General features: G+C 37.6%; 3 protein-coding genes across 8 annotated transcripts; 2 read left to right on the forward strand and 1 right to left on the reverse strand.

Annotated features, from left to right (window-relative positions):
• The first annotated feature begins 3,806 nt into the window (after window positions 1-3,806).
• DSC2 (desmocollin 2) lies at window positions 3,807-102,737 on the forward strand. Of its 4 annotated transcripts, none has more exons than XR_014234180.1 (17): window positions 3,807-4,636; window positions 11,603-11,687; window positions 12,589-12,788; window positions 13,891-14,010; window positions 15,297-15,452; window positions 16,718-16,862; window positions 17,860-18,026; window positions 21,600-21,734; window positions 21,986-22,171; window positions 23,586-23,836; window positions 23,965-24,107; window positions 28,627-28,854; window positions 31,567-31,800; window positions 32,181-32,305; window positions 33,555-33,842; window positions 44,079-55,531; window positions 101,404-102,737. XR_014234180.1 is itself a non-coding variant. In XM_082354225.1 (17 exons), exons 1-17 carry the CDS (start codon window positions 4,568-4,570, stop codon window positions 34,507-34,509), a joined length of 2,595 nt encoding a protein of 864 aa, XP_082210351.1. In that variant the 5' UTR covers window positions 3,835-4,567; the 3' UTR covers window positions 34,510-34,642. The 4 variants fall into 4 exon arrangements, 3 of the variants coding, with proteins under 3 accessions (XP_082210351.1, XP_082210352.1, XP_082210350.1); XM_082354225.1 differs by lacking the exons at window positions 44,079-55,531; window positions 101,404-102,737 and adding exons at window positions 34,363-34,408; window positions 34,493-34,642 and having other exon boundaries at window positions 3,835-4,636; XM_082354224.1 differs by lacking the exons at window positions 44,079-55,531; window positions 101,404-102,737 and adding an exon at window positions 34,493-36,754 and having other exon boundaries at window positions 3,865-4,636.
• Window positions 55,538-64,597, reverse strand: LOC309610870 (uncharacterized protein). Its single transcript, XM_082354415.1, has 3 exons — window positions 61,681-64,597; window positions 61,205-61,502; window positions 55,538-60,678 (listed from the first exon to the last, which is right to left on the reverse strand). Exons 1-3 carry the CDS (start codon window positions 61,737-61,739, stop codon window positions 60,550-60,552), a joined length of 486 nt encoding a protein of 161 aa, XP_082210541.1. The 5' UTR covers window positions 61,740-64,597; the 3' UTR covers window positions 55,538-60,549.
• Window positions 60,771-101,037, forward strand: DSC3 (desmocollin 3). Of its 3 annotated transcripts, none has more exons than XR_014234181.1 (17): window positions 60,771-61,165; window positions 67,820-67,904; window positions 69,488-69,687; window positions 71,370-71,489; window positions 75,136-75,291; window positions 77,007-77,151; window positions 79,746-79,909; window positions 82,819-82,953; window positions 83,340-83,525; window positions 86,564-86,823; window positions 86,936-87,078; window positions 88,410-88,634; window positions 90,752-90,976; window positions 92,011-92,132; window positions 96,482-96,724; window positions 97,384-97,445; window positions 100,827-101,037. XR_014234181.1 is itself a non-coding variant. In XM_082354228.1 (17 exons), exons 1-16 carry the CDS (start codon window positions 61,097-61,099, stop codon window positions 98,545-98,547), a joined length of 2,505 nt encoding a protein of 834 aa, XP_082210354.1. In that variant the 5' UTR covers window positions 60,771-61,096; the 3' UTR covers window positions 98,548-98,563; window positions 98,643-98,778. The 3 variants fall into 3 exon arrangements, 2 of the variants coding, with proteins under 2 accessions (XP_082210354.1, XP_082210353.1); XM_082354228.1 differs by lacking the exons at window positions 97,384-97,445; window positions 100,827-101,037 and adding exons at window positions 98,521-98,563; window positions 98,643-98,778; XM_082354227.1 differs by lacking the exon at window positions 97,384-97,445 and having other exon boundaries at window positions 98,643-101,037.
• Window positions 102,738-144,179: the final 41,442 nt, after the last annotated feature.

The following is a 144,179-nucleotide window of genomic DNA, read 5'->3' on the forward strand; positions in this document are numbered from 1 at the left end:
TGGTACATATATACAATGGAATATTACTCAGCCATAAAAAGGAACGAAATTGAGTCATTTGTTGAGAAGTGGATGGATCGAGAGACTGTCATACACAGTGAAGTAAGTCAGAAAGAGAAAAACAAATATCGTATATTAATGCATGTATGTGGAACCTAGAAAAATGGTACAGGTGAGCCGGTTTGCAGGGCAGAAGTTGAGACACAGATGTAGAGAATGGACATATGGACACCAAGGGGGGGAAAACTGCGGTGGGGTGGGGATGGTGGTGTGCTGAATTGGGCGATTGGGATTGACATGTATACACTGATGTGTATAAAATTGATGCCTAATAAGAACCTGCAGTATAAACAAACAAACAAACAATGCAACTAATACTAAACTTTCATTGGGTTATTTTTATGGAAATATGTTAATATAAATGTTTCAGACATTACATGAAATTTCTAAAAATCTTATATTTGTATTTGTATGGAAATATGTATGGAAATATGTTAATATAAATGTTTCAGACATTACATGAAATTTCTAAAAATCTTATATTTGTATTTGTATGGAAATATGTATAGAAATATGTTAATATAAATGTTTCAGACATTACATGAAATTTCTAAAAATCTTATATGTTCTGGTATAATGTTATAAGTAATAATCCTAGTTATTACTTTAAAATGTATATTTCAGAAATAACTAATTTTCTTGTCAATTGCATTATTATGAACTTTCATCAAATCTTTAACTGTGGTCATTTTTAAGTCTTTTTTCATTTACAGACAGTTCTGGGTGTACTCTGATGCTTTTGCAAATATGTTCCTATAAAAGGGTTTCATCTTCAAGAAATTCATGGAAAAGACTCTGACAAGTACAGGTTTCTGGTAACTGACTGTACTGCTGAACTGAATGAATAAGCATTTTCAGAACTCTAATGAAAAACTGATGAACTCATAAAAGTGCTAACAAAAGATCAAGATGAAAAAAAAAATTAATTACATGGGACTGAGTGAACTGATGAGGATGAGTATAATTTTTGTGACTTTCTGTCTGAATTAAAAAAAAAAAAAGAAAAAAAAGAAATATATTTTGAAAGGTAATGGAAGTTGAATTTGATTAGTACACTCTTTTATTGAGGACAATTTTGAAGAGCACTTCAAAGAAATATGGCAGCATTCAAAAATAAATATTTTATTTATCGAACAAGGCAGCACTTAAAAAACTTTTCTCCCATCTTAAAAGAATTCTGATGGTCCTTGCCCTAAGAAGCTCACAGTGTAAAATGAGAAATAGAAAAAGTGAACAGAATTTCTATTCAATATGTTAACTGCAATACTAGGAATGCATGCCAAGAGGGCTATGGGAATACAGGGTAGACATTCAATATATGTTTGTTAAATGTTGAAAAAAAATTGATCCCAAATTTTCAGTAAGTACAAAACTAGCGCGAGCTGCGGCATCTCATTTTAGTATTGCATAGTTAATCCTTCTGAATCAGATGAGGTCTGGGGGTCGTGTTGGGGGGAAGGATCCTGAAGGATTTGGGAGTGGTGAGTGAATTAACACTGCGGTTCAGCCCTAGACCAGTACCTGAGGAAAGAGGAAGAACAGGAACTAGGGAACTGTCATAAGGATGAAGTAGGGTGGGCGATGAGTGGGCTGTAAAGGTATGGTAGCAGTGGACAGAAGAGGGATACCCATATTAACCAACGTCCATGGAGCTCTTAGAATATGCTAGGTTTTATTCTGCATCATTTAATCTTGTAACAACTCTGAGAGGTAAATAGTCTAATTGTGCTCATTTTATTATGGTTATCTGATGTTTTCCTCTTCACTTTCACCTGTAAAGTAACTAGACAATGTCCTTCAACCTCATTTTTTCCCCCTTAGGTCTGTTTCCTTTGCTTTGAGGTTCCATTCTGTGTCATTGGCCACGCCAAGATAGAGGCACCCTAAAGATCACGTGTCCACATGGACCCTTCTCCCCAGGCTTCAACAGTGGAATCGTGCAGCTCAAAGAGAGCTGTCCCTGTGTACATATCAGTAAGTGGTATTTTTTTGTTGCCACAGTTTCCGGTGTCTGAAATTAGAAAACTGTGAAGCTAGGTTGCAGAGATGTGCCCCAAGTGCCTTGGGTTGCTGTTTGTTCAGTTTCTTGAGGACAACTCTGGTTCTGACTTTCTACTTGGAAAGGAACACCTATTTCCAGCCAACTTCTCAAAAATAAGCCACAAGGAATCTAAGTATTTAATTTTAGATGTGGAAGGTGCCATAGACAGCATCTAGTATTACTTTAATTATCTTACTTAACAAACAGGAGTGCTGAGCGCTAAGGTTACATGAGCGGCCCAAGACATAAAGGAACTTGGTCCTGACTTTTGGTCCGGTGCACCCTTTACTATAGCAGAATGGAAAACCAGTTCAAGTCAGCAACATCAGCTTCACAGCCAAAAGACATACTTAAAAATTTCATCTTCCCACATTTCATTGTCTCTTCAAATTTATACCTGTTGTTTCAAGACTGTAGTATAGAAGAATCTATTTCAGAAGCCATATAGTCTAATTTAAATCTATTAAATTAATTGGGCCCCTTGTTTAGAGTTTATATTTCATTTCTTTGTTTAAAAAAATCACAATGAAACAAACAAATCACCATCTTAGTAGCCTCAATCAGTTACGTAATGTGAAAGATGAAAATAAATATCTAAGGCGAATTCTTTTCAAATTGCTCTTCTCCCCTTTTCTGGAATGTGGAAAAACATGAGCTACCCTTAGGCATTAAAGGTTGAGGGGTAGGCAAGAGTTTGGAAATGTCCTATTGTCAAGGGCTATAACGACAGCCTGAGTAGATTTCTTAAACCTGAAACTAGCTTGCTTCTCTTCCTCTGGAAAGCTCCACGCTAGAGATCATGATATCTGCATTAATAGGATGAGGTGTGTTTATGAAAGCATTGTTGGAAAAAACATGAGGGTTAAAAAATTATGGAAACAGAAGGATGTCAACCATAGTCTCATGCTGATGACCCAGGCTTATTTTACAAGCAAAAGTTCAAAGGTTTTATATGTATGGAGACAACAGGACAGCTCATTATGTGTCATTCAGTAATAAAATAGAGCATGGGACTGACTAATACATAGCACGGAACGCAGATACTGTTTGATAATACTTTTGAATTTAAGTATATGGTCAATATTATAATAATTTTGGCTCTGTGTATAATGGTATTAGGATTGTACATGTTTTCAAGAGCTGAAATGTATCACGGCTGGCTTTTCAAACAAGATTTCTCCACACATCCCTGGGGAGACAAACCAAATGAAATGGAACAGACAAGTTTCTCCTTTGTGGTCAGAATTCCCTGGTTTAAGCCATAATTGAAAAGAGGTGCAGGAGGATGAGTCAGAATGCCCTGTCATTGCTTTCGGAAGAGCTGCAAGCATACCTCTTTTATATTTTAATATTCCAGGTTAAGTACTCCTATAATTCACCTAGTTTAAGTATACTTCAAACCAAAACATACATTTTATCCTATTCTTTTTCTTCTCTGACCACGAACTCTGGTTTTATGGTGGGAAGGGAAGAGAGAAATCTCAGACGTCCAGGAGTCCAATTTAGGAGGTAAGTTACAAGAAGGTCAGTGGTTGGCTTTAACTGTGACAAAGGAGGGTCTTGGAGGAAATCAGTAGGCCCACATTTAACCAACGTCTACAAGATGTATTTTCCGTAGTAACTCACCCTTGATGCCTGGATTCCCTTATTTTAATTGATTAATTATTGTAATTTCCTTGTATCATTGCTATACTGGCCATGACATTTCTGTTAAAAAAAAAAAAAAAAAAGACAAACAATAACAACCAAACAAGACCCCAACAAAGGTGTGCCACACATGAAAACTCTGTCTGAATTGCACTTGGATGTCTGCAGTAAATTAACTCCAGCAAAGAGTGTATAAAACAGTCTACCTGGGGTCAACCCTCTAATAGGCGGGCCTTAGTTAGCTGTGACACAAAACGCGACCTCTCCAGCTCCCAGGCGGCCTTTGCGGGTCTGAAACTGGCCGCTGCGCACGGGGCGGAGTCGGGGCCGGGAGCGCGCCCCCTCCTGCGGCAGGACGCGCTTGGGGACTGAGTCTCTGTACAGTCAGGGCTTCTGCTGGGCAGGGCCAGCTGTTAATCCTCAAGGCGGATACCGGGGCGGTAGACAGATGGGGCATGTGGGTGGCGTCCGTCGGTGAGAAACACCTAGCGCAGTAAAAGGGTGGCGGCGAGAGGGAGTTCCCACGTTGCGTTCTTCCAGAAATGAAGACTTAAGAAAATACCAAGGAGGGACCAATCGGTGTCTTTCGGACGCGCCTGAAACCCCACCCTCGGTCAGAGGAAAAGCCCCTGGGGTGAGACGCAGGAGCTTCAGAAAAACCGAGAAGAAAAGCAGCCCCCTCCGCGCGCCAAGGTCTCTGCCTCTCACTCCTGCGCGGCCGGCCCAGCCTGCGCCTGGCACGCGGCCCTTCGCCCGGCTGCGCCTTCCCACCCCGGCCTTCCGGTTGCCTCGGCCGGCGACCTGCCTCCGAGTCCTCCCATGGCGGCAGCGCGACTCACAGGCTCCGCGAGCGGAGCCCTTTGCTGGCAACTCCTGCTGACCCTCACGGTGAGTGGCTGCCCGGATCCCGGTCCCGAGTGGGCGCACGGACCGATGGGGGAGGGAGGGGAAACTTTGGGAGCGGGGGGTCGGTGATGGCGGCGGCCCATGCGGAGGGTTCTTGGGCCTGGGGCTGGCTGGAAAAAGTGCCGTAGGCTGGGGGGCGGGCAGACGGAGGAGAGCGAGCTGGGCGCCGCGATCCCGCAGGGGAGGAGAAGGGTGTCTCTGGTAGATATGATCAGCGCAGGCAGATGAGCGGCTGCAAACGCCCATCCCAAACCGTGGCCTCTGGGTACAAGCCGGCGAGCGCCGCCCGCCCCGCGCTGCTCCTCTGCGCCTCGCGCACCTCCCCGGGCGGGGCAGTCCATTCGACCTCAGTGGCGGGCTCCGGCCGCGGACGAGTGGAGCCGCTGGGCGGATGCGACCGAAATCGCAGGTCCCTGGGTGAAAGGACTAGGCGCCTTTTGGGGGACTGATCTTAGTGTGTGAGTGAAGGGGGTAGGGAAGAGCTGGGGCGGGGGCGGTCTCCACCCTCTGCGCCTAAAGATAGTAGATGGGCCAGCCCTCGGTGGTCCTTGGTACGGTTTCCATTGTTTGTCAGCACGTGAGACTTAATTCCCCTTAAACTTCGGGGAAGTGGCTTTCCCGATCTCTCGCCTCGGAGGCATACAGAGTCTCCCCGCTCCCCCATCCCCGCCGAGCCCTCCAACTCTAGTTTCCTTCCCGCTTTAAAGAACCCAATAGCAAAGACCCCAAAGCTGGGAGGGAAAAAGGAGGTGGCCTTATTCGGAAGGGATAGCCCCCCCCTCCCTGGCAGGAAAGACTGAAATCTCTTTGGGGGACCTCAAGGCGTAGGAATCCAGTGCGGGGGGAGCAGCCCCTGGGAGAGTGTGGGATCAGAGGTTCCACAGACTGGGCTTCCTGGGTCCCCTGGAAGGACAAAATTTACATAGAACAAGTACAGAGGGCTAAGCGGGTAGTGTCCTTTCACGTTGAGCCGCAGGCGTTAGGGCTGAAGGACAAGGGGACGAACCTGGAGAACAGACAGCGGGAGGATTCCTTCTGGAAGGGGTGCAACTGGCGGCGGGAAATATCCGTGTAATTTCCCTTACTCTACCGCTCTCATTTTACAACGAAATCCTGAAATGTTTAACTAATGAAATTGTAGTTGTTACTATTATTAGAATGCCTTTCCCATGGAACTCCAGGGACTTCAAACCCTTAACTAAATTCCCGGGGCACATTAATAACATACAAAGGGCCGGGTGCACAGCAATTAATCGTTCACAGCTGAGAAAAATCAAGAAGGGAGTAAATAACGGTCGTGAAATATGTCCTTGATGACAAAAAGGAACGGATTTTGGTTAGATTCTTTTTTTTTTAATTTTTTTTTTAATTTAAAAAAAATTTTTTTTAATGATATTCTTGTCTGCTTACATTCTTTTTATTTATGTATGTATGTATGTATGTATGGCTGTGTTGGGTCTTCGTTTCTGTGCGAGGGCTTTCTCTAGTTGTGGCAAGCGGGGGGCACTCTTGATCGCGGTGCGCGGGCCTCTCACTATCGCGGCCTCTCTTGTTGCGGAGCACAGGCTCCAGACGCGCAGCCTCAGTAATTGTGGCTCACGGGCCGAGTTGCTCCGCGGCATGTGGGATCCTCCCAGACCAGGGCTCGAACCCGCGTCCCCTGAATTGGCAGGCAGATTCTCAACCACTGCGCCATCAGGGAAGCCCTTGGTTAGATTCTTAATAAAGTTGACACTTTTTCTTTTTTTTTTTTGACACTTTTTTTTAAACATTGCCCCTGAAGGAAAAGGCATGATTAGGCGCAGGCCATAAATAGCTTTGCTCTTATATACGGACACACAGAACTTTCTGTGTGTTCTCAGTTCCTTTTTAGAAGAAAGCAGATATAAGGGAATAAACTAAAGTTGAATACTCCTCATTCTTTGGCCTTCCTCAGCTTCAAAGCTGGATAGGCCAGAAGTGGGGGGTAGCTGTGGCTACTACCCCCCTCATCCTACTGCATTCTGGCTGGAAGGCTTGCTGGGTCTTAAGCTGTTTCGATGCTCATGTGCATGTCTGTGCAAAGTCCTGCTAGCCTCACATGCTTGCTGTGGTTGTGGGCCTCATGTGTGATAGACGTGTAAAGAAGAGTAGGAACGTTACTAAATAAAAAAATGGCTTGGGGGACACCCCTTACATTTCCTCTTCCCCACGCACCCAAGTAATCCTTCACGCTTCTGTGAATCAGCTTCTCCCAACTTCCTCATCTTGTCTCACCTCACACGTTTGGTAACCACTTGAACGCTGCCTCTACCTAAACACCTAATGAAGGTTCTGTCTCTCTAAGGTCATCAGGGATCTCCACTGCTAAATCGAAATCATTCCTTATACAGTTCCATCTTGTGGTTGAAGCTCTTCTAAATCAAGAAGTCCAGCATGGGGCTTCCCTGGTGGCACAGTGGTTAAGAATCCGCCTGCCAATGCAGGGGACACGGGTTCGAGCCCTGGTCTGGGAAGATCCCACGTGCCGCGGAGCAACTAAGCCCGTGCGCCACAGCTACTGAGCCTGCACTCTAGAGCCCGCGTGCCACAACTACTGAAGCCCGGGTGCCTAGAGCCCATGTTCCGCAACAAGGGAAGCCACTACAATGAGAAGCCCGCTTACCACAGCGAAGAGTAGCCCCCGCTCACCGCAACTAGTCAAAGCCCATGTGCAGCAATGAAGACCCAACACAGCCAAAGATAAATAAATAAATTTATAAAAAAAAAAAAAAAAAGTCCAGCATGAACATGGACCTGAAAAACCATAAAATAATAAAAATGTCCCATAAAATATTTCAGCCTTACTCATAATAAGGAAAGATGAATTTAAAACTACATTGGTTTTAAAGCAATTATACTCTAATAAAGATGTTAAAGGAAAAAAGAAAAAAAAGGTCCATATCAAAAAAAAATCTTTAAAAGAACAAACAAATAAATAAATAATTTTTAAAAATGGTATTACAAAAAAAAAAAGAAATGCATTGAAATGTCATTTCTCATTTGGCAAACATCCAAAAGTTTGACAACAGGCTCTGTAGGCAAGAATATGGAGAAATAGAAACTCATAAATGGCTGGTGAGTGTAACAAAAAGTTACAACCCCTATGGTCTATATACAGTTGTAACAAATGTAAATAGAAACTGTTTTACTTCTTCCTTTCCAATTTATATGCATCTACTCTCTTTTCGTCTATTCATATACCAAATACTGCATTGTTTTAATTATTGAGACTTCATAAGACCTTTCAGTATCTGCTAAAGCTAATATCCTTTCATTGCTTTTCTTTTTCATAATTTTTCTATCTTTAATTGTTTATTTTTCCTTATTACGTTTTATATCAGCTTGTCTAGTTCTAGAAAAAATATTGATGGGATTTTTATTGGGATCATAAACTTTATAATTTAACTTAGTATAAATTGATATATTTATGTTGTTGATTTTTTACTATCCAAAATAATAATATATATTTCTTTTGTTCAAGTCTGCTTTTGTGTCCTTCAGAAATATTTTCAGGTTTTTCTCAAATAAACTTTACATGTTTCTTGTTAAGTTTACTTTTTGGTATTCTAATTTTTTATCACTTTTGAAAATGATTTCTTCTTTTCCATTATAGTGTTTAACAGATTTTGTTTATGTGTATGATGACTAATGATTTCTGTATTTTAATAGTTGTTTCTGCTCCCTTATGAAATTGTCTTATTGTTTTGTGGTTAATTTCCTTGGGTTTTCCAGATAAATAGTCATATCAAATGCAAATAGTGTTTTTTTTTAACCTCTTTCTTTTCAATTCATATGCCATCTAATATCATTCTCTTGCCTAATATACTTTAATATAATGTTAGCTATAGATGATGACCCTTAGGAAGTCTATCTTGTTTCTGAGGTTAGTGAGTCTACTGCTAGTGCTTTTCCATTGATGATGTCATTATAATATAAAATAAAATTATATTGAAGTAGCACTTATCAATTCCTATTGGGGGCACTTTTTAAAAAAATTTAAGAATGGCTATTGAATTTGGTCACATGGTTTTCAGCACCTATGGTGCTGATCACATGCCAGGGCTTCTTTAAACTAATTAGCGGCTTGAGTTTCCTAGAACAAATGAGTGATGTGAATGTGTATCACAAATCCGTGTGAGGACCAGTTTACTTCTAGCTCACTCTTACAGTGAAGGTTTTGCGTTTGGGGATCCAGATTAATGTGGGCAGATCTTCTCTTAGATCTTAGGCAGATCTGTGCTTTGATTTCACTCCCCTCTCTTGAGGCCAAAAAGCCAGAATCTAATCTTTTCAGATTAGAAGTTGTTTCTGGTGACTACTGTGTTCCAGCTTTATCCTCAGTTTTTGCCTAGCTAGATGTTTTAGGATGGTTTAAAAACATGTATCCATCATTTTTAGTTTTGGCCTGGGGGTTGGACTGAACACCCTAGGTCCCATTATTGGAAATGAAAATTGTTCCCCTAATTCATTCGTCACACTGGTCAGAGTTAACCTTATTCAAATAGAAAGCTGCTTATGTAATTTATCTGCTTAAAACAAATCTTTGGTTTCTTATTATCTTTAGGAAAAATGATCTATGTGTGTACTTTGTTAAGGCTGTTCAGGACCTGTCCCACACCTACTTCTGTGAATCCATTTTAAACTCCTGTCTCTCTTGTGCTATATGCATCAACCATCGCAAATTACATTTTCAAGTCTGTCATCTCTGGGCCTTTGCATATGCAGTTCCTATGTTTGCAGCATACAAGCTCTGCCTCCCTGTGACATGGCTAACTTGTTGCCCCTCTTCACCTGGCTCTTAGAGGAGGCTGGTTCCTAGTGCTCTCCCAAAGCGTCCTGTACTTCCCTGTCATAGCTTTTCCTCCATTATTGAAATTACAAATAAGTCTTATCCTTGAATTGAATGTTTCATGAGAATCCTTTTTACTGCTCTGTGTCTGGTACATATTAGAACATTCAGTAAGTATTTGTTGAATGCATGAATGACTGGATGTCCAGGATACTGTTATCTGAAATATTGTCTTAATTCGGCCACTTCTCACCTTTTCCATCGTTTTTTACCTTAGTCCAAGTCACCACCTCTCCTCTCAGATAGATTCCTCCCGATGGGTCTCCTTGCTTCCACTCTGTCTTCCCCGTAGTCTGTTCTCACATGGCCACCGGAATGAGTCTGTGTAAATGCTCACCACGTGATTGCCATTCCACAGTGTCTAAACCTACTGTGCTTCTCTTTGCCCTCAGAATAAAATTTGCACTCCTTACTGTGGCCTTTTAGACCCTACATGATATGCCTATGATTGTCTCTTCACTATCATCTCCTGTCACTCTTCCCTCACTGTGTTTACTGCTACGGCCTTCTTTTTGTTCCTTCAACACACCAGGTGAAGTCCCTTCCCAGGGCCTTTGGCCCGGCTTTTCGCTCCACCTGGAAGACTCTTCCCCAGTTAGTGAACTGGTTTGCATCCTGGTTTCAAGTTTCTGGTCTTTATCACCCTCTCTTCCTGTTTTATTTTTCTTGTAACACTTACTCTTGGCATTGTGTGACCATTGTGCATTTGTGTATTTACTTTTTGTCTCTTAGTGTAAAATAATTTCTGTGAGGTCGAGTTCTCTTTGTTCACTGTAGTAGCCTTTGAACACTTCCTGGCACCTAGGCAGAAACCAAGAAATGTTGATTGAATGAATCAGTGGGTGTATGCCTTCTGTCACCTTGAGCTGGACTCTTCACATGTCTGATTCTACTCCTATTCTCTCTGGGCTATGCAACCAGTGACAATTCTTTTCATCTTTTTATTTCTAATTCAAGTACAGTCTCTTTGTTACGTCCATCTCTGAGTTCCAAATGAAATGTAATCTCTGCCATGCTTGGTCCTTCATACATAATTTAAATTAGATACTTAAAGGGTCTTTAGTGCATTTTGGAAATAAAAATTTTCATCCAAATTTTGATGATTTTAATTTATGTTTATAGACTTTTAAATAACAGTGTAGGGACTTCCCTGGCGGTCCAGCGGTTAAGACTCCGAGCTTCCACGGCAGGGAGTACGGGTTCGATCCCTGGTGGGGGAACTAAGATCCTGCAGGCCGCGCGGTGCAGCCAAAAAAAGTAAAAGTTGAAATAACAGTGTAAATGCTGGTTAGCTGTTTTGCTTTTGGTCAAAAACCTTTGCAAAAAACTGTGAAACTTTCAGAAGCATCCATTATAAAGTTTCAGAGAGAACAGAATTTATTTTCAGTGTGATCAAATATATATTGTATTGGAATTGGTTCAGCATAAATCAGTAAATCATTTAAATTTTTTAAGTGAAATATTTTTAACACTGACCTTAATTCTCATTATTGAGAACTTCAAAATAAGTTCATATTTCAAAGTCGTGTGCTTATATGCGTGGGGTCATATGTAAATACTTTTTAAGTCACTCCATGGCAATGAGTCAGTGCTTCTCTTTAAAAGCATCGGAATTTTCTTTAGGATATTTTTGATTTGGTACCAAAACTCATAGACAGTTGACAGTTAATTGAAACAACTTGCTGGATCATTAAATTTGTTTTTGTTTCTCTTTCCTTTTACATACCTGTGCTGCCTTCCTAATAGTTTCCAGTGCTTTCCCACAAAAGGGTGTCATTGGTTTCTCAATATATCCACTAAGTTAGTGAAGTTATTATTAACTTCATTTTACAGACTAGGAAACAAAGCCCAAGAGGATAAGCAATTCTCTGAGTTTACATGTTTTGTGAGGGAGGGAGCCATGGCTCTTAGTCTGTTGTTTTTATTCTTCTATGCAGTTTTTTTCTGAATTCTTAATCCAGTGTATGCTTTTTATTTTATTTTGCTAATTATATAAACAGATTTATAATTATACAAATCTGTATAAACTGTGTACACATGAAAAGGCTCTTTTTAATGTATAATACTGATTTTTTTAGATCTTAACATTTGCCTGTGATGCCTGCAAAACAGTGACACTACATGTTCCCTCCAAACTAGATGCTGGAAAATTTATTGGTAGAGGTAAGAAACTGCCAAAGTATGTAATAAATCCTAATTTGGTATGATCTTGTAAAATTAGTGTAATCTTTAAGAGGATAACTGTATTGGAACTAATAGTTAAAACTAATACAGTACATTCCAATACTTTTTTTTTAATATATATGGTGTCAATCCAATGAACGGAATATTGTACTTTATTGAAAAACATGATTATATAAAGTAGTTAAAATTGTTTAGTTTGAGTAATGAAGTAATTACTAATATTTACATTAGATGAAGGATATGGTATTTGTTATAACACATGTCTATGAAATTGAGAAATAGTATTGAAACTATTTCTTGAATTTAAAGGTGTTGTTTTTGGATTTCATCCTAAAATATTTTGGCATCTTACGACATTTACTTCCACATATTTTTTTGTATCAATTATTTTTTTCATATAACTCAAATGTATACCAAAAGATCAGATCAATGAAGATACAGAATACGATGACTATTTAACAACAGATGCAAAGAGTTCAGTCATAATTTAATGTAATAACTGCCAGTTTTAATCTCTAGATTCTGTTTAACTTATTTTAAGTGTTCTCATGTATTGCTCTGTGGCTAGTTTCAGTTAATAAAGAAAAACTTTTCTGGTGTGAGTTTAATATTCAAACTGTAGAGTTCACATGCTTTTATTTCAGAACAAATGTCTCTTCTTTAAAAGGCTGTGAAGTAGGTATCAGAAGTGATGGATACGTTTAGTTAAGCACAACTTAATTAACCGTATAGTTTCATATGTCCTTTTAAAAATGCAAAACTTACAAGTGTCAGTGTAATTAAAGTTTTGACTGCCCCACCTCAAATACATAGCTTACTGTTAAAGCTATATATTGCTTTGTTTTACGTAACAAATGATTGCTCTGTACATTTTCTACAGTTAACCTGAAGGAGTGCTTTAAATCTGCAAATCTAATTCATTCAAGTGATCCTGATTTCCAAATTTTAGAAGATGGTTCAGTCTATACAACAAATGCCATTCTTTTGTCCTCAACGAAGAGATCTTTTACCCTATTACTTTCCAACACAGAGACCCAAGAAGAGAAGGAAATACTTGTCCTTTTAGAGCAACAAACAAAGGTATACCAAAGTATAAAAATGAAGTATGATGAACTGTTTTCTTCAGGTGTAACTAACATGACCAGGGAAGATGTGAATCAGAAAAGATATGGGATAATTTAGCTTGAAGAAGAATAAAAGCCATGACTCAAGTTAACAGTGTTGAAATGGAAAAGCGTTGTTCAACATAGGTTATCACAGATTATAATTTCTTTTTATTTGGGACATAAAAGGAGAAATTGGGATATGGGACAGCATGAGAACTTGAGATTAGACACAGAGAAGCATTTCTTGATCTTCACTGTGGAATAGGTTTCCAAAACAAGAAACATTATTGCTTCAGATATTTGTATATAACTTGGACTTTGTAGCTTTTAATTATTCAAGAACTCATATGGCATGTTAATGACTTAGGATGGTGTCCTACTCTGGGCAGCGGTATAGGGTCAATGACATGGTTGATTACTCTGAGAGATACATGAGGCATCCAGAAATAGGTCTCATGTATCTTAGCATAATTTTTAGTCTTAGAAAATGGAGGACTATCTTAGGTTAAGCTTTGGACTTCACTCACACTTATGACTTTGTGACATCCAAGATCAAAATGACTTCATTCGACCACTGGCCATTACTCACGACAGCTGTTTGAGAGTTGTCACCATGTTTCTCTCCTCCTTCTGACACAGATCTCTCTGTTGGTCCCCTGGCTCTTCCTAGTTGCCGGTGAGTGGAAGATGCTTATGCTAAATTTAGAAGGGCACCTGTCTATTTACATTCTTTGCATATTTCTCCTCCCATGTTTTTGCATGGCAATGTGGCAACAGTACAGTTTTTTTTTTTCCAGTTTTGCTTCTAGGCTTCCAATTTCATCTCTCTCTCTTCCATGTTCCCACCAAGTTATTTTCTCAAGAGGATTGCTGAGATAACAGTTAGGGCAGGGATTTCTTGGTTATTTTTTTTTCTAGTATTGACATTTCGTTCAGTTTTCAAGCACTACCATGGTCTTACGCCTCCGCAGCTAATCCTCGTGAGAGGAGAAAGATGTATCAGAGTTTTAAAGTTTGAAAATAAAGTAGTCGTTGGCTTTATTTATTATTATTATTTTTTTGTCTTCTAAATTGAGGTACTAAGGAAAAGGCGTTCTCAAGAAAAAGTTCTAATACGTGCGAAGAGAAGATGGGCTCCTATTCCTTGTTCAGTGCCTGAGAATTCCTTGGGTCCTTTCCCACTTTTTCTTCAACAGGTATAATTTACTTTCCTTCCACTGTGAGAGTCTGTGGTTTCCATCTTTGTAAAAAATTTAGACAATGAGTATGCAGTTATTTAAAAAGTATGTGTGTATGAATACATGAGTGAGTATGTCTATCATATGTTTCAATATATGGTATAAATGCATCTCTCTATACCTACGTATACTTTTTTTTTGCAGTTTTAGTCATGCAAAAGCCATTTATAAAACAGGAAAACCCATATAGCACTCTCAGACACATGCTTCCTTAATGAATTTTCATATCATCAAGGGTATCTCAGAGCCTGGGCATAGTCTAGAAAACCCCAAAACATCTTCCATAACAAAGGATGAAATTGTTGATAACAGGTCAGATGCCAAGAAGGGGAAAGACACGTGCACTTTCCATGGTTTCTTCCCAAGTCCACTGCTTAAATCACACTGGATCCACATTTTCTCTTCCCTGTTTCATTTTTAGTGGAAACCCTAGCAAATCTTCTTGCCTTCCTCCCTTATCAGTGGTCACTACCATTCAGTCTAGCTCTTAGGTTTCTTTTCCCCCAGTTCTTGAAATGGTGAGAGAGAATCCTTGTTTATATCCCACCAACAAATTCAATGCAGCTGAGAAAAGAGCATTTTAAAGTTGAGAAAGAAATTGTTAGAAAATAATTGTTAGTCATCCTGATAGATAGTCAAGATCCTACTAAGAGGATGAAAACAGTTTGGAAAAAATTTTCTTTTTGAATCAAATACCAAAGTAGCACACTTGCCAGGATATTACATCATTTCCATTCTCACTCATTTTCATCCTCCCATTTAGCCCCTATAATAGAGAAGACGCTGAGAAATAACAAAAACTAATTAAAGAAACCATTTTCCAAATGTTTGCCCTGCCGACAGTATACTTTAAACCCAGTGTCTCAAATATTATGTTATGTATAATAAAACTTCAGGTGTAAAACATTGACAAAAGGATAACTTCTCATGCTCAGAATACTTTGTTATCTAAGACAGGGAAAGTCCAAAATGCTTGATCCATGTAGTTACATGTAGCCTTTAAAGTATTTCTTAGTTATTCTGGAAAGCTAAGATGCTATTACTTTATTTTCCTCATGCCTTGCTCTTGAATTTCACAATTATTAGGCTTCCTTATTCTATTGCTGCTGTTTATTCAGACATAATAATAAATTAAAGAGGGCAATTACTTATTGTAAAATGTCAGTGTGATTGCATAAGTGTATAAATGAAAGTTTTGCTGAAATACAAATTTGACTTTTATGTATATGATGTTTACTTTCTAGATTCAGTCTGATACAGCACAAAACTACACTATTTACTATTCCATAAGTGGGCCTGGAGTTGACAAAGAACCTCTAAATTTATTTTATGTAGAGAGAGATACTGGAAACCTGTTTTGTACTCGTCCTGTAGATCGTGAAAAGTATCCATCTTTTGAGGTAAAGTCTAAAGTTTACATATTGTATTAGTAAAATTAAACTTGGCTATTTTGTCTCTCTTCCTCAGTTCATTTACTCTTGACTGTTTTCTGATTTTGGCATCCGTGCTCTGGGTATATCTGATAGTACAGACCTGACTGGCAGCAAAAAGAATTTTATAGAATAAATAGCCTTCGATTCTATTAGATTGTTCTGGGAATTACAGTTTACTATTTTTCTTTTCAAAAGAAAAAAAGAGTACCACTTTGAACAGTAGTTATTTATTTGGCAGAAAAGATCTGTGAACCTCGTTATGGTCCTGAGAGTGATACCATAGGAGGAAAGTCAAGTTCAGAAGTTAAGCCTTGGTACCTTTGCAATGAGAGAAAGTTAACTTGTGGTGAGCAAGTAAGAAGTGTGGATGGTGCCTAACTAGGATAACTAGGTCTTTTCATCATCTGGGCAACCTCCTGTGGTGGGATGAGCGTTAATATATAAGAATTTAACCTAATGTTGTGTTGATTTTCCAACAGGAGCTGGTCATTTTGCTTAACTTAGTTTTAATTATTTTATATCTATTTTGGATGATATAATTACTTAGTTTTAGAATTACTACAACATGACCTTCTAAGTACCTGTGATGGTCTGTTCTTTCTATGATAGCTGTTATGAGAAAAATTGGAATTGAAATTCATATTACAAAATCAAAAGAATAAATCGCATTCTAGACCCAATTTATAGCCACTCATTTGGTCCATTTCTGACTCCCCCTTTTTAAATTAAAAAATTCTTATGAAGACAGTTATCTAAATACAATCATCAATATGCCTAAAATTCTAATTAGAAAATAAAATAATATCTCAGTTAACTGCACCTGGGGAATTTGGAATCCTAAGAATTCAAAGTTATAAAAGATCCAGAAAATTGCATTTAAAATTCATGCACCTGAAACTTTCAAACAAAACAAAATAGTTCTCAAGACTCTTTCGGGAAAATAATAATAAAAACCATTACACTCATGAACAACAATACAGCAATGGTGAGGAAACCAAATTTAGCTATGTTATTATATTAGATAAATTGAAACATAAAATGCTATAGTGCACCATGAAATTAACCATCACTTCTGGCATTAAGGTTATGTTCACATCCAAAAACAGTAACAAATGGTGAAATCCACACTGTGATGCTGAACAGTCTCCAAATGAAAGCCAAAGCAAAAGCAAGTTTGAACCGTATTTTATTTTTGCTTTTTTTTTTTTTTTTCAATTTTACTCTCTTCACAGCTAGTTGCCTTTGCAACAACTCAGGATGGATATACTCCAGAATATCCACTGACCCTACTAATCAGAATCGAGGATGAGAATGATAACTTCCCAATTTTTACAGAGACATCTTACGTTTTTAATGTTCCTGAAAATTGCAGAGTTGGTGAGTACCTGCCTTGGCATTATAGGGCAACTTAATGTTTCAATTCATTAGCTGAGTTTCACTCTGACCACTGGGAGGTGGCACATCCTGCTGCCAAGAACAAGGGGCTTGCCAGACAGGCAGCTGTAGGTGGCATTTTACTCTGCCTTTTGCTAGCTGTCTGACATAACCCTGGGCAAGTTTCCTAATCTTGACAAGCCTTGGTTTCCTCATCTGTAAAATGGGATATTAATATACAAGGTTGTTTTGAAGGTTAAATGAAGCACAATATACCTTGAAGGCGAAGCACAGTGCCTGAAAAATAGGAGTGACTCAATGTTACTTTGCCGTCCTGTGTGAAGTAAAATAAATACTTTTAAGAGACCATATTTTCTAAATATTATAAGAATATTTTTAGAATATTCTTTTCTAAAAAAGAATAAGTCTTTGAGCAACGGATGTCTTGGCCTTGAAGAGATCTGGCTGATGTTCTATAGTGATTAAATGATAGACAGTATTCTGGGCATTATCATAAAGGTCATGGAGAATAATATATTTTCTGAATCTTTTGAAAATTGACCATTTCAGCTAGGAGTCGGAATGCAGATTTTGAGTCTTCCCTTAGAAAGATCTAACTAAACCAAGAATTTTCAGAGCAAACTGACCCATATGATCAATGTTAAGTGTAGGCTTACAAATAGAAAAAGGTTAAAGAATCATTGGAATTCTTTAGTCTAGAAATACAAAGGCCATGGAGGGATATTATCAACATTTATAAATTTATACAATAAATACAGTAGATACAAATATGGTCACCAAATTCCAAAATGTTGGAACGCTGGGATATTTAAAAGTTTAAAGTGCTATTTTATAGAGAAGTCTGAAAATGTATAAAAGCTATTACTATTATTAATTACGTGGTCCAAAACTTTGTTGTGGTGGATGGAGAGGAGTCAAATAAAGGGCAAGTTGAAACTGTAAAAGTTTTGGAAATTAAAGAGGATTTTTCTATATGTAGGCACTACCGTGGGACAGGTTTGTGCAACTGACAAAGACGAGGCTGACACTCTGCACACGCGCCTAAGGTACTCCATCATCGAGCAGTTTCCAGCGTCACCCACCCTCTTTTCTATGCATCCAACTACAGGTGTGATCACCACATCATCATCTCGGCTAGACAGAGAGGTAACATAAATATTAACAGATAAAGCCTGATTACCACATGGCTGCTTAGCCGCACCTGCATATCTCTGTATGCCACCTGCAGATGTGCTTTTGAAAAGCATGTTGTGAATCTAATTTAACAAAAATTATTTTAGGTAGGTTGGTGGAGGTCACTGACCTTGCAGTGCTGTGATTTTGAACCGCTAATTCAATTCTCTCCTGAATTGTATGTTTTCTAAAATCAAATTTCCTAATATAAACATATTTATAGTTGTAAAACACAGGAAATGTCATATATGAAAAGTAAAACTTTCGGGAATTTGTGGAATTTTCTTATCTACAGATAACAATGCTTCTTTTCCCCATCTGTGTCATTTCTTCATCAACAATCTCATCTACACTCTTTCCCCTTACATAGATTAAATGAAAGTTTATCTGTCTCTGATCTCTGGTTTAACATTTTCAGTTGACTGCTAGAAATCCTTATTTGAACATTTCACAGGTACCTAAGATTCAGTACATCTAGAATTGAATTCTTCTTTCCTTCTAAACATGCTCTCCTTCCCATGTTCTCTAGTTAAAATGCCATTAGTACATTCTTTTCCTTTACAAATTTTTTCTATTGTCACCTTGGATTCATGTTCTCAAAATTGTATTTGATGTCTCCTCTTGCAGATCAAATTACTTTCCAAAGCATTTGATATTGACTCCAAAGTGATCTTAACATTCACATTCTGTCCATTTCTACTGCAACTACCCCAGTTTAGTAATTGTTCATTTTGTTATTAAACTATTACCTCCTCCACCAAGCATTTATTCTGGCCTACTTCCTACGTTTATAATCCTTAATCTTAAAATATAGTAGTATGTGTTTGTCACGTTTTTCTTTGATTCCTAAAACTCATATCGATTCATTTCCTCTCCCTCTCCCATGGATTAGAGAAGTAGTCTGCGAATTTTCTGGTCTCAGGACCCCTTTACAGTCTTAAATATTATTGGAAATTCCAAAGATCTTTTGTTTATGTGGGTTATATTTATGACTATTTAATCTGTAAGTGTTTAAAACTATAAAAGTTTAAACTATGTATTTATTTACCCAATTAAAATAATATATTACATGTTAATGTAAATAATATTTTTATAAAAAATGATTACATTTCTAAAACAATAAGTAATTTAGTGAGAAGAGTGGCATTATTATGCATTTTCTAAATCTCTTCAATACCTGACTTAATATAAGACCGATGGATTCTCACATCTCCTGCATTCAGTCTGTTATATAGTTTTAGTCGAAGTATGTAAAGAAAATCCAACCTGATATGAAGTTAGAGAAGAGTATTTTAACAGTAATTTCAGATCATTGTGGATAGTCTTCTTTGATACACCAAAACTTGACAAGTGGTAGTGTCATAAATGTGTTTTGCAATGTACACTCTGAATAAGCCTTGTCCATGAACTTTCCTACTTTGTTACATCAAAATACATTGGTCTTTCTTCTGCTATGAGTGGATAGTTTACCATGTGTGATTTTGTAACATCGTGCATTAGTCATATGGGAAATATTGACTCACTGTTATACAGATCCTCCAAATATTGACACATCTAATTAAACAATATTGGACAAAATCACCTCCTCATCTCTATTAATATCACGATGGTTCATAAAAGTTTTCCAGAATCCTCATTTTGGCTTGAAAACTCCAAATGACCATTGGCAGCAAATAGCTGTTTTCCTTGAAATGACATATTCACTTTACCTATGACAAAATGTCTTCCAAATATACCAGTCGGAATAACGATAGGTGTCTTTCATGTAAAAATGGTATTCTATGAAAAAAAACCCAGTAGCTAGTTCAGCTTATAAATCAATCACACAAGTACTTTTCCATGAAAAGAGCATCATACTATGTTATGCAGAAGTGCTTTATACATACCTCCCATTTCTTTACATAGACTATGGGTTGAAATCTAATAAAATTTATTAAAATTAATCATTTTTACTGCATTTACAAGGACATTCCTAGGTAAATTTTTATTTTTAATTCAATTTTATTATTTATAATTTACTTATTTTTACCATCAGTATGTGCCAGTGAAGAATGCAATTTCATTTGTTGAATGAATGAATTGCTGTCACAGCTCTACAAATTATACATATTCTTCATGGAATTTATGTGCTCAGAAAGAGCAGATTATAGACCAAATTCTCTTTTATCATCAAGCCTTGAATAGATCCTTCTGATAAATCAGTTGAAAACATTTGACTAATGAAGGAGTCTTGGAGTGCTTTTACCCAAGAGAACTCTGGACTCACTTTCTGATCCCAGGTTTCCAATTTTTTTATTGTTGGCCGTCGGCCCCTTAAGCTCTTTAAACATCAGAACTTTCCTTCCATCTGAAGATATCACAAGTTAATATTTAGGTCCCAAACTTGATTTCTTTCTTTGTCTTATCAGCCAGTTGATCATTCCCAATAAATCATAGTTTATTACAAACAGAATACATATTTCCTCCCGTAAGTAATACTAGTATGAGCTTTTAAAATTTTTTTAATGAAATAAGGCCATGAATTTTTAACTCTACACGTGATTGATTATGAGAGAAGAGTAAATCAGGAAAAATTGGGTTTGTAAAAAGCATAGTGATCGAGAGAAGTATTCGTTTTGTTTTAGGTAATACACGAGGGCTAGAAAGTTTAAGAGGTCTAAAGGGAAGAAGGTGGCTTTTTAAGAGAAGGGTGAATATTCTAGGTGGACGGTTAGGATAGTTTTTTACATATAATTTAGTCTTATGAAAAGAGGTGAATTATAAAGGAAGGTGTTGTTATAATTTTATAGAAGAGGAAAACTAGGGAAAAAGACTTTTCCAACTGCCCAAGAGTACATTTGTTATTTTTGAACTTGGAAATAGAACCCAAGCCTCCTAATGTTCAGTCCAGAAGGCATTATTATTAGTGTTGTTGTTAATCCTTCCATATCTCAATACTTGTGATAAATGAAACCATTATGAGGAGAAACACATTTTTTAAAACCAGTGATGAGCCTTCTGCAATCTCTGAAGAACGGAAAACGCTTAAGAACCAGATTCTATTTTCCATGAAGAAGAAAAAATTACATAGTTCCAGAACTTTGTTTTCATGCTAATTTAATGATCTTTTAGTAAATGTAAAGTAAATATTTAAAATCCACCTTTTTTTACAGGAGGATACCTTACTTTATTGCTTCATTACAAGACTGGTATAGAGTCACTGCTGTGTATTTTTGAATATAAGAATGTACTTTGCATAGGAGATAAAGATTTTGATTAATTACTAGGCAATTTAAAATGTACTATGACTATATCTTCTCTTTCTGTTAAGTAATGCTAAAACCAGTTGATTCCATGAGTAGCACTTTCAATTTGAGAAACTACTCTATTTTTGTAAATTAATTGAAAATTACTAGTGTGAGGAAATTGTTCCTCTGCCAGTACATGAAAACTATGAAATCTAATAGTGTACCTCTTAAATTTTGAATGCAAGGGAAATTATAGAGTGTAAATTAAGATTTCATTTACAATGTTGCTTTCACTCAATAATTAATACTTACTTTTCAGCTAATTGATAAATACCAATTGAAAATAAAAGTACAAGACATGGATGGTCAGTATTTTGGTTTGCAGACAACTGCAGCTTGCATCATTAATATTGAAGATGTGAATGACAACTTGCCAACATTCACCCGTTCTTCTGTAAGTGTGTGATATTAATAAAAGAAAAATGTACAATGTAGTGTTAGTTGCTACATATGTGCACCTCCACCCATGCCCCATGATTTCAAATGAAGTATTCCCAGCCACGTGTCGGTAGTTTGGACTTGGGGTTTAAAGTCATGTTAACATAGTACTTTAGAAATTAGAAGAACTGGGCTGGCTTTACCTGGTGTTTTATTTTTGTGAGAGTTACTAATTAAACATTTTTTTGTTGTTTTTTATTATTTTAGTATGTGACATCAGTGGAGGAAAATAAAATTAATGTGGAAATCTTACGTGTTGCTGTTGAGGATAAGGATTTAATTAATACTTCTAATTGGAGAGCTAATTATACCATTTTAAAGGGCAATGAAAATGGAAATTTTAAAATTGTAACAGATCCCAAAACCAATGAAGGAGTTCTGAGTGTGGTTAAGGTAAGAATAACTTAGGAAATTAGTTATTTGTGGCTTATAATGTCACAGGTTAGCATACTAGAGCTTAATGAAAAGAAAGGAATTATGGTAAGTGTAGGAATAAAATAAATATTTAGGGAAATGTAAACACTATGTTTTTCATATATATAGTGGGATGAATATACTCATTTTGGAAAACATTATATAAAGGCATGATGGTTTAAAATGATTATATGTGCATGTTCAATTAATACAATATAGTACCCACTTTGTAACCAGTATCTCTTAACAGTTAAAAAACTAGCACAGCTTTGACACCAGTGGGACACTGCCAAACTTTCCTAGTCCATTCTATCTATAGCTGTGTCCAGGAGCCTGTACTTAATTACTGAATTTCCCAAATGATGAGTTATTCCTGGTCAGACCCATAGGGAAGCTGTTTATAGATCTGTCCATCTGTATCCAGTGTACATTACATTCTTAGCTTCCTGGTTCAAAATGGGAATCCTCACCCATTTGAGGATGTAAATACTTCTAAAACCTCTTTCTGATAATGTTCTACAATTATCTCGGAAGACATCACTGCGAATTCAGGAGGCAGAGTTAGCCCATAAAGTGATCTGAACTCTGGCTTTGGACAAAACCATGGGCTTATTTCTGCTGCCTCTAACTAAAACATGATTCTATCCTGGGTCGCTGTGGCTTCCCTTCTGTACGTATTCACAAGGAGAATGGATCAAACATGACGAATTCTTTTTTTCTTACAATGATGAAAATTCGCTGCAGTTTGTGGGTTAATTTCTGTTTCAAAACAGCAAAGGGATTGTCCCTTAAATCTTGTCTCTTTACACATCAGGCAAAATAAAATGAAAACCTTCCATTAAACTTGGTACTACCCATTTTTTAGAGAGTAACTGGGATAAAAGAGATTAAAAAGGAAAGTGTAAAGCCCATAAGCTTTCTATTTTCTTGTCTCTCTTATCTTAAAAACATTTTATAAAATTTGACCCACGTTTTCTACCCCAAACCAGGTACAAATAATTGTACTCATCTCAGAGGGGTAGGAAAAGCGGTTCCAAAATTAATGGACTAGTAAATTACTGTTGATTAGGGTATGGAATCCCTAAAGTAATATTTCAAATAATATTTCATTAAATACTATCTGAAATCGCCATCAGGACCTATAATATTACTTGTGTTAAATTTGCAGTTGAGGATTTTTTTTTTTTTTTTTTTGCTGGCTCCACCCAAATGCTCAATCAGTTGAAGGATTTCCCTCCTTCTACCACCATCACATTTGTGGGTATATATTTAATATTTCCATGACTGTTCCCGACACGGCACTTACATATTTCCAGAGCTAACTAGTTACACACTAGTTCACATTGCCAAGTAGTATGTGTTGATCTGATTTCCAACACGCTTGCTTTTGTAGCCACTGAATTACGAAGAAAAACAAGAGGTGACCCTGCAAATCAGTGTAGTTAATGAAGCTCCATATTCTAGTAGTTCAAGATCAACCGTGAACGTGGTGGCAGTCACTGTTAATGTACAAAATCAGGATGAAGGCCCTGAGTGTATCCCTGCAGTGCAAATTGTTCGTATTAAAGAAAATGTACCAGTGAGCACAAAGGTCAGTGGATATAAAGCACGTGACCCGGAAACAAGTAGCAGCAGTGGCATAAGGTACTTGTAATTCTATTTTAGTTGATTTCAAATTTACCTTGTTTTTAAAATGTATAACTTATTTTGATACCAGTATTGTAATTTGGCTTATGATCCATTTTGCTATTTTAATTCATCATTACTTACAGCTATAAGAAATTAAGTGATCCAGAAGGATGGGTCACTGTTGATGAAAACTCAGGATCAATCACAACTTCCAGAAGCCTGGATAGAGAGGCAAAGACCGTCAGAAATGGTATATATAATATTACAATCCTTGCCTCAGACAAAGGTAAGAACTTTGTGTTTAAGCCAGCTATATACACCCCCAACTACAGACATCCTCAGTTTTTAAACAACATACATTTTTAAGTCAGCTGCATACAGTCTCAAAATTTATTTCACCCCAGATGTACAAATAGAGTAATTGAGAGGTTTGCTATAATTTATTAATTCATGTCTGCTTTCTGATAGTACCCTCAGTTTTGTATGTAATTACAGTATGAAATAATTTAGTCATAGAAAATACTTGAGACTATAATTTATTAAAATCAAATAATCATTAAAAATTGAGAAAATTACTTTAGAAAAATTAGCTTCAATTTATTTAGTCATATCTCTTAAAATATTCACTTTGACAGGAAAATTTATTACAGAGAGAACATACTTACTGCCTCATAGGTCAGTCCTAAAAAAGTTACATCTTTCTACAGGAAACTGACAATATACTTGGGGGTTAGTATTCTGATATTATAAAATTAGAAAAATACTGTGAATACACAAAATCATATAAAATGGAAAATCATTTTCTATGAGCCCTGTAAAATTGGAATGCGAGCACAATGGTTAGGAATGAGATCCTTTTAGTGCATAAAATATAATTTTACCATAATATACATTTGAACTTTTTGCCTCTGTAAAATAAATATGTTAACTACAGTAAACATAAATTATTATACTATAGCTTGCAAAATTAGAATTTAGAAGTGATTTTCAAAGATGTTTTAGATATTTCAACTTTTTCTAAGTTAAAGAGAAATGGCTCATATCTATTGATCGAATTGGTAAAGTTGTAGTCATTGTTAATTTAACTTCCACCAATTAAAGACTGCCCTTTAAGGCCTCAGCTTCCTTTGTCCCTTTGTCAAAACATGCTTTTTGACAAAGCTTTTTTTTCTCAAATTTTTGACAAAGCATTTTTGACAAATGCTTTTTGGTCAAAGCAAGTGAAAAGAAGAGAAATCATATAAAAATCATATCCATTATTTTTACATTTTTAATTGCACTTGGCAAATGGTTTTTATCAATGAGATAAAAATTACTGTCTGGAATGAGAGATTTTGGATGTAATTTTATTCTACATTTTCCTCTGTTGAACAAATGTTTTTATGGCGTTTCGAAGAGAGGCACTGTTAATCATCATTGTGGTTGAGAATAAATGTGTAACAGGGCCTTTTCCATTAATTTCTTTTGAAGCTGGTAGGGGATAAATAACTCCACATCTTTTTATTTTCTGAACTGAGATCATACTAAAGTATGTTTTTTATTTGTTTTTGTCTTTTACCTTTTTCTAAAATCTATCCTGGCTCATTCCCTTTGAGCCCTCCCAGCTGCTTCTTCCATACGAGAAATGTTCTCTCCTGTGAGCACTGACCTCTGAGCCTGTACTCACTCCCTCTTCTACTTTCCTACAGCACTTGTTTCCTCTTTAAAACTCTCCCTCAGGGAGTCTATGTCTCAACTTTTCCACACATTTCTCTCTTATCTACATGTATTCTAGTTTTACTTCCTTCTCCTCTTCTAAACAGAGCTCTTTCTTAAGCTTTGAGTTCAATTTCTCTTCTCAATCTAACCTCAGTTGGCAGTTTCGCCCAGGTGTTTCCTCTGTATAGCTGAGTTTTAGGTTTCTACTTCTGTTGTAAGATTCTAACTTTGGGGAGGAAGAGTGTGCTTTCAAATTTTTAAAAAACATTTAGCGGAAGAGTGCCATGCACATAAATCATGGACCCATAGGTAGCTCACCTTCCAAGACTTCATTTTAGGAATTGATATTTACCTGTATAGAATTATATTAATATTAGAAGGTGAGCATTGCATGCATACATTCCAGTGAATAAAAGAATATTATTTATTAACAGATGAAAAGCAGAGCTGTGAAACACTGAGTTAGATGTCTAAAATCTTTGGTTGAAATACTCATCACAATGTGCAAAAAAAATGGAGTTTATTGAACAACTCTAAATATTTCATGGAAGGGAAATTCAAGCATTTAGCACCGTGGTAGCACAGCAAACACTGTAGAGGTCAATTTTCTTTTTAATTAATTAATTTATTTTTGGCTGCGTTGGGTCTCCGTTGCTGCGCGCGGGCTTTCTCTAGTTGCGGCGGGTGGGGGCTACTCTTTGTTGTGGTGCGCGGGCTTCTCATTGCGGTGGCTTGTCTTTGTTGAAGAGCACGGGCTCTAGGCGCGCAGGCTCTAGGGCGCAGGCTCAGTAGTTGTGGTGCACAGGCTTAGTTGCTGTGCAGCATGTGGGATCTTCCCGGACCAGGGATCGAACCCGTGTTCCCTGCATTGGCATGTGGATTCTTAACCACTGCGCCACCAGGGAAGTCCCGAGGTCAATTTTTAAAGACTTTATAATTAACCAGATTTAATCAGTAAGACATGTGCTTTCAACTCCGTGTGTGGCCTCAAATGGAAAGAAATGGTCAAGACATCTTGCAATCCCAATTTTCAGAGAGAGCAAGAAAATACCACATGGCATAAGAACAAGAGAATTTGAGAGACGAGATTATTCTGTCCTAATAGAAAAGTTTGTCAGATGGATAAAATACATGTATACATGTCTCCCTGCTTCCTTTGTGTCTCTGTCTTTTCTTTAAAAGTTGTCCAAAGTGAGAGATAGTTGCATTGTTTCTTGTATCTCGTTTCTTCTCTCCTAGTTCCCTTTTCTTCCTGCTGAACTATATCCTTTACTAGTTCTTTCAATGGTGCATTGTGGGTGATAAACCCTGTCAGTTTTATTGTTCTGAAAAATATTTTAATATTGTTCTCATGCTTGATTTGATCATTTGACTTGGTTTAGAATTTTGAGTTAACCCCTTCTTTCCCTCAGTACCCTGCAAGTGGTACTCCATCATCTTTCGGCATTTCTTGTTGCTGACGCATATTCTACTGTCTGTTTAATTATTGTCTCTTTATAGGTAATACCTCCAGATAGCTTTTATAGTTCCCTAGGTTGTGTTCTATATATAGTTTTAATTCAGTGTTATGCTGAATTTATTTTTATTTACCCAGCACTGCAGTCAGAATATATTTTAGAAGATCCATTTTTTTTCTTTAATTCTGGGATATTCTCAGCAAGTATTTCTTTAAGTATTACTTCCCTACCATTCTATTTATCCTTTTTTTCTAGAGTCCCTGTTAGATGAATGTTTATTTCTACTGGAATTTCAGTGTCATTTTCATGCTTATTTAAACAGTTAACCTTCTTTATGCTTTTGAAGATAGTAAATATACATGTTTCGAAGATATCTTGCATAGAGTGAATTAATCTTCTGATTGTTGATTTTGTCGGTTTTCCTTTAAGCATTAATCTTGCTCATTCAGGAATTTTAATTTGTGAGCTTACATTAAATGGGAGGTATTGGTTTGCCTCTGCTTTTGACTTTTTTCTTTCTTCCACTTTACCTTATAGTGGTCTTGTAGTTGCCTCCATCGTGTTCTTTTCTGTGGCCCACATTTCAGAACCCCTTCTTAACTTGGTGGGCTATGGCTCCTGGCCCATGATGACCCTGGGAATATCACGAGTTCTGTTGCTGGGTCGAGGCTGTGACTGCACGCCAGTGCCTGGTCTCCCCGCTTTCCTAGGTGGGCAGCTTCGTATAAGGCATAGCCCCAGGTCGCGGGTGGCACAGGTTTTTTCATCCTCTTCTCCACCCCTGATGTTCAAGGCCTTCCTATTAAACAGAAAGAATAAACGATTTAGAGACACAAGTCCTGGATTTATGTTCAACTTCAGACTTCACAACCGTGTTACTAATTTGTGGCCGGGACCCGTGACCACTTCATTTTTGAATCTCCAGATTTTCCACTGCAGTGCCCTGTACAAAGTAGTTACTCAGTAAGTTTTTATTGAATATGTAGATAGGTGAATTCCTTAGGCTACACCTCAGAGTGATTATTCTGGTTTGAAAGTGTTTTTCCACTTCTGGAGTCTTTCATGCTTTGAACATTTCCGTGTACTAGTTTTGTTCTAATCTCCCAAATACATGCCTTCTGTCTTTCACTTTTCCTGCCCCCAAATCTTAAGTGTTTTCTAAATGCATATTAAACTCCAAGCTCCCTACGTTGGCTTTCAAGGACCCTTGGTTCTTCTTTCCAGCGTCAGCTCGCACCAGTGTGCCTTCCCCTTCATTATGTCCAGAGCATAGGTGTGTGTATGTGCTTTCCCACCTCCTTAAATCTCCTTGTGCTTTTCAATATACCAGAAATATCCTTGTTGGTCCCCTCTTCCTTCCTCTTTTTAAAACTCTGTCAAAGCTCACCTCCATAAAAGTTCCCATGTCTATTGCAGCTCTTTAGTGAATGAATGACAAATCTAAATAGCAGTTATTTTCTGTACAACCCATTTGAAATTGATAATGTCTTTCTCTTAACTTACCTTAAGGACATAGCCTGGGACTGTGCTTGTCAATCTCATTTATATGGTACAAGTACCTAATAAGTAATAAATTTTTTGCAATGTTGTAATGTCCCAGTGAAAACTCAAAACATTAAAAAAATTGTATTTTCATATCCAATTTTCTAGATAGGAGAACATGTACTGGGACACTAGGGATTAAACTTGAAGACGTGAATGATAACGGCCCATTCATACCTCAGCGCACAGTGATAATCTGTAAAACTGTCATGTCATCGGCGGAGATTGTGGCCGTAGATCCCGATGAACCCATGCACGGCCCACCCTTTGAGTTCAGTTTGGACGGTGCTTCTGATTCAGAAGTACTTAGAATGTGGAGACTGACAAGAATTAACGGTATGTATTTTTAAACATTACTTTGTCCTTCTCAGCATCAGGATATCTAAAATATTTTTTTTTCTTGATGGAGTAGAAGAATAATTCACTGAATGGTAACTGCCAACAAAAGAACATGAGTTTCTCAGTGTTGGTGTGGTGGGAAGTGCCAGTCTCTGATCAGTCCTGTGCCAGGATTCCCTTTGGTGTTGGGTGAATTCTCATTCGTACTCTACCCACCGCCCCCACCCCAGACTAGGTCTGATGTAACCACTTCCTGACTTGTGTACCTCCCATCTACACAGAGTCTTCATATGACAGTGGTCTCCTAAGTCATAAGGGAATCCCCATCCCTTGCAGGTATGCTCCCCAGGAAGCAGACACTGAGACAGTCTTTCCAGGCTGAATGTTTATCAGGGAGTTTCCTTGGCATCAGTATGTGTGAAAGGAAGGGAAGCAGGATTTAGCAAAAAGAGAAATCAAGCTGTAGCTCAGGCCAAAGGACAGCCTCGGCTGACTCACGGGGAGTCTGAACTAAATGGCCCTTCAGAATGGCCATTCTGTTCTGTGCTTTTACATTGCTGCATCAGTGGGTTGGGCTGCCCGCAGGGATGTGACCTTTGGCAGGAAGGCACAGTCACTGATGGTGCTGATAGCCTCCCAAGCAGCTGGGACAGTACATCCCTGATGACAGGGGATCTGGCTATGCATCACACTGTCCACCATAGGATCCCTTCTTTCTGCACTGCCTTGACTTCTGACCATTTCTTGTCTACTGTTTTCTATGTGGGATTCTTCCCCCACTTGGTCCCAGTCTGTACTTCTGACTTTACCCATGTTAGAATCTATGGTGACAAGAATGGCAAAAACAAAGCGAACCTCCCTTTGTCCCACCATTGCCTCATTCCCTACATCAGCTCTTAACTTTCCAGCACATTCTGTGTCTCCTGACCACACTACAGTACCTGTGCATCATGATGTCATGTCACTCCAGCTTTCACGACTCAAGATCCACTGTAAGCTGAGTGGGGGGTGCCTTTAAAATGCCCTTGAAAGGTTTTCATTCCCATGCTTTCAATGAGTATTCCTTGACTTCCTATTACGACAAGTTGCTCTGTGAACTGACAACATTTTCAGTGTTTGTAACAGCATTCTAACGTGTGCGTGCTTGAGAACTAACCTTATATTTAGATGTCCTTTCTACTTATTTGGTTTCATAATATTTCTTTTGACATAATGTTAAAGGAGGTGGTAATTTTAAAAAATATTCCTACTTAGTACAATGAAACGTTGTCAGGATTATGTTGGTCAAAACTTTGTTAGTTTAAAGTTTTACTGGGCTGTGAAAGAGCCCAAAAGCCTGGGAAATGCCAAGTTAAGAAGAACGTGTCCTAAAGAGGCTTTAGGTCTCGCCATGCTATTTATTCTTCTTGGGCATCAATATATTCATGTGTAAAATGGGATTATTGGGGGAGGTAAACAAGATAGTCAATGCAATAGACCATGGCACGTTTTGAATCATAAATTGTGGTTTTGTTAGTCTTATTATGATTTCTTACACATACATAGACTCACTGGGTTAACCATGCTTTCTCTTAAAATTGACTTGATTCAGTGATTGTTTTTTTTTTTACCCAAATATCCAAGTTTATATTTAGAGCTTCAAATTATGAAATAATGAAAATGTCACACTGAGCCAGTTAAATGGGGAGGATTATTCTTGGGCATGGGCATGTGTCATCTACATGTAGAGTAGTATATTTTTGGCGTTCCCAAGACTAGGATTTTGACCTGGATATTTTCTACTCTTTTTTTTTTTTTTTAAATAAATTTATTTATTTTATTTATTTATTTTTCGCTGTGTTGGGTCTTCATTGCTGCACGCGGGCTTTCTCTAGTTGCGGCGAGCAGGGGCTACTCTTCATTGCAGCGTGTGGGCTTCTCATTGCAGTGATTTTTCTTGTTGCGGAGCACCGGCTCTAGGTGCGCGGGCTTCAGTAGTTGTGGCGCACGGGCTCAGTAGTTGTGGCTCGTGGGCTCTATAGCGCAGGCTCAGTAGTTGTGGTTCATGGGCTTAGTTGCTCTGCGGCATGTGGGATCTTCCCGGACAAGGGCTCAAACCCGTGTCCCCTGCGTCGGCAGGCAGGTTCTTAACCACTGCACCACCAGGGAAGCCCAATATTTTCTACTTTGACCTAAAAAAACATACATCAAAACCAAAAAAATACAGTTGGTCCCAGTGTCTTGTAGGACCATGAGAAGAAGTTCCAGCAGCATGACTCATGCCTTGAAAATATGGTCAAGGTTTGGCACAATGTATAGAAAACAAAGTAAGGGAAAACATCCAGAATTTTAGTCTATGAAATTCTCTGATGAATCATGCATAAAAGAAAATATACACTGGTATTTTAAAAATTAAAAAATTTTAAAGATGTGATAAAAATCAGTCTCTAAACAAGTCTGTTATTTGTGATAGGAAGGATTTGTTTAGCCACAGATAAAATATATTATTACAAAAGCCAAAAGAAAGACCTTTATAAAAAGAGGCAGTGTAGACAAACTTTTATATGATTAGAAAGACTTCGTCCATTCACGCTTACAATCGTGTAGCACTTGTGCCATTCCCATCAGGAATGTCCATTTGTAGGGAAATAATGAATATTCTGTCACTAATTATTTATGCTCAGGAGAAATCAATGACATTCTATAATGCTTGGTTTTATTTCCTTTCAGATACAGCAGCTCGTCTTTCCTATCTGAATGACCCCCTGTTTGGACGATATACAGTACCTGTCAGAGTTGCAGATAGGCTTGACCAATCACTTGTTACTCAATTAAACGTGATATTATGTGACTGTGTTATCCCAAGTGACTGCAGCATTCCCGTTCCGCACGTTGCCAACGCAAGACTGATACTTGGAAAGTGGGCCATCCTTGCAATATTGTTGGGCATAGCATTGCTATTTTGTAAGTCCTTTCATGAATTCAAATGATAGCCTTTAAAATAACTTTCAGGACAAATTCTTAGAATCAGCACTGTTATCTATGGCTGCTCATTTGTATATAGCTACATTTCTATTTAACACACACATATTTAATTTATTTATTGAAAGTGCATTTAGGTATTATTTTAGTGCTATCCTAATTAGCATAGGAATAAAATTCAACACAAATACAGCACTTAGCATTGTTTGTGGCATATCTGGTTAGGGCAGGCTTTTCTACTGGATGCTACTTTGACACAAGCAATAATATTTATGTTTTCTGGAAAGTTGTTTTCATATTTGTCATCATAAATTCATAACACTGTTTTACGATAAACTGAAGTAATCTCTCTCATCCTCCAGGTATCCTATTTACCTTGGTCTGTGGAGCTACTGGGGCAGCCAAAAAGCCAAAAGTATTTCCTGATGATTTAGCCCAGCAGAACCTCATTGTGTCAAACACTGAAGCTCCCGGCGATGACAAAATGGTAAATTGTTTGTCTTTTCAAAATACATACAGACGATAAATTGGCCTAACCAACTGTAATGATCTTTTCTGGGCAAAGTTCTTTTGAAATCGGGTAACTTACTATATATAAAATGTCATCAGTCCCAGGAGACAGATAAAATGACATTGATCCTATGGTGATATATGGCATTTCAATTCGGCCATATAGTGTTACTTACTAGTAAAAATCCTTCAGCATGTCATTATTATTTTCTATTTCAAGGGTGTCATGGCTTCAACTTTAGACCCAGTCTTTTTTATATGTTGAAGCTGCTGGTTGTGTGTAAAAATGTTTCATTTAGTTACTCACAGATCATCAGCATATGGTTTTAATTTCTTTTCTGGCAACAGCAATAAAATGACTACAGGCTTTGGTCATCGTGGGAAGAACTTTAATGGAGGCTTTCAGGCTCTAATATAGGTTAGAAAGGAGCCTGAAGTCAAATATATGAAGCAGTAATGCCAACAGGTGATTACACTGCTTCAGCTTTGATTTCCAGCCTAATATGTGGATGAGGAACAAGTAAATTCCCTACAAAAAGCATGATTGATGATTCGAGGAGGAAGGATTTAGAAAACAAAAGGATGTTGACATCTAGGAAGGTATTAGAAAAAATAAAACTTAGAGTTTCCTACAAAAACGTAACATGGAAAATTAGTGGCCAGAGCTTTAGTGTTCTTATTTTCTCTGCTGATTTATTTGTATTTAATTAGATCACAAGGATTTAGTATTGCTGCTAAGATTTTTACAGCAACTTTTATTTCTATTGATTTTGTTTCAGTTGAAGGGAGCTCAATCAGACACTAAATAAAATTACTGATTATTATTTCTGTTTCTGTTCTAGTCAGGTGAAGGGAATCAGGGTCAATCCATGTGAGACAATAGTGTGCAATCCTGATCTTGAGATGTGAGATGCTGGAAGGATTTCACAAATGAAGTTGTACAGTAGTCTAAGAAGTTTTTAAAGAAGGAGTGTACATCAAGCTTTCTGACTTGTCTCAAGGCTCAGACCACTTGACATCTATAGTTTGCTTCTTGTATTGGACGCTACGTGAAGTACTGGGGTTACGGTAGTTAGGTACTTGGGCTTGCCAGGACAGATGGAGTTCCTGCCCTCAGCATGCTTACCTTTTAGCTTGAAAATTCACAGCATTATCTGCATGATTTGCTCTTTTTCTCATTTTTTGTTCTCCTCCGTATTGCCCCAATGCCAACTGTTTTGTTTCAGTATTCCACCAATGGCTTCACAACCCATGCTGCGGGAGGCTCTACTCAGGGAATTTCCAGCACCCTGGGATCCGGAGTGAAAAACGGAGGGCAGGAGACCATTGAAATGGTGAAAGGAGGGCAGACCATTGAGTCCTGCCAGGAGGCCGGGCATCATCACACCCTGGAAATGTGTAAGGGAGGTGGACAGCACACCCTGGATTCCTGCAGAGGAGGACAAGTAGAGGCGGATAACTGCAGATACGCGTACTCCGAGTGGTACACCTACGCTCAGCCCCGCCTTGGTGAAGTGAGTTTCCCTAAGTGACCTACAAATCTATTTTGCTTCCTTTTCAACTTTCTAAATGATTACAGTTTACTGGCCTGATCTCTATTTTCAATTAATGATTAACCTACTAATAAGAAATTTGACTTTCCTTAATTTTGATTTAGTTATGATCAGATGTTAAGTGGATTGCTTTTTAATTGCTTCTGAAATCATATGATATTCAAATTCTTTTGCTCATGACTTTGTGTTGCCATTTCTCATCAGACAAGTCATGTCTTAAAGACCAAAAGTGGGGTCCAAGGCAATTCCAGCCTGCACAGCCACTATGCCTATCTGGCAAGCTCTGAGCCCACATGCATTCAGGTTCAGTTTAAGGGATGCATTTCACATTAGCCATAATCTTGAAAGAGAAAGCAATGATTACTTAAAACGGACACTTGTATACTTGCTGCCACATGTGTGACTCTTAGAAACATGCTATGTAGTGAATTGATGGTATGATTGATGATATAGACCAATCATGGGTGTTTTTTATATGTAGGAATCCATTAGAGGACACACTCTGATTAAAAATCAAACAATGAAAGGTAAATCAAAGCAATTATTTTTATGCTAGTAAGTTTCGGTGTTTAAAATAGTAACAAAATAGGCTGTGTTCTTCCTCTTGGCAGAAGGTCCAACAGTGTAATCAGGATAACAGTCATATGCATGCTCAAGACTACGTCCGGACGTATAACTATGAAGGAAAAGGATCGGCGGCTGGTTCTGTGGGTTGTTGCAGTGAACGACAAGAAGAAGATGGGCTTGAATTTTTGGATCATTTGGAACCCAAATTTAGGACACTAGCAGAAACATGCATGAAGAGATGAGTGCATTCTATTTAGTCTACAAAAGCCAGTGGCTTTAATTGTCTCTTTTAAATTATTATTACAAGGCAGGATTTTTTTAAAAATAGAAGATGCTGTTTTGGAGGCTTTTCCCCTTTATTTTGTTGAGATCTCTTTAACCAAATGTGCTTTTACAGAGGGATGCTGTGAATAACTACACAAATTTCCTGATTTTTCCATAGTTTTTAATTACTTGTCTTCCACCTCAGGACACCTGCAGATAGACAAGTTGAGAAAGTCTGCATTATTGTTTACATTTGGGTATAGTGACAGCAGCCAATTTATAGTGCAATAATATGTAATTAACTCAAGTCTATATCATAGACTACTTGGAGTATAACCGAATGGAAAATTGAAGAGGTCTTGCTGTAACATTATCTTCAGTTTCCTAAATTAATTGTTTGTGTGGTGCTTGAAGACTGTTGTTCTCCTAAACATTCTAAAGTGTATACACGGCATTCTTGCTATTGTTTTAGTCTTGTAACATGACCTTTCTTCGCAAAGCAAAGGGAGATTCCCAACTAAGCGTTGACTTACTATAATTCCATTTTGGTGGACTTTAGTTTCTGTGTTGTATTCTCTGTGAAACCTGGCACTGAATCTACATTTCCTCTGTTACCCACCTTCTCCGCAAAATTTAAATTAACAAAATGCTGAAGAATGTATTTTTACTCCTGCAAGGTTTTGGTCTTTGGTCCCCGCCACTCCCCACCGCCCCTTCTGTCTGCCTCTCACCCTCTCTCTTCCCTCTTTCCCCCTCTCCCTCTCTTTTTCCCTCCATCTCTCTCTTTCTCTTTCTCTTCTTTGTGTTCTTAAAATTCCGATTTGGGTTGGAGAATCTAAATATTTTTAAAAGCCGCCTCTTTTTTCCTCGCTTATAAAGTGACTTATTCTGTGTTTCTGTTTTATGTAAGCACCTGTATTCTTGACTTTTCTTAAAATCAATGTAATGTCGATTTTTTTGTTTCAACTGTTTTGGTGATTGCTTCATTACCTCCTCAACAAAGACCCTTTAATTTTGCCATTCAACTGTAGAAATGTCATGCTTTTATTTGATGCAACATTTTATGTTAACAAAAGGAATAGTGTAATTAAAATTAGGGTGTGGATGTTTAGTATATAATAGTATATTTACAGTTAGTTCATTATTGCAAGGATACAGTTTATAAATGCAAAATAGTGATGTTTTTTGAAATAAGCTTTGCAATACAGGGATCGTGAAATCTCTCTAGGAATAACTTTTATAGCTTTTTAGATGAGATGGCTAGTTATAGCTATGTGTTTGTAAAGTTTTTTTAAAAATATTTTCAGATTACAGTTTTTACAAATGTAGAAGTGGTTTGAACTATTTAAATTTTGAAATAATAAGACAAAATTAAACTTAATAGCCAACCAAATTCCAGGCTACATTTCACAGCTGATTTCAGGCAATGAATTTTCTATCCATACTAACCATATGGACATTTTAAAAGTATTTCTGATATTTAGGATTGTTAATAATATGCCTATTTTGAATTCACAGGATTGGCTTATAACAATTATCTTTAAAAATTAACACTGGGTAATTTATTCAATAATCAGTTTATCTTTTCAATAGTTTCATCACTACTCAGTCAAAAATACTGTTTCTCAAAGTTATTTTTAATAAATTATGTATAAAATTCTTGTATATTACTAGTTATGATAAAGTAAATCAAGTAGTTTTTAAGAATCAGTGTCTTTGTTAATCATGTGTCTGATATGAGCTTATGGGATTGTATTTTTCTTACTTAGAGAAGTGAGTCTCTTTTTTAGAATCCTGTTCTACATATTTTTGGAATTTTAGAGTTTGATTTGGAGAGGTAATTGGTCCGTTGTTATCACCACATTCATCTAATTTTACTATTCTAAAGACTGTGCTGCTGTGGGGTGTTGGTTAAGCTGCATAATTTCTCTGTGTCTGGTTTTCTTCATCTAAAATGGGGAATAATAATAGAACTCCTTTCCTAGGGTTCTATTAGAGTGGCTGTAAGACATTTGAATAAAAAATCGTTTTTAAGCATGAAAGTCAGAGTGGTCCACCTAAAAGGCACTCCTAATAAAACCAAATAATTTTAAATAAGTCACATATACAACCCATTTCATATTAACAAAAATCAATTAAGAAAACAGGATAATGAAAAGGTTGGACTTTTGGGGGGGTTATTTTATTTTTTGTTTTTCATTTTCGAATGTTTGTCAATTGAGCATGTTTCTCCATAATGATCATCTGATGACTGGGTCTTATATTTCCTGTGGTTCAGAATATACATTGCAAAGATTGCTGAAGTATCTGCAAAGGATTGCTTTGTTTGAAATACTGTGAAACTACTCTGTTCAAATTGGCTGGAAAGAGGAACATCCACTTCTTAAAAAGGGCACTAATTCTAAAGCTCTTTGAAAATTACATGTGCTTAAGATTCCTCCTGTCAAGCCCATCCTTAGCTGCTCTGCTAGCTTGTTCTGCTAAAGAATGGTTTGCCTCCGAGGCAAGCAGTTGCTTGCCTGGGAGTTTAAGACTCTTGGCAGTCACCATGGTAATCTAAATGCAAAAACTCCAGAGAGACTACCCTGATGGAAACTCCCAGCTCCACCCTTATTAGCTGTGGGATTTGAGAAGTCACTCAAACTTGGAGTCTAGTTTCCTCACTTGTATGACACCTATTGAGGGGGTTGGAGGAGTCTACTTCATAGTTTTTTTGTCAGTTAAAAGAGTTAATTCATGAAAAGACTTGGTACTGGGTTAGCCCTCAATATATGTGTCAGCTGCTGCTATTATCATAGGAGCAGAGGATGCCATAGCTGGGAATAATCATAGCTCCTGTATCCACTTCTCTACAGCTGACAACTTGCCATCATGTTCCCGTTCATTTTCCCCAGAAGCTCTATCAGTGTTTTACCTGTGATGGCCTTTGGGAACTTCATGGCTAATAATAGTTTCCAGGTCTCTGATTCTTGGTAGTCAGGAAGCTATATCATATCCATAGCCCACAAATCAGTGTGTGATCAGTCTTAAGACTTAAATGAAAAGCAGATAAAATTCCTAATAAGCCATACATTGCCTCAGGAAGCAAAAAGGAGACAAAACTCTTAGAGATTTCCCCTACAAAATTTTGCTTCAACAGAGGAAGCCAATGGGGATCTGCAATTAGTTCAGTGCAATCTGCTTTTGTGGTCTCTGTGTAATCATTTTCTGCTTTATTGGATTCCCTGTTTTAAGACTGGGTTTTATCTTCGTTCCTTTTCTTTCTTTTTTTTCTTTTAAGTGCAAAATCTGACTTTGACCACAAGCTTTCCCTTTAGTCTCTAGCAGAATCTGACTTTGACCACAAGCTTTCCCTTTAGTCTCTATCTCCAGCCTTTTCGTGGGCTCAAGATTGAAATCTCGACCCCAGATTTTGCCCTGGTCGACCCCTTAGGCAGTAACGTCCTGAGGACAAAATGCTTTTCCTTCTATGTACCTAGAACCATCATTTTTTTTACCTCCGTGAATAATGAAGCTGTAAGAGGTAACATGATATCTATGTAGAGCTACAACTCTTATCCAGTTCTTCTTTAAAACCTCTGTTAATCCTATTATTTACTTTTAGGTCAAGACCTCTGTTAGCCTAGTACTTTTAACTCATTATGCGTAAAGACAAACAGTGCGTTGCCACATCCAATCAGGCCTTCCTGAGTTTCCTGTATAAATAGTGTCCTTCTTATTACTTAGGCTTGAAGCTGAGAATCCTTAGCTTCTCTTTCTTGTCTGCATAGCACATCCTATTTGTTGCCCCAAACTGCCAAATTTTCTGAGAATTTTAAACACAATTTCATTCATTCATTTTTTTGCATACAGTCATTTAATGCTCTCCCATTACAGCCATGTAAGGCCTTCCTAATACAGACTGTTTGTGCTCATATGAGAAGGAACAAGCTGAATCAGCTACTCTTGCACAGGACAAGGCATGGTGTAGTTGTCCCTTACATCCCTACAGGAAATCTGCGCAGAGCTAAGAGGTTAGAACTGTGGAGTTTCTGCTAGTTGCCTGCTTGCTTTTATTTATGTTAGGATGCAGGAAGGAGGATGGAGCAAATTGCTGTTTCTTTCACAGTAGACAAATAGTAGGGTGACCTTGCTGAAATATTTGCTTGCACTATTTTTTAGAGTGTGGTTCACAGATCATCTACCTCAGAATCACCCATTGTGTTTGTTAAAATAAAGATCCCTCTGGGACCTCTCTGGTGGTCCAGTGGTTAAGACTCCGTGCTTCCACTGCAGGGGGTGCAGGTTTGATCCCTGGTCAGGGAAATAAGATCCCACAGGCAAAGTGGCCAGAAAAAAAAAAAAGATCCCTTGAATCAGAATCACAGGATGACAGGTAATTGGGAAGAAGTATGGAAGGCCGCACTTTTTAATAAGTTTGCTAGGTCACTTTTACACCCTTTAAAGTTTGAGAACCATGGATAGGGATTAGTATCTAGATTTAGGTGATTATTCAGAAGTTTATGAAACTGAAGTATTTAAAGTTTGCTTCTTCATATCAGATACATTACACAAAAAGCTAGAAATGTACCAAAGAGTTGAAACACATTAGTTTGTAAAATTCCACAGTTTCAGTTGATTAACCATTTCAGAATGAACTCTGCTCCGTGATTCCTGCCAACCACATGGAGGGGAAGTGGAGGCATGGTCTTAAGGTAGAATTGTGGGATGAGGACACTCAGTAAACACTAAAAAAAAATGAGCTAATTTTGCCACATAAATGCTGCTAACGAATAACATGCATGCAAATTATGTTGCATCTCTTCCCAAAACAAATCAGGTTGTCAAATCTCCAGAGACAAATGGGGCAAGGAGGGTCAGCACCAGGTGCAACAGGTGACTCTGTCCGTGAAGTGGCAGATGCTTGGCAGTGCTGTGCTGTCATGTGGAAGCCGTGTCAGGCAGGGTGACAGGCAGTGCTCACTGGGTAACCATGATGGCTAGGAGCTTCAGAGGGTTTTATGAAACAGGGAAGGGACGTGGTGAAAGAGTCAAGACTTGCAGCTTAAGGAGTGTTCCCATGGGAAGTGGGCCAATTGGAAATTTTCTAAGAACCAAGGACATGAGGTGAACCTACAGGGAATGAGATGTTCTGAAAGCCAAAGTTGAAAGGAGAGGGGCGGGGTCAACCTACAGAATTCTGATACAAAATTACCAGTAAATCAGGTAAAAGGAATTTATCCTGAAAAGGTAGGATAATGTTGCAAAGATTCCACATACATTCAAGGATGTTTATCTCAGTAGCATGAAATATGTGGATAATTGGAAATAAGCTAAATGTCCCATGATAGGAAAGTAAATGGTTTATAATACATTATTGTGATATAAGTTACCATAAATGAGGATAACGGAGGTAGTGACCATGGGCACTGACTTTGCAGTCTGAAAGACATGAATCCAAATTGCAACTTTGTTATCACTAACTGAGGAACCTTGGTAAGTCATGGGAGCATCAGATTTGTTACATATAAAATGGGGACAAAATAGGAATAAATGACATAATACATGTAAAGATCCTATCTTTTTAAAATATTTATTTATTTTTGGTTGAGTCGGGTCTTAGTTGCAGCACGCGGGGTCTTCACTGAGGCATGCGGGATCTTTTCATTGTGGTGTGGGCTCTTCGTTGTGGCACGTGGGCTTCTCTCTAGTTGTGGCATGTGGGTTTTCTCTCTCTGCTTGTGGCTTGGGCTCCAGGGTGCGTGGGCTCTCTAGTTGTGGCATGCGGGCTTAGTTGCCCCGCGGCATGTGCGATCCCAGTTTCCCGACCAGGGCTCAAACCCGTGTCCCTTGCGTTGGAAGGCGGATTCTTTACCATGGACCACGAAGGACGTCCCAAGGATCCTATTTTAGTGCTTGACACATCAATGTATTAATAAAGATAGCTATTGCTACTATTGTTATGATGGTAATGGAATATCATGCAATTATTTTATTTTGAAGGCTATTTAATTAAATAAGAAAAGACAAAATATAGTATTAATGGAAAAGTAGGACAATTCTCTAGCTCAGTATAATTCCAAATTCATATAAATGTAAGATTCTATGTAATATACTAAAATATTGAGTGGTAATCTGCAGGTGAAATATTTATTATGTTTTTGTGTTTCCATTTTACAATGAGCATTTATTATAAAATCGGGGGAAAATAATAAATGACAAGAAAAGTTCATAGGTTTTAGATTTTTGGAGATTTATAGACCTGTGAGAAAAAAACCTGTAAATCTTAGCCTTACAACGTCAAGGCTACAATGAACATATTACATTCACAGTAAATGACTGAATTGAAGCAAAAACAATATTTTATCATCTCATAATAATTGAGTGCACTCATGTGTTTTTGGTCTAAAAATTTTGCATTAGCACACAAATTTTATCATCAGTAAATTTTCATGTGCTGGCTAGACTAAGAAAAAGTAATCAATTTACTAGACGTACCAAATGAAATATTTCAAACAGTATTTGCATGAGGGCAACGGTGAACAAAGTAAATTGTTCATTTTGTAGCAAGCCAAGCTTTCCCTCTTCCTCCTGCCATAGACACAAAGTTAATCTTTGCACAAAGAAGACTATGATGAGGACTTGCCTGGTGGCACAGTGGTTAAGAATCCGCCTGCCAATGCAGGGGACACGGGTTCGAGCCCTGGTCCGGGAAGATCCCACATGCTGTGGAGCATCTAAGCCAGTGTGCCACAACTACTGAGCCTGCACTCTAGAGTCCACAAGCCACAGCTACTGAAGCCCGCGTGCCTAGAACCCGAGCTCCACAATAAGAGAAGCCACCACAAGGAGAAGCCCGTGTCCCGCAACAAGGAGTAGCCCCCGCTCGCCACAACTAGAGAAAGTCAACGCGCAGCGGCGAAGACCCAACACAGCCAAAAATAAATAAATTTAAAAAAGACTACTGAGTCTTCATTACATTTTAAACATTGTGGTCTGGTCTGGAGTCTGTACTTTTTTTTAATATATAATTTTATTTATTTTATTTATTTCTGGCTGTGTTGGGTCTTCGTTGCTGGGAGCGGGCTTTTCTCTGGTTGCAGCCAACAGGGGCTACTCTTTGTTGCAGTGCGTGGGCTTCTCATTGCGGTGGCTTCTCTCCTTGCAGGCAGATTCTTAACCACTAAGCCACCAGGGAAGTCCCTGGAGTCTGTACTTTCTTTTTTTTTTTTAATTGAAAAATAGGAGTCATTTTCTAATTATTTTAATGTCTCCTTTATGCAAAATTTTCATATAAACATCAGTAATTTAAATTCCTCCTTTTTTGCATAATGCATATAGAAATCTTAGAGAATAAATATCATTTAAAAACTTCTAATTAATAAAATTATTTCTAAAACTCTTTATATGGTTCATTGATTGTTCACAGGAAAAGAATTTGGGATAGTTTCCTAGAACAGGATTTAACTTGCAGACACAGTTTTGTTTTTTATGGTTATAATTGGGTGCTGTTTCTTCCAACAATAATAATAATTTAAAACCTGCCAATACATCTTAGGTTTAAGCAGGAAAGAAAAAAACAACATTATGGGTTTCAACCATTTTTGGTTTTAACAGATTAATTTATCTCCGTAAAGATTTTTTAAGAAAGGGTATATGGGTCCAAAATTCTGAATTTTTATCTCAACATTCTTAAAACTCATCTGCATCTTTAGGCAAATCACATAACTCCTTCTTTGGGTGTATGTTTCTTCAATAAAATGAGGAGTTAGACCAGGTTAAATATCTAGTCACTTTGTTATAATTTTCTATGATTCCATGTTAATTTAATATAAGTGAAGTGGTAATTCAGTCTTAGTTTATCATTGATTTCCAAACGTCCTCCAAGTCAAAGAGATTGTATTGCAATGTCTGTGGTGTGTGGGGATGTATGTCAAGGACAGGGCAAGGGTAGCTGGATTAATTTGATGTTAGCTCCATGCCAACATGAAGCTGGTAAGCAGCCCCGATAAAATGTCTAACGGATAAATGCACAAGTCTATCCCAGAACTCTTCTGATGCTTTGATTTACATAGTTTGTCTGGATATGTGCCTGAAACTCAATTACTTAGGGAAGTTCCCTTTTTCTTTTTTTTGGCTGAGTTCCTTTAGGAAAGCTTCCAATAACATCTTTGGCAATTTTCAGTCTCTTGCAAAACCCTACCACTATTTCATTGTTTCATTGATCTCATCATTTCCTTCCTTTCTCAACTTCAATTTATTCATTGCTTTAATCTATTCCACTATAACTTTAACTTCTTTTCCCTTCTCTTCTTTGTAATTACTCAGCAAAACCCTATCACTGGATAAACCCCATTTGCCAGCTATTTCATGAATTTTACTTGAACCCTGGAACATGGCTCAAGAAAAAACATTTAACCATGTTGTCAGTGCTGACCCACAATTCTGCTCTGTTACCTAAGTTCAGGGTTTTTCAAACAGTGAGATACAGCCAACTGGTTGAAACACAGCCAATTAACTCGAGGGATGGCCACCTGCATTATTAATAAATTAGAAGGCAATGAACAGAAATGGTCAGTGTGTGTTACACATGGGAATAGTAAGTGTTATTCATGAAATTTAAGTTCCAGATTACATGTATGAGCTATGTACCAGTTCACAACATAAAAAATATTTCTTACTATAAATTAGAGTCAACAATTCAAAAGACTGGTCTAGTCAATTTCCTATTTTACACCTACTCTGCTTAAGTCTCTAGTCTACCTTCCTTGCTTAACATAACTTTGCATCTGATTTTAATGACAAAATAGAAACAGAACTCTCTCATCTTTCCACCACCAACTCTACCAGACTACCAACAACTATACCATGTACTTTGACCTCCATCCTTTATAATGGAAGACTTGCTCTGCTCCTATTTAAGGCAACCTCTCCATTAATACACTGGTTCCCATGACCTTTTGCTTCCTCAAGATCTTTGTTCATGAAATTAACCTCTCCTACATCGTCCATAATCTGCTGTTGCCTGGATCATCTCCAAGAATAAACAGAAATGCTTAATAGAAATAATTGTTGACATGGATATAGTAGTTTTCTTGTGCCATATTGTAAAAACTTTACATATGTTAATTCTTTTCATGCTCATTCAAGTTAGGAACCATTATTATTCCCACTTTATAGATGAGGAAACTGAGACACAGAAATGTTAAATGACTAGCTCAGGGTAGTGGTACTAGGATATGATAGAATCAGTATTTGACTAGGCAATCTGGCTTGAGAATCTACGCTCTTAGCCACCCTGCAATTTGCTTCTGTCATGTGAATAAAACTTGTTTACCTCAAGTTGTCCTTCAGCGATTGCCTCATTTTCTCCATCCCCTTTCATAGAAAAACCAACATAACAAAGACCCAAAGGATGCTGTTGCAGAAGACTTTGACTCCCATAGGACAAGCCTTCAACACCCAATTTCAGCATAGCTGAGTCTGACAGCTCCACACATCTGCCAGTGTACACCTGGAGCACCTGCTTCATCATCTCTCAGTCTGCGTGTAGGTGGAGCCCAGAAAGTCAGAGGAGTGATTGCTCCTCAGGGCCCACGCTCACCGTAAAGGGAAGAGAAGTCAGTGGACATGTGCTCCAGATTCCTGTTTGTTAAGGTGACCCTCCAATGCTTCCTCGCCTTTTGGTGTCCATGATTTTGAGTAATCTCCTCCTCTGGAATGAGGGCCGGGCCTCATTGACTAGAAGGCAGGGAAGGGCTTCTATTGACTAGAAGTAAGTCTATTGACTAGACTTGCTTCTAGTCAATAGAACATGGCAAAGGTGATAGGATGAGACTTCACCCACATAGCATATTATTATGCTACATAACATCCCATTTTAGCGGACCGGGGAAAGAGCTTCTTCTTGCTGACTTGCAATAAGCAGCCATATTAAGCAAGCCCATGTGACAAAGAACTGGTGTGACCTCTAGAAACTGCTGGTGGCCTGTAGGACTTGATGCTGCCCACCATCCATCCAACAGCCACAAAAAGCAGGCCATTTGTTACACAGCCATAAGGAAACCTGCCAAGAATCAGCATGAGCTTGAAAGTGGATCCTTCCCCACCTGAGCCTCTAGATGAAAATGCAGCCCAGCCGACACCTCAGTTGCAGCCTGGTGAGAATAAAGCAGAGCACCCAGCTAAGCCATGTCCAAATATTTGACACATAAAACTATGGATAATACATGTGTGTTGCTTTAAGCCTCTAAGTTTGTGGTGCTTAGAATTGCCTGGTAATGTACTGTCTTTCCAGAATACAACTCTGAAGTGCAGTAGACCTCATTTCTCAGAGCATGACAGGTGGGACTGAGCCCACAACATTACTCAAGTCAATAACACAGCTTTTAGTGACTTTTATATTTTCCCAGTCTCTGATTCTGCCTCCAGGATTATCTCCCAGTAGACTGGCTTCTCTCACATCTGTGTTTCAGGCTTTGCTTTCAGGAGAACCAAAGTGTGACAGGTGCAAGGAAGCGATGATCTGAGAGTCGCTTTTGCTTCTATTTCTTCATCACCTAACCTAGTCCATCTGTGGCTCTGCAATTGTGCCTTCGTCACCACTACTCCAAGGAAACTCACTTTCCTGTCATCACCAATGGCTTAGTCATGTCCAATCCAATGACTTGTTTTTAGCCTTAATCTTACTTGACTTTTCAAAAGCTTATGCCACAGTTAATTACGTCCTTCTTGGTGACAAACTGTCTTCCCTTGGCTTATGGAACACCATGTTCACAGATCATTCCATTCCTCCTTAGTCTCTGGCCACTCCTCCTTAGTCTAGGAGGAGCTGCTTCCTTTTTCCTTCCTGATTCTTGGAGTAACTAAGGGATCTATCTTCATTCATTCCCTAGATTTTCTCTTTCACTCTCAAAGTTTTAAATAATACATCTTAGCTTGGGTATGTAATAGACATCTCAAACTTTACATGTCCAAATAAAACCCTTCATGTCTTAATCCAAACCAGTTTCTCTCCCAATTTCCTTCCTTCATTCAGTCATTGTGTTCACACTGCTGCTTAGTACAAAGCCCTTGGTAGTCACCCTTGAATCTTCTCTTTCTCTCACATCCCACCTCCAATCTATCAGCCAGTCCTATGAGGTCTAACTTCAAGTTATACCACAAATCCAAACTTCATCACTAGTTCCGTCACTGCCTTTCATAGGTCAAACTATCATCACCTTCGGCCTGAACTGCTACATCTGCCAGTGTTGCCCTCTATAATCTCTTTTCTTGCAGCAGCCATAAGTGATTAATAAAATATATAAATCAAATCATGCCTTCCTCCCCCACCACCACCCAAAAGCCTTTCTATGCCTTTTTATGAGCAGGTGAGATTAAAATAAAACCTAAACTCTTTAACGGGGCCCATGAGTTTTTTTAAATCTCTGTTGCTTCTTTTTATCACTTTATATGCTAGTAGCCTTCACTCCACTCCAGCACTTGTTGGCTTCTCTCTGTTCTCTGAACAGACAAGCTTGTTGTTGATTTCCAGGGCTTTTATACTTGCTATTCTCTCAGGCTGGGATGCTTGTCCTCCAGATCATTGGTCTCCTCTATCATTCAGATCTCCAAGTTCACATCTCAGTAAATCTTTCCAGATGACCCCTATAAAATACCCACTTCTCAGGATATTTAAACTAGCTTGGGTGTCAGGACTGTTTGGTCTTCCTAAAAGAGGTGTGGCAGATAACTTGTGGTTTCAGGAAGCATGCCTTCATCACTGTCAATTATATGTGTCTTGAGAACATTTTTATTGTCCCAGTTGAGAGTGTGGAATGGAAAGATGAAAAAGTAGGTAAAGCATGAGCTAAAGGAAGAGATTTTTAAAAAACAAAATGAAAAACAAGACCCATAACATCTAGGTAGAGATGAACAGATGTATCTCAAAGGGAAGCGTGGTTTTGTTTCAAGACTGGCATTAGTCCCTGAGTAATAAGATATTGTGTTTCAGTACTTAGTATGAAGGCAATGGAAACACCAATCTCTGTCCCGTGTTTACTGTGTCATGATGCTAAAAGTCTTACATGATAACTTTGGTTATCTAGGTGGAAAGAATACCAAAACAATACCTGATTTTTTTTTTCCTTTTTGCCAATAGCTGTGGACATCAAAGTAAATCGTGAGAATTGTGTCAATTGTAAGCAGAGGGAAGTCTTAATAATATAGACAGTTTATCTGGAAACCACTTAAAAGACCCAGCCCCAAGAGTTAGAATAAATATTCTTGCACTTGAGATAGGAAAGTGGAACCATTAGAATCTTTCTAGCCATGAATATTTCACCAAGGATAGGAAACATCTAGACCTAAATGGGTGTGTGGAAGAAATACTTCCTTGATATAGATTTGTCCTGTAATTTACTGAAATCTAGGGAAAGACTTTGAAAGTAAGAATAAACGAATACAGGTAACAACAGTCCAGGTAATAAACGAACCGGAAACCACAGTACATTTCATCATGCGCACCATGAAAGGACTTGATGAAGTACACAAAAGCAGACCTAAGCCTTTCTTGTAAAGTATTGATTAAATAGATTATATAAATGCTACAAAGAGAGCTAAAAAATGGGAAAAGGAGATTTATATCTAAATCAAAATGAAACATTTAAAAAAAAGTTTAAGAATCCGCATCTTAGAAAAACCCTAAGGCCTGAATTCTTCCAACGTCAATTTCATCATTTCCTGGGTTTTGTATCTGTCATCATATTTCAGAGTGAGTAAAGAACTTCCACATTCCTAGTGGTGCTTGTGCTACTGGTTAAAAAACCACATTTTGAGAACTGCTCATCTAGAGCAAGAATCTCATTTCTGATCTGTACAGTAGAATACTCTGGGAAGCTTTTACATAAAACACTTAAGAGAGTCCCTCCTTTGGAGAATCTGATGTAATTGATCTGAGGGGGGGCCTGAATGTTGGTGTTTATTAAAAGCTCCCCAGGAGATATCAATATGCAGTGAGAGTTAAGAACTACTGTTCCTGGTGGTGATATTCCTAAATTTGTAGTCAGTCCTGGACCCACTGCAGCCTTCCCAAACTTTTGAGTCAATTACAGAACTGGGACATTCTCCTCCATAACTATAAATTTTATCTTGGCATCCAAAAAGCAATTTTAAAAATGTTTTGTGGTCCTAAAGCTTAGACAATAACGCATTCTAGAAGATACCCTTGCCTCCATCTTCCTACTTGTAAATCCAACCTATGAAACACAAGATTTTAACAGCTCCTGTGACTCTGGAACCACTTTTGTAATGAACATTAGCCAATATAAAGATGAAAAGGAAGAGGAGGAGGAGGAAGGAGGAGGACTTAAATTATGTTTTCAACAAATAAAATTCTATTTAAAGTGTACAAAATTTGAATTTATTTTAATAAATATTTAAATAATTTGTATATTTATTACACATAAATAATTTAATTTTAAAAATATGTAGTAAATATTGTCACAAAACAGTAATGAGGAGACAAACAGACAATGCAATTGTACTTAACATGGCCAATAAGCACATGAAAAATTGCTCAACATCATTAGTCATCAGGGAAAAGCAAATTCAAAACATAAGATATCACTTCATCAGTGAAATGCAAATGAAAACCACAATGAGACACCCATAGTGGTAAAATTATAAGGCTGACAAAAATGTGTTGGCAAGGATGTAGAACAACTGGAACTCATATATATTGATATATGCTGGTGGGGAATTGGCCAGGCAGTTTGAATGAAAGTGAAGTATAGCCTTATCCTATGCCCTATGTCCTAGTTATTCTACTACTAGGGATATATGGGGGAGAAATGAAACTCTATGTGCACAAAAAGACTTGCACATGTTCATAGCAGCTTTATTCATAACAGCTAAAATGTGGAAACAACACAAAAGAGAAGAATTAAACACACTGTGGTATACAGACAATGCAGTAGTACTCAGTAATAAAAGGGACAAGGTACTGATGCACTCAACAACAATGCTGAATGAAAGACATCAGACACAAAAGCATACATTCTGTGTGGCTGTCAGCCTCTAAGATGGTGTCCAATGATCTCTGCCTCTTGGTGTTCATGCCCTTGTGTAATTGCCATCCCTTGACTTTGGAGTGCTTCTAGTGACTTACTTCTAGCCAATAGAATTAAGCAGAGGTGACAGAATCTCACTTCTGATGTTGGGTTACAAAAAGACTGTGGCTTCCATTCTGGACACCTTATCTTTCTGGTTTGTTCTGAGGGAAGCCAGGTACCCATGGTGTGGGCTGCCCTAGAGAGGCCCACATGGCAAGGAACTGATGTCTCAGCCAACATTTATCAAGGAAAGCCTGCCGAAAGTCATGTACAGGAACTTAAAAACAGATCCAGTGGAGCCTTGATATGACTGTAGCCTCAGCTACACACCTTGACTGCAACCTGAGCCGGAGACAGCCAGCTAAGCCTGGATTCCACAGAAACTGTGAGATAACAAGTCCTAGTTGTTTTAACCCACTAAGTTGTGGAATAATGCAAAAGTGATGTCCAATAGATAAAAAGTGATGCTGTAATAGATAACTAAGTTAGTGTGCAATTCCATTTATGTGAAATTCTAAGGAAGTCAAAACTACTCCTTAGTGACAGAAAGCAGAACAGTGGCTGCCTCAGGGTGGAGGTATTGACTAGGGTGAAGGAAATGTTCTCTATCTTGATTTGAATGAAGGTAACACTATATATATATAGATAGGCAGATAAATAACTGGGTCGGCCAAAAAGTTCGTTCGGGTTTTTGGTACGATGTTACTGAAAAGCCCGAACGAACTTTTTGGCCAACCATATATATATTTATGTATACATTTGTCAACACTTATTGAAGTGTATGCTTAAGGTCTATGAAGTTTACTCTATGTAATCCAGATGTAAAAGGAAAAATCTTTTCTAAAATTTTACATTTTTACAAGATAGAGAGGCCAGAGATTTAAAAACTACCTACCCCAGGGCAATTATGTCAAACAAGTTAACAGGCAATTTAAAACTTCAGTTAGAATCTCTAAACAGATGGGGTTAGAGTACCCAGGTCAGGCTGACTTGCATCCCTGTTACATTTGGAGGGGAAGGGGAGGAAAAAGCTAGAGGGCCTTGGACAAACTTGGGAAAAAAAAAAAAACCTGGCATATTCCTGGCCAAATGCCATGATAGAGTATGTCCTTCTCCTTTGAACAGAGGAGTCTGGAAAACTATTGCTGAGAGAGCCCAGTAGAGCAAGGCTTAGCCCACCTATTCTCAGGTAATACTTTGTATACTATGATAAATGAATGTGGCAGAAAATAAGATGTCTTTATCTTACATTATGTCATGAGAACATGTGTGTCCTTATCACTTTTCAGTATCTCTCTGGAGAGAGAAAACCTTATTCTCTCTGTGCCAAATGAGAAAGGAAAAGTTGATATTTGGTGACACTGGTGTCAATTATCTTGGTAATATTACAGAAAGGCAGGTCACCATAAGGGGAAAGATGTCATAGTTACATCCACGGTGCTTGTCCATTCCAATTTCATTTGACCACCCATCCTAGAATAAGACGAATGGGGAGAGGCAGTGGGTTCCAGTCTTTGCTTGGACCTTTGGAACAGTACATCAGTTGATGCCCATTCTAACTGGTATGAGGTTATACCTCATTGTAGTTTTGATTTGCATTTCTCTAATAATTAGTGATGTTGAGCAGCTTTTCACGTGCTTCTTGGCCATCTGTATGTCTTCTTTGGAGAAATGTCTATTTAGGTCTTCTGCCCATTTTTGGATTGGGTTGTTTGTTTTTTTAATATTGAGCTGCATGACCTCTTTATATATTTTGGAGATTAATCCTTTGTCCATTGATTCGTTTGCAAATATTTTCTCCCATTCTGAGGGTTGTCTTTTCGTCTTGTTTATGGTTTCCTTTGATGTGTAAAAGCTTTGAAGTTTCATTAGGTCCCATTTGTTTATTTTTGTTTTGATTTCCATTACTCTAGGAGGTGGATCAAAAAAGATCTTGTTGTGTTTCATGTCAAAGAGTGTTCTTCCTATGTTTTCCTCTAAGAGTTTTATAGTGTCCGGTCTTACATTTAGGTCTCTAATCCATTTTGAGTTTATTTTTGTGTATGGTGTTAGGGAGTGTTCTAATTTCATTCTTTTACATGTAGCTGTCCAGTTTTCCCAGCACCACTTATTGAAGAGACTGTCTTTTCTCCATTGTATATCCTTGCCTCCTTTGTCATAGATTAGTTGACCATAGGTGCGTGGGTTTATCTATGGGCTTTCTATCTTGTTCCATTGATCTATGTTTCTGTTTTTGTGCCAATACCTTATTCTTGATTACTGTAGCTTTGTAGTGTAGTCTGAAGTCAGGGAGTCTGATTCCTCCAGCTCCGTTTTTTTCCCTCAAGACTGCTTTGGCTATTCGGGATCTTTTGTGTCTCCATACAAATTTTAAGATTATTTGTTCTAGTTCTGCAAAAAATGCCATTGGTAATTTGATAGGGATTGCATTGAATCTTTAGATTGTTATGGGTAGTATAGTCATTTTCACAATATTGATTCTACCAATCCAAGAACATGGTATATCACTCCATCTGTTGGTATCATCTTTAATTTCTTTCATCAGTGTCTTATAGTTTTCTACATACAGGTCTTTTGTCTCCCTAGGTTAGTTTATTCCTAGGTATTTTATTCTTTTTGTTGCAATGGTAAATGGGAGTGTTTCCTTAATTTCTCTTTCAGATTTTTCATCATTAGTGTATAGGAATGCAAGAGATTTCTGTGCATTAATTTTGTATCCTGCAACTTTGCCAAATTCATTGATTAGCTCTAGTCGTTTTCTGGTAGCATCTTTAGGATTCTCTATGTATACTATCATGTCCTCTGCAAACAATGACAGTTTTACTTCTTTTCCAATTTGGATTCCTTTTATTTCTTTTTCTTCTCTGATTGCCGTGGCTAGGACTTCCAAAACTATGTTGAATAATAGTGGTGAGAGTGGACATCCTTGTCTCGTTCCTGATCTTAGAGGAAATGCTTCCAGTTTTTCACCATTGAGTATGATGTTTGCGGTGGGTTTGTTGTATATGGCCTTTATTATGTTGAGGTAGGTTCCCTCTATGCCCACTTTCTGGAGAGTTTTTATCATAAATGGGTGTTGAATTTTGTCAAAAGCTTTTTCTGCATCTATTGAGATGATCATATGGTTTTTATTCTTCAGTTTGTTAATATGGTGTATCACATTGATTGATTTGCATATATTGAAGAATTCTTGCATCCCTGGGATAAATCCCACTTGATCATGGTGTATGATCCTTTTAATGTGTTGTTGGATTCTGTTTGCTAGTATTTTGTTGAGGATTTTTGCATCTATATTCATCAGTGATATTGGTCTGTAATTTTCTTTTTTTGTAGTATCTTTGTCTGGTTTTCATATCAGGGTGATGGTGGCCTCATAGAATGAGCTTGGGAGTATTCCTTCCTCTGCAATTTTTTGGGAGAGTTTGAGAAGGATGGGTGTTAACTTTTCTCTAAATGGTTGATAGAATTCACCTGTGAAGCCATCTGGTCCTGGGCTTTTGTTTGTTGGAAGATTTTTAATCACAGTTTCAATTTCATTACTTGTGATTGGTCTGTTCATATTTTCAGTTTCTTCCTGGTTCAGTCTTGGAAGGTTCTACCTTTCTAAGAATTTGTCCATTTCTTCCAGGTTGTCCATTTTATTGGCATAGAGTTGTTTGTAGTAGTCTCTTAGGATGCTTTGTATTTCTGCAGTGTCTGTTGTAACTTCTCCTTTTTCATTTCTGATTTTATTGATTTGAGTCCTCTCCCTCTTTTTCTTGATCAGTCTGGCTAATGGCTTATCAATTTTGTTTATCTTCTCAAAGAACCACCTTTTAGTTTTTTTGATCTTTGCTATTGTTTTCCTTGTTTCTATTTCATTTATTTCTTCCCTGATCTTTATGATTTCTTTCCTTTTGCTAACTTTGGGTTTTGTTTGTTTTTCTTTCTCTAGTTCCTTTAGGTGTAAGGTTAGATTGTTTATTTGAGATTTTTCTTGTATCTTGAGGAGGCTTGTATAGCTATTAACTTCCCTCTTAGAACTGCTTTGCTACATCCCATAGGTTTTGGATTGTCGTGTTTTCATTGTCATTTCTCTCTAGCTATTTTTTGATTTCCTCTTTGATTTCTTCAGTGATTGATCTCTTGTTTACTTAGTAACGTATTGTTTAGCCTCCATGTGTTTGTAACGTTTTTTTCCCTGTAATTGATTTCTAATCTCATAGCATTGTGATCAGAAAAGATGCTTGATATGATTTCAATTTTCTTAAATTTACTGAGGCTTGATTTGTGACCCAAGATGTGATCTATCCTGGAGAAGATTCAGTGCGCACTTGAGAAGAAAGTGTAACCTGCTGTTTTTGGATGGAATGTCCTATAAATATCAATTAAATCTATCTGGTCTATTGTGTCATTTAAAGCTTCTGTTTCCTTATTTATTTTCATTTTGGATGATCTGTCCATTGGTGTAAGTGAGGTGTTAAAATCCCCCACTATGATTGTGTTACTGTCGATTTCCTCTTTTATAGCTGTTAGTAGTTGCCTTATGTATTGAGGTGCTCCTATGTTGGGTGCATATATATTTATAATTGTTATGTCTTCTTTTTGGATTGATCCCTTGATCATTATGTAGTGTCCTTCCTTGTCTCTTGTAATATTCTTTATTGTAAAATCTATTTTATCTGATATGAGTAGTGTTACTCCAGCTTTCTTTGATTTCCGTTTGCATGGAATATCTTTCTTCCATCCCCTCACTTTCAGTCTGTATGTGTCCCTGAAGTGGGTCTCTTGTAAACAGCATATATATGGGTCTTGTTTTTGTATCCACTCAGCAAGCCTGTGTCTTTTGGTTGGAGCATTTAATCCATTCACGTTTAAGGTAATTATCGATATGTATGTTCCTATGACTATTTTCTTAATTGTTTTGGGTTTGTTCCTTTAGGTCCTTTTCTTCTCTTGTGTTTCCCACTAAGAGAAGTTCCTTTAGCATTTGTTGTAGAGCTGGTTTGGTGGTGCTGAACTCTCTTAGCTTTTGCTTGTCTGTAAAGCTTTTGATTTCTCCATCAAATCTGAGTGAGATCCTTGCCAGGTAGAGTAATCTTGGTTGTAGCTTCTTCCCTTTCATCACGTTAAGTATATCTTGCCACTCCCTTCTGGCTTGTAGAGTTTCTGCTGAGAAATCAGCTGTTAACCTTATGGGAGTTCCCTTGTATGTTATTTGTCATTTGTCCCTTGCTGCTTTCAATATTTTTTCTTTGTCTTTAAGTTTTCCCAGTTTGATTACTATGTGTCTCGGCGTGTTTCTCCTTGGGTTTATCCTGTATGGGACTCACTGCACTTCCTCGACTTGGGTGGCCATTTCCTTTCCCATGTTAGGGAAGTTTTCAACTATAATCTCGTCAAATATTTTCTCTTGTCTTTCTCTCTCTCTTCTCCTTCTGGGACCCCTATAATGCGAATGTTGTTGTGTTTAATGTTGTCCCAGAGGTCTCTTAGGCTGTCTTCATTTCTTTTCATTCTTTTTTCTTTATTCTCTTCCACAACAGTGAATTCCACCATTCTGTCTTCCAGGTCACTTATTCATTCTTCTGCCTCAGTTATTCTGCTATTGATTCCTTCTAGTGTAGTTTTCATTTCAGTTATTGTATTTTTCATCTCTGTTTGTTTGTTCTTTAATTCTTCTAGGTCTTTGTTAAACATTTCTTGCATCTTCTCGACCTTTGCCTCCATTCTTTTTCCGAGGTCCTGGATCATCTTCACTATCATTATTCTGAATTCTTTTTCTGGAAGGTTGTCTATCTCCATTTCATTTCATTGTTTTTCTGGGGTTTCATCTTGTTCCTTCATCTGGTACATAGCCCTCTGCCTTTTCATCTTGTCTATCTTTCTGTGAATGTGGTTTTTGTTACACAGGCTGCAGGATTGTAGTTCTTCTTGCTTCTGCTGTCTGCCTTCTGGTGAATGTGGCCATCTAAGAGGCTTGTGCAAGTTTCCTGATGGGAGTGACTGGTGGTGGGTAGAGCTGACTGTTGCTCTGGTGGGCAGAGCTCAGTAAAACTTTAATCCGCTTGGCTGCTGATGGTTGGGGCTGGGTTCCCTCCCTGTTGGTTGTTTGGCCTGAGGCAACCCAACACTGGAGCCTACCTGGGCTCTATGGTGGGGCTAATGGCAGACTCTGGGAGGGCTCACGCCAAGGACTACTTCCCAGAACTTCTGCTGCCAGTGTCCTTGTCCCCACGATGAGCCACAGCCAACCGCCTCTGCAGGAGACCCTCCAACACTAGCAGGTAGGTCTGGTTCAGTCTCCCCTGGGGTCACTGCTCCTTCCCCTGGGTCCCGATGCACACACTACTTTGTGTGTGCCCTCCAAGAGTGGAGTCTCTGTTTCCCCCAGTCCTGTTGAAGGCCTGCAATCAAATCCCACTAGGCTTCAAAGTCTGATTCTCTAGGAATTCCTCCTCCCATTGCCAGACCCCCAGGTTGGGAAGCCTGACGTGGGGCTCAGAACCCTCACTCCAGTGGGTGGACTTCTGTGGTATAAATGTTCTCCAGTCTGTGAGTCACCCACCCAGCAGTTATGGGATTTGATTTCACTGTGATTGTGCCCCTCCTACCATCTCATTGTGGCTTCTCCTTTGTCTTTGGATGTGGGGTATCTTTTTTGGTGAGTTCCAGTGTCCTCCTGTTGATGATTGTCCAGCAGCTAGTTGTGATTCTGGTGTTCTTACAAGAGCGAGTGAGAGCACATCCTTCTACTCCACCATCTTGGTTCAGGGCTCTACTTAACATTGTTTTGAGTAGGAAATAAAGTTCTTAAGGATGACTCCTCTGTGAGTTTGGAATCATTTATTTTGAGATGTCTAAAAGTACTATTTATTACTTTGGGGGCCTGAAAGGGTGATTTTAGTCAGAGATTCTCATTTTTAAAGTGAAATATTATAGTTAAGATCAAGTCTTTCTCTGACCACTATCCAAACAGAACTTGGAATCTGGGAGAAACAGCCAATTTTATTGCACATGTCAAGAACACTGCAACCTTAGGAGAAAGGGACAACAAAATAGCCTTTCTGGGATATGCCTACGTGCCTACTAGGAATATTTCTAGCTTCTCTCTCTCTTTTTCCTTTAACATTCAGGTAAGACCCCTGCATTAGGGTTGTTTAGAGGAATAGGGATCTGGTATAACCTTACACAGATGTGTGTAAGTTAAGACTAGAACTTATCAATTAGGGAAAAGTGCAGCTTATCATAATGTTGAAAGGCAAACACAAGTATGATGCTTGAAAGCAGTGCAAGAAAAGAACCTTGGTGTTTGGCTTGTTCAGTGAACACTAAGTAGCTAATTGGTAGAAAGCTATTCCTTATCTAGTGACAGAAGGGCTTGGGAAACTGGGCAGGCTGAAAAGAAGAAAACAAATCAAGATGAATAAATCTTGAGTAAATAAAATTAATGAGTAGATAATTTAAAATAAAATCAACAATTAAGAACAATAAATAATAACTGCTGAATTAAATAATTTACAGCCCATAGAGAACTGGTGGGAAAATCTGCTTCTCCACACCTGGGCTAGCTGATAGGCATCTGAGCTGGGGGTCTGCCACTTCCCCAAGCTGATTTTGAGGGATGGTCCTCCTAAACTTCCGGGAAAAAAGAAGACTGACGGGCCAATGAATCAGATGAATGACACATGGGATCTGGAAGTTGGACCATTCACACCTGTAGCCTTCCTCCATGAGTAATGCTCTTTGAACAACTGATGTACACAATGCGCTCTCCTGGCGACGTGAGAACATACAGGAGAAATTAAAGCCTCACCCGGTGGGAGGAGACTTTCACGCTGACGTGAAGCGGAGGATTATGGGATGATTCCAAGATGAGAGGGACTAAATTGACCCTGTAGCAGGGCTTTGTTACCCTGGGTTTGTCTAGTTAATGTAAGAAGTCATCACTCACACAACGGAGTTGTTGTCTGTGTGGAAATCCGTCTTCCTTCCAGCCTGGTGAGAAGTCACCAGGAGACAATTCCTCTCTCCTTGAAAGGCCTGTTTGCAGAAGAGAGGCTATTTGTCAGGGCGTCTGAAGATTTCCGTGGAGGAAGAGTAAAACCATTGTAATAGTTCTTGCATCATTTATTAATAAGGAGAGACTGAAAGGGAGCCTTTCTGAGCCTGGCACACCCTATCCGGATTGGACTATTATCATGTTGTTACTTAAACTGGATATTTCTGAATTTGAGAGATGTACAAATGTTCAATTTTTGAATGTTTGTTGCAAGGTTAGAGTGAAAGGTCACACCTCTGTGGCTGGGAGTGTTTTCTCCGGAAAGGAATGGGTAATCCTACTGTCAATCACTCTGGGTAGAAATTAATCCTCAGGAGTAAGGACACAGCACAGAAAAGGAGGAAAGATAAACTTCTGTTCCCTGGGAGGCCAGGGCTCATTCTGGTCTAGGCTCGAGGTTCTCTTTGTTTCCTGGAGCATTTCCATGGGGGTGGAAATAGAGCTGGGAGGGGTGCTTGCCATGAGGTTGATGGGGATCGCGGGATGGCTCTCGTCCTGAGCAGCAATGCAATATTACAGGTTACTCTTCACTTCAACTGTCTCCAGCAGTCTTTATAAATGACCAAAAAAAAAAAAAAATCTAGGCCGTTCTTAGCGGCGCTGTGGGAAATTAGTGGAGGACCTATGGCCACACTTTGGGAAAGGTGGTACAGGAAAAGCAGCAAACTCTCCTGGAGGCTGGAAGGGCAGTAGCAGAGTTTAGTACTCTTAGAGAAAAACAGCAGTGGAGATGAGAGAATCCGACCGCCCAGTTGCCAAGCACCAGGGAAGAGCCTTCTCTAAAAGAGCAAGTGGATACACAAAGGGGAGCTAATTTCTAAAAATTAAGTCTGAGAACGCTCCTGGCATTTGAGTCCATGTTTGTACAGTATTTCCCACTCTTGCTCCAGCAAGCAATTTGTTCGAATACTGTTCATTACCATGACTATTTACCCTAAATAATATTCTACAGATGCTTCTGAACTAACGTCTCAGGGCAGAACTCATTCTGTGTCACTATTAGGACTATTCAACATGAAACTTTTACTTGGTTTTAATTTAAGCTTTTCATAAATATCTCTTCCCTTACCAGCAAATTTGTTCCAAACATCATACAGTTGTACTGGTTGTGTTTTATAGGCGTGTGTGAGGGGACCCACATTTGCGGTGTCACCGCCCACATAAACCACTGCGGTGAGTGGGTGTGTGAGACCAGCACCTGTGGGCACGGAGTTGTGCAAAGCAGCCTTCTCAGTGGGCTAGGAGTCGGCTCCCAGCTCCTAGGGTCTTTACCCTTTCTGTGGCCAGAGATTCCTCCTAGATACAGAGAACTCTTCCTAATGATCTTAAGTTTGCTTTCTACTGAAAATTTGTCAATTCACCTGGATCCCTGAAGTTTTATACGTTAGCTTAAGATCACCTTCCATTTTTGATCTTCTATTTATTGCTGCTCTTACCCTCAAACTAAGAAGATAACAAGGAAAAATAATATTTCTTTCCCATTTTTGTACATTATTCTTTTAGTAGTGACTTCCAACTGACTTTCCAGTTTGGGGTACAGGGTATTAAAATAAAGATATTTCAGAATAACTCTTTACGCTTTATGATGTCTCATGATGATTTAAAATTAATTTTATTATAGAAGGCATCCAGTTCTAACTATATTCAAACTAAAGCTCATGTTTTAAATAAATTTTCAACAATTTCATTTAAAATTGTAATCTCCACAGGAAAAATAAAAGCAATTTTTAAATTTGTCTCCAAGTCATATTTATAATTATAACTGCCTATGAAGATTCTTTTCTAAATTATAAAAACACATTGCTTTTTATTAGGACTTTAATATACTCATGGTGGACAAATACATGTCTTAGCAAAACAGGAAATTCCAAGATAGTTATATTCCATATTGTTATTATTCAATATTCATATTGCACCTAGAATTTTACAATACAAATAGAAAATATCACCAATATGCTTTCTTACACTATTTCTGGAATAGATTCCTATAATTTTTATTTTGGAGAAGTTAAACATAGAAGCTCAGAGTAACTGTCATATATAGTCAGTAGGTTTAACAATCGCCTTAATTATACAGCAAATGATAGCTATCTTATGGTTTTAGTCACATGGAAGACAGTAGTAATCAGGTCAGACTCTATTAGACAAAGTTGAAATCACTGAAAACTAGGGCTACTGAGCATAAAGAAAAACATTTCAAATCTTTTATTCCCTAAATATTAAGGAAAAGCTACATCATGGCAGAAACAGGTTCATTAATGAAGTTAATGAGCCCATTAACTCACCCAAAGTGATCATCTTTCTTGCAGATTGAGGGGACGGTTCTCCATCTCTTCTAGGATGAAATTCAACTTCTGAGCCTCGTTTGTTAGGAGACTACCTTTCTAACCTAATTCTCAGCACAGAAGGTCTTCCATCCAGTGGTTCTGAAGAAACTCCTTTCTATTTCCTTGATGTGGGAAACCCTCACAAGACTCCTGAGAGCTCCACTAGGGCTATTACTATCGTCTTTGCCCCAAACATGCTCTTACCCTTCTCCTTTTCTCTGTTGTTTCTTATCTCAGGCATTATTTAGTTCTGGAGGCTGAGGGTCCAAAATCAAGTGCCAGCCAATTTGCTTTCTGATAAGAACTATCATCCTGGCTTGTTTCTAAAGTCGGCCTGGGGCCAGAGGACACTTTGAGAGGCTGGTCTTGAGGTCATGGGTCAAGGTGAGGGTCTGGAGGATGGGAGGTGAAAATGGTTGGAGTGAAGCGTGGAGAGCGCTCTCTGAGGTTGGAAGAGTTCTTCCATACGAGGCCTCCAGAGGTGAAACAGGATCTCTGATGGGTGCATAGGAGTCTTGGATGCCTCAGAGATGGGACTGGGAAGCTCAGCTTAGGGTCTGAGTCCTGAGAGCTTAGGCCTGTGAGTTTTAGGGAAACACATGGTTTAAACAAGCAGCCTATTGGGGTGACCAGGGTGGGATGAATGAAGGCCTTAGTGCCTTCTCTGATTAATCTGCAGTGTCTGAGGGTCCTGACCTTGGAACTTGTGCATGGACTTCAAGAAGCAACAACACATATGTAAGAGGGAGTTCATCCTGAGTCTAGTAGGTGGGGCCTTAGAGGACACAAAACTCAGTCTAGAGAGAAACAAAGGAATGTGCCCTAGTGCTGTAAGCTTCTTCTCTATTAAAGGTTTAGCATACTGGGCTATGATGAATGCCTTTATTCTTCCCTCGTAGACTTTGAATTGCTTTGGGCAGGAACTGGGTTTTGTGCATTTCCTTTCCTCCAGCCCCAGTGCCTGTGCAACTCTGGGCAGTGATAAACATTTGTCGAATGATATTGAATCTGGAAGCCTCATTTTATACTAGAAGCTTTTGTGTGGTAGATTTTTCTTTTACCACAAACTGAAAAATTGCGTCTTAGTACAATTACCAGGTAATTACTCAAATCAATAATTTCATATAAGAAGAACAAATTCTTAGAAGACTCAGATAAGGCCACGAGATTGGCAGGAAATGAAAGCTTTGAGTGTAATCCCTCATATTTTGGGTGCGTGAAAATGGTAAGATAACAGAATTTCCTTTATTTGCTTTTAATTTCTGGTATAACAAGTGTCAGCTTATTCATGCCTCTTGGGATAATTTCCCCTGCCGTCCTTTATCTTATCGTGTGAGTCAAATTTGGGAAGAATACATGTATTTTGCATTAACCAGGAGACTTTGCCCAGCATTTGATCAGGTGTTGAAGGGAGGATCCGCTGGTCCAATGACAAGGGTGTTGCTGGCACCCAGGAGCGCCCGTGTTGGGGCAGGGATCCCTGCAGGCGGTTTTGGGTTCTGCAGTAGGAATGCGCCAAGCAGCATCTGCGAGGAAGACGCCACTGAGATTTGGGCGGAAGGCGTGGCAGCCGGTGGGGTGGGGGTGGGGGGAGATGGTCGGGGCGTGGGAGAGCTGGCAGAGAGGGGGTGACCTGGACAGCTTTCCCGCGAGCGAGCACCCCGCGCGGCCTCCGAGAAGCCTAAGGGCAGGCTTGGGCAGCTCCCCAGAGGCTCTCGCGGTGATAAAACTTGAGAAAAAACGAGGGGCGGCGCGGCGTCTCCCGAGTCCAATCCTGTCTCAGGAGTGAAAACGCTCTCGGGCAGGCAAGCCTGAAAAAGGCCCGGGCGACGTAACGAGCAGCTGAAAGAAGCGCACCTCCGCACCGCTGCACCTCGGCGGGCTCTGGTCTCTTGCGTCCCACCCGGTGCCTGCGTCCTCCTCCCCGGCCCCGCGCCCCCCGCGATGGCAGCCACCGGGCCCCGGAGCTCCCTGCGCGGAGCCCTCTGCAGACAGCTACTGCTGACCCTTGTGGTGAGTGGAGCCCGGGCGGGGTGGGGCGCGACCACCTACCCGGAGCCGGGATGCGGCAGGGGGGCGAATGGGCCCTGGTCCTGCGGGGGGGAGCGGTGGGGGCGAAGCGGTGACCTCAGCTCCATCTTGGGGGGGCGGGCACAGACGAGCCAGATTCGGGCTCTGAGGGATGAGGATGGGAAACGAGTCCTGGAGGGACGGTTCCGGACTGAGGGTTTTGTTTCGGACTTGTTCGACTGTTTGAATTACAGGATGGGCTCCCGCTTCGCTGAGCTCTCTCGTGCGCCGTGGCGAGTGGGCCGGCTTGGGGTTCGCGCTCCTTTCCTGGCTCCTAGGGCTGGTGATGATGGTTGGGGTGGGTTTGGGTAGAGAGCGAAGAAGAGTATTGGGTTAGGTTTTGGAGGATCCCTGAGTGAGTTACAGGGGCTGACCCCCTACCCCAGGGTCCCCTGGGATGGGGACGCTGGTGAGAGGAGGGGTTGGAGCGGTGCCCCTGGGTCCCGGCGTCGAGTTACCTCTGAAAAACGGCTTCCAGGTTTTGCCTCCGTTGAAGCAGCTCACCGGAGCGGTCCATCCCCGCTGGCCACCCGGAGTGTACCTGGGGCACGAGGGCGTGCGCGGCTCGATTAAGGATGGGGATTGGGTCGGCGGTGTAATGGGGGGAGTGGGGTGGGGCAGAGGGGATAGAATCAGGCTGAGAGGAGTGTTGGGAGAGGCGTGGGATTGGGTGGTTCTTTGTCCGGCTCCAGGCAGGACTGCGCAAGCCCAGAGCCCAGCCTGGGGTCTTCTGTGCCCAGGAAACCTGAGCCCCAAGATGAGATCCACCCCGAGAGGAAGGTACGGACAAGTCTCGGATAACTCGCGAGACACAAAGCAAAATATCGGGAACTCTGTGCGATTACGCGGAGCTGCGGGCGAGACCACGGCTGCGCTCAAGACGTGCTCTGGGAAGAAGCTGCGAACCCCCGACTGCCCCGCGCTTGGTCCGGTGGCGAGAGGACCAGCCTGGCTCGGGAGCAGGTCGACTCTGGCTACTTGGATTCTTGCTGCTCTTCTGCCCCCAAGCAGGGCATGTGGGTGCAAGCTTTGACCTCTCTGAATCATCGACTTATGAATAATGGATTAGTAGTTATGATCTAAGATATATTTATGGACAAGGAATTGTACAGATGAGGGCGTCGACCTGTCAGGCAGGTGTTCCAACAAAATGAGCTGAGAAATGACTCTTTACAAGTGGGAACTGCTCTCAAAGTGTGCTCTTTTGTGACATCTTTCTAAGTGTTTCCAGCTAATATGTTTAAAAGCGTGAATTTAGTGTTTTGTGTTTTCCCTGTGAAAGGAATCCCGGAATGGGGAGAAAAAAAAGAGGAGGTGCTGTGTTCTCAAGATTTCTCGTGTATTCGCTGGAGGGGAGGGCGTGGAATGCAAGGAGCTGTCCGGGTGGCAGGGTGTGGTGGTGGGAGTACTGGGGCGTGGCAAGGCAGGAAGGTGCCTGTATATCTAAACAAGGATAGCATCAGCTTTAGTGTATGACTTCCTCGTTTAGGATTATTTTTTCAAAGAATTGCCTAAAGTTTAGATTAAATGGTCTATCTGGGGACTTGAATACTAGAGAGTGTATATAGAATAATTTCTTTCACCTGCAATCCTCAGTTTACAGACAACTTCAATTTCTGTCCAGATGGATAAGTTAAGACTTCTGTTGACCATCCTATATCTGTATTTCCTTTTGACTCCTAGGACTCTCCACTTTTCAGTATAATATTAAGGGCATAACATTTTAGAAACGCAGTTTTCATTTTATGGATCCCTTAATGGATCTCTCAGAGACAATTCTTTGTTTGAAGAGAGCTCTTCAAAGCAAGTCTTTAACAGAAAACTGAGACTTTTAAGGTGTTAGCTTTCCCACTGAGCTGTCCCATAGGTTGTGGAATCTTCCCTTCTGCACTTTTCTCCTGAATCTGCATCCCTTTCCCACCTTTCTATCCTCAGTATACTCCAAACTGCTACAATTAACTACCATTCCTAATCATCCTCCCACACACATATACAAAGAAAAGGAAGAAAGGAGAGGGGGAAACTAGAAAAGAAACGTGTCAGATCATCCCATTATTGTTGAAAGCACTGAGTATCTCTTAAAATGTTTCTCCTTTTAAAGTAGCAAAATTGTTAGGAATGGTGAAAACTAATTCACATTAGCTCAGTTGCTCAGATGTCTTCTGCCCTGTTATAAATAAGGAGATCCTTTTATATGTGTGCTGAATATTGTTTGCCATATCAAATCCACTTTGGGCATTATATTTACCATTATATATTATAAATGGTATGTACTTGGACATGGTTAATCGATCACTTGCTAAAAGGGCTCTTCAAAAGGAATTAAAATAGTATTTTTCTTTATAACATAACATGCTGTTCCCCTTGGAGTATGTGAAATTCTGCCTGCAACCTATGTTGACAAACGGGCATTCTATCTTTTCAGACTTTATAGCATTTGAGAATAATGTGACTCCTTTAACAGACTTTTTGTTATTATTGTTCTTGATAACATTTGACATATTCAATTTTTAAAATAAAAGTGAGTATAATACCTTCTATTATCTTTTGCATTAGTGGGGAAAAAAAGCTTAGGACAAATAAAAGAAATAAATGCAAACTAGTTTATTTCAAAACCACGATCTTAAGGAAGTCAGAGTTGTAGTATATATTTATATCAATGCATTATCACCGACCTTCTTTAATGGAGATTATTGGTGCTTATATTGAGATACAGCTAAATGGTACAGCACTCTCTGAGTCACTAAATACATGTAAGCTGTGCACATTTTTTGGCCCTGTTGTAATCCTTGTGGCAGTTGCCACCCCATATATGACATCTCTGGTGACCTGTAGCTAATCATACTTTCCATTTAACTAGAATCCCATCATACAGAGTTTGGTTAGAAAGAAATTTAGTAGACTCATCAAAGCACTGAGAATACAGAAAGGTAAATCTTACAATTCAGGGTGGTAAGAACTTGAAAGGTAAGATTTCCGTCTTGAAGGTGGCTAGTGTCCACAGGAGAAACGACGAATTGAAAATTCTGTAACCGATATGCTCAGTCAAGATCTCCTTTATGTTTCAGATACTATATAAATTTCTGTTCTTTGGCTTCTTTTTCCTCTATTGAAAAAGGTGTTATTTTAGAAAGCCTACCTTGCGTATTCACTCTAAAACTGAACAACAGCACAAAAATGAAACACTGGCAGGTATGCCTGTGTTTTCACTCTCCCTTTGGCATTAGATAGTTCTATCAGGATTTAATGATTTGTATGATAAGCTTTGTATGATACAATTAATACAATTTGGACAGTACTGTAAAGTGAAACAAAGCAATTCATTTCTCCCAGACTAGAGTAGATAATACTTTATATTATCAATTTTTAAAACTTAATTTGTTACATTTTAATATAAAGTTGCTCGCAACTCTAAGTTTTATGTCAGATATTTAAAGTTGTCCTGGAGGGTTCTTCATTAAAATAAATTCTTTTATAACTCAAATACTCAATCCATAATTCATTAATCTTTAAAAATTATTTTGTATGTTGTATTTTTTTTGTTGGGCACTCATCTGTACAAAAGTTACTTTTTTTTTTTTTTAAGTTACTTGCCATTCTTTTATTTATTTAATTATTTAATTATTTATTTATTTAATTATTTAAGGCTGTGTTGGGTCTTCGTTTCTGTGCGAGGGCTTTCTCTAGTTGTGGCAAGCGGGGGCCACTCCTCATTGCGGTGCGCGGGCCTCTCACTATCGCGGCCTCTCTTGTTGCGGAGCACAGGCTCCAGACGCGCAGGCTCAGCAATTGTGGCTCATGGGCCTAGTTGCTCCGCGGCATGTGGGATCTTCCCAGACCAGGGCTCGAACCCGTGTGCCCTGCATTGGCAGGCAGATTCTCAACCACTGCGCCACCAGGGAAGCCCCCAAAAGTTACTTTTAAAATAACTTTAAAAGTCATTAGTTCATCATTGCTAATCTAATGGTGGTTTTACTTTATTTTATTTTTTTACTTTATTTTCAGTAATATATCCAATGCCCACAAACATAGTATCAGATTTCTTTATAATTCAGGAAACATGGCATAACTGAAATCTATATATGAGTATCATCCTTTCCAATATCAATCCCTTATATTAATGAATTAATTGTACATGCTTTCCAGTGATGTACTATACAGCGACGAAGATGAATGGACTGCTGCTATATATTCAGCATGGATCCATTTCACAAACATAATTTGAGGAAAGAAATCAAGTTGCATATAATTAGCATATGACTACATATATTTAAAGCCTAAAGTTGGCAAAACAAACCAATCTTCTTTAGGGAAACATACTCATGGGATAAAATTAAGCAGAAATGGGGAAGTAAATGATTTACAAAAAAATATCATTCATTAGTGGTTACCTGAATTTGGAGAGGTTGAAGTCAGGAAGAAAATGCAGTTATATAGGGACTTTGAAAATAATAGTAATGTTTTATTTCTTAACTTTGAAGGTAAGTGCCCTAGTGTTTCTTTTATTATTTCTTAAAATACACGTGTACTTAGAATATATCTTATGAAGAACAGTTAAAAAAGGAAAAAGAAACAAGTAATATAGAGGATTAGCAAAACCAAACGCTATCATTTGAAAGTATAGACCAACCTGCTATGATTGAACAAGTGAAAAATAGAGAAGGCACAGATAAGACAATATTAGCAATAAAAAGAGGCACAGTTATGGAGAGGACAGATGTTTTAAAAAGTAGATAATAATATATTATTCTAGTTCATTTGAAAAGAGACAAAATAGGCAATTTTCTACAAGACACAAATTACCAACATTGACTCGAGGAGGTATACAAACTGTAAATAGACTTATAAAGACACTGAATTAGAAGCCAAATGTCTCCACATACACACACTGTCATATCCATCAAGCCCAGACCTGAGATAGGTGAATTTTTCCATAATTATATGGAACAGATAATCTCTACCTTATATACATTGTTTCAAAGAACAGAAAAAAGTGGAACTCTCCCGAACACATTTTATGAGGATGGTATGAAGTTGAAAAGTAGTAGGCTGATCTTACTTGTGGACATATATTTGAAATATTAAAATAAGTGGCAGCAAACAAAACCAATAATGTATTTTTAAATATGTAAGGGCCTATTTATGGAATTTCAGTTCCATTCCATTCATCTATATGTTTGTCCTTACACTAGTACCACTCTGCCTTGATTATTGTATTTTTATAGTAAGTTTTGAAATTGGGAAATCCTTCAACTTTGTTCTTTTTCAAGTTTATTTGGGTCTTTGGGTCCCTTGCATTTCCTCAAGGATTGAATTTTAATTTCTGCAAAAAAAGCTATTTGGGATTTCAATAGGGAGTGCATTGAATCTGTTAGATGAATTTTGGGAATACGTCTTTTAATCTATGAAGATGGGATATCTATTGTGAATAGAATTCTTTGCTTAATTTTGTTTTCAGATTTTTTTATTGCTAGTATATAGGAAAACAATCGGTTTTTGTATGTTGATCTTGTATCCTGCAACCTTGCTGAAACCACGTATTATTTTTTTTTATAGTTTTTAGTGGATTCTTTAGGATTTTCTATGTACTAGATCATATCATTTGAAAATAGAGACTATTTTATTTCTTCTTTCCCAATCTGGATGCCTTTAATTTTATTTGTGTGTGTGTGTAATTGCCGTGGCTAGAACCTCCAGGACAATGTTGAATAGAGGTGGTGAGAGTAGGCGTCATTATCTTGTTCTTTATGTCAGAGGAAAGCATTCAGTCTTTCTCTGTTAAATAGGATGTTTTTCATAGATGCCCTTTATCACACTGAGCAAAATCTCTTGAATTCCTAGTTTGTTGAAAGTTGTTTTTTTTTTTTTTTTTAATTAATTAATTAATTTATTTATTTATTTTTGGCTGCGTTGGGTCTTCGCTTCTGTGCGAGGGCTTTCTCTAGTTGCGGCAAGCGGGGGCCACTCTTCATCGCGGTGCACGGGCCTCTCACTGTCGTGGCCTCTCTTGTTGCGGAGCACAGGCTCCAGACGCGCAGGCTCAGTAGTTGTGGCTCACGGGCCCAGTCGCTCCGCGGCATGTGAGAGCTTCCCAGACCAGGGCTCGAACCCATGTCCCCTGCATTGGCAGGCAGATTCTCAACCACTGCGCCACCAGGGAAGCCCCTGTTGAAAGTTTTTAATTTTAAGTCGGCATTGGATTTTAACAATTGCTTGCATCTATTGAGATGATCATATGGCTTTGTTCTTTATTCTTTTTTAAAAACTATGTTATTGAGGTGAAATGGACACACAAAAAGCTGTGCATATTCAATGTACACCACTTGATGAGCTTGGAGATAAGTATGTACCCGTGAGAACATCATCACCATCTATCCCATAAACATATCCATTACCTCCAAGTTTCCTCTCACCTTCTTTATATATTATTATTATTTTCTTTTGGTAAGAACACTTAACATAAGATTTACTCTCAGCAAAAATTTTAAGTATACAATACAGTATTGCTAGCTGTAGATCCCTAGGACTTATTTATCTTGCATATCTAAAACTTAGTTCTTTATTCTATACTGTATTAATGTGACCATTTTTTCCTAGGTCTTCAGTTTTGCTTGTGAAGCTTGCAAAAAGGTGATATTTCATACACCTTCCAAACTAGAGGCAGACAAAGTGGTTGGCAGAGGTGAGCAATTTCAAAACAGTGTTTTTAAAACAAATTTAATTTACTTATGCTGGAAAGAGCATGTTATCCAATCTTTGCCTTTTGGAATTAGCCTGAACCAATAATTAGATACAAGTCAAGTTTAAAATATATGTTATGTTCTTTAGAACTCTGTAGAATTCTGTCATCGATTCTAATGAACATGTGCTAATCCATGCTTTTGTAGTCAGTTATGTTTTAACAGTAAAAATTACATAAAGAATTACATGTAGAATGTAGCCCTTTCATTACTCTAGGATTCTAAGCACCGGAGAGATATAGGTAAGGACCTGAGAGAATCAGAGCAGTATTTTTATCAATGCCATAGCTGCAGTGAGAAATATAACAAGGTGAGCTATTCCATTCAAAACTGAGCTTAATCAGCCATTTGCACACTTGAGAAGTTAGGGAACCTCAAACTTTCCCAACAGCTGGGAAGCTCTGCCCAGGTGGACTTTCCCTGTGGTACAGGGAATATTGGAGGAAAGCATCATGTTTTTTTCAGAGATATAGCTTGTCCCAGAGATACCACATTAATTTTCAACAGAGTGTCCCATTTCTGGGAAGGAAGAAAGGAGAGGATGTAAAGAGAAGTCAGGGGTGTTCCTCCAGGGGAATAGAGCAGAGGTTATCACTCTGCTAAAAATGTGAACACGAGAGAAATATGTCATCACTTCTAAATATGTTCACTTCATTTTGACTTAACGTTTCCATCTGTGACAGATTTGGATTAAAGTGAAAACACTATACATGGGTAACATGAATCTTTTGAGATGATATTACTTAAGTGAGTATTAGGTTATTACTTAAGTGTGTATTAACGTATCAGTTTGGTTTCTGTCAAAGCAGATAGTGGAAGAATGGGATGGATTTGATACTTTTGATATAAGTATCAAAACACTTGTATGATACTCATATTTTATGACTTTTCACTTGGGAAAATTCTCAGGGGGAGAAGATTCCACATAGAATTTCACTGGGGAGCCCAGGAAGGCAAGGAACAGGAACACGAAGAGAACTGTGGGCCCCAGGGGCGTTGGTGAGGGTCGGGGGATGTGACAGAAAAGTGCTCGTGGGAAGAATTTAAAGATTTTTCTTACTTGACTATTTGCCAAACTCATACACTCTGTCACTCTTTGTGTGTAACTTCTGGCTTAACACAGGTGTATCTTAAAAGACTCAGACTATATTGTTAAGGAAAACTTTTCTGTTTGTTTATCCAGGTGTGTGGGGGGGCATGTAGCTCAGCTTTGTCATGATTGCAACACACAGACGTCTTTAATAGGAAGATCATTTTCATAAGCCTGTTAGAAGCATATAAAGGTTTAAAACACCTTATTTAATACAAATATACAATCCAGAATTATCATTTTTTAACAGAGAAAGTATTATCACTTTTTAAAAATACATGTAAAGAGTCTTGTTAAGATATTTGATAAATGCAGAGTGATTGGTTCATTTCATTTCACTTCAGGATTTTGAAGAAGATTGTATGAATTATTTTAACACTGTTTTTCTTTTTGCATGTGTTTCTTACTTTACAACTTGGAAATTCCTACTTGCAGTTAATTTGAAAGAGTGCCTCGGATCTGCAGACCGCATCCAATCCAGTGATCCTGATTTCAGAGTTCTAGAAGATGGGTCAGTATACACAGCCCATGCTGTTGTGTTGTCTGATGAGAAAAGATCTTTCACCATATGGCTTTCTGACTCAAAGAAACAGACACAGAAAGAGATTCCTGTGCTCCTGGAACATCAGAAGAAGGTATTCAAAGTACATTGATATTTTCAGGCATGTTTTTCTTCTCATTAAAAATTGCAAAGAAGACAAAAGAAAAAACAGGATTTATTTTCCTCATCTTTTCTCTTTCCTTCTGTTTGCTTTCCCTTCCTTCCTCCTCCCTTCCCTCCTTCCCCTTCCCTTTTCAACACTGGTTAGACATTGGATCTTACTTTGTTAAATCTAAATGACACCTCCTCTGTGAAGGTTTCTTCCACCTCTAAAGTCTACTTGCTTTTGTATGCCAGTGTCAGTTTGGTTATCCCTCTGTTGTAGCATTGGGAATTTTTTATTAGGGCAAACAATTTACCTGTAGTTGTTAAAGGGCATGAATCAATCCCTTTTGTGTTTATAGTCTCATTTATACCTGACCCACAGTCAATAGGTACATGTTAAATTAATATTAAGTGCAGTAGTTCCCAGTGAATAAGAGGTTGATTTCAAGTGCCACAGTGATTCTGATGTTAAAATAGGATGGAAATCCTGGAGGATGTATGCGTCTGAATGGTATTAGCCACCACTCAGTGATTGTTGACTGTAGTTCTAAATTCCATGTCATGAGGAATGCCATTGTGAAAGTACTCACTGGATTACAACTAATCGATGTGAAGTGTATTAATGAAAAAGTCATCTAAATGCTAAAATGACTGCTTAGATGGAAATCACTAAAAACTCCAATAGTATGTTTTACAGTGATGGAAATGTTCTGTAATCTGCACTGTGTGATGTGGTCACCCAATATTAATGGCTACTGATACTTAGCATGTGGCTAGTACAACTGAAGGATGGAATTTATATTTTATTTAATTCTAATTAGTTTAAATAGTCACATGTGGCCTGCGGCTACCATATTGGACAGTGCAGGTAGAGTGTTCAGGCAATGAAGAACACGCATTATCTTACTATAGTTCACCTGAGAGCATGAGGTTTTAGCAGAAAGAACAAGTAAGTGCCGTCTATAGATTGTCTGAAAGAGGATGTGTTCTCCATCCCATTTTGGGATGCAACGGGAAGAACTGAGAGTACAGTGATAATTTTCCTAACCTGAAAGTATGGTCAGTGTTAGAAAGGTATGTGAAATGAAATTCTTTGGTTCATGAAACTGTTAAAGTCTGGATACATTCTTTCTTTCTTTTTTTTTGTTTTTTTTTTTGTTTTTTAAATAAATTTATTTATTTTATTTTATTTATTTTTGGCTGCATAGGGTCTTCATTGCTGCACACGGGTTTTCTCTAGTTGTGGCGCGCGGGGGCTACTCTTTGTTGTGGTGCACGAACTTCTCATTGCAGTGGCTTCTCTTGTTGCAGAGCACGGGCTCTAGGCACGCGGGCTCCAGTAGTTGCGGCACGCAGGCTCAGCAATTGTGGCTCACGGGCTTAGTTGCTCCGCAGCATATGGGATCTTCCAGGACCAGGGCTCGAACCCGTGTCCCCTGCATTGGCAGGCAGATTCTTAACGACTGCACCACCAGGGAAGCCCCAATGGATACATTCTCTCTTATCCTTCTAACACAAAGAAGACCTTATTATCTGGTCTTTAGTTTCAGCATGGAAATTCCTGACACTGAGCCTCCAGAGAGGTGTTAGATTTATGGTCCATCCACTATTTTACAATGAAGTAGGCTGTGATGCTTTTGTTTATTGTTAATTTTCTTTCTCTAAATTCAGGTACTGAGGAAGAGACACACTAAAGAGACTGTTCTCAGGCGTTCCAAGAGGAGATGGGCGCCTATCCCCACCTCAATGATGGAGAATTCCTCGGGCCCTTTCCCTTTGTTCCTTCAACGAGTAGGTTTTCCATTCCTTCTGATTGGGATTGCTAAATTAGTTCCAAGAGTCTGTTTTGTCCAGGTTTTAATAACTCTTTAAACATTTACAAATCAACAGATTTGATTGAAGATATTCATGAAGAGTCATAAAAGTACATAAAATGGGAAAATCACTAGAAAACTAATAATGAGAAAAACTAGAAAATCACTAAAAAACTAATAATAATAATATGAGAAAGACTCTACAGCCATTAAATGATCTTTATTAGTTTATTCATTCACTTAGCAGCCGGCTATTGAGCACCTACCCTGTCCTGTGGAAGGCACTGCTCTAAGTACTGAAGCTAGAAATACATTTAGTCATGGCCTTTGCTCTCATGTATTTTATGAGTCTAGTGAGGAAGGTAGAAATAGGCAAATGATCGCAATACTGCATGATGAGTGCTGAGATGGGGCTGGGTTGGGGTGATTTGAGAACTCATGGGCTGAAATGCTGTAAAAAACAGAAAAAAGACTTAGAGGGGGAGGCATCTGAGCTAAAGCCTGAAGGATGGGAGAGTGTCATGCAGGGAAATCATTGTGGAAGAAGAGAGGGGGACAGAGGTGCAAACAAGCATGGCTCCTCACAGGAGCTCACAGAGCTTAGTCTTCCTGTGTGTGATGGGCGTGGAGCAGGGAGATGGGGCAGAAGAGGCAGGTAGGGTCCACCCAGAATTGGCCAGGTGTGCTCTGCTAGACAGTTTAACTTTTTCCTAAAAACAAGTCATTTTTAAGCAGGGTCGGGTTTACTTTTCATAAAGATCCAAATGGAATATACACAATGGAAATAATGACTGAGGTGAGGCTATGGCATTGTGCTTGCCTTTTTCCCTTAAATTTCTATTACTGTGGTTGATGTTTAATACCAATGGTGCCACCCGTGTCCTACTTGTTTATGTTTTTAACTATGCTTCCAGTGTCTTTCACACTTGTAGAGAATTCTATCCAGTTCTGGACCCTTGTTTCTTCTCTTAGATTATTGTACTTTAAGCACTGGTGAAAGCATCTTAAGAAATGATTTCTGTTTACCAAACTTATACTGATCAGAGGTAATTTTGGTCTTTGCACTGTTAAACCAGTCATCACTTCTAGTCCTCATTTCCTTGACGTGTGTCCATTTGATTTAGCTGACCTGTCCCTCCTCCTTCACGTCACTTCTAGTACAACATTCACCTAGTTTTCCACTTTTCTCACTGGCCACTCCTTCTTCATATGTTTTGCTGGCTCTTCTTCATTCCCACATCCCCACAACCCTCACCACCCTGACCCCTCAATCTCTAAGTTTGGAGAGCTCCAGGGCTCAGACTATGAACCTTGTGTAATGTTTATTTATATTCACTCTCTCAGTGATCTCATCCAGCCTCATAGCTTGAAGTACTTTTTATACATTGGAAACTTAAGACTTCATATCTCCAGCCCAAACTGCCTAATTAATATTCCTACTTGGAATTTCAGTAGACATTTCAAACTTAACATATAAAAATCAAATGTTTGAGTTTTCTTATAAGAAATATCCTCCCCTCTCAGTTAATGGCAGCTCCATGCTTTCAGTTCTTGGGGCAGTAGAGTCAGTTCAGTAAGGTTTTAGTTGTGGAGAGCACAATTCTCTTTAAGGAATTAACAGAGGGATTTACTATAGTGTATTAAACAGTTTACAGAATTGTTGCGAAGGTTGAAGAAACAAACTTTAGGTTGAATTTTCAGGAACGAATCTCCTAGTTACCCAACAGAATCTATAACCAAGGGACATACTGCTTTCTTCATGATGGGGAAGCCAGTCATTTTAGAGCTAAAGTGCCACTGCCATGGTCAGGAAGCTGCACTGGGCAAGGAACCATCACAGGCAGGAAGCTGCTCCTCCAAATGCAGCTCCAAAACAATCTTAACTGCTCCCATCAGTGTTCACAAAAAGATTGGTCTGTATCCTGTCTCTCAACATCCACAAAGTCTGTGAAAAACCACTAGAACTTCTGCTGCTGCAGGAAAAAAGAAAAAAAAATTGCACCACAAAGTGCCAGCAAAAACAGTAGAAGCAGCAAAAAGGAGGCATCTATCTCCCTTATGGCTTCCAAATTTCATGCAAGCACACCTGACTGTCTGTATTTTAATTCAGAACTCTCGTTTCAAGAGACCCTGGAAAAGGGAGAGTTTTTGGTTTGTTTTTATCTGACTCTTTCTAATAGCTACACTATGAGAGGACACAGTAGAAGGAGATGAAATCGATGCTGAGCCCCAATTTACCATATCCATCCATTCTTTATAGTTTAAATTTTAATTCCTGTATTATAATAGGATAAGGCTATAGCCACATTTTACCAAGATCTCAAATCATAGTGGCTAAAGCATGACAGAGATTTAGTCCTTTCATGCCAATGTGTGATCTGGTAAAGAGATTCTAATTTGAGAAATCACCAGGGGCCCAGGCTTCTTTCCTTTTAAAGCTTGGCCATCCTTGCAGGTTCAAGATGGCTCTTCATTGCGTCCCAATGAGGGGAAACACCCCTCCACTTTCTAGAGTACAGTCTGGATCCTGCATGTATTATTTTTGCTCACACCCTATTGACCTGACTTTTTCGTGTGGTCATACCTAATTGCAAGGGAGACTGAGAAAAGTCTTTCTTCCAAGCAATCTTGTGCTCAACTGTACATTCTAATGCTAAGGAAGATAGGCAGAATAGACATCAGGGGATACTTGCACCCACTGTGACATAGTGTCATCCCTGACTTCTGTTTTCACACCACGCAGCCAACCCATTGGCACATTCTGTTGGCTGTATCTTCAAATTATATCCAGAATCTAACCACTTCTCACAACCCCTATTGCTACCATGCTGGTCTAACAAACAGTTCTCTCTCCCCTGAATTCTTGCAGTAACTTTCTAAATGGCCTTCCTGCTTCTTCCTTTACCTGCCCACCCAAGTCTAATCTTAACAGAACACCAAGAATTATCCTTCGAAAATATAAATCACATACTACTCTTGTCTAAATTCTCCAATGGCTCCCCGTCTGACTCCAAGCAGAAGTCAATATCCTTGGAATCTCTTACATGCCGTGGCCCTATTACTGCATTCGTCCTCCTCTCCGACTTCCTTTTCCCCTAGTTCTCTCTATTCCAACCACAGTGGCCTCCTTGCTCCTTGAACACTCCAGGAACAACCCTGGTCTGGTTGTTTTGCACTTCCTGTTTCCTCTGCCGGGAAGAGTCTTCCCTGTTTATTCTCATTCTTTTAATTTTTGTTAATTCCCCTCCCTAAGGAACATTACAACTGGCATTCCTTTCAACAGTATATGAGAGCCCCTGTTTGCCTCACCCCTGTCCACAGTGGGTATTATTGTTTTTTTCTACCTTTGCCAAATCACTAGATGGGAAACTGTGCCTTAATGTGAGGTTGTCTTTGGTTACTATTTATGTTGAACACTGTTGTCATTAAATTTGAGCAGTTTAAAAAAATCTTTTGCCAAATTACCATTGTTCATTACCATTTTGCATGTTGATGAAGTGACAAAGGTGATTATTATATTATTAAAGTCATCTCTTTAAAATAAAAAAATATATAAACATATAAATTGTATTTAAAAATAGCATTTTCATGAAAAATTTTTTACATATGCTTTTTCCTCTTAGGTTCAATCTGACGCGGAACAGAACTATACCATCGTCTACTCAATAAGTGGGCCTGGAGCTGACCAAGAACCTTTAAATCTGTTTTCCATGGACGGAAAAACTGGAAATCTATATTGTACCCAGCCTGTGGATCGTGAAGAATATGATGTTTTTGATGTAGGAGTTTTATTGATACACATAACTTTAAATGATTAAACTATAATCATAGTTTAAACTAAACTTTTGATAGCGCATCTACTCTTTCCTGTCTTCTGAACTTCTTCTTAGAGGGGATCTGAAAGACAAAGGAAATAGATTGTGTAATGTTTTGGAATACTTGGTCTGCTCTTTATCTCAACTTCTATTAGGTAAGCCTGAAATGAAGCCAAGAAATTTAATTGTATTTGGATGTAAATTCCAGCAAATTTGCAGGAGTTGGTTTTGCTTATGAGATTCTCTTTCTCTCTCTGGTCGTGGTACTTTCTCCTCTCTCCAAGACAGGGCCACAGTTGATTGGAAGGGTCCTCTTCCAGTGTCCCTCTTCTGCTCTGTGTTTTTTGTTTTTCCTTTTTTGGTCTTTGTTCCACCTGTCTAATTATCTGATGATATCTGAGAATTATATAAGGAAGCAAAACTGGGAGACCAAGTCCAAACGAGGCATAATAAGCCAGCATTCTGATATGGATGAACTTACATCAATGGGGAATCATTCAGACAATTTTCAGTGTAATAGGGTCAATGCTCTGGGGTCATGTGGTACAGGGGGACTGATTCTCCATAGGAAAGAGGGATTCTCTTCCTAAAAGAAGAGGGAAGAGATGCTGGGTAAGTAAACTTGACTGATGTTCACCACATGACATTTCTTTGCTTTTGGCTGGAAAATTTTCAACTCAGTGTTGTAATCACATGCTGAATAGAAATATGTTCTATTTGTCCACCGATAGGGGTCTAGTTAAATAAATTACAGCATGTCTATGTGGTAGATTATTAGACTGCCAATAAATCCCATTTTCAAAGCATGTTTAAGGGCTTTGGGAAATGGTTACAGCATAAAGTCAAGTTTGTTTGCTTTTTGGAAAAAAAGGATATAAGCTTACAGTAGTATGATCTCAATTTTTGTGTACAAATATATACACAGAAGGGACTGAAGGAATACATCAAATGTGAACAGTACTTATCTCTGGGTAGTAGCTCATGGATTTTTATTTTCTTCTTTTGTACTTTACTGAATTTTTAAATTTATCATGATAAGGATGTTTCTTTTATAATTGAAATAGTGCACTTTTAACTATGGAAAAATTGTTTATATTAAAAAATCATTTAAAAATGAAAAAAAAGATATAAGTTCTATTTGACATTACATTGCTTTTGATTAATTAGTAATGTGGAAATTGTTAAATGTATTTTGTTAGAAAACCTCTTACAAATATATGATCTATGAGGTTAAACAATAAAGGGGCTCAGTAGTGGCAAAGTTGGGACTCATTGCCTTATTTAGATGATATAGTCAGGATTTTCCCCATTGCAGGGAGGTTAACTGTTCTTCCCAATACAATTTTATGATTATGGGGAGAATAAGGACTGTAATCCACGTCTCCATATTCACATTTAATTCCTTAGTCTCATGACCTGAGTAGTCTCTGATTCTCTGTACTCTGACCTAGGTTTTATTTGAAGTGTAGCCACTTCTACCAAACATTGGATACTTTTAACTGTAGTTAAAGTCGTTCTACGTTCGATGTTTTGATAACTAAAGAAGCATTGAATAGGAATTTTTGAAGTGATTTATTATTGAAAAGATTTGCAGAGAAGGTAGTAGATAAAGCATAGTATTCTTTCATGCTGGAATCTTTTATAATGGACTGTTGAACTTGCTTTTCACTGTTTTACAGCTGATTGTCCGTGCGTCAACTGCAGATGGGTATTCAGCAGAATTACCTCTTCCACTGTCCATCAGAGTGGAGGATGACAATGACAACCGCCCTATTTTCACAGAAGCAATTTATAATTTTGAAGTTCTAGAAAGCAGTAGAATTGGTAAGACAACTTTTAGGAGTAAAATGTGCTATGTTAAATGTTTATATACATTGTTTGAGAGGTTGAGTTTTTACTCAAAGCCAGATCATCCTGAGATGACACTGGACCAATAGCTACTTACCAGAATACATTTAATCCTATCAAATCTAATCAATGTGTAATTTACAAGGTATTATAGGAGTTTGTAGTGTTGTTGGTATGATACCGATGAATTATAAAGGCAGATAACATTCAAGCTTTGTACCATATTTGGATTATAGACTTTATTTCATCTTATTATCATGTGGGTTTATCATTATTCCTAGCTCCAAGGGAGGACATGCAGGGTAGAATGTACGATAAAACTAAAATCAATGTAGATATTTTTATTAGGTTTTATTTAGGAAGGTGTTGAATGATGTCCACTGAGGACACAATTTTTTAAGCTCTTATCTATATTGTCTCTTCTCTTTAAACTACTACTTTACTACTTCCAATTTAGAGTGAATGCCGGAATAACTTTAGAGAAACTTGCATTGTGTGTTCTCCATCCTAAACACTTGCTCTCACATGTGGAAAACCAAAGTGTTTCACTTCAATAGGCCCTTAAATGTGGCATTCTTAATGTCTTCTGAGACTTGCAATATGGAGAATAACCACTCACAATAAAGTTGAAAGGAAGTGAACTCAACCATAGAGGATTAGCTAACTTGCTTATTAAAGTTTCTAGGAGTTACTTAGATCTTCACTGGACTGTTGTAACTGCTCTTTCCTTTTATATTTTAGTTTGATAATTTGATGTCATAGATGTTAACCTCTTTATTACTCACATGGTACAATTAAAAAAATTATTGTTGCTTTGGAGTTTAGGAAACCTAGTTTTTTTTTTTTTTTGGAAACCTAGTTTTTGATTCAGGGTCTGTTATTATTTCACTGTGGGAACTCATGGAAGTTCCTTTGAGTTCTCTGATCTATAAAATGAGTTAATTATGTTAGATGACTTATAATGTTTTTAACCTCACAAGTCTATGACTCTTACACTTTTCTATTTTCAAAGAGGGATGATTGGTTTTAGACTCTTTCTTGAACATTCTGTTCTCTTTGCTAGTAACAGAGAAGGATCTAGGGCAAACACTTTGATGCCCAGATTAACCCAGAATACTTTAAGCATATCACACCAGTAGGTTCAGCCCTGTTAAGGCTGTGATACTCTGAAGGTGTTCTTTGAGTTTGCCTTAACTCACACACAGAGGGTTTGGGCAAAGGGTGCTCAACGAATAGTGAAATATAGCACTCATGGAAAAGAATTTTCAAGTCAAGATTTTAGGAAGGTTTTATGTAATAAGTAAAGGAATTCTGTATCCAGAGAATTAAAATAGTGTTTATGTCTTCCTGACTGTCAATGAAATTGCAGGAAGAAAATGTATGTCTTATAAAGATTATAAACAGTTTTCTATGAAAAGATAATTTATTTTCTTATAATAATAAGATTATTACTTCATGTCTTCATATTGATCCACTGCAGAAATCTTTTTGTTACTTATAAGTTTGTATTTGGACATTCTCTACAAATTTATATCTATATCTATATATACATATATATGTATACATATATATACTTAAGCACACATATACACACATATATAAAGTTTAAGGATATAATGACAAAATTATTTAAAACTAATACTTCCTTGCATTAATAGTTTTACTTGGCTTTTATTTCCCTCAAATATAAAATTTTAACGAATATATATATATATATATATATATATATATATATATATATATACATATATATATGTATATGATTGTATGTGTCTATGTATTGTTCCTCAGGCCAACCTCACATACAGGGCTACAGGCAAAGTGGATCTATGTATTATAATTTCATGGGCATTGGAACACTATCCTTAGACTATAAAAATACCACCTGTGTGTACTCTTTGATACTTGAAGTCCTTTACCAGAGCAATATTCTTACTTTCCATACTGATGAAAAATACTAATAGCTCTAACTGCAGAAACAGTTAACTTAAATTCTCCCTGAATGGTAAATAGTATGAAATAAGATTAAGTGGGGCTGGGGGCAGTGAGGTTTGGCTACAAATCTGGTGAAAGAGAAGGAAGCAAATCAAGAACTAGCAAAAAATAGAATAGAAAGGAGACTGAGATGTGAAAGGTCAACTTCATCATCTATCCAGTTATAACCCAAGTCAGCCTTGATTTAGTTATTAATCAAAACTTTGATTTTAAAAAATCTGATTTACTTAGGAGACATGGTTTCTCTTTCCAGCTAGGTTAGTTATTGCAGTATGTGGGAATATGTGTTGAAATTATTCTTGGATGCCATTTAAATAAGTTTTTAATAAATTTACTGTCAAATAGTTTAAGCTGTGGGCAAAGTAAGAGTATGCCTTGATTCTCAGCATTAAAGTGTTTCATATTATAAATTTGAAGTCATCTTCATCAGTACTATGTAAAGATGGAATATCTCTGGTAAGAAATACATCGTAAATGAGGTTTCCACCATCACTGTTAGAATTTGAGAAGTGTAGATGTGCCTAAACATATTTTGCAGTTCTGGAAAGTAAAGACTCTTTTTTTTAAACATGTAGGTACTACAGTGGGAGTGGTTTGTGCCACGGACAGAGATGAACCAGACACGATGCATACGCGCCTGAAGTATAGCATTACGGAGCAGACGCCAAGATCACCTGGGAAGTTTTCTGTGCATGCCAGCACAGGTGCAATCACCACAGTCTATGTTTTGGACAGAGAGGTAGCTTTCACAATCCGTAGATTATCATTTTACTTGGGGCTGAACCCACCACCCCCAATTTACTATAATTTGCTATCCTGTGGATTAGGAGTTTCTCATTTTATTTTATTTAGGCATAAGACAATAAGAATTCCTGTCTATGTTACCTGTTTTTATATTATTTCTATTTCCTTATGTAAGAGAAACCATGAGGAATAGAAATAAAGATCAACTGGTATTCAGAAGGGGTGAGAAAAAAAGATATTGCTATGAATGTTGATATTATTGAATAATACTTTATTTCTCGTGTATGGCTAGTTGGTTCCAGCTCAGTGTTCCAGCTCAATTCTCATGTAGGACAATTAGTGTTGCTTGTTCCATGGGTATAGATTATACCCTGATCCCTATCCAGTTATTATAGATATGTACTTTTAATCAGGAAAGGATTAGCTGAGATAAAGTTGATAGATTATTAAAAATCTGTAACACTATTTGGATGATAGTAATAGCATATTTTTATGTGTATAGCACTTGATGTTCAAATTCTTTATGCATAATTTGATCTCATCTTTATAATTTCCTTGTTTGATTAGATAGAGGTTATATCCAATCTATAGGGGAGAAAGGTGACAGTCAGAAGGATTGATTGACTTGCCCAGGTCAAATTACTGCACTGAATCTTCTGATCTTGCTCTTGTCCATTTCATCAGCCCATATTTAACTCAGAGTCTTGCATTATTGACTGAGGCAGATCAATCAATTTCATATGTACAAAGTAGCTTTATTAGAACACTTCAGTGGTTCCCACTAAAACTAGAATAACATAAATGGAAGGATCGATATGACTGGGAGAGATATTATAAAGAAGAAATCAGTGGGATTTGATGTCAGAGCAAAAGGGAGGGATGGTGAGAACCTATAAAAAAGAATAAAAAATAGTACAAAGGTTTTATTTATTATTATTTTAATTTTTGTGGGGTCAGGACATGCTATGTGATAAAATACATAATGGTCATAATAAATGGGAAAGTTTGAAGGGAACAATATGAATGTGTTTTGAATCTGTGGAATATTTAGAGATGATATGGTAATCAAGTGAAAGCAAGGATTTTTCCTAATTTTTCAATATTGACAAATGAGGCTTAGAGAAATTAAATAAATTAAGGTTACACAGCTTGTAAGATACAGATTTGGGGTCAAACCCAGATGTGCTTGCTTGATCAAAAAAAATATAATGGGATTTTGTGGGGAACAACCATGAGGTGTGCTGTAGGGGACAATACAGGAAGTAAAGAAATGAACAAGGGAGCTAGAGAAACTGCATTTAGAGGAAGAAAAAGCAGGGTCTCAGAGAGTGCTGGAGCCTGTGGACGGAGCGTTTCGGGGTGGGAATGTTGGTTTCCACCGTGAAAGAAGGATGAGTAAAATAAAGACCAAGGAAGGGAGAGAGGGAAATAGAAAATGAAGAAAAATAAAAGAACAAAAGGAGGGGCTAAAGAAGAGTAAAATAGAAGGGAAAGGCAACAGAGGTGATTGTGTCACAGACCAGGGACTCCATTTCATCAATACACCATTTGCAAACTCCATTCGTAGAAGTCAACAGCGACCACCTAATTGCCTAATCCAAAGGTTAATTATTAAAACTCTCTCTATTGCTGGCAATTATTAAAACTCTCTTCTCTTGGATTTCTGGTTCTCCTCCTGCTTCTCTGATCTTTTGTTTTGAGTGTCTGTCCTTTGCTTAGTCTTCTTACTTCCCTCCTGCTTGAAATGCTGTTGTTCCTTATATCTTCAGCTCTTCTCATCCTTGAACCTCTCCCAGGAAATCAGATTCTTGCCATAATCTCAACCACTATCTACACACTGCTGACTCCCAGATTGGTGTTTCTGGCCTTGAACTCCCCTTAAGTATAGGGCCACCTATCCAGCTGCCTTCTGGACCTTTCTCCTTAGATTTCCCATAGGAACGTAAAATTCGATATCCACCAGACAAAACTCAATTTTTTTCGCCTCTCCTTGCCAACCTTGCCAGTGTTCACTTCCTCAGAGAACTGCTGTCTTCCTGTATTGGTTGGTGATACTTCTGTGTGCCTGTTATCCAGGTCGTACACCTGAGCAGCAGCCTCTACCCCCTCTTTCTCTCGTAACTTGTGCATACAATCTGTTCTGAAGTCCAACTCCATCCTGACTTACAAATAACTTTCCTCACCCTTTCTTTTTTTTTAAAATTTATTTATTTATTTATTTTTGGCTGTGTTGGGTCTTCGTTTCTGTGCGAGGGCTTTCTCCAGTTGCGGCAAGCGGGGGCCACTCTTCATCGCGGTGCGCGGGCCTCTCACTGTCGCGGCCTCTCTCGTTGCGGAGCACAGGCTCCAGACGCGCAGGCTCAGTAGTTGTGGCTCACGGGCCTAGTTGCTCCGCGGCATGTGGGATCCTCCCAGACCAGGGCTCGAACCCGTGTCCCCTGCATTGGCAGGCGGATTCTCAACTACTGCGCCACCAGGGAAGCCCCCTCACCCTTTCTTTTTGTCCTCATTGCTAATGCCCCAGCTTTGTACTACTTCAGGAGCCTTTAACTGGTTTCTTTGAATCTCATCTCAGCTCACTCCAAATTATGCTCGACCTTCTTTTAAATAGATTCTTTCTCAAACTCAAATGTTTCTATTTTGTGCTCCCAATGTGACTCCCATAAAACCTTCCCCATTACCTGCTGCTTAAGCATAAGTCTACATTCTTACTATGGATCTTGTAATTGAACTTCTGCTTACCTTTTCAGCTTTATTCCTGTCTACCATGTCTTTGGGTATATACAAATAGGGAAATCAAATAAAAGCATGGATACACACCAATAGAAGTGTGTACAACTGAGGTTTCCTTTATAAATCTAAACAAGGTTTTCAAAGCTAATTAAATATTTGCTTTGTTTTCAGGTTGTAGACAAGTACTCATTGAAAATGAAAGTACAAGACATGGATGGTCGACCACATGGATTGATGAGTACAGCAACTTGCATCATAACAGTAAAAGATTCAAATGACAATTTACCCACTTTCAGACAAAATGCTGTAAGTAGATAATAACAAAATTGATCTCTATTGTTATTTTTATTTAATCTGAATTAATAAAATATTTATCATACTTTGAAGTATGTATGTTTATTTTATCAATAAAATGAAATATCTGACGTATAAATATCTTTTATTTATTCATAATAGTATTTATATTATCTCCCTTTTGTTAAAGGCCATAGCATTAGTCTTTATTTGTAACAAAGTTCTTCATTCATTTAAAAGATAACCCTTAGTAAAACAATGCTTTTGTGATTCATGTTTTAAAATAATCTAGGCAAAAACTGTAAGAACAAGTACTTTTGGAGTGGAAGAAACATTTTACTTTCTTTGTAAAAGTTTCCTTTATAAAGTAAGTTTTTAATGAGTTTTCTCTGTTTCAGTATGAAACATCAGTAGAGGAAAATACGTTCAATGTGGAAATCTTACGAATACCTGTAGAAGATAAGGATTTAATTAACACTTCCAGTTGGAGAGCCAATTTTACTATTTTAAACGGCAATGAAAATGGACATTTCAGTATCAGTACAGACAAAGAAACTAATGAAGGTGTTCTCTGTGTTGTAAAGGTAAAGTAATAATGAGTAATAGACAATTTGGCAAGTTAAGTTTTAATCAACTAATGGTTTAATCAACTAAGTAGTTTCAGATCATAGACTTTACAAGTTGGAAGAGAACTTAATCTATTTAGTTCACTTGTTTTGCTTTAATGCTGCCTTTCTTCTATAATTTGTTACCAGCTATTAGGCATCTAGCTTATGCTTGAACATTCTCTATTGGAAGAATCTCCGTATATCCATTGGCAGCTTATTCCATGTCTGGAGAACTCTAGTTCTCAGAAGGCCTTACTTTTACTGTGCCTAAATTATTCTCCTTGTAACCCATGTCTTTGGACAGGTTTTGTCTCTAATGTTAATACAAAACAGGTATAATCCTTTGAAAAGGCTGTGATGTCTATTTGAGATTTACCTTCTCTAGGATAAATATTCCCAATTCCTCTAACTGTTCTTTACATGATATAATTTAGAGGCTCATATTCTTCTCTCTGTGTGTCTCTCTCTCTCTCTTGAATATATGACTTGTTGTATCTGATCTTCTTAAAGGTAATATTGAGGATGAAATATAGTATTACGTCAAACAGCACTGAATGAACATATTCTTTGTTCTATATGTTGTATTTTTGGTAGTACTGTTACATTCTAGGGTCCAGGTTACAAGGGCAGAAAAGGCTCTTTTGGGAAGGACTCTTGGTTTTATATTCCTAACCCAGAAAAAGAAAGAAAATTGTCCTGTAGTGTAAAACACTTACTGTGTGCGCTAATGTTAAATGTCACTCTTATAACAATTGTACAGAAGAGAAAACTTAGTCTCAGAGACATTAAGAAACCTACCCAAAGTGACACAGCTCAGATGTAGTAGAGACAGGATTTGAGTCTATGTTTCTTGGATTCCAAGTTATCTGCTCTTAAGCCCGTGTTAAATTGCTTTGCATAGCTCTGTGATCTTGGAAAATTAACCTCTGCATTATCTGTAAAATATAAATAATACTTCTCTCTGCTTTCCTAGTAGCTATTCAAATATGATCATGAAAATGAGAGCACTAGGTAAACTATAGGATATTAGTATTATATTTTTAGAAGTCACATCATGTTCTTGGGAATAGTGTTATAATTTTCCATAATAAATAACTTTTTTGAAATTGTAGAGTATGAGCTGATTCAGCCTTTAGCTGTGTCCTGGGTAATCATCTTTCCATCTTAGTATTTTCTCTCCATTTCAGCAACAGCAGCTGTGCGTCAGAGCTCGAGTGAGGAAGACAGAGTTCTTGGTCATTCTCACCGTAGGAAGTCCTCACATCCATCTTCACAACAATACATTTTCTAGGGAATTGTTAGCATCTTAGTGCAGATATGGGATATTTTTGGACAATTTTTTTTCAGTTGATGAAACAAGAAGGCATCCTATGGTTGAAGAGAGTTCATATTTTTTCATTAATCATTGATTTCATCCCACCAGATTTCTAAATCTTGCAGAGTTTTAAGCTACTACAGCAATATCCAGTTTAAGCCTTAAAAGATTGCGTAAAAAAACTCTAGGGCTTTTAGCAAGTAACTCTAGATTGAATAACTGCACCTCTTCTAGGGCAGCAGCTGTTTTCTAAATTTCCATCCATTTCTCATTGCTAACAGACTCTCAGCCTGATCATAGCAATACGAGCGATTTGTGAGGTAGCGTTCATTAGCAGCAAATAGACAGATATTAATCTTTTTCTCTCTTGGCGCTCCAGTTTCTGGGATATTAATAAAAGAATCAAAAAGAGTTTCACATACATTTTGTAGATTCTAAGATTCAGAAATTTTCTTGACTTCTTATTGGACTTGTGGTATTAGTATCTCAGCTTGATAATGCCTGGATGTGGAGATGTGGAGAAAGGCTTAAACCCAAAATTCTACTCCTCAGTTTTGATTTTGTTCAATGTTCAGCCAGTGATTATTTTGATAAGCAGAAAGAGAATGAAAGAAAAAGTGCATTAGCTTTTCAGTACAGTGTAAAATACTGTTTTATGGATTTGGCTTGTTTGCTGTATAAAAATCAATTGTAACCAAAGAATTGATTTAGAAGATTTTAGAGGCTGGTGAGTCAGTTAAGCAGAAGGATTGTAGTGTGGCGGTTAGGAAAATGGACTCAGACCAGACTACCTGGCTTCAAACTCCAGCTCGAATGAGTTTCTTTTGGCTTTGAGAAACCCAGTTTATTTCCTCTTCTTCACTTTCCTGCTCTCTAAAATGGGAATGACGATAATAATAGTGCCAATAGCACATTATATTTTTCTTACCCCTCTGCATTCTTCACTGTGAGAGTTTCATTGGATAAACTACAAACAATGCCAAAGTATAAGTCTCAAATTGTCAAAAATAAAATTTTCATAAAAATAGATAGTTAGCACGGGTAAAAATTGTACTTAACTCATCAGTGAGGGACTCAGCAAAAAGCCAAAGCAGCTTCCTAGAAGAAATGAGAAGCTGTATGGATTTTGATAAAAGGAAAAGCTCAAATAAAGATTGCTCAGTTATATGCCTTAGAGGACAATTAAAACGTGCATTTTATGGTAAAAATGGCATTTTTACCATTTCTATCAGAGAGAAAATAAAATCACTGCACCATTTCAGCTTTAAGTCAACATCTAGTTTTATAAGAGCTGTAAAATGTCTGGGCCCTCATCAATGGTAAATAGTAAGTTGAACATTCTCCGAGAGTCAGATGACCCTTAGGCCGGTCTTCTAAATAAGGCCAGAAGAACACGGTCATGTTTTTGCATTATCTTCAGGTTCAGAATAATTTTCCATAGTAAGAATGAGCTATAAAAATATTTTAGGAATCGCTTTCCCACAACTCCATAAAACCACCTGCAGAAACTTTCCGACCACTCTTGCTAAAGGCTTAGTGAAGGATCACCTCTCTCTTTAGCAAAGGATAAAAATCAATATTGGCTAAATGGGAGCACAGAATTTATGTAGCACTGTTCATATCGACAGAAGTTCACTTGCTATTTGAAATACCAAATGTATTTTACACTGATGTTCATATACTTGTCCTTTTTTAAAAGGCACTGAATTACGAAGAAAACCATCAAGTGGTCCTGGAAATTGGAGTACGCGATGAAGCTCCATTTACTGGAGATGTGACACGCATAATGACAAACATGAACAGGGCCTCTGTCACAGTTTATGTGAAGGATCAGGACGAAGGGCCTGAATGCAAACCTGCAGTCCAATATGTACAGATTAAAGAAAACTCCCCAGTGGGTTCAAAGATCAAAGTATATAATGCATATGACCCTAAAACTAAAAGTAGCAGTGGTTTAAGGTACAAAGAAATCTATAACCACATACTAATTATGTATTTGTAATAATTGAGACAGTAATACATTTTAATACATTTTATAGTGCTAAAAACTATTTTTACTTTTTATTAACAGGTACAAATTATTGTATGACCCAAAAGGGTGGATCACCATTAATGAATTTTCGGGCTCAGTCGAAACTTCCAAAATCTTAGACAGGGAGGCTGCAACTCCCATAGGTGCCTTGTATAATGTTACAGTCCTGGCAATAGATAAAGGTAAAACACCAGTTTTCAAATGGTATGTTATAAAAGAATTAGAGAATAAACTTCATTTATTCTTGTGCAGAATTATCCATGTGCTAAGTATATAGAATTCTTAGAAATTACTTTAAAGATTGTTTCTATTTATCTTAATCATCAAACAAGGTGAAACTGCTTGGTGACATGAAACCATGCCTTATTTATCTTTATATCCCTAGCATGGCAGCATCTTAAATGCCTATATATCTCTATGTCAGAGGACAGAGATGAAACTTAAGTCTAGGACTAGATTAAATGGTCTCACCAGACTCTTCTAGATCTCTTTACATCATTTTAAATTGAGCTGTTAAATAGCTCAGCTGACTATTAAGTCAAAATAATTCTTTCCTTGAATTCTGTTTCTTAAAGTAACCCAGAGTTTCTCAACCCTGGCTATGTATTAAAATAATTTGGGACATTTAAAAAAATATCAAGGTGTAGATACTACCTCAGACCAACTGAATCAGAATCCCTGGCTGGGGAGCTTGGGCAGCGTATATATATATATATATATATATACATATATATATATATATATATATGTATATATATATATATTTTTTAATTTTTCGTCACTTCTGTAGTTTTAATTTCTTTTTTTTTTTTTTTAACCAGCTTAAATTTTATTTACTTATTTATTTATTTTTGGCTGTGTTGGATCTTCGTTTCTGTGCAAGAGTTTTCTCTAGTTGCGGCAAGCGGGGCCACCCTTCATCGCTGTGCGCGGGCCTCTCACTGTCCTGACCTCTCTTGTAGCGGAGCACAGGCTCCAGATGCGCAGGCTCAGTAGTTGTGGCTCACGGGCCCAGTCGCTCCGCGGCGTGTGGGATCTTCCCAGACCAGGGCTCGAACCCGTGTCCTCTGCATTGGCAGGCAGATTCTCAACCACTGCGCCACCAGGAAAGCCCGCGCATCGTATATTTTTTAAAAATCTCCCTAGGTGGTTTAAATGTGTACCAGGATTAGAGTAACTTTTCTGTAGTCACTTTACTGTTCCTTAACATCTGGACCAAAAGAAACCCAAGGAAATAGAGAGTTTGAAATTCAGACATTTATTTTTACTTTTTGGTATAATTCTGGTAAAAGGTTTATGGCCAGTTATATCTGATACTATCAAAAGCAGTACTCATTTTAGGTGATCTACAGGTTTCATTTATCCATCTACCTTCTTATTTACCATTTTCTCTAATTATCAGAGTTTATTAAAAAAAAAACCCATACATCATATGTAAAATCTAGTTGATTATTTTTCTTAAGAAACTATAAAAGTCTATGAACTACACTAAACTTTTTTCCTTTCTTCCTAGGTGGTAGATCATGTACTGGAACCCTTGAAGTTAACATTGAAGATGAGAATGATAATCCACCAGATATAACTCAAAATTTTCTAGTAATTTGCAAAACAAAGATGGAGTATGTTGACATTACAGCTGTTGATCCTGATGAGCCCATCCACGGCGCTCCATTTTACTTCAGCTTGGCAAACGCTTCTCCAGAAATCAACAGACTATGGGGCCTCGTCAGATTTAATGGTATTTCATCAAAAATAATGATTTATATGCTCTGAAATAATTGAGAATGGATTTACTGCTTTACTCACGTGAAGCATAATGTAAAATGGATTCTCACGAACATATTTTAGAAGGCTAACTTGAACTTGCACACACATTGTGTGGGACCTGTGTTATATATTGTACATAAAATGAAAAAAAAATCATAATTTTTATGAAGGCAGAATTTACATTTACAACAAAGACAAAAAAATCCTTGTTAAAAAATTGGGCAACTTATCATTAAAACAAATTGCTCTTGCTGTGTTTTTGAAGTAACTTCTGTGTGATGAGGAAAGAACAGAAGGTGGGCGGCTTAAATTTTAGTGTAAGCAAACTCTGGAAATGAGGGATCTGGGTATGTGGGATAAGCACTCTATAACATTCTGGAAGGAAACATGGTGGGCTGTGGACAGAGGCCTGGCATTGAAGCCTGCAGTGCAGACTGCTACAGTAGTGGTTTCTGGGGCGTACAGTTTTCTATGTTATAGCCATAGTTCACTGCTGTTTTGTTGCTATGTTGTGCTCTTTCATGCAATTCGACTTTTGCATATGCTGTTCCTTCTGCCTAGACTACCTCCTTCCCACTTCTTAGCTTGATATTAATTCATAATATTTATGGAGCACCTACTATCTACCTGTTGTCTCTACATGTAATCTACATGTTGTATTCTTATCTGTTTACCTTTCTGCTCTAATACATGACTTTCTCAGAACATTTGTAACCCATCTGTGTATTTCCAGCACCTAGCCCAGTGCTTTGTAGACACTAACTGCTTAATAAATGTTTGTTTAATCAATAATTGATAAACAAATATGCATGAAATCAGGAAAATACTAGGGCAATAAGTAAATCAGGGTTGTTAGAGTTTAGAAGGTTTTAGTAGGAATGCCGAGAGATTTGGCGGGAGTGGTGATGAAGGGCCTTATGTACTAGCTGAGGAGGCTGACCTTTGTACGGTTGGTGACAGCAGATACGCATTGAGAGTGTACAAGTAAGGCAATGCTGTACCAGATTTATGTCTTTAAAACAGTGACATTGATAACAGTTAGCAGGGCAGTTTGAAGAGTGCAGAGTTGAGTGGCAGGGAAAGTCAGAGGCTGCTGCACTAGTACGAGTGAATGGACATGAATATGGCTCAGGCTGTGGTCTTGAGGGATGAGAGAGATTGGAAGGATTTTACTTTAAACACAATATAATCCTGAAAAGTTCCAAATAAACCTTAGTGGTAATTCACATCCCTCTGGGGAGCTTTGTGTCTGAGGTGTAGCCAGAAATCTTTGAAGTTCTCAACAGCTCTAACAGTGCATTTAAGAAAGGCTTAGAAATTACAGATCACTTCCAGGAGGTGCATTATGGTATTTTGTCATTTCACTTATTGAAAAACCCAAAAGATTGCAATTGCCATTGAAAGTGTGTGGAGCTTTTGGTCAGTTGATAATAAAGTCATTGAAATAGGGTAACAAGATCATTGGGGAAATATCACTGTTCGTAAAAACTTGTATTGTTAGGATATAGATATGTCTGTGTTTATGTAAGACTTATACCTAGCCTGGGTGATGTTAATTAGTTTTCTGGTATTGAGATTACTTCCACAGGGAAGGTGTTAAATACCAAGGGTCAATTGTGCTTTGAGAAATTACCTTATACATAAAGACAATGGACAGGTACCAGAAGGTAAATGGATAAGAAAATAAGAACTTAAGACATCTCTTGTGTGTAACTATTGGTGTTAATTCTTTATGAGTACCATAAACTGGTACTTTAGAGAAATGCTTGGAGTGTCTGTCAAGAGCCAATCTAGCATCATTAGCTTGTAGATAAGGGAGGAAATAAGGGAATACTAAATATTGCTGAAAGGCTGCTGGGTCACTCCAATGCCAAATTATTTCTTTAAGCCTCTCTTCTAAAAAGTTACAATGGGCAACATACATCTGGTGATATTAGTGCTTGAAAAAGTTGAAAATCGTCATCTTTTTTTATCCATTTTCACATGGAAGGTGGTTCCTTGAGAATAGTGTCTTTAAAAATAGGTGTGGTGGAACAGATGTTAAAGGAGGAATCAATGTTCATTAAAAATATAATTCTTTTCTTTCAGATACAGCTGCCCATCTTTCATATCGGAAAAATGCCAAATCTCAAGAATATCTTATTCCTATTACTGTAAAAGATAGAGGAAATCAATCTATAACAAAAACCTTGAAAGTGAACCTCTGTGATTGTACTAATCAAGGTCAATGTCGCACGACTGCACCGCATACAGGAGTGATACTTGGCAAATGGGCGATCCTTGCGATACTTCTGGGTATAGCATTGCTTTTCTGTAAGTCCTTTTACTTACCTGACTTTAAAATATAAAATAAATATCTGAGTGCAGGAAAAGGTCTTTAAAAAGAAATCTTGTCCAGCTATCTGTCAGGTGTGAGTCCCCTTTACAAATTCTTTTTGTGTTATTTTCTGAGTTCTGAGTGAATATTTTCTGTGAGAAGAAGCAAAATCCTTTTTGAGATCAAAGATTTCATACTTGGACAGAACTGTTGAAAATTCCTTAGATTTTGCCAAACGTGTCAATGATTTGATTTGTAACCAATCAAATCTGCCCTTGTGGCGAGAGAGCAGCCATAGAAAATATTTAAACCACAGGCATGGCCGTGTTCCATTAGAACTTTATTTATGGACACTAAAATTTGAATTTCATATAATTTTCCCGTGTAATAAACTATTATTCTTTTGGTTTTTTTCAGTCATTTAAACATATAAAAACCATAGCTCATGAGTCATACAAAACATGGTGGGCTGGATTTGGGTCCATAGGTTGGCAATCCTTGGTATAGGGGCTTGTAGAACATTGTAAAGAGTTGTTGCTGTTGTTGTTAGCTTTATTATCATGTATTTCAACCTCCCACAATTATGAGGCAGAATGAAAATTCTGAATAGGCAAAATACAAAGTAAGTTTAATTAAGATACTTGGAGATAAATCTATTCTGGGAAGAAAAGTCTGCTTTGTTATCTTTTCATGTTGGCAAACCATTATTTTGGGAATCAGTAAATCTCTTTAAAGTCTTTGTCTTAAAAAATGTCATTGATTTTTTAAAAATTCATGATTCAAAATACTTAAATGATGGGTGGAATTCAAACTCTTGAAGATATGTGTATCAAAATATACATATAATCACTTTAAATGTTAAACTCTAAGCTAAATCATGGCCTGTTAATTTAGAAGGGCCAAGGTAATTTGTGGGACACCATGCTCAGTCACTTGTTTTCCCCCTGTGCACCTTAGGTAATAAGAAAAGATGAGTATTTTATTGTATGCATGTTAAACATTTTTGTTTTTGTTTTTGTTTTTAACTCAGCTATATTGCTAACTGTAGTATGTGGATTTGTTAGTGCCAGAAATAAAAAAAGTTTTCCTGAAGATTTGGCACAGCAAAACTTAATCATCTCAAACACAGAAGCACCTGGAGACAATAAGGTGGTAAGTAATTTTTTTTTTTTTGAATGTTTGAATTTATTTAATTTATTTTTTTATATGGCTATTTATCTCTGAGTAGTTCCCACAATTTCTTTAACTCATCCTTATGAAGTTATTTCAGAATTTAGGAGTTAATTTCTATTTTTCATTTGATCAGATTCTGTAGACATAAATATGTTATCTGTCAATATTCAAATATTTTTGTAGTGGCATTTATTAAACCAGATGTATTGCTTTAGTTATCTTTTTTCTACTCTCTAGTGTTATGGTTTAAAACTTGTTATTTGATGTTGTGAATTTACTATAAGAAGAATCTTTTTGACTGCTCTCTACAATGTATATTTTCAGATATTGTTTGTTTATCTAACTCTTTGACCATTTATAATAGGAAGAACTTGCTGAAAGTTCTCAAGATAAACTAAAAATATCAAAAAGATATATGTTTAAAAAAAAGTGTGTGTTTGGGGGGGCAGATTGGAAGAATACTGCAGCTTTCTTTTCTTACATATTTCTTGGGACCTCTGAGGTGCTTGGCACTATGCTTCTTGTTCTGTGGGAAGTATGTAAAAAATTATTACAAGGCATGTTCTTCCCTTGAAAAGATTTCAATTCATTCTTGAGAAATTGAAAAATAAATAGGAATGTGACAGTAAACTATTAGCACCAATATGATAGGACACTGGTGGAGTTCAAAGATACTGATGATATATAAGTATATTCATGATGTCTGGATATCAACCAGAAAGGCCTGGTGGAAGAGGTACAGATTACTCTGTAACATAAAGAACACGAAGGGTTTGAAAGTGAAGAGATGGAGAAAAACAGCCTAATGAATAAAAAAGGAGATGACAAAGTTTAGGGATTATTCAACAAATAGTAAATAAATTGATTTGAAATGGAAGAAATGATGTTTTGGACTAGAGGCTTGACACTTAGGTTCTGGAGGGAGAAGATATAATAAGAGAGGGATGGAGGATGAAACTTTTTTGTGGCACACTAAGGATTTTGGATTTATTCTCTTGGTAAGGGAGAGCCAGTCAAGGCTTTCTGCACGAAAGTGGCATAACGTGAGCAGTGTGATACTGAATCAGTAGGGTGACCAACAAGAACAGGAAGACGTTAGGAATGGGGAGGATAAAGGATTAGGATCTTTTGATAATTTAAGCATGAGATAACTCTACTAGGATAATGGTTATTGGAAAATTAAAATAGGGATGGATAAGAAATATTTTAAATGTATAAATAAAGTTGTCTTCTTTTAAGTAATAAAATAAAAAGTGGAGTCAATGTGACAGAAGCTATAGCCCGGGACAGTGACTTTATATCAGGCCTTTTCTGTATCTCAAGGTGACGATGCCTTTCTTATCGACTATTTCTTTCACTTCCTTCCCACCATCAGGCAAAATCATGACTCATCTATGCTTGACGTGCCTATGTGTGGAACCCTGTAATTATCTCTCCATTCAGGAAATAGATTTAGCCCCATGATAGTCCTTGACTCATAGTAAGCTCTTACTTTATATCTGAGAATGGAATGATTGAGCTGTACTTAATATTTTTTCTTTGCCATTTGATGCTGGAGTCGGTGGCATTGATTGGCCACTTCACCATAACATACACCTATTTACCTGCTCTGTATTAGGAACACTTCTCAAAATAACTTGAAATTGTTAATTTATACCAGTATATAATTTTAGGCATATTTTTACAAAATGCAACAAAATTTCACAGTGAATGTGTAAACTCATTTTAATACAATGAGTAAAGGTGGTAACTTTAGTTTTGAATCTGAGTTTAAGTCAAAGGCATTCAGATGGGGTTAGGAGTTGTGTGAAAAATCAGGACTGGAAAAGTAAATTTGAAAATCACTGACATGGAGAAGGAGTTGTTGATGCCCTATGAGAATAAACTTGGGTGAAGGAACAGAGATTAGAGAGAATGTGAAACAGTACTGTGGATTCAGCTTTGATTTTAGTTTATTTTCATTTCTCCCTTTATTAGCTTAGAAATACGATCTCAATATGTATTTATAATTACAAAATTATACCCATCATGGAAATTTGATAAACAGGATTTGTGTGTGTGTGTGTGTGTGTGTGTGTGTGTGTGTGTGTGTGTTAGTGTGTGATAGAATTTTACTGTAGCAGCAACCTAAGCAAAAAATGTAGGGTAGCAGTGCCACCAAATGGCTACTTTTCAGTTCTCTTTTCTGGTATTTTTTTCAAAGGCAGTAAAATAATATGTTTGACTTTTATAGATATATTTCAGATTCAGTAAATTATCTGAACTTGAAAATCTTTGTTTTGATAGAGACTCTGCATATTAGATAGAAAAAATAAATTGGTAAGAAGATGACACAATGGCACCTGATTATAGTGGGGGTCTTGTCGTGAAAGTGATGGTTTAGAATTCGAACTGACATGCAGAGGTTATTGCTATAACTAAACATCTCACCTGTGGCCTGGAGGGTTAGTGTGCAGTTCCAGCATTAAGTTAATGTTTAATCAAGTCTTTTCCATTTTAAAATATTCCCTTGACTCTTTGTCCTCCCCTAGATCCCTCCATATTTCTTTTTCTTTGAAACTGAATTTTTTGAGAGAAATATTTTTTACTCGATTTCTCTATGACATTCCTTCCTGTTCATTCCGCACTCCGTGGAAATTCTTTTGACACAGATCACCACTGGCCACTTTTTTGCTTGACTCTCATGGGTGTTTACTTTATTTGAACCAGTTCTTACCCTACTTGGATTTTTTCTACACCATTGATCTCCTTACCGTAATCCTCTCTTGGCTAGAGAGTCATGCCTCTTTGGTTCCGTATTATCTCAGTGGCTATTCCAGATCAATTCTGTCACAGCTCTAATTCCTTTCTCCACCCTTTAAAACATGATGTTTCTTGTCGTTCTATTCTTAGCCTTTTTTTCTTTTGGACTGCAATTTTCTCTGGGTGATATCATTTATTCCCATGGCTTCAACTCCCCGCTACATGGAAGTGACTCCCAGAATTATACTCCAGCTCAGATCTCTCACCTGAGCTCCAGACCACATATTCATATACTCATTTTGGAAATCCACAGGTTTCTTGTTTACCACGTCCAAAATTGAATTGCTTACCCTCCTCTCACCCGCAAGTGCATCCTTCATCCCTGTTTCAGTGAATCATACCATCTCTCCAGTTGCACAAGCAGGACACATAGGAATAATTCCTGACCCTTCCCTTTGCTGCCTCATCCATCTAACCACCAGTAAGCACTCTATGAAGTCCATCCTCTTCTTTTAATCATCCCTGCTTCGACTTTGGCTTAGATCCTTATCGTTTTTCACCTATAATGTTTCAGTGACCTCTCTGATATCCATGACTCTAAACTTGTCTCCTTCTTATTTTTTTTTTTTTAATTTATTTTATTTATTTATTTATTTATTTTTGGCTGTGTTGGGTCTTCGTTTCTGTGCGAGGGCTTTCTATAGTTGCGGCAAGCGGGGGCCACTCTTCATCGCGGTGCGCGGGCCTCTCACTATCGCGGCCTCTCTTGTTGCGGAGCACAGGCTCCAGACGCACAGGCTCAGTAGTTGTGGCTCACGGGCCCAGTTGCTCCGCGGCATGTGGGATCTTCCCAGACCAGGGCCCGAACCCGTGTCCCCTGCATTGGCAGGCAGACTCTCAACCACCGCGCCACCAGGGAAGCCCTCTCCTTCTTATTTGTCTTTCACATTATTGCCTAAAATGATTTTTTAAAAATATGTCCCTTGCCTGTTATTAAAGCCATTCTTTTAGTCCCCATAATCTTCAAGATAGTCTAAAAATTTTAGCATGGCATATAGATCTTTATGTCCTCTGGCCTTTTATAACCTCTCTAGCTTCTTCTCTCTCTCTTTGAACTTTCTGTGGTAGGCATTCTTGACAGGCTGAAGTTGGGAACCCCCAAGGAACTCCATTTGCCTTTGCCTTTGCCTCTAGACCCTCTTACAGATAATGCGTTCTTCCTCCTATTTCTCAGTAGGAATCCCTCAGCTCAGAGTTTTCCCAGTTTGCTCCACTTACTTTCTCCGAGTTTGAATTTTCATGCTCTTCCTCTGTGTCCCTATAGCATTCTGTGTTCACCTGTACATCAGCGTTATCACATTCTTAAAGTAATTGTCTGTTTTTCTGCCTCATTGGAGTAAGAGCTTCTTGGAGCCACTGAGGGACCATGTCTCTATCTTTGCACCTAATTGGAAAATGATAAATGTCTGTTGAATGAATGAATGAATAAGAGGTTGAGTAAATGAGCTGTCTCCTTTGCCTTCTTGTGACTTTACTTGGAATCCATTTCCTCCCTATATGAACTGTCTTATTTTATTTTATTTCAGTGTTCTGCCAGTGGGTTTACGACCGATACAGTCAACAACTCTAGCCAAGGCTTTTGTGGTACTATGGGATCAGAAGTCAAAAATGGCAGGCAGGAAACCATTGAAATGGTAAAAGGAGGAAACCAGACCTTGGAATTGTGCCAGGGGGCCGGGCATCATCACACCCTGGGTTCCTCCAGAGGAGGCACCATGGAGATGGACCACTCGGAATGGTACAGTTTCACTCAGCCCCGCCTTGGTGAAGTGAGTTTCCTTGAGTGTTTTGACCCTGCAATTTAAATGTCCAAGTGGAGGACATTAGGAAATTGAGATTAACATATATTTTCAGAAACTTCTTTTTCAGATTCTCCAATGTATCCTTTCTCTTTCACTCTCTGATTATTTTTGGCCCTGCTCTTCGATTTTATTACAGTATTTGATATAAAAGTGTTTATTTCATCTGTCACATTTCTCTTAATTTCTAAAATCTCATGAAAATTGGAGGATTCTACTATCCCTCACTAAAGTTACATTTCATTTTTAGGTGTGTGTTTATCTCATGAACTCTTTTAATATAGAAGAATAGGGAAAAAATCTCATTCTCCACAATCACAAAAATCCCCAAATCAAATCTGCATCTCTCTGTGAAAACAAAGCATCTGTACAGAATTCTGGAGTGAATATTAAATAATATGGTTCATATGAACTATTTTTTCATGTAAAAAGCATCATGCATATATAAAGTGTTTTCTAATTCAGATGAAAGCAAGGATGTGAAAGATAGGGGGGTTCAATACGGGATTTTCTTTCCTGGCAGCACATCAAAATTCCCTGGGAAGCTTTTAAAAAATACTAATGCCTGTGCTTCACCTTGAAAGATTCTGATTTTAATTGGTTTGGCTTTTTTTTTTTTTTTTTTTAAGCTCCTCGGGTGATTCAAGTGTGCAGCCTGAGTAGAGGACCACTGAATTAAGTATTCTTTCTGGTACTAAGTTTTCACTTCTTTTATCAGAGAGTACCAGTGCTGTTGTAATACAAACACTGGTCCAGAAACCCTAAGGCCTTTGATGGACTGCATATGGGCAACATTCTGTGACATGGCTGTAGGTTATCATAGGTCCACAGCATATTTATTTTTTTCATCAAATTCAAGTGTTAATCCCTTTTCTGTTTCTAGACAGTCAGTAGCCATGTAAGATCAGGCTGAGGAGGAGGGAAGCTTAAGAAACACTCTTAGGGGTGTTCTCCAATGTGCACGTCAGGTAATGGGATGTGAAGCTAAAATGGTCATGAAGAGAGACACTTGCTAATGTAAGCCAAGGTAATAAGTGCTGGGTTTGAGAGGGGATGGGTACACAGGTGAGAAAGGGGAGAGGTGCACGAGTTTGACAAGTTGGCAGACAGGCCAGTGACAAACAGCGAGGGTAAAATGTGGCTGAATTCTTGGCCTCTATTCTGGCCAGGTTTTTGCAGTGTGAGTTATCTTGATTATTTTAAATTTCACTGAAACTTTTTGGTGCATCTTTTTATTTTGCCATGTTTTGGCTCTCTCGGAAGCTTGATTCTGAAGACAATGTGGTAATCTTACCGACATTATATCTGCAGATAATAGCGATTTTAGTTTATTGAACATGTACTACGTGCTGGACATAATAAGGGTATTTTTCATGCATTATTATTTCATCATTTAATAATGATCCTGTGAATTGTCTGTATTCCTATTTTAGAAATGAGGAAACTGAGACTTAAAGATGTTCAGTATTATAACTTGCTCAAAGTCATGTAGCTAGTTGGTAAAGCCAAGCTATGACTCCAAATCAGGACTGCTTGACTATCCAAGCTCAAATTCCTAACTGCTATGCATATTGTCACCATTTTGTGGACTAGCCTGACCTCTAGATATAAAATTTAGGGATAAGAATTTAATAATAATTTAAATGTACTTAAATATAATGTGTATACATAATTTTGGATTTGTATGGATTACTAGCAATGTAAAATATACTGATTTTGTGGTATGGCTGTGATATAGACCAACCATGTGCATTTTTTGTATTTAGGAATCCATTAGAGGACACACTGGTTAAAAATTAAACATAAAAGGTAAATAAAAAACAAATTTTATGTTTATCTTTCAGTGTGTTTAAAACAATAATACAATCCCTTTTTTTAAATTTTACAGAAATTGCATCTATGTAATCAGGATGAAGACCACATGCCATCTCAAGATTATGTTCTTACGTATAACTATGAAGGAAGAGGGTCTCCAGCTGGTTCTGTAGGTTGCTGCAGTGAAAAACAGGAAGAAGATGGCCTTGACTTTTTAAATAATTTGGAAACCAAATTTACTGCCTTAGCAGAAACATGCACAAAGAAATAATGTTACAGTGCTACAATTAGACATATCTTTGTCAGACATTCTGGAGGTTTCTGAAAGGGATATTGTAAATTTTAATTTATATCTAGATATCTAGATATATATGAATATGAATATATATGAATTTTTCTAAAATTTTTGAATTATGCTACCTACCAATTTGTACTTTAAAACAGTTTGTTACTTATCTTTTCAGGAAGTTTAAAATGTTAAAACAGATTTTGCCTCTTTTACTGCTGAGTAAATAGACAACCAGCAAATCTCATGCTATAGTACTGGAATTAAGGTCTATAAAGTACCTCCTCTTCTTTGCATATATTTTTCCAATAAATACATTGGCTAAATATTTGTCCAACAATAGAAGCTGTATTTGATTGACTATAGTAGAACAGCTCTCTGGGCTAGAAATTCCATTCTTATTCCAGATTTAGATAAAAGTAGAATATTAATCATTATGGTAAATTATGTTGGATTTTTTTAGCTCTAAAAAATCAGTAGCACCTGGTCATTTTCTCTGAAGGCTACTAGAGTTTTGTTTTTCTTCTGGGTAGCAATTAGATCATGAAGAGCAGTTCTAGCTACTAGATTGCCCTAATAAGGTCTCAAAAACACAGAGCCACAATGTGAAAACTAGACCAGAAAAGTGTAGACCAAAAAAAAAAAAAGTGTTGTTTTTATACTTTTGAAAGTGTGCTATATGGTTTACAAAAGTATTGTTATGAGGAATATATCTAAGTTTCCTTAATCTCGAGAAAGAAAACTATATTCACCGTACAGAGTTATTGCCAGTATTTTAATGTAAAGATCTTCTGTTGAGATTGTAATCACAAGTCTTTTTCCTGAGATTCAGAACTACCTTTGATAACTTGCCAGTAATGAGAATTATGCTGAGAAAAAGTTGCTTTTCTTCTCTTGAGAATTATACTTTCATATTTTCATTTGCAAGTTTAGCATATATGGCTTTTTATTTTCTCTCGACAGTAGTCATTTGCAATTAGGATATCTTATCCTTAGGTGGACTGTAGTTACGCCATTGCATCAGTCTGAAGAAACAGACTCCCATTGTAGTTATGGTAGCAACGAGCATTAACATTCATTTCTATTCACTACCATTTTCAAATAAAATACATTATTCCTTATTAAAGCAGGTAACATTACACAATGCTAGAATGAATCAAATGAATATAGGGAAACTTAAACCTTAGGTGCAAGTTAATATCTTCCAAGGTGTTGCTTAAATTTTGTGCTTCTCAAATTTGTTCACATGCTACAGCCTCTGGAAGGCCTTGCAAAATTCCCCAAAGCAATGACGTTTAAACTTAAAATAATTAACATCTAATCTTATGATAAACCTAATAGCACATTATTATATACTCACTTCAAATGACAGTTTAAAAAATAGACAATAAATAATAGGTACCACTAGTTGAAGAAAAGTTTGAAAGAAAAATAATTGACTGAATTAATTTTAAAATTTTGCAGCTGTGAAGAATTGGGACCTGCTCCCCATACCCGACGCCTGCAAAAAAAAAATTCTTTATTTTACTTTGGAGGCAGAATTTGTTGAGCTAGCGCCTGAAGTGGCAATGTCGATAGGAATACAGTTTGAACTGGATATATGTATATATATACACATACATAGATATTAATGTTTATTGATTAATGGTTAACTATATAACCACTAATCATTAATGGTTAACTATATAACCACTAATCATTAATGGTTAAATCATTAATCAATGCAACATTTAAAACAAAGTGGAAAACAAAGTGAAAAACAACATTTAAAACAAAGTGAAAAACATTTAATTTTAAATGAGGCGGAGGTGTGGTGTGTTCTATAATAGAAATCCGGGATTTAAAAAATAGAGAACTTATGTTTGGTTCTTAGGTGCTGCATGATAACTAAGCATATCAGGAAATGGTCCATGTACATTTATGTAATTTGTTTAAAATTGTATACAGTTAATTAAACTTTTCTGGTTTCAGTGGAAAGGAAAGAGGAATCAGGTGGAACAGTAGATTTGCTTTGCAGTCTCCTTCTGCATCTACAAACTGGGAGCAAACTGGTGACTGGCTGTCACAGCTAGGGCTCCCTGGCTTCCAGTGACAGGTTTCCAGAGATGAAATATTTTTCTTGGAGCTAACGCTAAAAACTTCTTTTTACTTAATTCTGGTAAAAATAAATCTTCTACAACCATTTTCATTGTCTCTCCTACCAATCGACATTTAAAAAAATTTAGAGCCAAATAACCATGTTCTCTGGGTCAGATTTTAAAGGCTAAAGGGGGCTGTGGGGGGGTAAATCTTACGAAAGTGGGGCATGACTGTCCTAAGACCTCAAATCTGTCACCTTTACGCTGTGTTCTAATCAAAGCCTGGAAACTATAAAATGTCATTTCCCTAATCACTGCCCTGTTTTAAAGAGACATAGATGTGATTCAAGGAAATCAGCCCTCCCATCAGGCCCCCTTTCTTTAATCTCTCTCCCAACCTTGTCAATAACACTTAGCTGGCAAATACTCCGGGCTGTCAATCACCCTTCAGTATAAATTACTTTTTACAGGTTTGCTTTCTTACGAGGATTTTTTAAATAATAGAAGAACTAAGAAGTTTGAATCCATGAAAGAAAAAGATCACGTGGTCAGGTGGGGACACAGAGAACTCCAGGAGAGGGCAAGCCCAAGTTGGGTATTTGCACAGTCAGAGAGGAACATGAAAACCCAGGCCTTCAAGGGCAAAGAGAGAGGCCACAAAAGGGACATGAGTGGGAAACGCTGAAGCAACATTGTTTGCTTCTTAATTTGTCCTAGGCCAGGCCCTTCCTTCTCCTTTTTCCTCAGGCCAGTGGCAGCTGCCATTTGATTTTGGTGAAGTGTCACCAACCCTTTCTCTGCCTCAGCTTATTTGGAGTGTGGAATCAAGAAGAGAGCTGACTCCTTGCTGAGTCTGAAAGCGTTTTCAGGACAGGCCTGAACTGGTTGTGCAGGCCAAACACGGCATTCGTGGGGAATGCTGGATTCCTAACGTAGCCCTCTGGTCACTGAGATAGAGGTCTTCAATGAAACAGGTGTCTGAATTTTCTATTTGATGCTCCATTTTCTGTTTTCTAATTTGCTCCTGAAATCTAGCTTTTTAGACTTAGACCTTTTAAAGAGTAATTTTCCTTTTAAGGGCTTCTTTTTTTTTTTTTTTTTTTTTAAGAAGAATCCACCTGCTTTTTTTTTATTTTTTTTATTTTAAGATTGATTGATTGATTGCTTGATTGATTGCTATGTTGGGTCCTCGTTTCTATGCGAGGGCTTTCTCTAGCTGCGGCAAGTGGGGGCCACTCTTCATCGCGGTGCGCGGGCCTCTCACTATCGCGGCCTCTCTTATTGCGGAGCACAGGCTCCAGACGCGCAGGCTCAGCAGTTGTGGCTCACGGGCCCAGCCGCTCCGCGGCATGTGGGATCCTCCCAGACCAGGGCTCGAACCCGTGTCCCCTGCATTGGCAGGCAGATTCTCAACCACTGCGCCACCAGGGAAGCCCCCAAGGGCTTCTTATTTTTAATGTAAACATTTTTAACATATAGTATTCTTCTTTCCTTACATGTGTAAGGTGAAAATTATGCTATTTTAGTGTGAAAGAAAATATCTTTTTGAAGCTTTTTCTTCCAGTGAATGTTCTTGAATTTTTATGTAAATGTACAGATTTTTTTTCTTATTTTTGTAAGGAAGCAGCTAACTATCTGTCTAAAATACAGTGAGATTTTGCAACGTTTTTAACAGAGCTTTAATTTTGCTGTTCAGAGAAGTTACTTTGCTTTTAGAGAAACATGGCAGGTTAAAATAAGCAAAAATTTAATGTGTAAAGCAATATTTACAGATCTGGGATATAATAAAACAATGTTAACTTGATTTCTTGTCTTTGCTATTTTTAGAGATTAAATTATTCCAAGGTGGTCATGCTGCAAAATTGTGCTTAAGACTGGAATGGAAACAGATCCTTAGTAATAGTTCATTGTATTTATAGGGAAATACTTTAGAGAAGGGGTCATTACCAAATTGTCAACATCATTATCCTATTTGAGAGGAGGTCACCATTTGGGGCACAGCTTTACAAATATTAACTGTCTGCTAACTGTCTGTCTATACATCTGTCTAACTATCAGCTGATTTTGACTGGTGAAGAAGTATTGTAAGGTTGTAACTGCAGAATGTTCCAGAATTAATACAGTGATACAGGATTCTTACTTAGAGGAGCAATGTAGTCAAGGATAAACATTATGAGTTAAAAAAAAAAAAATCAAGCAATATTCCATTCTTGGTTCCACGTGTCCAGCAGAATTGGTTTGGTTAGATTTTGGGTCATAGTGGCTGAGAAGCATGGAATCTAGAGTCATTGTTTGAACTTGAATCCTGGCTCTGCCACTTATTAAGTGTGTAACTTTAGAAAGGCTACTTATCTTCTAAGTCTTAGTTTTCTTATCTTTAAAATCAAAAAAGCAATACCAACTTTACAGAGTTGTGGGGATGATTAAATGAATTCATATATTTAAAGCATGTAGAACATTGCCTGTACATAGTAAAAGATTTATGAATGTTATGTATATAGGAAGTAAAATTATGTAGTTGAATATAATACAAAACAATATCTGATCTCTTTTTGGAGAAAAGGTTATGGTTATATAGGAGAAAAGGAGGAGGGGGGAAGAGACACTTTCCCCCCCCCCAGAATTTGTGCTCATAATACACAAAACAATTCTATAGCATGTTTTTCTTTCTGATAGGTTCTTTTTATTCCCCAACCCCCATCCCATTTAAGCAACTAAGTCCTTCTGTTTTTATTAGATTCTGTGTACGTGTGCCAGAGAATTAACACCTAGAGATTCAAGGTCTAAGCCATCCAGGTAACCCTGATCAGACTAAGAGCTGCCTTAATGACCACTTGTGTGAGTCGAAGACCAACCACCAGACTCTCTCCCTACTCAGTGCCACTTGCCACTTGGTACTCCATCGGAGTGAGTGAGACTTAACCCCAGAAAAGAGAGCTGAAGATAAAATCCCAAATGACTGAGGTTTGTTTTCTGCCACCTTGACTCAATAATGACCCAAAAAAGAAATTGAATATTAGAAAAATGAAAGGAGATGTATTTCTGGAACTTCTGGAGAAGTGAAGAGAGATTCTTTCCTACTATTCAAACAAGCAACTGGTGATTGTTGAAAGACAGGGAAGTATGTATACAGCACATTTTCTTATCCATTCATCTATCCATGGACATTTAGGTGTTTCCACCTTGCGGCTATTGTGAATGGAGCTGCAATGAGCATGAGAGTTTAGGTTTCTCTTCAAGATCATGATTTCAGTTCTTTTGGATCATACCGTAATTCCATTTTTAATTTTTTGAGGAACCTCCATATATTTTTCACAGCAGCTACACCATTCAGCCATTAAAAAGAAGGAGACCATGCCACATGATACAACATGGATGAACCTTGAGAACGTTATGCTAAGTGAAATAAGCCAGTCACAGCAGGACAAGTACTGCATGATTATGCTTATATGAGGTATGGAAAGTGGCCACAATTATAGGAACAGAAGGTAGAATGGTGGCTGCCAGGGGCTGGGGGCAGAGCGGGAAATGGGCAGTTGCTGTTCAATGGGTGTGGGGTTTCAGTCATGCAAGATGAAAGTTCTAGAGATGGGCCGTACAACACTGTGTTCACAGTTAACCATACTACACTGTACACCTAAACGTTTGTTGACGGTACATCTCAAGTCATGTGTCTCTCACCACGTTGGGAAAAAACCCCAACATACTTCCCTTCAGGAAAAACTGGTTTCAGGTGTCCTCGGGCGAGGTAATTTCCATGAGTCTTCAGGGTAGGAGAGGCTTGGTGTTCTGCCTTTGCCTCTGGTTCCCAGTGTCCGTGGCTCCTTTTCAGACACCCTTCAGTCACTCAGACATCTGCTGTGTTTGAGCACAGCCTGAAGACACCTGGGGATGCACAAACATGTGGGCAGTGCCAGAGAAGCACGCTGTTGTTGTCACATGTAACTTCAAAAGCAGAAGGATCTTCAGAAGGCAATTTGAAACAAGCTAAAACATTGGCAGAAACACCTGCAACCTATGTCTTCTGTAATTGTTCTATCTCCTGTGGACAGCACAGCAATAGTGGGGAAAATACACACTTGGGATATTATAAGCTAGTATTTTACTTAGGGGCAAGCTAATAGATATAATATTCTAGAAGAAACCTGAATATTTGTTACCAAGTTCCCATGTATTTATTAAATTAATTTTATTGTTTTTTTTCAAACTACGTAAGGTAAATACAAGCTGTGTGATATGTGTTTATACATTTTTTAAATTAAAGGATAGATTTCCATGTTACCTTATTAGATTCACTTCCTGTATAGAGACAAATTGTCTGTGGTGGTGAATTGTATTACTGGTGACAGCTGAGACACTGGCATTCTGACTCATAGACTATGCAAGTTTCTCTGACATGATGTGATGAGTTCCAAGCAAAAGTGCCACTTCACAAAGATTCCTGCCACATTGAAATTTCTGTGTTTTTTTTCTTAATATGAATCATCATAGTCAAGTTAAAGCAGATAGAGAATAATAGAAGTTTATTTGGGGGAATGCAAGAAAACAGCTTAAACATATTAGGCATAGAAGGAAAAAAAGCAAAGCAGAGAGGAAAAAAGTGATGTGAATTTTATTAGAATCACATTGGTTTAGTCACATGTTGTTCTGTGATTCTAACTTGGTGATACTGGATGTACCTGGTCCACTCTGGCAATGGTCCTCAGAATTAAATATGAATACTTTCCTCAGTCCAATTCTCAAAACACTGTGTTCTTCAAAAGGAAGCCTTATTCACCTCACCCTCTTGAATTGGAAAGGTCATGTATGATTTAGAAGGAATTCTATGCTGTATGTGTGTAAACCTAGAACACAGGTAATATCCATGATCACAATTCCAGATGTAGAAAACATGTCAATATTTTTTCATAACTTAACTTGTCTTTATCTTGACAGTCCCTCACACACTATTTAGCTGGTTGGCCATAATACAATAAAAATGGACATTTTATCAGACTAAAATTAGGGTTCTCCTTCACTCTTCTATTCATGGATTGTGTCCCAGTTTCAGAGTTTATGCTACTTCAAGCAATTGGGGATCAGAGGGAAGGGTTTCTCTTTCTGAGATCTTCAGATCCAGGATGCCCCTTAATTTTTTTAAACTATTTTGCTAATCCTTGAAAAAGTTGTAAGCTCCTATTTTCTGACCAGATTTGTAGGTAATTTAATTGAGCAAATTATTATTTCAGGCAGCCAATTAGACTAATTTCCCATCTCCAGTCTACACACCAACACTCATACCGAATGTGTAATGATAGAATAAGATTATTATCTTGATAGATGAGGATAACACATTAGAACAATGATCCAAAGAGAAGCACAAGAAAATAAAACAAAAACACACATGTATACACAAAGAAAACATCAGCTTTAAATTTTTTTTTTTTTAATAGGTATTTTTTATAGTGGGTAATGTGAAGACTTCAGATGAAATAGATTGAGAAACTGATTGGAATTTGAATGCAAACTAAGACCACTTGACTGTTACTGAAATGAATAGCCCAGTTTGCTTTTTTTTTTTTTTTTTTTTTAAGAAATTCACGTTCTTTTATTTATTTATTTATGACTGTGTTGAGTCTTCGTTTCTGTGCGAGGGCTTTCTCTAGTTGCGGCAAGTGGGGACCACTCTTCATCGCGGTGCGCGGGCCTCTCACCATCGCGGCCTCTCTTGTTGCGGAGCACAGGCTCCAGACGCGCAGGCTCAGTAATTGTGGCTCACGGGCCCAGTTGCTCCGTGGCATGTGGGATCTTCCCAGACCAGGGCTCGAACCCGTGTCCCCTGCATTGGCAGGCAGATTCTCAACCACTGCGCCACCAGGGAAGCCCAGCTTTAAATTTGAACGCAATTTATGTTCTAAATATCTACAAAGGTTGTTTGGCTCATTACAGTAAAATTATTTAACTTGCCAAGTAACCTGGACAAACTATTTAATTTCACTGTGCTTCTGTTTATTGTCTAAAGCAAGTCCCTTCCCTCCCCGCCTCCCTCCTTTCCTTCCTTCCTTCCTTCCTCCCTCCCTCCCTCCCTCCCTTCCTTCCTTCCTTCCTTCCTTCCTTCCTTCCTTCCTTGTCAGTCAGTAAATCACTGACAATTATTTCTTGGTCAACTACCACATGCCAAGCACAGTTCTAGATGCTAAAGATACAGCAGGGAATAAAGCAGCCAGTCTGTGCTCATGACAAATCCCAAGAAGGGAGGGGAGACAGATAATGAACAAATGTACAAATACATGTCATGGAGCAATGAATGATGTAAAGAAAAAAATAAAGCAGAAAAAGGGCATAGATATATGGGAGATTTTTATTTTCTTAAACAGTGGTTATAATTATAACAGTCTTTAGGTGACTTTTGAGCAAAAACCTGAAGGAAGTGAATGAGGAAGCCCTGTTGCAGGGCTGGGGAGGGCAGAGAACGTTCTGGGGAAAGGCAATAGCTAACCCAAATGCTCTGAGGTAAGATTTTGCTTGGCGTGTTCCACGAAGCTGGTGTCGCTGAACTTGAGTGGAAGAGGGAAGAAGAGTGGGAGGGCCGGGGAAGGGGCGTCACCGTGGGAAAATCCTGTAGGGCTCTGTGGCTATCATAATGGTTTGGGGTCTTACTTTGGATAAGGTAAGCGTCCACTGGCAGGTCTTCGGCAGAGGAGAGACATGAATTATAACAGCAGTTCCTACTCCCCAGGTGAGATGAGTTAGTACATAGAAAGGGTTTTCTTCTTCCTCTTTCTCTCTTCCTTCTTCGCTGCCTTCTCTCGTTTAAAATTTTCTTGTCTTCTCCGCTTCTTCCTCTTCCGCATTTCTTCTTCTCCTTCCCATCTCCCCCCCTTCCGCCTCCTCCTATTTCTCCTTTTTCTTCCTGTTGTCTTCTATTTACTGCCTCCCCGACTTAGACTTGAGTGGCCTCCTAACTTTACTACTTACCAGATCCCCTCCTTCACATGTCACGATGGAGGCGCCCACGTGAGTGACTTTGGAATGTCACAAGGAATACATAAATAGGCGTGAACCGGCAAGTGTTTTGGGGGGAACCAAGCTGCCAATGTCAGCGCTTGGCATCTTGTTTCTCCTCCAACAATGGGAATCCAACTTGTCTTCGAACATGTCGCTACAGCCATGAGCCTGGTCTGATTTCAGATCTGATGTTTGCCTTCCAGCCAGCTTACGTCGCCTTTGAATGGTTTGTCTCCACCCCAAGTCAATCCATTTTTCCTACAAGGCTTGAAAAACATCCCTCTTAAACAGAGCCTGCGTGTCTTTACTAATCTGATGTCATGTATTCCACAGTTTAGGTTTTCTATTTATCTCTACACCAACATTCCTATAATTTTTCATGCTGGTAAGAAAGGTAAAGGGCATAAAGGTGTATGTTTCAAGGAGCCTATCAAATAAACAAACATACAGAACCATTTCCTTGATGATTAAGCAGATTAAAGCGAAGATCTTTTTTTTTTTTTGTCTTTCTCTGTCTTATTTACTTCATTTAGCATAATGCTCTGAAGGTCCATCCATGTTGTCCCAAAAGGCAGAATTTCCTTCATTCTCATGGCTGAATAAAAGTCCATGGTGTGTATATCTATATCATCTATACCTATGTTTATACTATACCTAGATCTATAGACACATGTATAAGTCTATATATCTTTCTTTTTTTTTTTTTTCTCCCCTCTAGGTGGTCACAAAGCACCGAGCTGATCTCCCTGTGCTATGCGGCTGCTTCCCACGAGCTATCTATTTTACATTTGGTAGTGTACATATGTCCATGCCACTCTCTCACTTTGTCCCAGCTTACCCTTCCCCCTCCCTGTGTCCTCAAGTCCATTCTCTAGTAGGTCTGCATCTTTATTCCCATCTTGCCACTAGGTTCTTCATGACCTTTTTTTTTTTTTCCTTAGATTCCATATATATGTGTTAGCATACTGTATTTGTTTTACTCTTTCTGACTTACTTCACTCTGTATGACAGACTCTAGGTCCATCCACCTCGCTACAAATAACTCAATTTCGTTTCTTTTTGTGGTTGAGTAATATTACATTGTATATATGAGCCACATCTTCTTTATCCATTCATCCGATGATGGACACTTAGGTTGCTATTGTAAATAGAGCTGCAATGATCATTTTGGTACATGACTCTTTTTGATTTATGGTTTTCTCAGGGTATATGCCCAGTAGCGGGACTGCTGGGTCGTATGGTAGTTCTATTTTTAGTTTTTTAAGGAACCTCCATACTGTTCTCCATAGAAGTCTATATATCTATATCTATATTTATCACATTTTCTTTATCCTTTTAATTGTTGATGAATACTTTGGTTGTTTCCATGTCTTGGCTATTGTGAGTAATGTAAAGCGAAGATATTAAGGAGATTAAATTTGGCAATTTATCTAACTTTTATTATAAATTAAAAATCACCTTAATTGTGTTTACTGACATTCACTATAAAAAGAGATGAGGGCACTTGTCCAGTTGTTTTACTACAGAGCTAATTTTATCTTTGAGTTTATTTTATGTCCTCAAGTAACATTCAGATAATTTTAGGAAGCCATCAGACATGACTAGTGTATGATACAGTGATTATTAATCCACTTTATTCTTAATTATGTCAGCTCTACTTGAACTCACAGTTAACCTACTGTTTTCTTTTTTCCCCCCCTTTCCCCTTCTCTGTTCAAAACCAGATGCTTTATTTCACACACCATAAAAGCTCAGTGCAATTCATGTGTGGTGGATAGCTATTTACAAGTGCTTTCTTCCTGCTGCTGCTGTTACTTATATGAAACATGAATCAAATAAATGTACTGGAGATGGTTTCTATGAGAAAATTAATTTATTTTTCATACCTTGCCAACATTAGGTGAAAATCCCAGTTTTGGGCTATGGTCTATTTTTCTAAAATTCTATTTTAAAATTAATGAGGTTAAGATTTCAGGATAGAGCCCAATCTAAGTGGTACTTTTCCCTGCTCCTTTATTTTCTACCTAAAATAATATTAGCTAAACATGTAGATATTGACCACATTCATTTCATACCTCTGTTGATGAGATGACTTTTTTTCTTCTCCTCAAATCTAGGCAGTTTCAGAATCCCAGCATTTTGGACAGTCAATGGGGATTTTTTTCCCAAGCCAACTGGTGTATTTTACTAATTTTACTATGGCCTTCGAGGCAGAAATAATGGACAATTATTAGTGATACCAAATGTGTTACTTTATTTGAGGCAGTTTTAATGGACAGCTTCTTTTCTATTCCTTAATAACAACATTACCCAGCAAGTTGGCATAATTTCTGGACCTAGAAATTTTTCAGAGGAATCTTGCAAAGTATTCTTTTGGAAGTGACATAGAACTTTTGTAAATTTCTTGTGGGAGATTTTACTCTGAATGAAGTGAGAATCCATTGGTGGTTTTTAATCAGGGGAGAGAGATGAAATATGCCTACCTCACTGGATTGCTCTGAGGATGAACTGAGCCAGTGTGTGTAAAATACTTAGAGCTTTGCCTGGCACTGAGTGGCATTCAGTAAATGTCAGCATTTGTGTGGTTATTTGGTATTCCAGATCTGGAGTCAGATCTGGACCACCCCAGTTCATTGCCATGTGGGCTTCTTCAACCCAGCTGATTACTTGTCTCTCCCTCCAGTCCGCTGAGCTGGAGCCTCATAATGTAACCTAATCATGGGAGTCACATCCTATCACCTTTGCCATATTCTGTTGGTTAGAAGCAAATCACAAGTCCAACTTGCATTCAAAAGGAGAGATGACACAAAGATGTGGACACTGGCAAGTGGGAAATCATTGGGGGTCACCTTGGGGTCTGTCACAACAGGCCATCTCCTGGTTTCACTGAAAAATGGAGCTTCAGGGGTTCATGTTTATTTTGCTTTGTTTTTAATGTTTTTTATTATGAATTTCCAGAGGAAAGGTAGAAAACCACTGACTTAGACCTCTATGTTCATACTGAAACTCCAGTGATAGAAACTATAATGATTTATTGAGGGATACATTTCTTTCATCTATGTTACAATTTTTGATAGGTAACATCTTACATCTGTATAGTAAACATATCACGGCTCCTTCTGTAGCTATTCTATCTAGATACAGTCTAAGATTATAACTGGAGCCTGTGTTGTTTAGGATGATTGGGAAGAGGAAAGGAAGAAAGAAAACATTACTGAGTACATGTTGGATGGCTTAGAATTTTATTCTGACATGTTATTATATTTATTTTATAGATCAAGTAACCCAAGGTCAGAGATTCAGGAATCTGGCACAGAGCCATAGAGATGTGAGGGAGCATGGGGCTGGAGGAGCTTAAATTTACACCTCGATTTGTTTCTTTTAGAAAGTTTATTCAATTTCCACTCTGTTTTTTTGTTCCTAAGTGGTTACAATGCTGAAAATTATATAGAAAACGTCTCAAATCAATGCAATAAACATTTCATTATTTGAAATTGTCGAAAAAATGGGGTATTCTACTTCCCTGCTTTTCAAAATTTAAAAGAATATGTTTTTTGAAGTTGCTGCAGGTTAAGTTTTATATATGTCATTTAGGTCAATTTGGCTGATCAGGTTACTCAAATATTGTATTTTTTACCATATTTGGTCTGCTCATTCTATCACACATCTATACTGAGAGGGGTGGTTAAAACCTCCTATTATGATTGTGGATTTGCCTGTCTTAAATTTTTGACAATTTTATATAAATTTTCATATCTTTCTGTTTAATTGATTTATCACTATGAAGTGTTTCTTTTTATCACTTGTAACATTTTTAGCCTTAAATTCTAATTTGTTTAATAGTTATACAGCTATACCAGCTTTCTTTTGCTAAGTATTTTGCTAAGAGTATATTTCTTTCCCTTTCCTTTATTTTCCTCACATCTGTGTCTTTATTTAAAGTGTGTTTCTTGCATACAGCATGTAGTTTGATCTTGTCTTATAATAAAGGAAAAATCTTTTAACTGGGTTAATTCATTTATTTAAATATTGATATAGTTGGATTTCAGTCTACCATCTTGCTATTAGTTTTCTTTTAGAACCATCTGTTTTTGTTACTTTATTCCTCTTTCCTTACTATATTTGCATCAATCCAGTTAAAAAAAATTCATTATATCTCTACTACATTTACTTATTTATTGATTTGCCAATTAACCAATTAGTTTATTTATTTTAACAGCTTTATTGAGATGCAATTCACATACCATACAATTCATCTAATGTGTAATTAACTGAATACCTTCATTATAGTCAAAGTTGTGCAACCACAGCCACAATCAATTTAAAGACATTTTCATCACCCCCAAAAGAAATCCTATAGTCATTAGTTATAATCCCCTTGTAACCCCAGCTATATGCAACCACTAGTTTACTATGTTTCTATAGATTTGCCTATTCTGGACATTTTATTTCAATAGAACCATGTAGTATGTGGTCTTTTGTGACTGGCTTCTTTCACTTAACTAACATAGTATTTTCAAGGTTTATCAATATTGTAACATGTATATTATTTCATTCATTTTATGGCTGAAAAATACTCCATTGTATGGCTATACACATTTTGTTTATTTATTCATCATTGATGAACATTTTGGTTGTTTACACCTTTTAGCTATTATGAATAATGCTTCTATGAACATTCATGTGCACATTTTTGTGTGGACATATGTTTTCATTTCTTTTCTATATAGCTAAGAGTGAAATTGCTGGATCACATGGTAATTCTTTGTTTAAATTCTTGAGGAACGGTTAAAATGTTTTTCAAAGCAGCTGTACCGTTTTACATGACCACAAATGGTGTATGAAGGTTCTGATTTCGCCACATCTTTGCCAGTGCTTTATCGTATGCTTTTTGATTGTAGCTGTTTTAGCAGATGTAAAATCATATCTCACTGACAAACAAAAATACACCAAAAAAAAAAAAAAGTGAAAAGAAAGAACAACTATCTCTTCCAGTTTTTGCACACTGGCTTTTTGTTGAGACAGTCCTTCATGGATCAGTGCAAGGCGAAAGCTTAAGGTCTTCTCATGACTCTTCTGAACCTGCATCTTGCCTAGGCATGCGTGGGATATTCTAAAATCCCCCATATAAGCAGCTGCTTTTGAATGTCCTGATTTCTCAAAGAGTCTCTCTCCAGATTCTCCTCCAGATCTTAGATGGTCTATTGCATGTCTCTACCTATAATCTCTTACTCGAGGTGTCTGTGAGTTTGTAGCCCCCTTGTAGCTTTTTTGAGGAGTGTTTGCCACTTTACTCTGCCTGCATTCCAAGTTATGTGAGACAGAGACTAGTGAGTCAGCCCTTCAAATATCCTCCAGCCAGATTAGAACACACTTACACAATAACTTACAAATAAGGTCTGTTCTGTTCCCTCTGGTCCAAATATGAGGGGAACTGGGAACTGGATTCTTGCTGCTTAAGACCAAGCCTGCCACTGTACCAGGGAGGAGGTAAAGGCAGATAAAAGCACCACAAAACTTTGCCACCATTTTGGAGATGACTTTTTTGTGGTTGGGTGTTTGCTATGTCACACACCTTTGTGTCTAGAACTCTTGCAAAGTTGGTTTAGATAGTTTCTGGTTGTTTTGTAGATGTTTTTATGTAGGAAGGAGAGTTTGGACCTTCTTAGTCTGCCTTTTTGCTGATGTTGGATTCCATAGAGTTTTTAACTACACAAAAGATTCCAATTTTTTCCATGTTTCTCCCCACTTTCTGGCATTTCACTTACCAGATGTGCTAAGGAATGAAAGAAAATCAAAGGATCCATTGTTTACTGCCCAAAAGTTGAGCTTTAGTCCCCATTGTGTTACAAGTAAGATACTAAATACTAATGATTCAGGCTCAATGACAGTATTTGCATATAAAATTATTTATAAAATTTTTCTGACTTGAGTAATATTGATGTAAAATATCTTATGGTGCTATGTTTGATTTCCCTGTAGAGTTGGTAAATATCTTTATATTTCAAATGTTTTTTAATATACTTCAAGTATCACATTTTATTTCAAGTCATAAAATTATTTGCTATGAATTTAGAAGAAGGAATACCTGTTTCTTCTTTTTAAAAAACAATTTAAAATATCTACTAGCATTGCCTTCATGTTTAAAATCCTTTTTTTGAGATTTCTTATGTTTTTCATTTTCAAGTAATGATTCTTTTTCTTCTGAGAAAATGTAATATATGGACATAGGAATTGTCTTTGTGAAGGTAATTTTCAAAATGGTGTTGATTTAATCAACCCACTTAATGTAATTATGAGATATCCTCACAAGTAGGCTTCAAAGTTGGTTTTTACTTTCAATTACCTTTTCAATTAGCTAAGAAGTGCTTCACAGCTAAAAATTTGTCCAAATAAGACCTTTGAGAATAAAGGGGTCATTTTGAGAGAGTGACCAGCCAAGCAGCTTTAAAGGATTATTTTCATAATGAAGCAAGGGTAAACATTAAAGAGATGAGGTGCTTTATGATTTTGACAGCCTGTGAGAACATGCCAAGAACTATATTTAAAATAGATAACCAACAAGGACCTACTGTAAAGCACAGGGAACTTGGCTTAATATTCTGTAATAACCTAAATGGGAAAAGAATTTGAAAAAGAATGGATACTTGTATGGGTATAACTGAATCACTTTGCTGTACACCCGTAACTTAACACATCACTGTTAATCAACTATACTCCAATGTAAAGTAAAAATTTTAAAAAAAGAACATGCCAAGATAGTAATGACCACATGAGTCGATAACCGGTAATATCATGATCAACCTTCTTGTGCATGTATTTTGTGAATATCTTTGATTATCCCATTATACTTTTTATATTTCTGGCTTCTTAAAAAGTAAGTATTGCTATAATAAAATAATACAAACTCATTATTCAAAATATAAACATTGAAAGAAAAGTATAAATAACAAAATACATACCATCCCCGAATTTTACCAGTCTGAGCTATCACAGTTAGAGATCTTTTCTATTCTTATGGTAGCAAAATTTCATCACCCACTCAGCTTCGTGCCCTGAAAGGTGAAGAGCTGTGTATGATCTTTCTATCTAAGCTGAGGTCTCAAGGTGAACCCCAAGAACTTCTACTCACAGTGGCTTTTCATTTGTAATTTCCAGGTCTGCTCACTCAAATTATCAGCCAGCATATCTCAGAATTGAAGGCTATTAGTAGGAATACTCAGGATTTAAAAACAAATAATTTATATTCTTTTCTCAGTATTCTCTCTTTGGGGTGGGGTGGGGGTCAGAAGCTGTGCTACACGAAAATTCCACAGATCATTTCGACTGGCGAATTTATCACAACTGGTTTTATATTACATTATGTTGAACTCAATTTGAGGAGAAACCATTATAGATTTATCTAGGTGTGTACACATTAGGATGTCATATTTTAGCACTGTTTCCCAACATCATAAATCTTTTATCCAAGTGCATTTTATTTACATCATGCCAAGAATCCAAAAATTATCAATAACAGACATTACAAACTATCTGTCCTTGGCCCATGAAAACAATGGTAGTGTTTGAACAAAATATTACCCTAGTCAATTTTTAAAATATATCAAAGATGAGTTTATATCAAAAAGCTTATTTAAGGCAGCACTTAGTCATTTCATTTATTTTTATTCTTACTTGCTGTCTGTTTAATTTTTATACAGATGTTCTAGCTGGAAAAAAAAAATCCCAAAATCTTGATATTTCAATAGCATTTCTATAGTATAAATATTTTCTCCTGAGATGGATTGCAAATTTAGACATGATTACTTTTCATTAGAGTAATCATGGAAATATTTTTTAAATATAAATATTTATAAATATTTTAAGACCATATTTTAAGTTACTTTGTGTAATGTGGGAATTTCCTTTTCCATGAAGGTGTGAGAGTAGTGAGAAGGAAATGAATGTCCAAGAAGTATTCCTACTTTTCAAGGAGTATAGAATCTTAATTGGACATGGATATTTTTCTGATACTTGGTAATGAGTGGGGTGTCTGATATTGATGAGTTGAAGGGTATTTGATGAAAAAGATAAACACATACAAGATGATAAAAGTCAACATTTGAGGATGTGGCCAAGATCTTCAGAAAAAAACAATAGGCTGATAGCAAGAGAAATGGTGGGCAAACATCCTAAATTGTGACTCTAAAACCCCAAACTAAGGTCAGAAATTTATTAGATAAGTTGCAATTCTTGTTTAGAAAAATAGACTCTATGCCAGAGTTTAGAGAAAGTAAAAACAAACAAACAAACAAATAAATAAAAAGTAGAACTCTGGAAGCAAAACATCCCATGGGACAGCATTCAAACTGAGGGTTTAGGTTATTTTATATCATAGTAGAATCTACTAAAATTAAAAAGGGTTTTACGGAGGCCCAATGGGAAAGAAATGTTCAAGAGAAGCAAAAAAAAAAAAAAAAAAGTAAGAGAAGGAGAGGAAAATTCCCAGCTATGATTAAAAAATAGGGTGGACCAGCCAGATAACTTGTAACCATGAGTTTGTGCTCACATGCTGATGTGGTAAGTACTTAAAATAACAATACATGCAGAACCACAGTAAACACAGTAGGAAGAAATAAGTGTAGCTGTCATAAAATCAAGGTGTGAAAAAAATCTAGAATCCAGGGGCAAGACATTAGTGCTGATTAAGAAAAGAAAATTGAAATTAATCTAGTCAACAAATGGGATCAGTGTGCACACTCTGGACCTTATCATGTGACACTGATTGATTGATTGTGAATGCTTCTTCGATTTGTGTCTCAGCTGCTAAAAGACAAGATCTATACCTTTGTATGTTATCAGTGAACTCTTCATCAGGTCATATGGGTTTTCTTTTCTTCTTGTAAGTTTACTGAAAGAAAAATAACAATTGTAATCATGTTTAACTTAAATAAAATGTGATATTTTAAAAACTCTTAACCCAAAGCATAGTTGTTACAGCAGGAATACTGTATACACATCAAGCAGAGATGGATCTCAGTTGGTGTGATATCACAATCCCATGTTTTACTCCTCTTTCTTACTATGTGCTATATAGACATTGATGATCCAGCATTTGCTCCTGGAATACAACCAGGAAAGGGAGGTCAGAAACTGGTACAATGATGGTGGAGGGATATGTGGCTGCAGTCTTTCATCTGATGGCGCCAAGAATTCCTTTGAGTCAAATTCAAAGCCTGAAAAGCTGTCACTCTGATTGACCCAGGACCACTCAAAACACCTATTCTCTATTCCTCCTACTGTTCCTTCCGGTACAGTAAGCTAGAAAGAGATAAGCTTCATTCTTCAGACTCACTTGCATTTTGGGTTTTGGCTGTAATTTAGGTTCCATCCATCAGATGCCCTTGCACAGGTGCTGGAAGGTCGAAGAGAATCGGAGGCCTGGCTTCTGTTTCTTCTGTGCTTTTCTTCTGAAAAGAAGTCTTTTGGAGGTGTCATATTCCTGCGATAGCTTTCTGATAATTGATGCTTCTTGATTGTGGCTTTGTCCTGATGGTGGTAATTTCGTGAACATGGCAGTGGTGGCTTAGTCCTGGAGCCAGACATTGTAGAAGCAGCTCCCATGGTGACTTGTTCTTCAGTGTGGCTCTATATTATTTCATATTCAACATGTTCAGTTCAACCTTTTAAATGATTAGTCCAAATACCTGATATTATTGTTGCTCTAATCAGTGCAATTAAATATTGGAGTTAAATACTGGCTAGACTTTGGGTGGCCCTGAAAGTTTTGAGACTGGCTGTTGAGATGTGCACATTGGTGGATGTCACTAGTGCACATGGGTTGCACACTATCCAATGCATTATCCAGTGCTGAGCCACTTCCCCACTATTCCTTTGGATTGAGACTTAGGGAATTTTCTTAGGTCTCAAAGATATGGTTGATGTGTCATTCCAGTTAGAATGGTAGATTCCAAGCTTTTTGTGTGTGTGTGAATGTGTGTGATAAGAAGTTAAAACAGGTCTTCAGGATGACCATAAATCTCATCAAGAAGCTTCATCTCCTCTGCGATAGGAAGACTTCAGGAATGGTCCCCAATAATTCCCATATCCTAGTACTCACACCCTTAACAAATCTTTCCTTGAGTATGAGCTGGATATAGTGACTTGATTCTAACCGAAAGAGTACAGCAAAGTTGATGAGATGTCATGTCTGTAATTTGATTACAAAATACTGCAACTTTCATCTTGCTTGAAGATTCTATTGCCTTCTTGGCTCATTCTTTGATGAAGCAAGCCTCCATGTTGAGGATGCCTGTACAGCAGGGATCTGAGGCCAACAGTTAGAAAGGAACCAAGGCTCTCATTCCAACAGCCCATGAGGAACTGAATCCTTCCTACAACCATGTGAGCTTGGGGGCCTGCTGGAGCCTTGTGATGATTAGAGCCCAGCCGGCATGCCTGCAACCTGTGAGAGGCCCTAAAGCAGAACAATCAGCTAAGCTGTGCTGGATTTCTGACCTAAAGAAACTGTGAGATAATAAATATGTTCTTTTTTTTTTCTTAAATACTGATGCCTAGTATGATAACACATACATATGGAATCTAAAAAAAAAAAAAAAAGGTTCTGAAGAACCTAGGGACAGGACAGGAATAAAGACACAGACCTAGAGAATGGACTTGAGGACATGTGGAGGGGGAAGGGTAAGCTGGGACGAAGTGAGAGAGTGGCATGGACATATATACACTACCAAATGTAAAATAGATAGCTAGTGGGAAGCAGTCGCATAGCGCAGGGAGATCAGCTCAGTGCTTTGTGACCGCCTCGGTGTTTCTGTGACAGCAGAAACCAACACAATATTGTAAAGCAATTATACTCCAATAAAGATGTTAAAAAAAATACTGATGCATAGGCCCTTTCTGACTGAATTGGACTGAGGGGAGGGTGCCTTGGGCATCAGTATATATATATATATATATATATATATATATATATATTTTTTTTTTTTTTTTTTTTTTTTTTTTTTTTTTTTTTTTGTTGCACCGGGTCTTAGTTGCAGCAGGCGGGCTCCTTAGTTGTGGCATGCGAAGTCTTAGTTGCGGCAGGCACATGGGTTCTAGTTCCCTGACCAGGGATCAAACCTGGGCCCCCTGCATTGGGAGCGTGGAGTCTTATCCACTGCACCACCAAGGAAGTCCTTTAAATATGTTCTTTTAAGTCATAAGCTTTAGGATAATTTGTTATTCAGCTATAGATACTTTTTACTTACTTTTATTTAGTTGTACTGAGTTCTTAGTATGTTCATTAAAAAAGCATAAGACTTTTCTGTTGGCAAGCTGGGAGTTTGATAGCTTCCAAAGTCTTCGTTTAAAATTCCAAAGATTCACAGCGAAGGAAAATATCAACAGAGCGAAAAGACAACCTACGGAATGGGAGAAAATGTTTGCAGACTACATATCTGATAAGGGGTTAATCTCCAAAATGTTTGAAAAACTCCTACAACTCAATAACCAAAACTAATAACCTGATTAAAAAATAGGCTAAGGACTTAAGTAGATATATCTCCAAAGAAGACATACATACAAATGGCCAATAGGTGCACGAAAAAATGTTCAACATCATTAATCATCAGGGAAATGCAAGTCAAAACCACAACGAAATATCACCTCACACTAGTCAGGATGGCTATTATCAAGAAAACAAAGGACAACAAGCTAGGATGTGGAGAAATTGGGACCCTTTACACTGTTAGTAAGAATGGGAAATGGTGCAGCTGCTATAGAAAATAGTATGGAGGTTCCTCCAAAAATTGAAAATAGAACTATGATATGATCTAACAATCCCACTTCTGGGTATTTATCCAAAAGAATTGAAGTCAGGATCTTATAGAGATCTTAACACTCTCATGTTCATTGCATTGCTATTTGCTATAGTCAAGATGTGGAAACAACCCAAGTTTCCACTGACAGATGGATAAAGAAAATGTAGTATACACATTCAATGGAATGTTACTCAGCCTTAAAAAAGAAGGGAATTATTCAATATGCAACGACATGGATGAACCTTGAGGACACATTAAATGACATAAACCAGTCACAGAAAGACAAGTATTGCATAATTTCACTTATATGAAGAATCTAAAATAGTCAAATTCATAGAAGCAAAGAGTAAGAAAGGTAGTTGCGAGGGGCTGGGAGAAGGGAAAATGGGGAAATGCTGTTCAATGGTTATAGAGTTTCAGTTATGCAAAATGAGAACATTCTGGAGATCTGCTGTGCGACACTATAACAACAACACTGTATTATACACTTAAAAATTTGTTAAGAGAGTAGATCTTGTGTTAAGTGTTCTTACCACAATAAAATACAATTTAAAAAATTGCAAAGATTAAAAATATCTGAAACAAGATGGAGACAGTTCTATCATTTTAGCCAAGCTTTGAAAAATTGAAACTCTATTGGTTAGGCATTGATTAAGAATATTCACTTTGAAAAAAATCAGCCTCTTTCTCACTCTTTCATTCTGTCTCTAATTTCTCTGCTTTCTTAGGCCAATCATCTCAGACTTCAGCCAGGTTGTGTTAACATTGTATCCTGTCCTAATTTTATTACACATCTAACTTTTTTCCCCTCTCATGTGATATTTGATGCTTATATTTCCCCGGGTAATTTTGAACTTCTTTCCAAGTGAGCAAGCTGTGAAAACTCTACTTTCTCTTTCTCTCTCTCTCCACTGCCTCCTGATTTTGGGCAGGTCAAAATCACCCTGACGTCCAACCCCCTAAAATAGTAAACTATTGTTTACACTTTGAGGTACTCAGTAAATTTAGAAAAACGGATAAGTGAAATGAAAATCAAATAGAAGATTTCATGAAGAAAATACTCATCACAAGTTAAATTTATAGAATTATAAATTAATCTGAGTTTAGTGATAATCTACTCTAAAACTCTATTTCTGAATGTAATTACTGTATGACACCTTCCAGTCAAGGGGCCACTCCTTTTTGAGAGTTCAAACTGTGATTTAAGAAATGGCCACTAGATGGCAACATATATCGATAAATTAGACCGTTTTCACAGGTCAACTCAGAGTTACACGGTGCACAATTTTCACACAAAAGATTTATTTTAAATTAACTGAATGATTTACATCTTTTAAGATATATGAGAAAAAATTTTAAAATAGTCTAAAACTGTTGTCTAGGGAATTTTGGAATTTGATGGTATTTTCAATGTTAACAAATATTCTGGGTTGATAACAAAGTGAATTGTAATCGCAGTATTTGTGGTGTCAAAAATGCCAGTTTTGTATGTAAGAGATATTATGGATCTTGAACTGTAATCTTAATTCTTTGAGTTATATGTTCTAAATCAGCATTTCTTAATGCAAGTTAATAGCAGAGTTTAAAAACCTGGATTTATAAAAGGTAAAATAGTTCTTTTTTGTGAGACTTTTCAGAGACTTCACATGTTAATGTGTATTCTTTCTTTTCAAAAGGAATCTTATGTATAATTCCTCCAATGGACGTTCTTTTGTGAAACATTTCCTTAGGAAGTAGTACTCCACAATATCCCAACGAAAATGCCATTCTGAGGATTTCTAAGCATGACAAATAATGTCATGTGAAGCAGTTGTAGGCATGCGAGAAAATAGGAAATACATGCAAAGTAAGGAAATATAGAATATGGGGGTTCTAAATCTAAACTAATTTTTCTAAATTTTGCAATTTTTAAACTTTTAAGAAGTACCTAAAAGTACCTTAAAAGTTCTCATCACAAGAAAAAAAATTTGTAATTCTGTGTAGTGATGGGTGTTAACTAGACTTACTGTGCTGTAAGATGTTAAATGTGGTGATCATTTCGTGATAGATACAAATTTTGAACCATTTTGTTGTACATCTAAAGCTATTATAAAGTTATATGTCAGTTATATTTCAATTCATAAGAAATTAAGGTGTAAACTCCCAAAGAGCAACTTGGTAGCAAGAGAAAATATGGCCAGGCAAGAAAGTCTCAAGTTGTCCAACTGGGTGGGTGGTACTCAGAGGGAAAATGCTAGGGAAAGCTGACCAGAGCTTCTTTGATAAACAAAGGCATCCAGATGGAGAGTAGAAGAAAGGAGATGAGCAAAGATAATGGCTCCCACAAGGAAGAGAAGCAGAATTAGTGTAGGAGTGAGAAACACGCCCTCTGAGGCATCCTAAGGCACAGGGGGGAAAAAAAAGTATCTAAAATTCATCGGCTAATCATCCAGCCTGAAGATAAATTATATCCTGTTCTGCAGAAGATAATGGGAATATTAAAAATCTTGTGTTAATGAGCCCAAATCACTTGATATAATCAGAATAGATTTTTGCACATTTTACTTTCTTATTTATGAGAGAGGGAAATGGGGCCGGAGACAGGAAACCTGGGACTGATTTTTAAATTTTATTTATTTATTTTTGGCTGTGTTGGGTCTTCGTTTCTGTGCGAGGGCTTTCTCCAGTTGCGGAGAGCGGGGGCCATTCTTCATCGCGGTGCGCGGGCCTCTCACTATCGCGGCCTCTCTTGTTGCGGAGCATAGGCTCCAGACGCGCAGGCTCAGTAGTTGTGGCTCACGGGCCCAGTTGCTCCGCGGCATGTGGGATCCTCCCAGACCAGGGCTCGAACCCGTGTCCCCTGCATTGGCAGGCAGATTCTCAACCACTGCGCCACCAGGGAAGCCCTGGGACTGATTTTTAAAAAGCAAACTCTCAGGGTGTCATGGACAGATCTTTTACATTTTCTTGTAAAAACTCTACTATTTCTCACTACAAATTCATGTTCACATTGGTAACACCCTACAAGATACTGCAGCATGAAAGACAGATTCTGTTATGGTTTCTACGAGGCCAAATTGAGAAATTACTTGGTAAGGTGTCACTGCAACCACACACGGTGGGACTAAATATCACACACATTTTCGCCATGAATAAATTTGTTACCAGTTCCATGTGTTAGGCATGAAAGAATTCACGTTGATTAATAACCTCTGGTGGATGATTTTGAATTAAGGAATCAATTTTGATTTATCATCCTATGCTGCCATCCGGTGGTTACTTGAGAAATGAATAAAGTGGAGAAATCTAATGTTTAAATAAATGATTTGAGCTATCTGCTTCTGTGAAATAAGAGAAATAAGGGACTCAAGCACACACATGCCTTCTGTCTGCAGAAAGAACGATATTGGGTGGCATTCCTTCATTTATTTTCTCTATCTTTCACCCCTCGGAGATAGCCTGAGTTTAAAATAGTTGCTGCATAATGTGTGAAGGAGACAAATCCTGAGAGGACTTAACCATTCTGAGAAATAATTGTCTCTTATTCTTAAATATTTCCATGGGGGGAGGAAAGAAGGACATCAATTTTCACCTTAATTTTCGTTTGATCAGGAGAACTCATTTCTTTCTGAACAGTTTGTCTAAACTAGGTTTTGAAAAGTATCCATCATACCCATGTAGTAATGAAAAAGCTAAAACCCATCAGCAGAGAGCTGGGCTGATTTATTTTGGAATGCGAATACTTCAGGTTTTATCTTCTTTTATCTTAATGAAACATGGTGCTATTATGCAGGTGATCTGGCCATTACCGGCAAATAATCTACCCTGTAATGGAATGAAAGTCTCTTTGAGGCAATTCAATGTAGAAACACTTTCATTTATTCCTGCAGATAATGAATTATCTTCTAAAAGAAGGGTAGCTCTTGATCACTTGTTTATAATTTAAAACAAATTACTTGTTCTTTCAGAGTTGTAGCTTATGAAAAGATAATTTAATGAACATTATATTAAGGATTAATCTTAATAATCATCATCATCATCTTACCACTGTATTGTCAAACCAATTAAAGTCATTAGTCGGTATACCCTAGTCAAGAATTTTTCTGTTAATGTTTCTATTTTACATAAATAGATGTGATGAAGTTTAGTATGTACATCAAAGTCATAGAAGAACACAGAAGTTGAAAGAAAATGAGAATTCTAAACTATTGATTCAGCTTTATGTTTAATTACTCATTCATATAGCCCTTGATACTGCATTCTAGAAAACATTAATAAATTGGAATTTTCTTATGAAATATCTATATATGGCACATCTATGTTAAAATAGTAACAAATCATGACTTTGCCTAGTCAAAAGGAAAGCCTTGAGGCTAACTTGCTGAAGTTTATTTTATCCCATTTCTGCCTTCTAGTTACCTACTAAATAAGGATATTATCTGTCAGATATTGTGTTGAAAATCTAGTTGTATAGGGTATTACCAGTAAATAATCCTTTTATCTTTGTACTGCACGTGGAATTTAGTAAACATCATATTAAAATGTAGCCACCTTATCAATTGTAAGTACATAGTTATAATCATTTCAAATTATACTTAATTTCCTTCTGCAGGAGAAAAAAACTATATGCATAACAAATCAATATAAAATGAAAAAAGTAAACAACAGCTTGCTAAATAAGTAACATAAAGCAATTCTCCATCAAAGCCTCAGTAATTATTGTGTGGAACAGGCTGCCCTTAATACAACAATTAATTAATTTTTCCAAATGAATTATGCAAGCCAATATCTTCTCTTCATTAATGTTTTGTTGAAGTCATTAAGTTTCATTAATGAATAACAAAGGAGCAATTGGGTCTTTATTCTAACTGATATATATGAATGTGCTTAACTTGAACTAAATGTGTTTCCAGTCTGTAATCAAATTTGAATCAATCAAGTCAATTTACCAGTCAAATGTCCTTTTGGAGCTCCAGCTGCTTCATGTGGTGGCTCTTCACAAAGAACAAACAGAAAGTGACCCAGAAGTCTCCATGGCTCTGCCAAATATCACAACAATTCCTAATTACAATCTGTTTGATTTTCTAAAGGAGGATACTGGTGCCTCACATAGAACTCCATTATCTGATTCTAATTATGATGAATGTGAACAAAAGCTTAAAATTAATCAGTGTAAGATAAATGATTATTAGCTAAAATGCCAGTTCCTTCCCCAAAGAAGTAAGAGAACAGATACATTTCTGCCAATGTTAGCTCTGTAAGAGTATGAACACAAGCAGGTATTATCATTCCATTTTCATGTGAGATGTGGCCTATAAATATTAAAAGTGTCTAAAGAGCAACAAAGCTCATCTTGTTTACATTTCATGGCTGTCTATATGAAAACAAAGAATACTGGTTATTGGACTACCTAATATAATGACATCATGACCTATGGTCTTACTGCTGGGAGTAAGCCTGGCCACACCCTTGGGGAATGTCTGAACAGAAACACTAAGACACTGAAACACTAAAATATTAAGATGCTTGTATTGTCCACCAGTTCCTCAGTCCACAGAGGGGACTCCAACACCAGAGGTGCTTCTCTATTTTCTAGATTCTTCAGAAAGAAAGAAACTTTAAGATTTCTCGTCAATACAACTTTCTCTTTTCTAGTTTTATATCTTTGCAATGAGACCGTTTTCATTTACTTATAGAGCATCACACAAAAGATGGTAGTGAATCAAAGTCACCATTACACTACTGAAAGAGTGATGAGTGTTTTGAGGTCCTTTTAGAAAAGCTTGAGTAGTTCAAGTGTTGCTGGGTTTATGTTATGACATCTATAATGACAAGCCATCTGGATGAAAAGTAAAAGTTCTGTGAATTAACCAGATGTGTCCAAGTATCTAAATTTTCAGCATCAAAAGACTGAGTGAATTTTTAATCTTACGATAATTAGCTTTCTTTCTTTTTTTTTTTTTTTAATTATTTATATTTATTTTATTTTTGGCTGTGTTGGGACTTCGTTTCTGTGCGAGGGCTTTCTCTAGTTGCAGCAAGCGGGGGCCACTCTTCATCGCGGTGCGTGGGCCTCTCACTATCACGGCCTCTCTTGTTGCGGAGCACAGGCTCCAGACGCGCAGGCTCAGTAGTTGTGGCTCACGGGCCTAGTTGCTCCGCGGCATGTGGGATCTTCCCAGCCCAGGGCTCGAACCCATGTCCCCTGCATTGGCAGGCAGACTCCCAACCACTGCGCCACCAGGGAAGCCCTAGCTTTCTTTCTTGACTGTAAGATTGGAAGATTATTAACACCGCTAATGGGCAGCATCAGTCAGATGCCATTTGGGAGCTAGGCAGTACCGGGTTCAAATCCCATCTTTCCCTCTTGTTAGCTGGCTACCCTTCGAGCAGGTCATAAAACCTTGCTGTTCTCATTTACAGTACAAAGATTTAATCATGTCTACCTTCTAGAGTTGATATGAGGGTTATAGACACTGTCTAACATAACACAAGTTTGTGTGTGTGTGTGTGTGTGTGCATTCACTTAGTAATTTATTGCTCATTTTGAGGTTTTTCTATAAGTACTTAAGAGATTTAAAACTATCTCTCGTTTTTATTGAAGTATAGTTAATGTACAGTATTATATTATTGAAGTATAGTTGATGTACAGTATTATATAAGTTACAGGTGTACAATATAGTGATTTCACAATTTTAAAGGTTATACTTATTTATAGTTATTATAAAATATTGGCTATATTTCTTGTGTTGTACAATATATCCTTGTAGCTTATTTTATACATAATAGTGTGTACCTCTTAATCCTTTACTCCTATATTGCTCCTCCCCTCTTCCTTCTCCCAACTGGTAACCACACACAAGTTTTAAGTAAATATTAGGTATAATTGTTGCATGCATATTTTATATTTTTCACATATTAATGTCTTTAATGTCAGGAACTGGCTTAAAATCCTGTATGCCTAGCATACAGGAAGTACTCAGTAAGTATTTAATAAACATATTATAACAAAATTTTCTTATGTTATATCAATGCCTCCTTTTAGTGTAGATTAGGTTTTTAAAGCCACCAAGTTCTACCTCTGATAGTGGCCATCAACTGATTAGCGGTGTCTCATTTGGGTAAGGAGTTCCCAGCAGATACATTTCTTAGAAAAAAGTTAGTTGAGAAAAGTAGAAATTTCTTACTACCAAAATTTAAAACCATGTCAAAATAGATCATTTCGCTCTCTATTATTATGATAAAAGCCCTTCTACTACAGATGAGCACAGTGAGATTTAGAAATTGCTGAAGCTTGCCCAGCTATCGTCGGGGTTGGGGGAGAAGTGGGATTTGAACCAGGTGTTGTCTAACGTCCAAGGCCCCACTCTAACCACCGCCCTCTACTAACTTCACAATCAAGGGATGGTGGTTAAATGTCATCTGAGTGATTCAGACCATCGGCGGTGCAATAATCTTCTAATCTTACAGTCAAACAAGAGGCTACCTTAAGATAAAAATTCAGTCAGTCTTTTGATACTGCAAATTTTGATATTTTCCATATTATTGTGACAAAGGCACATATTGTACATTATGAAATATATCCTTTTTAAATGTTTAAGAATGATACAGAAGTATGAATTTTATTTTATTCCTTTGTATATGTATTTTATATGCACTTATTGAGTCCCTATTACGTAGGAAGCTCTGAAGATGCAGAAGTGAATTAGGTATGGCTCTTGCCCCAACTTGTAGGCCGAAAGAAGGAGGCAGGAATAAATACAATTTCAATATAACTGTAATGCAGTATTGTAGATATGTGTGAAATCTAGCAGTGCTGAAAGGATGGGGTGGTCAATTCTACCATAGGGAGGGAAGAGGAGGGTCAAGACAGGTGTAACAGAGAATGTGATGCTTAAACTGAGTATTGGGACCAGGAAAGACATTACAGGGAGAGGAGGCATTAAGAGCAGAGGCATTTTTACTGCAGCATTTCTCACAATAACCAAGTTGTGGAGGCAATCCAAGTGTCCACTGGTGGATGAATAAATAAAGAAAAGGTGGTATATGTATGTATATATAATGGAATATTAGTCAATCTTAAAAAAAATGAAGGAAATCCCCATTTGTGACAACATGAATGAGCCTTGAGGACATTATACTAAGTGACATAAGCCAGTCACAGAGGAACAAATACTCATGATTCCACATATATGAAGTATCTAAAATAGTAAAATTCATAAAAGCAGAGAATACAAAAGTAGTTGCTAGGAGTTGGGGGCTGGAAAAAATGAGTTTTTCAGTGGGTATAGAGTTTAAGTTACGCTAGTTGTTAAGGTCTCAAAATCTGCTATACAACAGTGTCTAGTGTCTATAACTAACAACACTTCAAAATTGTTAGAAGAGTAGATGTCATGTTAAGTATTCTTAACACACACACACACAGAAACCAAAAACCCACACGTACACACAAAACATAAAAACAAAGGGGCACAAGGAAACTCTGGGAGGTGGTGGACATAACTATTACCTTCATTGTGGTGATGGTATAATGAGTGTTTGCATATGTCGAAATTCACCAAATTGTACAGATTAAATATGTATAGTCCTTTGTATATCAACTGTAACTCAATACAGCTGTAAAAAGAGCGGAAACAATTACGAAACACCATGGCCCATTTGGTGAACTGCAAACAATTCAGTTTGTGACGCAGAAGAGCGCAAGAGGAGGAGATGTTATAGCGAGAAATGACTTTGGCTAAATAAGTTGGGAATGGATGCTGGAGGACTGTGTCTGTCATGCTTCAGTATGTGGGCTTAGTGCTGGGGTCAACATTAGCCACTGAAACACAGATTTTAAGAAAGATCACTCTATTGTGAATAAGGAGAATTGGAAAGACTGAAGACTGAGAGACCAGTTAGGAGATTATTATAATAGTCTGGTTGAAGGGTGATGATGGTTTAAATGAGTGGCTCTCAGTGTTGGCTACATAATAAAACACCTGGGGAGTTTTTCAAAATTACTGATTCCTGGATTCCACTCTAGATGAATTAAATCAGAATCTCCACAGGTAAAACCTGGCATGGGTATTTAAAAAAAAAATCCCCAATGTGTTGTAATATGCAGCTAATTTGGGGAGCTCATGGCCTGGATTATGATAGTAGGAGCGGAGATGGAGAGCTGAATTGGAGAGTTTTTAAGGTGTGAATTGTAGAGCAGTGCTTCTAAAATTTGGCTGTATATAAGAATAAACAGAGGATCTTGCAAAAACTTCAGATTCTGATTCAGTAGGTCTAGGGAGGGGGCTGAGATCTGCATTTCTAACAAGCTCTCAGAAGATGTCAAAGCTTTTAGTCTTTAGACCATATTTTGTGGAGCAAAATGATGTACTTTATAGGGCGGAGGGAGAGAGAAAATATGTCATGAATGGTTTCTTGTTTCTTTTTTTAAAAAATAAAGTTATTTATTTATTTGGCTGCGTTGGGTCTTCGTTGCTGCACGCGGGCTTTCTCGAGTTGTGGCGAGTGGGGGCTACTCTTTGTTGCGGTGCACGGGCTTCTCATTGTGGTGGCTTCTCTTGCTGTGGAGCACGGGCTCTAGGCATGTGGGCTTCAGTAGTTGTGCCTCGAGGGCTCAGTAGTTGTGGCTCGCGGCCTCAGTAGTTGTGGCTTCCGGGCCCTAGAGCGCAGGCTCAGTAGTTGCCGGGCGCGGGCTTAGTTGCTCTGCGGCATGTGGGATTTTCGTGGACCACGGCTCGAACCCGTGTCCCTGGCACTGTCAGGCGGATTCCTAACCACTGTGCCACCAGGGAAGTCCCTGGTTTCTTACTTCTTTTTTTTTTTTTTTCTTCTTACTTCTGATTAAAATGAGTAAGAAAATCTGGTAATAAAAGTTGGGAGAAAGATCATGAATTCAGTTTTGAGCATATAACATGTAATGTGCCTGGGAAAACTATGAGAGAACATGCTGGTTCTAGAGCTGGGACTAAATATCTCGGCAGGAGACAAAGACGTTTACGTCATCAGCCTCTTGAGAGTAGCAGAAACCATAGGAGTTGATAAAAATGCCTGGGTAAGGTGTGATTTGTGGATGTGGCCAAAGACGGAGTCCCAAGAGCTATAAGAATGGGATGGTAAGGGACAAGTTAACCACTAGTGGAAAAAATAGTAAGAATTTCCAAGATATGGGAGGCTAGTCCTTGTAAGACAGTGTCACAAAAACCAAGGTAAGAGAGAGGAATTCACGAGAGTGGTTAACGCTGTCAAAACCTGCTTGAGTCCCTGCAAGATGACTGAAAGCAGTCCATGGGATTTACCAATAGTCACTGTTGATCTGGGTGGAGGTGGCTTCAGAGTGCCAGTGAGCGGACAGTGAATTGGAGGCAAAGAAGTAGCGCCATATTTCTTAGAGATGCCGGCTGGACTGTGGAGGGAAGAGGAAGAGGCAAATAGGTAGAGGTAGTCACAGGGTCCAGAGAAGGGACTTCTAAAAATTAACTTGTTTGCACACTAGTTTTGACCATCTATCTTTTAAAGAGTTGGTTTATTATCTCTCTTTAACATATGAAAAAAATACATTTTTAATTGATTTTGGCCTGATCCAGTATTTTAATTTACACTTTGCTGCTAGTTTAAGTCACTAAATACCACCTTAATGTCCCTCTAGGAGAGGGAGAGGAAGGGAGGGAGAGGGAGTCTTTCTGTTTCTAATTCTCTTTTTAATTCTGAATATAAATTGCTCGCAAAGGGCCTTTACGCTCTAACATAGACAACTTTCCCCATTCTCTGGTTCCCAGACTTACCAGCTATTCTCAGGTCCTTCCTCTCGGGCAAGTCCATTCACAACATCTGTTCTCAGCACCTTTTTTTCCATGGTGCCTAAGCTGGTAGTAATTTCCTTATTCAAGGCTTCTCTGACAATTGAGGGTGGGATTTTATCCTTGAATGTATATTAGAATTACTTTTAGGAATACAGATGCTTGGGCCTCCCCCCCAGACCATTTAAATCAGAATCTCTGAGGTAGGACCCAGGTCCCTGCATGTGATTCTTATGTGCAGCTGGGGTTGAGAAGTATCGTTTTATAGACACTGGGACTTTTAGTTCTTCTGCACAATGTGAAGAAAACCAAAATACCTGTTTTAACAGGTTAACAGGTTTATTCCTGCCTATCGGATGAACATATTGATCTTGGGAATGTTATTTTGATAACGTCACAAAAACCTATTGAAAGAAGAAAGAATGATCCTAGGCAGAAAGTTTAGGGCTGAGATAATTCCTGGGAAGGAAGTGTGAATTAAGATAGGAGATGGAAGGATCTAGAAACATCATCTGAAAATCTAAGAGGCTGAACAGAAGCTTGGAAAGATATTAGAATCCAACCAGAAGTAGCTGGAAGAGTGACAATGAACTTGTATCTAGGACAGGACCACAAGGGACAGATGATTTCATGAGATTCTGTGTTTACAATGAAGGGAAAGAGCACTAGCCGCTTAGAGTGTCACGTGGCTTTTAGGAAAACAGTCTCTACTTGAAACATGAAGTTGCATCTGAATTACAGACAAGGATAATCTTGCTTTATCAAGAACTCAAGAAATAGCCTCTCCAGGCTGGAGCTAAAACACGTTAGTAATGAGAAAGCAAGAGTTTGGCAAACTCTTATAACCTGGCTCTTTCCTAGTCATTTGCCAACAACAGTTCCTCATTTCAGAGTATAATGATTCTTGTTAATTCTGCATTTGAGATATGGTTTAAATGGGGTTATATTTAAATTCCCATTTCTGGCTGTGCCTGTGACCATTGATTAATTTGAAGAGATGTTTCTGCTATGAGAATAGGTGACCCATCAGTCAGTTGCTAAATGATCACTGCAATTTAGACCTTGGCACTCAGAATTTTATTCAGTAAGTCCAAATGACCATTTAAAAGCACCAAATTTAAACTTTCTTTCATGACTGAACAATTGCCTAGTTCTCAGTAATATAAAAGCCGAAAAAGTATAATCAACCGGACAACAAGCTAATTTAGGGCAGAACTAATTAAGTGTAGTTTTGCTCACACTGCAATCAATTTTAGTAGTTTTCTGTCTTTTTAAATTATTGAAAATAAAAATTAGAAAATGGTTAAATCCATTTTAAATTCCTTTAATAGCTAAGTTACAATATTTGAAGGATAGATGTTATTAGCTCCTACAATTATTCCACATTTGTCACAGTAATTATGAACTTGCTACTGGGTTTACTGTTGCATTAATTTGGTTATAAATGCCAAAATGGTTTTCATGAAATACTTCTTTGTTGGTAAAGCACATTTAGTATGTGGTACTTGTATTGAAACTTCATCATTTGTTACAACATTAATATGTAATCATTATAAAACAAAAAGGTAATACTCATAAAAGGAACAGCTATTAAATCTAAGATATTAGAATTTATTAGATTGCTAGTTGTAATTTATATTGACATAAAATAATTTAGCTTAGCAATGAATACTTATTAGTTAGGAGGAAAGATTTTACATCTTAGGCATTTTTTTTTTTGACTCTAGAAAAAATTTTCTAGTTTGTGAAGGAAACAATTTATTTAGTGACCTATGTTTCTCCTCATCTGATACTCTCATCGACATTAACGAATTGGTTTTCTAGAACTAGGCGTCCAGCATAAACACTACATGTGGCTGTTGAGGTCTAGAGGTGTGGCCAGTCTGAATGGAGGAGGACTGATTCAGATTTTGACTATTTAGTATGACAAAATATGTATAAAGCATGTTATTGCTATTGTTATATTGGTTACATGTTGAAATAATATGTGGATATGTTGGTATAAATAAAGAGGTGGGCAGCAGTCAAAACAATAGAACCCTGAGGCTCATAGTAAGGATTTTAGATTTTTTCCTAACTGCCCAAGAAGACATCAACAGGTTTTGAGATGAGAGTAACAAGACTGGTTTTTGAAGAGATAATTTGGCTTCTGTGAGAAGAATGGAATTGGGGTGGGGGAGTGAGATTGATGTAGAAAAACTGGGATTCTTGCACTAATCCAAGCAGTTTAGGTGTGAGGGCTGAGGCAGGGAGAGGGACAGACTGATGGCTTTATTTTGAGGGTAGAATAAAATAAATTGATGACAGAAGCAATATTCTGGAATGTGCTTAGAAAAAGACATATGGAGGGAAAAGTTCAGTTTGTTTGGCATGCAATTTCCAAATTTGCTCTGTTTATTGACCTAACTTAAAATTCAGTGTATCCGGGTATATAGCTCTGTAAAATATCAGAAACCCATTTAGCTGGATTTTAGGATAACAAGGGATCTCTCAGAAGAGCCTGTACTCTATGTCTTCTGAAAGCATTAGATCATCAAAAAACTCACTGACCCTACTTACACATTTGCAGTCATAGAGAGAACTGTATTTTACAGTAGTGAAGGTGATTTTGTGTGCTATGCTATTAATCTTTATGAGTCTAATGCTCACCAAAATTCAACAAGAGGGTAAAACTAATTACCCAAAGATGTGAGGGGAAAGAATCTGTGCCTTCCATGACTTTTATATATTCTGCCTACTTGGAGCCTTTAAATTGAGCCTGCAACGCACTCAGTGAGATGCTTTTAAAAAATGAGCACAACTCAGACATTTTTACTTTGAATGCCTCACTCACTATTTAACATTCTATCTTCATATACTGTCTACATTGTTAAATTGCCTGAAACTGCAGAGCAGTCAAGCAGTACACAAATTAAGCCACAAAGTAATCGGATTTCAATCACTAAATATTCACAGCTCAATTAAGTTATTTACTGAGATGTTTGTCTTAGCTGTTGAAATCTTTGCATATTTATAGTCACTTCACACTAATCTTTTAAAAATATCCTGATGTGAAAATAAAAAGCCACATTTGTTTTATAAGGTAGGTTAAAGTTATGGCTCCAGGTATTTAAAAATGAATAAAAAGTCAATTACCTTCAAGTTTTCCAAGAGTATGATTTGGTATCTATAATAGAAAGCTGACTACAAATTGCCTGATTATACTTTTGTTTCTGAAAAAGAATATTAAAAAAAAAATGTGATCCACGTTACAATTTAATCTTCTGTTCTTCCCTCCATTTTGCGATGTTATAGACAGATCATATTTCTCAGAATCGGCACTTCTATCTTCTGTTTCATATTTAACCATAAAATTGTGAGAATGGCTCTGTATAACTTGGTTCAATTCAACTTTTGAGGTTTCATTTCCTTCACAGCAATGAAAGGATAATAATAGCTACCTAAGACAAGGTGGTTCCAGTGTTCACCTGATAAGAGTAAAAAACTCTCTTGAATGCCTGGTAAAAAATTTGTCTTAATATATTTATAATATGTGATAACAGTGGCTAATAGTCATAGCAAGGCCTTGCTAAAGACTTAGACGTGATTTAAAGTGCTTTACAAATATCTCCTTTAATCTTTAGAAAAACCCTACTTTAATACCCATTTTACAAATAAGAAACATTTAGGCTGAAGGATGTTAATTGCCTAGCTTGGTAGTACATGACAAGAGGCAGAGAAGTATATTCTAACTAGATCTGTCTGAATTCAGAGCCTAAACTCTCAAATATTATACTTTATTGATTCTCTGACACCAAGCGATATAACCCATTGTATTAGTCTCCTATTGCTACAGCAACAAACTACTACAAATTTAGTGGATTAAAACAGCACGAATTCATTATTTCATAGTCTGAAGGTGTGAAGTCTGAAATGGGTCCTACAGGATTAAAAACAAAAGCGGAGTACCTACTGGAGACTGGAGGAAAGAGTTCATTCCTTGGCTTTTCCAGCTTCTAGAGGCTGCTTGCATTCCTCTGCTTCTGTGTCCCTTCTCCTTCTCTGATTTGACCCTCTGCCTCCCTCTTATAATCCTTGTGATTATATTGGACCCACCCGGATAATCTAGTAAATCTCTCCATCCCAAGACCATTAAGGTTATCACACCTGCAAAGTCCTTTTTACCATGCAAAGTAACATATTCACAGGTTCTGAGGATTAGGATGTGGCATCTTTGGTGGAGACCTGCCATAGTCATAAAAAATACTTCTTAGAACATGTCTTGGAAAATGGCTGCAAACTCTATGTATGGCCGTAAAGCATCTTATTAATAGAGTGATACAATTCAATAAATTTGATCATCCAAACTCACTGTGAATCTGTAGATTGCAAACTTTGACCAGTGGGAATGTAAAAAGTTACAAAGAGAAAAACAAATATCGTATATTAACACATATATGTGGAATCAGAAAAAATTGGTATAGACGATCTTATTTACAAAGCAGACATAGAAACATAGATGTAGAGAACAAACGTGTGGATACCAAGGGGGAAAGGCAGGGGTGGGATGAATTGGGAGATTGCAATTGACATATATACACTATTGATACTGTGTATAAAATAGATAACTAATGAGAACCTACTGTATAGCACAGGGAACTCTACTCAATGCTCTGTGGTGACCTAAATAGGAAGGAAATCCAAAAAAGAGGGGATATATGTATATGTATAGCTGATTCACTTGCTGTACAGTAGAAACTAACACAACATTGTAAAGCAACTATACTCCAATAAAAATTTTTTAAAAAGTTACTATGCAAGACTCCTCCTAGGAGATAAATTCTTTCATCCAAGCACCACCTGCCTAGGGCAACTCTTTATCAGTTAATATTCACCAGACTTAGAGAATTTGTTTTATAATCATATATGATAATTATATCACCCCATTAAAAAATTTCTACATAAAGTACTCCTGGTGTAAAGACCATTTACTTCAATCTTAAATTATAGTAATTTAGAAAAAAAAAATTTAAATAAGAGGGTAAGAGAGAATTTAAACAATATCTACTTTTAAAAAACATTTTTTAAAGTCTTTATTGAATTTGTTACAATATTGCTTCTATTTTTATGTTTTTGGTTTTTTGGCCCCAAGGCATGTGGGATCTTAGCTCCCCGACCAGGGATCAAACCCGCACCCCCTGCATTGGAAGGTGAAGTCTTAACCACTGTACCGCCAGGGAAGTCCCTGAAAAACATTTCTTATAATTAGAAAATATTTAGGATATTATGAAGACATTTAGGGTATTAGAAGATACTATGAGATTGAAAAAAATCATTAACTTAAGGTTCTTTTGTTTGTTTTACCTAAAAATAATTCTAATATATCCTATATTAGTATTAAAAGTGATACATATTAACCTTTCCATGAGTGGCTCAAAGAGAAAAAATAATCTGTATTATTATTAGTCTTACAGTTCTTAAAGTCATCGTAGAGACTTCTGTCCTTCATTTCAGCCCTCAGAATATCAATACATATAAGGAACACTTTTTTGTTACATTCTGAGAGAATAATTCCTCTCTTCTCTACTTTTTTTCTCCCTCCCTCCTGCCTTTTTTCTCTTTCTCTTTCTTTCTTCCTTTCTTTCTTGCTCTCTTTTCCCCCCTCTCTCTCTTTCCCTCTCTCTCTTTCTTTCTTCCTTTCTCTCTTTCTTTCTTTCACTTTCCTTCTTTCTTTCACAGGACTTCTTCCTGTGACAAATGTAAGAGAAGATTACACCATAAAAGGACATGGTTAGAACCTCTTTATGTCTTCTGGCCCAAGTTTTATATGACATGAAAATTTTCCTCCAAATGAAATATGGGAAGATTATTTCTCCCGCTCCCCCTGTAGCTGGAGCACATCCTTGCCATTTCAATTCTGTGACCAGTCACGTCCCAGGTTAAGGGGTGAGAGGACTTCCCCTGCCCACTGCTTTCCCACCCCAATGCAATTTAACACAAAGAAAGAGACAGGCATTTTTAGCATAATGCACAAAATTATGGTGCATTTTTTTTGAAGTCTTCAGCATCAGAGAAAGTAAGAATGCTGGAGAGAAACCATGGGGCCTCTGGACCAGAGGGTGAGGAGAAGAGGAGGGACCTTGGGGCGGGGCATGGGAAGGAGAAAGATAGACGGTTTAAGAGCCTCAGAGACCAGTACGGACGGTGTTGGAGAGCCTGGGATACCCTAAGGATGAAAAACAGGCAGCTCACTGAGGGGCAAGTGAGTGAGGTACAGAGATTCCCTGTCTGTGGAGGACTCTGTACATTGCAACCCAAGGCTCCAGCCTGGAGTTAAGAGCTTTTCTGAATACGTTTCTGCACCTTCCTCATCTGTGCCACTGAGGAGCAAAATTGAGGTTTTATTATTATTATTGCTCTTTCTTTTGCTTTATAGGAAATGAATGTGCTGCCCTGACTTTTGATGTTAAGTACATATGAAAAAGGAGTTACACAAGCATTAAATGTATGAGAAATTATATTTCAAAGGAACAATGCTTTCTAGGTGACAGGCTTGGAACATGATTTGACCTGTCAGTGAAAACAAGAATGCTATAGTCACATTTTCTTCTCTGAGGCTGACAATACTGATTACTTCCTATAATACAAGACATGTGGGAGCTGAAAAATGGATGCTGTTTTTTTTTGCATCCAAAACTGCCTTCAAAATTGCTGAATCATCTTATTCTGTTATTAGCTTTACTTTCTCTGAGATAAGATATTAAAAAGTCTTGCTTTCTTTTCAGGACAAATGGAAGTTCTTAATGAGAGCTTAGAGCATTTTAGAATTCAGGGCAATGTGTGTTTTTCAAAAAATTTTCAATAAAGTGGTAACACAACCTGTTATAATTATTTTCATCTCTTAAATTTTATGCTTCACCATAATGAGGCACATGCTTCCATTAGAACAGCGACTTTACAGCATTTACTTGCTTACATGTTTGCCTTATCAGTAGACTAACAACTCACTGAGAACAAGGATTGAGATTTTAGTTCTGTTACATAAGAGAAACTCAAAAAAACTATCCTTTGATTAATAAATTAAAAATCAGCTATCTTTTGGGATCTGGAACTCTCAGATAGGCAAGTTCACAAATAGACTCTGTTATGGGTTGAATTGTGTCCCCCTCCACCACCCCAAAAAAGGCATGAGATCCTGGGTCCCAGTACCTCAGAATGTGACCTTTTTTAAAGAAATAAGGTCATTGCAGATGTAATTGGTTAAGTTAAGATGAGGTTATATTGGAGGAGGGTGAACTCCTACACCAATATGACTGGTGTCTTTACAGAAAGACAGCTGTGTGAAGAGAAAGACACATAGGGAGAAGCTATGGAATGACAGAGGACCAAAGTGATGCACCTACAAGCCAAAGATTGCCGATGAGCCACTAGAAGGCAGGGAGAGGCCTGGAAGGATCCCTGACAGGCTTCAGAGGGAGAGTCAACATCTTGATTTTGGACTTCTAGCTCCCAGACCTGTGAGGCAGTAAAGTTCTTTTGTTTTAAGCCATCCAGTTGGTTGTATTTTATTATAACAGCCCTAGGAAACTAATATAGAACTTCCTCATGAAATATTTCTTAATTATAAATCTAAAGGTCTTAAGGAATGTTCCTTTATAATAAACTAGTTTATTTTAGAGATGGGATTTTGTGAACTTGTCTAAGCCACTTTGGTGGTTTCCATTTATTATATTTCCTTCTGGTGATATCAAGTGCTTTTAATTATTGAGGGTGGGTGATGGCTGTAGGCTTCCCACACAACCTCCCTACATGGTTGTATTTTAAAATAAAGCAAGTTGCAAACCAAATTCTGCATACTTTGAAGCAGATACTAGAGAGCAGGTACAAAACAGTCATTCACGTTGTGCTTGTCAAAGACCCATGAGGTCCCAGCTCTGTCTTTTTAGGCCCTCCAATAAGCATCTTCTCTAATAGCTCCTTCCAACCTTTTCTATATCACGATGCTCTGATACAACGGTGGGGAAAGGATGAGGTTAATCAAAGCCAGAGATGCTCGGCCCACGGGCTTTGGCTACCTAGGGCTGTACCCAGGAGCCCCGAGGCTCAGACTCCTCTGTACATTTCCAAGGAGGAGACCTAACAGAGTCCTAAGTTATAAACATCATGGGCTACTGGGCATGATAGATTCTTAGACCACGCTCCTGCCAGGGCTGAGGGACCTATGATGTGTTTCTAGTCAATCCACATATAGTGGACAAAACACTTTCTACCAATTAAATATCACTTCTTAATCCTTTATGCCAATTCATACCTTAAAAGGGCTTATGATAAATAAAGACAAAGTTTTTGTCGAAGCTGCCTCTAGAATGAGAACTGATAAGAGTCTTTAAAATGCTAACCAATGACTATGGAGGGTGTCATCTTGATGAAAGTATTGCACATTTTATCTAATTGCCCCTAGGGTGAACTATTATGCCAACTATCACACCATTTATGCTCAAGTATTTTAAAATAAATTTTATAGTAGATGGATTCATTTATTTAATAAACATTTATTGAACATTCACTACGTGCCAGACACCATGCTAGAATCTGGAAATACCAAGGCATATAAAATATATTTCTTGTCCTCAGGTTATTCAAAGTCTAGTGCTAATAAATAGGGACATTAAATACACAATTACTTGTGTTTCTGTGTGCTCTTGGCAGTTGAGTGGATAATGAAAACCTGGATACGGTGCATGTAATAATTCAGATGTGTGTCTTTATAGTATCTCTACGCAAATTCCCTGCATCACACATTGGTAAACTTCCTCAAATTGTACAAATCCCTTTGCAATAAATAATCTGACTTCATGGTTTTGATGTTTGACTGATGACAGCTTTTAAGATTCACCCATCCCTTTTCTTCTCTACATCTGCACAAGCTAAGAAAGCCTGGATTCTCCGCCTTTTGGGCCTGGCGGAAAATTCAGACCACACGAGCTCCTGCCTGCATGTGGGATCCCTCACTGTCCCCACCTCCTAACCACAATAAAAACCACAAGTCAGTTTACTTTCCTTCTTCTCTCAAGCCATTTCAGACTAGCTGGGGAGATCTGCCTGTTCCTCCTGAAAGGCTCATTATGTCACTAAGAAACCTTTTTTTTTTTTTGTACCCTCTTGGTGTGTGTGTGGCATCATCAATATTTGCTGAAAGAGAAAATGTTTTCTAAGGAGTGGTCATGGTGTTAATACTGTAAGGGGATCAGGTCAGATAAATCACAATCAGACTTTACATGAAGGAAAGTTTACCTGTTTCAGTAGAGGTATTGAGATTAGCTGCTGGCGGGCAAGTGGGTTGGGTGAAGGGTTTTTGCTTGAGCCATAGAAGTTTGTCTCCTTATTTTAAAAAGTTTCAAATAACTTTGTTAATCATAATGGAAATTTGATTTTTCGTCATGTTTGTTTTGCATATGGGCCTACACTTTTGATTTTTCACATTAGAATTCAAAGTAAATGATGGGAAAGTTAACGGAAGGGTAAGTACGTAGTAGTACTCAAAAGGGGAAAACATTGAGCCAATTTTCGGCATCCTTATTAGTATGGCCAAGATGGGTGTTTTAAGTGTAAAAATTTAATACAAATTCTGCTTAAGTGCAATTATTTTCTTACACAAAGGGGTTCCTACTTTGAAGAAATAACTTCTAATTATATTCAGTTTAATTTGAATGTAAATGTGTTCCTGGCATTAGGACCCTGCTGAATCTAACAACTGCTGTCTCAAAAGGCGAATCATTTGAAGCTGTTGCAGCTTGAAACAGCCCGTTTTCATAGCTCCTGTTTCTGAAATGGCCATTTTTGAAGCTCCCATATTTGAAATTCTAGTTTGTCTAAAAATTAAAAACAAAGATTTTGAAAGAAAAGCTACTTACCATCACCAACAGAATGGGAAAAAAAGGTAATTCATTGAAAGACTTTAGTTTTAAAAGTAGAAAAAATTTTTGGTCTTCTGCTAAATGCTAATGAGGCGTACATAGCCTCTGAGCTGATAAGCTAAATAAGGTTTAACTTTCTCCCTAGTTACTAAGGAGGCTATTATATCTGATAACACATCCTAGTCTTCCATAAGAAAAGCATAATTTGCCTGTTAACATGACATTGACTCTACAGCTTGTGAATCATCAATCTTGCCATTGTTGGGTTAAGGGCTGTTAATTCCTTCAGAAGACAGGCTTAAGTCATAAGAGTCACCTGATTAACAGTGAATAGCTTTGTCTTAGCCATGGAGGATGGATGGCCTCTGGCTCCAGTTAGAATCTTTCTGATTCCAAATCCCTCTTCTAATTGGAAGGGATGAGTGTTAACATCTAGCTACAAAATAACATATAAAAGTTACTTGTTCTCAGCTTGCGAGAATTTCTACTCTACACCCCTAAAAACTTTTCCATTAGGTAGTATTTTTTTTCTCTTGGTGCTAAATCAACATCATTATCATATTTGCTATTTACATAGAATTTGCTATGTGTCAGCCATCATTCTAAATGCTTTATATATATATTCATTCATTTGGTAGTTGTTTAAAATGATACTACACTTAGAAACATATATTCTTTTGCAGGTAAGTAAGTTTCCACATATAAGTCACAACAGCTTATTGTTGTCTTTTCAGTTAATGTATATTAACTGTGTATTAGTTGTCTATAGCTACATAACAGATAACTGCAAAACAGCAGCTTAAGACAACAAAAATTTTTATCTCACACAGTTTTGGAAGGTCAAGAACCTAAGAGTGGTTTAACTGTGTGATTCCAGCTCAGGGTCTCTCCTGAGGCTGCAGTTAAATGTCAACTGGGACTATAGTCATTTTGGCTGGGGCTGGAGGTATCTACCTTCAAGATCACTCACTCACATGGCCTCAGTTCCTTGCTAAGTGGACTGGCCCTTTGTACTGCCCATGACATGGCAGCTGGCTTTTCCTAGAGCAAGTAATGTGAGAGAGAAAGAAAGAGAGAGTTAGGGAGAGAGAGAGAGAATGACCAAGATAGAAGCCACAGTGACTTTCACAACTTAACTTTGGGAGTGAAGTATCATCACTTCTGCCATGTTCTATTGGTTACACATACCAACGCTGGTAACAATGAGTGAGGGGACTGCAAAAGGAAGTGAATACTGGAAGATGGGCATCTTAAAGGGTCATCTTGGAAGCTGGCTACCATACCATAACTGGTAAAATGTCTGCACATAACTGATAGAAACTTTGCCTGAAAGTTGTAGGGTAAAATAATGAATATTACATTTCATAGAATGTACTTATTTCAGTATTGTTCTTAACTTTATTATCTACTGATGTTTTATCAGTGATTAAATGTTAAAATGCATATTTTATAATAAATGAAAGAGATAGGTTTTGATATACTTTACTTCCATATATTTATAATGAATAGAATTATAAATATTTTCAAGGGCACATAGAAACAGTGGGAATAAGGCTCTTTGGGAGACACACACACACTAATCTTTTCTGTTTGTATCAGTCATCGAATGAGAACAATAAAAGATGCTGGAGGGCTTCCCTGGTGGCGCAGTGGTTGAGAATGTGCCTGCCAATGCAGGAGACACGGGTTCGAGCCCTGGTCTGGGAAGATCCCACATGCCGCGGAGCAACTAGGCCCGTGAGCCACAATTACTGAGCCTGCGCGTCTGGAGCCTGTGCTCCGCAACAAGAGAGGCCGCGATAGTGAGAGGTCCGCGCACCGTGATGAAGAGTGGCCCCCGCTCGCCGCAACTGGAAAAAGCCCTCGCACAGAAGTGAAGACCCAACACAACAATCAATCAATCAATCAATAAATGAATAAATAAATAAATAAATAAGCTTTAAAAAAAAAAAAAGATGCTGGAGTTAAACAAAACTGTCCTAAATCCAGGGCACCACTTACACAGTGGGGAATATAAACTTGAGTTTTAACTAGACAGTTTTGGAAGCTTGAGGTTGAGACCTATTTTCCTCTCCTCACTGGTTTGCTTTTGCAACAATAATTTTAAAAAGTATTTTAAATTGCTGACTTCCTATATTACGTTACTGGAGCAAGTGAGAAAATGAAAACAATAATACAGAGAAAGGCAGTAAATGAAGGTAAGGCAATAAATGGATTAACATCAGACTTGTTTCATTTAATTATGCCCATTAATATAACCTATTCTAGCCTTAAAGATTTTTTTCAGCCTCATATATATATGGAGATATATATAAATATATGGATATATATGCTGTCTACAAGAGACCCACTTCAGACCTAGGGACACATACAGACTGAAAGTGAGGGGATGGAAAAAGACATTCCATGCAAATGGAAATCAAAAGAAAGCTGCAGTAGAAATTCTCGTAACAGACAAAATAGACTTTAAAATAAAGACTATTACAAGAGACAAAGAAGGACACTACATAATGATCAAGGCATTGATCCAAGAAGAAGATATAAAAATTGTAAATATTTATGCACCTAACATGGGAGCACCTCAATACATAAGGCAAATGCTAACAACCATAAAAGGGGAAATCGACAGCAACACAGTCATAGTAGGGGACTTTAACACCCGACTTTCACCAATAGACATATCATCCAAAATGAAAATAAATAAGGAAACACAAACTTTAAATGATACATTAAACAAGATGGACTTAACTGATAATTATAGGACTTTCCATCCAAAGACAACAGAATACATGTTCTTCTCAAGTGCTCATGGAACATTCTCCAGGATAGACCATATCTTGGGTTGCAGATCAAGCCTTGGTAAATTTAAGAAAATTGAAGTCATACCAATTATCTTTTATGACCACAACACTATGAGAGTAGATATAAATTACAAGGAAAAATCTGTAAAAAATACAAACACATGGAGGCTAAACAATACACTAATAAATAACCAAGAGATCACTGAAGAAATCAAAGAGGAACTCAAAAAATACCTAGAAACAAATGACAATGAAAACACGATGACTCAAAACCTGTGGGATAAAGAAAAAGCAGTTCTAAGAGGGAAGTTTATAGCAATACAATTCTACCTCAAGAAAGAAGAAACATCTCAAATGAACAACTTAACCTTACACCTAAAGCAATTAGAGAAAGAAGAACAAAAAATCCCTAAAGTTAGCAGAAGGAAAGAAATCATAAAGATCAGATCAGAAATAAATGAAAAAGAAATGAAGGACACAATAGCAAAGATCAATAAAACTAAAAGCTGGTTCTTTGAGAAGATAAACAAAATTGATAAACCTTTAGCCAGACTCATCAAGAAAAAAAGGGAGAAGACTCATATCAATGGAATTAGAAATGAAAAAGGAGAAGTAACAACTGACATTGCAGAAATACAAAGGATTATGAGAGATTACTACAAGCAACTATATGTTAAAAAATGGACAACCTGGAAGAAGTTAACAAATTCTTAGAAAAGCACAACCTTCTGACACTGAACCAAGAAGAAATAGAAAATATAAAGAGACCAATCACAAGCACTGAAATTGAAACTGTGATTAAAAAGTTTCCAACAAACAAAAGCCCAGGACCAGATGGCTTCACAGAAGAATTCTATCAAACATTTAGAGAAGAGCTAACACCTATCCTTCTCAAACTCTTCCAAAATATAGCAGAGGGAGGAACACTCCCAAACTCATTCTATGAGGTCACCATCATCCTGATACCAAAACCAGACAAAGATGTCACA

The sequence above is a fragment of the Balaenoptera borealis genome, assembly GCF_965194805.1.
Source record: "Balaenoptera borealis genome assembly, chromosome: 14".
Taxonomy (NCBI): Eukaryota; Metazoa; Chordata; class Mammalia; order Artiodactyla; family Balaenopteridae; genus Balaenoptera; species Balaenoptera borealis.

Bases quoted from the DNA above. Each gene is read 5' to 3' on its own strand.
- DSC3 (XM_082354227.1), top strand. From the start codon at position 61,097: ATGGCAGCCACCGGGCCCCGGAGCTCCCTGCGCGGAGCCCTCTGCAGA. The intron at 86,824-86,935 runs GTACAAAGAAAT...TTTTATTAACAG, and splicing joins AAAAGTAGCAGTGGTTTAAG to GTACAAATTATTGTATGACC. The intron at 88,635-90,751 runs GTATTTCATCAA...CTTTTCTTTCAG, and splicing joins GGGCCTCGTCAGATTTAATG to ATACAGCTGCCCATCTTTCA.
- DSC2 (XM_082354224.1), top strand. From the start codon at position 4,568: ATGGCGGCAGCGCGACTCACAGGCTCCGCGAGCGGAGCCCTTTGCTGG. The intron at 18,027-21,599 runs GTAACATAAATA...CTTACTTTTCAG, and splicing joins CATCTCGGCTAGACAGAGAG to CTAATTGATAAATACCAATT. The intron at 21,735-21,985 runs GTAAGTGTGTGA...TTATTATTTTAG, and splicing joins CAACATTCACCCGTTCTTCT to TATGTGACATCAGTGGAGGA.
- LOC309610870 (XM_082354415.1), bottom strand. From the start codon at position 61,739: ATGGACCGCTCCGGTGAGCTGCTTCAACGGAGGCAAAACCTGGAAGCC. The intron at 61,503-61,680 runs GTAACTCGACGC...CATCATCACCAG, and splicing joins CTGGAAGCCGTTTTTCAGAG to CCCTAGGAGCCAGGAAAGGA. The intron at 60,679-61,204 runs GTAGGTGGTCGC...TCTTCCTCGCAG, and splicing joins CTGCCGCATCCCGGCTCCGG to ATGCTGCTTGGCGCATTCCT.